The following is a 121896-nucleotide window of genomic DNA, read 5'->3' on the forward strand; positions in this document are numbered from 1 at the left end:
ATTTGCATTATGATAGGCCACAGATTTTACTAGGAAGTTTCTTTTTTTGGTTTTTGGGCCACACCCGTTTGACGCTCAGAGGTTACTCCTGGCTATGTGCTCAGAAATCGCCCCTGGCTTGGGGGGACCATATGGGACGCCGGGGGATCGAACCGCGGTCCTTCCTTGGCTAGCGCTTGCAAGGCAGACACCTTACCTCCAGCGCCACCTACCCGGCCCCACTAGGAAGTTTCTTATCTCCTCATCTTCGACTTGTAACTTCAGAGCATCTTTAATCTTACCTACAAACTCTGCAAATGACTCATAAGGGCCTTGGGTGATTTTTAAAAAGTTTCCTCTACCAATGCTGTTAGAATCAATTTTTTCCCATGCTGACAATGCAATCTCCCTGATTAAATTTAAGATTTCCTTAGGTAAAGCTGCTTGTGTCTGAATATTTGCAAATTGATTTTCTGCCATTAATAATTCATACGATAGAGTAACACCTGCCACTTGCTTTTTCATACCATCCGGACTATATAATTTAGCTTTTACGCCTTCTGAATAGTACATTTCCCATTCAGTTCGCTGTTTAGATGACAGGCATATTTCAGCGATTCTTTTAAAATCATACAAAGTCCAAGATGAGTTATGACTCCAAAGTCTTAATAACTCCACACTGTATGGCGATTTTGGCCCATTTTCTTTACATGATCTTTTAAACCGATCTAATTCTTCCATCTGATAGGGTACATAGTTAGAAACATTTACCCCGTCTATAGGGGATAAGGCCTGATTAGCAAAATTACTCTGAATAGAGCTCTGAGACCGAGCATGTGGTTCATTTTTTGAATCTGCTCTGCTCTGCGATTCAATTTTGTGACTAGAAGGAGGCATACTTCGTGGAGTTAGCACTGGAGGTAGATCATTATCTGAGTCACTACTGTCAAGCAATTCACTAGAATCAGGCTTAACATTCTGAGTTGTTTTTCTTCCAGCAAAAATTTCTATATTGTTGATGGTGGGGCTAGATTCGTCAGCCTGCACCTTGGTCTGAGTTTTCGTCAGATAAATTTCCTTATTATCTATACTGGTTTTAGCCTCACCATTTCTACACTTTCTATTTCCTAAATAGAAATAACAGCAAATAACTATGCTCATAATAATAACGTTAGTCAACACAGAAATTCCACAAACTATGATGGCTAGAGACACTACACTTTTCATTTGAAATATAGACCACAACCATCCAACTGCAGTGATTGTCCTTAGATCAAAACCAATTAGTTTTAAACAAAATGGAATGATCCACTTGTATACTAGAGCACCAATGCGTAAGACTAAGGGTGGTAAAATCCACATGACTAACCACAGAAACCATTTGATGGTCAGCATAGGAAATTTCCAATGAAATATTTCACTTACAGTTCTGAGGGTCCAGGGTTCATGTCCCTGTTCGGGCGCCATTATGTAGCAGGACAGCCCCTGAAGAGGTTGACTGATGGAGGGATGGAGAATGAGGCCCTTTTCTTCCAGCTCGGAGCACGTGTCTGCCACCCTGTCTAGCCCACGGTTCTGAGGTGAAACGGCGGGTAAACAGCTCACAGACAGTCAGGCTCGTGGAAATATTTGCTTTATTCGGATGGACAAAACTGAAGTCCAAAGACTCAGATTCAGTTCCAGCCAGCAAAAAGCCCTCGCCTTCCACAGACCCTTGCTCTTATAGTCCAGAGTCAGGTCCCACCCAATGGTGGGATCAGATACCAACCAATGGTGGAAGCAGAATCAGGTCCTACCCTAGGGTGGGGGCAGAATGCCAGGTCACACCCTAGGGTAGGGCACAATCACCTAATCAGATTAGGGTGAGCAACATAGTAATCCCCCAAAATATTTACATACACAACAGCTGTGTGCAAAGCAAACACCTTACTGCTGTGCCATTGCTCCAGCCCCACCACTTCTTATTTCTTGTTCTGGACATTCATCTATTTGCCAACAGCTGGCATTCCATAGACAGAGCTCAGACTTAGAGTTGGCCTACCTGGGCATATTTTGAGGCTCCAGCTGCAAATTAGTCCCAAGAATTTTCCCAGCAGAGCATGTGCTGAACTGGGGAGGATGTGATCACAAGGAATTCATTAGCATCTCGCATTCTTCTTCTTCTCTCCAGGCCTGGGGCCTGTACCTTCCACCCTATTTTCCCCTTAGAGTGGCCAAAGCTGCTCATCAGTCAAGTCAGTCAAACTAGGTCAGGAAGGAGCAATAGTGCAGTGGATAAGGCACTTGCTTTGCACATAACCTACCTGGGTTTGTTCCCTGGCATCCTAAATGGTCTCCTGAGCACTGCAGGAGGTGATTTTTTTTTTTTTTTTTTGGTTTTTGGGCCACACTGGCGGTGCTCAGGGGTTACTCCTGGCTGTCTGCTTAGAAATAGCTCCTGGCAGGCACGGGGGACCATATGGGACACCGGGATTCGAACCAACCACCTTTGGTCCTGGATCGGCTGCTTGCAAGGCAAACGCCGCTGTGCTATCTCTCTGGGCCCAGGAGGTGATTCTTGAATGCAGAGCCAGGAGTAACCCCTGAGCATCACTGGGTGTGGCCCAAAACAAAGCAAACTGAAATAGTGTCTGAGTGCTTGCCTTTTCTGCAGTATTTTGTGAAGTCCCAGCGTGCAGCCAGCACAAGCACCTTCTTGAATGCAGAGCCAGGAGTAACCCCTGAGCATCACTGGGTGTGGCCCAAAACAAAGCAAACTGAAATAGTTGGCTGAGTGCTTGCCTTTTCTGCAGTCTTTTGTGAGGTCCCCGAGTGCAGCCAGCACAAGCACCAGATGGGAACCTGTCAGCACAACAGGCAGATAATTATCCTCTCAGTGCCCTGAGGCCTGCCCAGGGATGGAAAGTACAGTGTTTCTGCAGCTGTGGCCAACAGTGTAACCTGCAAGCAGGCTTCACCTGGGTCAATGGGAGGTGTGGGAGCCAGGTAGGCTGGGAAGCTCTCTTCTAGGGCACTCAGGAAGCTGCTGCGGTCATTCTGCTCCCTTGAGAGCAGAGCAGCTCATCCTTAGGGCCATTTAAGAGAGCCACCTCCTCTGAGAGGGTGGGAAATGCAAGGAGTTAACTGGAATGGACAGATTCCTGCTCTGAGGAGGGGGAGCCTAATCAATTACCAGGTGACCACCAGCACCATCTAGAAGGCAGTGGATGCCCCCATTTCTGGAGATATTCAGACACATGCTAGCCAGAGGCAAGTGGCTTTACGATCTGAATCTAAAATACACATCTGAGGCTGAAAAAAAATGTACAGTGAGTAGGATGTTTGCTTTCACATGGCTGACTTAGGTTGAAAGACATGCACATGCATAGGCTGGAGAGATAGCCTGGAGGTAAAGCATTTGCCTTGCATGCAGAAGGACGGTGGTTTGAATCCCAGCATCCCACATGGTCCCTGAGCCTGCCAGGAGCGATTCCTGACCGTAGAGCCAGGAGTAACCCCTGAGCACTGCCGGATTGTTGCAAGTCAGTCCCTGAAGAGGTTGACTGATGGAGGGATGGAGGATGAGGCCTTTCTCTTCCAGCTCAGAGCACGCGTCTGCCACCCTGTCTAGCCGATGGTTCTGAGGTGAAACGGCGGGTAAACAGCTCGAAGACAGTCAGGTTTGTGGAAATATTAGCTTTATTCGGTGGACAAGACTGAAGTCCAAAGACTCAGCCTCAGTTCCAGCAAAAAAGCCCCTCGCCTTTCACAGACCCTTGTTTTTATCCCCCAGAATCAGGTACCATCCAATGGTGGGATCAGATACCAACCAATGGTGGAAGCAGAATCAGGTACTACCCTAGGGTGGGGGCAGAATGCCAGGTCACACCCTAGGGTAGGGCACAATCACCAATCAGGTTAGGGTCAGTAACATAATAATCCCCTAAAATATTTACATACACAACACCGGATGTGACTCTGCCCCCCCAAAAAAGAAAGACATGCACATGGTGGCTCCGAGTTTCACCCCCAGCTCCATCGCCCACATGTCCTGCAGAACTACCATGTGTGGTCCAGGTAACCCCAGCACCATTGGGCCTGAGTAGTATCTCATTGCTGGTTTTATGCCCTGGGCCATCTGGCCCACACAGTCAGAAGGAAAGTCACCAGAATTAGCCCCCCACCTCCTCCCAGGTTTCCTGAGTTCTACTTAGGAGAATATCCCTAAAAAAAGAGATTAATTAAAATAAAAAATGTTAGTGTTGGGTCAGAAAGATGGCTCTGGGGCCTTGGAGCACATGCGCTGCACACAGGAACTCAGGTCCAATCCCTAGCTGCCCCCAGCACAGAGCTGGGAGTAGACCTTGGAGCAATGAGTGAGCAAACATACAAAAAAGTCTCATCAAGAAAGTACAAGAGGGGGCCGGGCGGTGGCGCTAAAGGTAAGGTGCCTGCCTTGCCTGCGCTAACCTTGGACGGACCGCAGTTCGATCCCCCGGTGTCCCATATGGTCCCCCAAGCCAGGAGCAACTTCTGAGTGCATAGCCAGGAGTAACCCCTGAGCGTTACTGGGTGTGGCCCAAAAACCAAAAAAAAAAAAAAAAGAAAGTACAAGAGAGGCTGAAGGGATAGCATAGTGGTAGTGCGTTTGCCTTGCACACAACCAACCTGGACGGACCTGGATTCGATTCCCGGCATTCCATATGGTCCCCTGAACCTGCCAGGAACAATTTCTGAGTGCAGAGCCAAGAGTAACCCCTGAGCACCTCCAGGTGTAGCCCCAAAACAAAAAGGAAAACCTGGGTTGGTTGGCCAACTGGGGTTTGAGTCACTGTACCTATATGATCCCCTGATCCCTGTTGGGAGTGATCCCTGAGCATAGATCAGGAGTAATCCCTGAGGATGACTGTGTGTGGTCCCTCTCCAAAAAATGTATATTTATATATTATGGGAGCTGGAGATGGAGTGATAGTACAGCAGGTAGAACTTTTGCTTTGCATGAGGCTGATCCAGATTCTATCCCTAGCACCCCATTTGTTTCCCTGAACCTGCCAGGGATAATCTCTGAGTGCAACCCAGTATGGCCACAAAGCCAAAGTCATAGTAACAAATAAATAAGTTTCTTGAGCCAGGAAGCTAGTTCAAAGAGATGAAGCAATTGCTTGCATCCCTTGGGGATAAGGCCTCAAGTTTTATCCCTGAAGTACCAGCCCCTGAATGTTCACACAGCCAGCAGGAGCAGCCCCAAATCAGTGGGTTTGAGTACCTCAGACTTGTACCACTGAGCTGAAGATGGCCAGGAGTGCCCCCCAACCTCGGGCTCCACACACCATGGGGAAATTCTTATGCAAATAAAATGAAAGTGTCCAAGAGATACAGTAGGTATCTTGAGGCATTTCCCTTGCACACAATCAATCCAAATTTAACCCCCAGCATCCCATATGATTCCCCAGCACCATCAGGGTAATTCCTGAGTGCAGAGCTACACCCTGAACCCAGGTATAGGATGTGAATAAAGAAATTAATTAGTTTAGAGGGGCTGAAGACCCTGATTATTAGGGCATAAAAATCGTCAGCTTTCCCCATGCTTGTAACTTTTCAGTCTGGACATTGGCAAACCATGCCGCCTCCACCCCATCACTGCCAATATTTCAGGGTGGGGAGGTGTCTCAGGAGCCAGGCTTTCTGTCTCTGTGTTGGCAGGTGTGCGACCTGGCACTAGTCACAATCCCCTGGTGCTTGCTGACTTTTCCCTCTACCAAGAACCCCCTTCTTAGTCAAATCCAGAAATCATGGAGAGACCCCCTCAGGGACATTGACTGGTTAATATGAAGGTGGGGAGATCCTCTCTACCTATTCTTTTTTTTTTTTTGGTTTTTGGGCCACACCTGGCGTTGCTCAGGGGTTACTCCTGGCTGTCTGCTTAGAAATAGCTCCTGGCAGGCACGGGGGACCATATGGGACACCGAGATTCGAACCAATCACCTTTGGTCGTGGATCGGCTGCTTGCAAGGCAAACGCCGCTGTGTTATATCTCTGGGCCCATACTCTCTACCTATTCTTTTTGTTTTATTTTATTTTTGTTTTAAGACCACACCTAGCTATGGTCGTGGTTATTCCTGGTTCTGCAATCAGGAATTACTCCCAGCAGTGCTCAGGGAACCATATGGGATGCTGAGGACTGAACCCAGGTTGTCTGCATGAAAGGCAAACACTCTACCTGCTGTACTATTTCTCTGGCTTCCCACACCCACCCACCTCTTCTTGAGCCTCTGCCTCCCCCCCCAACTTGAGGAGGGACAGGGCACCCCATCTATAAGGCAAGCTAATAGGAGCTTTGTTTTACTGGTGCTCAGGGAAGAAGCGTGTGGTACAAGAGAGAATCCTGCTCCTCTGGGGTCTCAGAAATGCTGGTGTCAAATCTGCAGAGTTGCCTGAGAAGAAGAAACTCAGGAGGTGGCAACAGAGACCCCTTTGGTAGTTATTTTGTTAATCAGCATATACAAATAGAAGGACCATGAGAAACCTTGGCAGAGGCCCAGGGTAAGCCTGACTGCTTCTCTGAGCTCTCAAAGTGCTACCTCTGAGGCCTTCCAGGTGAACCTTCCTAAAGAAAGGAAGGGAAAAATGTCTTTGCTAGACTCGTGGTGCTTGATAACACTCTGTACTGGAACATATTCTCAAACCTCCCATTTTGGGGGTGTATTTTTATTGCCTAAAGACTTTTCCCAGAAACATAGCAGCTGGGTTCTGCAGAAAGGGCCTTGGAGATCTGGGTTTCAGAAACACAGCACCCCTGGCCTTTTTGCTCAACATTTCCTCACTCCTGCTCTTTCTCTGTGCTGTGGGCTGTTCATGAGTCATATATTTGGGTGCAGAGAATTGAGAGCTAATTTGGGCTTTTTGGACAAATAACAGAACTCACCAGACCCAGCCCTAAGGCGCCCATAAGTGGGAAATGCTTCCATGTTCCATTGCCCCCCTTCTGGGGGCTGTGGACTAACACCCTTTTTTTCCTTGTGAGAGGGAAGAGGCCATGGGGGAGAAACATGACTCTTACATTGGGTTTTTCATTTATTCAGTGGCTTAAGAATGAGAGTCTCTCTTTCCTCTGTCCTCCTGGTGCCCCACTCCCATCATAATTCATGAGCCTGAAAAGAACCCTAGGCTTGTCTTGCCTTGCATGCCTTTGAAAGAGCACGAGAGATTTTTTGATTTTTTTTCCCCTCAAAATATCTCAGGTGAAAATAAGAACTTTATGTGGGGTGAGAGGCCTGTCTTCTGTTGTAGATTTAGCCTTGTTGCAAAACGCAATATGTCTCCTGGGGCTGGAGCAATAGCACAGTGGGAACTTGCCTTGCACATGACCAACTTGGGTTTGATCCTGGAATCCCATATTGTTGAAGTAACTGGTTCTTAATTTATTCAAGAAAATTCTTTGCATGAGTTTGTCTCATCTGGGTAGGAAGAATCTCTGGATTGGACCCCTATCCCTACCCATGAGGGTGGTCCTACTCTTCCTAAGAAAGATTTCAGCTCAGAGAGACTTCTTTCAGTTTCTATCCCACAACTAGCTTGTATGCTTGCTGGTACCTTTTGTCTGCTTGCAGTTAGTTACCTTGTGGTTGAAGTTCCTGAACCAGTTTTATCACCCTAACCTGTGTGGATTATTTTCTGCGTTGGCATTGCTTCTAGACCTGCGTCCCCCAATCCCCCCAAGATAGGAGCACAGGGCTTCCACTACTCCATATGGTCCCCTGAATGCTGCTAGGAATGATTCCTGAGTGCAGAGCCAGGAGTAGTTATTCCTGAGCACTGCTGGTATGCCCCCTCCCCCCAAATATTCAAAGTCTCTTCTGTTTTTATTTTGTTTTGTTTTTGATTTGGGGGGGGGGCAGACCCGGCAGTGCTCAGGGGTCACTCCTGGCTGTCTGCTCAGGAATAGCTCCTGGCAGGCACGGGGGACCATATGGGACACCGGGATTCGAACCAACCACCTTTGGTCCTGGATCGGCTGCTTGAAAGGCAAATGCCGCTATGCTATCTCTCTGGGCCCTCAAAGTCTCTTCTAAGACTCAGACATCATCAGAGGTATTTATTAGCTTAAGTTGTTTATTGAGGGGCCGGAGAGATAGCATGGAGGTAAGGCATTTGCCTTTCATGCAGGACGGTGGTTCAAATCCCGGCATCCCATATGGTCCCCTGTGCCTGTCAGGGGCGATTTCTGAGCATAGAGCCAGGAGTAATCCCTGAGCATTGCCAGGTGTGACCCAAAAGACAAAAAAAAAAAAAGTTGTTTATTGGGGATAGAGATGAGGGTTGGCCACAAACCCAGCAGGAATTAATACTAATTCTGTTCATAGGGGCTGTTTCTTCCAGTGCTTGAGGGTCCATCTATGGTGCCAGGAATCAAACCAGGGTCAACTACATGCAAGGTGTCTTCTTTATTTTTTCTTTCTTTTTTGGTGGCTGGGGGGAGACACACCCAGCTGTATTCCTAACTCTATTCAGGAATCACTCCTGGTGGGCTTGGGGTACCATTTGGGGTACTAATTAACTAATTGAATCTAGATTGCCCAAATATAAGGCCTACTATACCAGCGATGGCGAACCTATGGCATGCATGCCAGCTGTGGCACATAAAGGCCTTGCAGCTGGCATGTGGGAAGGTCCGCAATTAATAAATTTATAAAATTTATAAAGAGCTTTTAGATACTAAAATCTTGTTATTAAGGTTTAATTGACGTGCTGGCACTTCGAGGAAATTCTTTGGTTTTATGCGGCAGTTTGGGCACTTGGGCTCAAAAAGGATAGCCATCACTGCACTATACCATTTCTCCAGTCCCCCAAGGTAAAATATCTTTTTTTTTTTTTTTTTTTTTTTTTGTCACACCCGGCTGTGCTCAGGGGTTACTCTTGGCTGTCTGCTCAGAAATAACTCCTGGCAGGCATGGGGGACCATATGAGACACCAGGATTCGAACCAACCACCTTAGGTTCTGGATCGGCTGCTTGCAAGGCAAGCACCGCTGTGCTATCTCTCCGGGCCCAAGGTAAAATATCTTTTTTTTTTTGGTTTTTGGGCCACACCCGGTAACGCTCAGGGGTTACTCCTGGCTATGTGCTCAGAAGTTGCTCCTGGCTTGGGGGACCATATGGGACACCGGGGGATCGAACCGCGGTCCGTCCAAGGCTAGTGCAGGCAAGGCAGGCACCTTACCTTTAGCGCCACCGCCCGGGCCCCAAGGTAAAATATCTTTTTTTTTTTTTTTTTGGTTTTTGGGCCACACCCGTTTGATGCTCAGGGGTTACTCCTAGCTATGTGCTCAGAAATCGCCCCTGGCTTGGGGGGACCATATGGGACGCCAGGGGATCGAACCGTGGTCCTTCCTTGGCTAGCGCTTGCAAGGCAGACACCTTACCTCCAGCGCCACCTACCCGGCCCAGGTAAAATATCTTAACCCCTGTACTATCTTCCTGCTTCCAAGCTTAACTTTTTTTTTTTTTTGGTTTTTCAGCCACACCTGGTGACACTCAGGGGTTACTCCTGGCTCTACGTTCAGAAATTGCTCCTGGGGGCTTTTGGCTGGAACTGATGCTGAGGCTTTTTGCTTCAGTCTTGTCCACCGAATAAAGCTAATATTTTCACAAAAAAAAAAAAAAGAAAAGAAAAAGAAAAAGAATTGCTCCTGGCTTGGGGGACCATATGGGACGCCAGGGGATCGAACTGCTCTGGCCCCCAAAGCTTAACATTTTAATAAAAAGGAATTGCAACTGTTAATCTCCTTTAGGGCCTTTGTCGTGTCAGGAATGAAACCTAGGACCTTTCACATACAAGTTCTCTACCTCTGAGCTACATCCATAGCAGAATTCAATGCAGGCTTAAAAGGAAAGAGATGGATTGGGTCAGAGAGACAATACAGCAGGTAAGGAGCTTGCTTGCCTTGTATGTGAACAATACAGATTTGGTTTCTGCACCCCAGAATGTTTTTGGAGCTCCACTTGGACTGATCCCTGTGCATAAAGCCAGGGGTAAGTCCTAAAGGCCAAACAGTCAGGTGTGGCACAATTTGGGCACACAGTCACAGTTTGGGCTACAGAGTGAGATGTGGCCCAAACATCACCCCCTGGAGGGTTTGGCTTTCTGGGGCTTTTTGTACTTTTCCCAATATCTCAAGACATTGTGAGTTTTAGACCCTTCGTTTTGCTTTGGGCTATACCCGGCAATGCTCAGGGGTTACTCCTGGCTTTGCATTCTGGAATTACTCCTGGCAGTGTTCAAAGGATCATGAGATGTTGGGGGTTGAACTTCGGTTTCTGCATACAAGACAAAACCCTACCAATTGTACTATATTGTTCTGGTCCTTGTCTTAAGTCCTCTGGATGCTCCAGCACTCCATGATGATTACAGCCCATTTCCAATAAAAAAACTTTTGAAGAGGAAGATGAAGCCAGAGGAGGTTCTATCCCAGCCTCGGGTGAATGAGGAAATCTTATTGGCTTTTATTCTGAGGTTTCCTTTCTAGCACCCTGAGCTTTATGGAAAACTGTTTTTTGTTTTGTGCTTAGAAATCGCTCCTAGCTTGGGGGAACATATAGGATGCCAGGGGATTGGTCCGTCTTAGATCAGTTGCATGCAAGGCAAATGCCCTACTGCTGCACCAGTCCCAAAATTATTTTAAAACATTAGAAAAAATTATTTCTCAAAGACTTCCTTTTTGCTGTTGCAGCTCAAGTAAGGATTTTTCCCTTCCCTTCCCATCTCTTTCTGTTCATCCCCATGATGGTAAGCCTCTGTTGGAGGCCTCCATTCCCCAACAGAGCCCAATGACCCGACCATGGGTTGTTGGAAAGCTTTTTCCCAGCCTTCCTGGGTCAGGGCCATGGGGTATGGGGTGAGAAGAACCAACAACAAAGTTGTTTCCAAGCTTTTGAGTTGCTCACGTAGATCGTAATAAGCTGCCAGTTTCTTGAGCCAAGACTGTATTTGTTGGGCAATGCTTCTCACCCAACACCAGTTTCCAAGGCGAGATGTGGCTCAACAGTTAAGCGCTTGCCTTGCATGTGTGAGGCCCTGGACTTCATTCCTGGCACCACATGGTCCCCTTAGCACTGCCAGGGTCAACCCCCAGCACCAAGCTGGGATTAGTCCCTGAGTACCACCCAAAATCTAAAATCAGCTTCCAAATTTAACTCTGGTCATGCAGGGGATAAGGGATGGGGCTCTGATTTCTGGTATTCCATGCCCTTCCTCCCCTTGCTCCCAGTGCTGCCAGGCCTGGCAACAGAAAACCAACTCAACCACAGTTTTGATGTTGCCCAGGGTAAACAGCCAACATATTTTTAAAAAATAATCATGAGATACAGTTACAAAGTTGTTTATGATTGAGTTTCAGTTATACAATGTTCAATACCCATTCCTTCACCAGCACATATTTCCCACCACCAATGTCCCTAGTTAGCTTCCTCCCTCCCTCTGCCCCCTGCCTCTCTCTCTCTCTCTCTCTCTCTCTCTCTCTCTCTCTCTCTCTCTCTCTCTCTCTCTCTCTCTCTCTCTCTCACACACACACACACACACACACACACTTTCACTCTGTCCTTTGTGGTTCTTTCTCTGCCCTAACTGCACTCCTTTGCTTTTTGTGGCAAGTTTCCTACCATAGACCAGTCCTCCTGGTCCTCATCTCATAGTCAATAGGAGTTTAAGGGTGGGTGGGTTGTCTTTGCTAGTTACTTGTGGCATGTGCAACCTAGTTCACCCCTACTGGAGCCCCCAGGATGCAAACACTGCTGTGGGTCCAGGACTAAGTCTTACAAGTGCTCTGTAAGCATGTGATATTTTTTCATGTTTTGGAGGGCCACATCTGGGAGTGCTCAGGGATTATTCCTTGCTCTGTGCTCAGGAGTCACGCCTGGAATTACTCGGGGGACTCTTTCAGGCTGTTAGTGATCAAATTAGAATCAGCTACCTGCAAGACAAGTGCCCTATCTACTGTACTATCTCTTTGGCTCAGCATTTAGAATTATCAACCTTTATCTCTCCAGGGATTACTGACTGTCCCGGCATGCCCAGGATTGAAGGATTTCCTGGAACTCAGAACTTTCAGTGTTAGAACAGGGACAGTCTGGCAAACTAAAACAAGCTAGTCACACCCTTAAGATAAGGAACAAGAAAGAAATCCTTTGCAGTCCTGGGAATCAAACCCAGGGTCTCACATATGCAAGGCAAAGTGCACCCCTCTGAGCTCCATCATTGATGTGGGGTGCTCTGATCTGAGTAGCCGTGTGAGCTGGAAAAAACTTGGTGAGGCTGTTTGCCAAGCAGAGGAATATATATATATATATCTTTTTGGGCCACACCTGGTGATGCTCAGGATTACTCCTGGCTATGTGCTCAGAAATCGCTCCTGGCTTGGGGGACCATATGGGACACTGGGGGATCAAACTATGGTTCATCCTAGGTCAGCCGCATGCAAGGCAAATGATTACTGCTGTGCCACCGTTCCAGCCCCAGAGGAGCATATTCTTTTTGTTTTTTGGGTTTGGGGCCACACCCGGCGGTGCTCAGGGGTTACTCCTGGCTGTCTGCTCAGAAATAGCTCCTGGCAGGCACGGGGGACCATATGGGACACCAGGATTTGAACCAACTACCTTTGGTCCTGGATCGGCTGCTTGCAAGGCAAACGCCGCTGTGCTATCTCTCCGGACCCAGAGGAGCATATTCTTACTTAAAATCCATGTGCACCCTCAGCTCCTTGTCTGCAGGAACTCAGAGAAGCTGGATGACTGGGACTGTCTCAGAGACAGGTAGGGTGAAAGAGGGGCTTGACTCAGCCTCTCTCAGCACTTTCCAATCCAGACCAGGCTGCCTCCCCCATTGGCAAACACAGCTTGTTTATTTATAAATTGGCTTGTATGAAACCTGAAATCTGGCATAGCTGACTGGGGCTGTGAGGTTCACTTTTCCCTTTTTGTTTGGGTTCCCTTAAATATGTGTTTCATGAGAAAACAAAACAAAACAAAACACCAAGTAATGAAAATTCAAAAGGCTACTAAAGCAGTTTGAGTAAGACTCATTAACTTAGGCAGATTTATTTCGTATCTTGAGATAGATTTCCTTCCAGGGATATACAGACCCAGGGTGCACTTGGCTCTCTTGTTTCTTCCAGAGTTGGGGCAGAATATGGGGAAAACCCAGGCTGCGTTGATTGCTGGAGGCTGATCCTGGGAAGATGTGATTAGTGTGCACGCTGCAGTATGCTACTCACAACTCTTTGTGTTGTATTTGTACACAGTAGACGAAAGAACCTTTCTTTGGGGGAGGGGTAGGAGCACACCTTGTAGTGCTCAGAGCTTACTCCTGGTTTTGTACTCAGGGATCAATCCTGGAGGTATTTAGGAGGGAACCATACGGTGTCCTGGGGATGAAACTCAGGTCGGATGTGTGCAAGGGAAATACTCTACTTGCTGTACTATTGCTTTAGCTCCAGAACATTTCCTTTTATTGTGAACACCAAGGGCAGGTGTCAAGGATTCACAATGAATTCATGACAATAATGTATCCTGAGTCCCAGAGTTTTATTACTGTGTTGACTTCAGATAGGCTTATGCTGCAGTGTGAATTGGGGAGAGGCCAGATAAAGGGAGAGAAGGAGGGATGGAGGAACAGAGAGTGATATGGAGGTAAGAGAGAGAAGAAAAAGAAAGAGATTGTTGCCTGTTCTGGGTGGTCCAAGAAAGAGAACCTTAGCCTGGCCCCCAACCAGAGGTGTGCTCAGTTCACAGTGTGGCAGGCTGGTAGTTTTTGCCACTGTCTTACTTTTATAGCTCTAGCTACAAAGACATTCCATGGTTTTAGTGCTAAAATACATATGTGTGTATGCATGCATATAACTACTGTTGCTTATAGACATATATGTGTACATGCATGTGGACACATGCATAGACCCTCTATTGTATGTGTGTACATTTACCCTAACACACACATAAGCATAGAAGGAGCCTGGCTCCAACACAGGAATCATAATGATAATTTTCCATGGTCTGGTGGGGAACCTCGGATGGGGACAGAAGGATATTTTCATTCTCAGCCTCACACCTTGAAGTGACCTGCAGATAGGAGTCAGGTGGAAGTAGATGAGTGGCCCTGATGATGGGGAATGGACTGTGGGAGACTGGGGAACTAGGGGTGCTCTTCCTGGTTGCTGATGGCTATACTTGTTCACACTCTAATCCCAGCAGACCAATAATCAAAACTGCTGACTGAAGGAGGAAGAAACTGCTCTAGTCTTATCTTGAGGTCCCCACACACTCCACCTCTGCTCTCCTACTTTTTGTTTCCTGCTCTCGTCAGAGCTGCAGCGTGAAACAGCTGTGCTGAGACTGCAGCACGATGAAGTCAGCTCCAAGCTGACACAGGCTTGTTTGTCTTCACCCTCCCTGCCTATTCCTCAGTGGGGGGACACTGTGGCCTGCCCAAAATTCCCATCTCCAGAGCATGGCCTTGCCTCTGGCTGCTTTCCTGGGAGACTATGCATGCCTGAGATAGGGCCAACACCCCAGGTGGGGGATCCACACGCTCAAGGTGTTTGATGGAGCACAATGCAGCCGTTGTGGACTGGCTGTAAGCCTCATCTCCTTCCAATTGTTCTTGAACCTGCTCTAAATCAAGGAGTGGAGATTTTCTCTTTAGAGATAAGCTCTGAAAGCGAACCCTGTAGGAATCCAACACAAGAACTGGCAAGAGAATTGGGCAAAACCTGTGGGCTTCAGAGATCTAGACACTCTCACTGTTCAGGGGGCCTTTCGATGACACCCCTGTAGTTCTTTCTGCTGTAAATACACAAGGTCACCAAATGTCCTCAGCACTGTTGAACTCAGCTGACCAAGGCCTCTCAACTTTCCTTCTTCACCTACAGAGCTCACTGCCTGGTCACATCCTTTAATCCAGGTGCTTTCCCTGCATGACACCAGAAGGAAGGGGATGAAATTCAGAGGGATGCCCAGGGGAACAGACCCACTGGCTGTCAATACCTCATGAAGGTCAGAGCAGCTTTGCTGGTTTAACAAGAACACAAAATGCCTCTCTCTCTAAGCCCTCTCTCTACTACCTTGTGGAAACAATGTGGCTGTGGTTCCCTCTCGAATAGGACAAACATTCTCACCTTCCTTCCTGGCCTCCAGAAATTGGAATGCTCCTGTCTACTCTGCCGCAGTTTCTTATTTTGTTTTTGTTTTTGGGTCACACTTGTGACGCTCAGGAGTTACTCCTGCTCTGTGCTCAGAAGTCGCTCCTGGCAGGCCCGGGGAACCCTATGGGATGCATGGCTTTGAACCACCGTCCATCCTGGATTGGCTAGCAAGCAAGGCAACCACCCTACTGTTGTGCTATCTGTCTAGCCCTCTGCCACAATTTCTTTTTCTTTTTTTTTTTTTTTGGTTTTTGGCCACACCTGGCAGTGCTCAGGGGTTACTCCTGGCTGTCTGCTCAGAAATAGCTCCTGGCAGGCACGGGGGGGGGGGGGGGGGGGGGGGGGGGGGGAGGACCATGTGGGACACCGGGATTTGAACCAACCACCTTTGGTCCTGGATCGGCTGCTTGCGAGGCAAACGCCACTGTGCTATCTGACACAATTTCTAATTCTGACCCTTCCCATAGATCTTTCTCTTCTGACTTCTGAGGCCTCTGCAGATCCAGCTTATGCTGATTCTGATGATCAGGCTGTCCTCAGCAAGATAAACCCTCGAGTGGCTGGAGAACATGGGTCCAATGTAGGCTGGGCCCTAGTTTTGCAGCCTTCCTTCCCAAACCTTGTGAGGCTGAGGACTTAAATCAAATCCTGCAGCCAGAGAGGTGACTGCAGCAGAGCCCTCACTGAGCCTGGTTCAGACCCTTTCTGCAGAATAGTAACAACCAAATTCTGCAGCTTCTGGAGCAGGCATGGAGTAGAGCTAGACCTAACATTTTGGAGCAGGTGTGCACACCCAGAGGTGCTCAGGGGTTACTCCTGGCTCTGTGCTCAGAAATTGCCCCTGGCAGGTTCGTGGAATCATATGGGATGCAGGGATTAAACCCAGGTCCTTCCAGGGTCAGCCACGTGCAAGGCAAATACCCTACCACTGTGATCTCTCCAGCCCAGAACCTAACATTTATTTGCTGCTGCTATGTCTTACTTTGCAGGCAGGTAATCTACAGAAATGTTCATTTTAAACCATCTTCAAATGCAGCCCCCACTCTGTAGCTCTCTGTGGGATAGATTTTCTTCACAACCTGCAAAGACTGAGAGCTAAACCTCTCCTTATTCACAATTTTCTGCAGAGCCAGAGGAAAAAAGAAGCCACTTTTCAGGTGAAGGTTTTAATGTAGGAAGTTCCTTCCTGCATACTGCTTCCTCTTTCCCCAACACAGTGACTCTGCAGCTCAGCAGGATCCAAATGAAGGGCCCTGCTGAAGAAGCCTTCAAGAAACTCTCTGACCACCCTGATGGTCTTAGGAGGTTCTCCAGATGCAGCTCAGAGGCGGGGACATAGATCTAGAAGTTCTGGTGGGCGCTTAGAGGTTTAGCAGGTAAAACCAGTGAACAAATGGCAACCTGGGAATGATGAACTTTTTGTGTGCCAGAACTGATGTAAACCAGGATAGACTGTAGGGTACAATCTGTACACCAGGACAGACTATATACAGGACAGGCTGTATACCAGGATAGGATATACATTGCAATGGGCTATACAACAGGACAGGATGTACCCTGGTATGAGTTGTACTCCAGGCTGAACTGTACACCAGGATGGGGTGTACACTGACAGTTTGTACAACTGGTCGGGATATACACCAGGATGAGCTGTCAATCAGAATAGGCAGGATATACAGTGGGACAGGTTGTACACCCAGACACTGTGCACTTGGATTGACTGTATACCAGGAAAAGTTGTAGACTGGGATGTTCTGGACACTAGGCAGACCATACACTGGATGAGTTGCACACCAGGATGGGTTATACATTGGGTTGGGCTGTATACCCTCTGGTTTGCCAGGAAAGTTGGACTGTGATTATGTACATGGCCAGTTGATCCACTAGTTTCAGTTCTCAGCAGAAACCACAATGAGGGACAAAGCCAACAGATGCAATTTTGTGGCCCTACCATTTGCACTTTCTCTGGAACATTCTTTAGAGAATGAATGGAGTGGGTCCTTCCTCAGCAGCTGCAGAGAATGCTCCCCGTCACTAGCCATGAGAACACTCTGCGGTCTGTGGAGCTTGGAAAACAGTGGCCCATGCTGGACTTCAAGTTCCACAGGCTAGAGTTTTTGGGTTCCAGATACCACTGGGTGGGGAGGGGAGGTAAAGAAGGGGCCCACTTGGGTAACTACAGATTAGCTTTCAGTGAGAGACCCAAAAGGAGAGACCTGATGCCTCCGAATGGGGTACAGTCAGGCCATTGCTCTTTCCAAACCTGATGTGGCTGCTTTCCTGTGGCTGCTCCCATGCTGGTCAGATGCCCCTTTGGGCAGCTCTGGCCCCACACATTGGGCTCTCCTCTTCCCAGCAGGGTCTATGAGAGGAGGCTGCTATACTTTGACTTAACCTTTGTTTGAGGGGAGGGGAGAGGTCCTGGGTCTTCCTTCATTCCTTTCCTCCGAGAAGAATCCCAGTACTCTCAGCACTGCTCTGCCTCCATGAACCCCTCCTTCTCGTGGCTCATTGGCTCGACCTCCGTGTATGTGGAGAGGTTGGGGTGATTGCGGAACTTCATAGCTGGCCAGTGGTGGGGTCTTCGCTGTAGAGAACAGGGACAGAGTCAGGAGCATGCTTTACTGGAGAACCCCCTTCCCAAGGGATAATGCTGAGAAACCCTTTGACAAGAATGTTACGGGGCTAAAGAAGACTACCTTTTTCGCACCCTCAGGTCTGGCAGGAGTTGTGTGGGCTGAAAGGGTTTGCTCTGGGCCTCAGTACCCAGACTGCAAGACACAAGGTCAGCAGTAGCAAAAAAGGAGCCCCGACACAGAATATGAAGGAGTGGGGAGAGATGGAATGATCTGGAAGGTTCCAGAAAGGTCAAGATCATCCTCCAGACTCTAGTCTAGGCAGGTATGATTCAACAGGGGAGCTAATGAAGGCCCCCAGGGAGAGCAAATCCTCCCACAGGCTTTTGGATTACAATCTAAAGCTCCTAAGCAGTAGTATACAAAGTGGAACCTGGGTCCTCTATGGCTTAGTTCATACACAAGGCCCAGATTTGGGTATAAGCGGCCCAAAGTTATGGAAGCAGCTGTAAAGCAAAGGAAATATGCCATACTATCACCTTTTTCTTTGCTCGTACTCTGCTAATTGCAGGGCAGGAGCAAAAGGAAATGGGCTGGGCCACACAGAGCCAGAAGGGTGAGGCTGAGAGTCCTGGGAGTTAGGGACTACTGGGGAGCAGCTGGGAGAACAGGTGGAAACAGCAGCACATCAGGGGCAAGAAATGGGGAATGAATATACCTACCAGCCAAGAAACTCAGATTCTAAAGCAGAGGGCAGAGCTAGGGGGGGGGGGCGGGGAAGAGGGGCTAGCCCTGCTACTGACCTCGATGAAGAAGAGTGCAGCATTGGAGGTGGGGTGGCTGTTGATGTAGATGCCCACCAAGATGAGGGCTGCCACGAGGAGCACTGCCAGCACGATGCCCACAATGGTGCCCAGGTGCACAGGGGTGCTCTCAGTCTTCGGAGCCAAGTTATTCTGGAGACCTATAAAGAGATCATTTGTGCTGGGTTGGGACAAGGAGGTGAAGCCCACAGTCCCAGGTTCACTCTAAAGAAGAGAGTGACACAGGGAGTTTTATCATGAAAAGGGGAGGCAAGTATGACTGGGGGTGGAGAGCTCCTTAGCCTTGTAGGCACAGTTCAGGGTCTTTCTTCGTTTGTCTGTTTTATTTTGGGGCCATACTTGGCTGTGTTCAGTGGCAGCGTTCAGGGATTACTCCTGGCTCTGTGCTCAGAAATCACTCCTGGGAGGCTTGGGGGACCACATGGGATGATTTGCCTTGCCACATGGCTGACCCAGGATGGACCTGATTTGATCTGTGGCATCCCATATGGTCCCCCAAGCCAGGAGCTATTTCTGAGCACATAGCCAGGAGTAACCCCAAAGTGTCATGGGGTGTGGCCCAGAAACAAAACAAAACAAAACAAAAACAAACAAACAAAAAAGAAAAACCAGTGCTGGTGTGGATGTGAGGAGAAAAAAATTCTCATTCATTATCTAGGACTTTCTGGAAAACAATTTGGAGATTCCTCAAAAAACTGGAAATTGAGCTCCCATATTATTTGTCAATACTACTACTAAATATATACCTCAGAAACACAAAAACACAATTCAAAAATGCCCTCTGCTCTCCTATGTTCTTTGCAGCTCTATTTAAAATACCCATTATCTGGAAACAACCCAGATCCCTGACAACAGATGAGTGGCTAAAGAAACTGTGGTACATCTACACAATGAAATAATATGCAGCTGTTAGGAAAAATGAAGTCATGAAATTTGCCTATATATAGATAGACATGGAGACTAATATGCTGAGTGAAATAAGTTAGAGTGAGAGGGATAGACAGAATAATTGCATTCATTTGCGGGATTTAAGAAAAATAAAAGATAGCATTATAATAATACCCAGAGACAATAGAGATGAGGCCCATTGTGGCCCCATTCCCCCATCCTTCCTGTGCAACTTGATCTTACCTGCAAGACCCCTCCCATTCCTGGGAGGGGTCTTGGGAAGGTTAGATAAGGCCTTTGACGGAGGGGATTAAGGACTTTGCCAGCATGCAGAGGTAACAGGAGGAAACATGGATGGAAAAGGCTAAGACTCAGGGCAAGCTAAGGATAGCATGCGTAAATGGTTAAGATAGACCACACATGTGGTGAATAGGGCATGAATAAAGTTGATACTTCCTGAAGCCTGCTTGTGAGTGAGATTTCTACCCGCCGCTCTCCTGGACCCTGATACCCACTGGCTGAAGGGGGTTTCAGAGCCACGTGGCCTGGGATGGCAGACAAAGGCACCTCCATGTGTCCACCACTATCCAAGCCCATCCTAAGGGCTGTAACTCTACAGCCCATGGTATGATGCTTACCACAAAGTGTGGTGAGCACAGTTAGAGAAATAACTACCTAACAACTACCATTACAATGATAGTGTGAGAGAGAAAAGAATTCCTGTCTTGAATATAGGCACAGGATAGGGGAAGAGGAAAATGGAAGATATTGGTGGTGGGAAGGCTACACTGGTGAAGAAGGGTGTGCATTTTTTACTGAAACCCAACTATGAACATGTTTGTAACTATGGTGCTTAAATAAATTATTCATAAAAAAACCAAAACACAAAAACCTGGAGCTGGTCTTGAACAAAGAGCGGTGTGTGTGTGTGTGTGTGTGTGTGTGTGTGTGTGTGTGTGTGTGTGTGTGTGTGTGTGCCCCAGGCCTGAGAGAGGAGATGTTTTTTGGGGGACCCTAGAATTGGGATTCACCCTCTGAAGCCAAATGCCATGAGTGACTATACCCTCTATCAACCCAGGATGGGAATGAAAGGAGCCGTAACATAAGGGGATCTGCTCCCCTACCTCATAGACTCCTGAATTCTTAGGCCCAGGAGGCCAGAGCCTGTGGCCACAGTCCCCCTCCTGTATTTTGTTTAGGGCGGAGAACACAAGAAGAGCAGAGAGGCTGCAGGAGGACTCAGGGAGGTTCCTGACTGAGAGAAGAGGTATCAGATGTGGATCTGCCCTCGCTAGAGGTCCCTTCCTGCAGAGCAGAGGTTCTGAGGGGCTCTGAGGGGTTGTTTTACACCCAGCTCCGAGCCCCTCTGGGAATTAATGCCAAGAAACCAGTGTTTGCTGCACTGGGTATGTGTGTGTGTGAATGTGGATGTGAGTGTGTGTGTGTGTGTGTGTGTGAGAGAGAGAGAGAGAAAGTAAGAGAGAGAGAGAGAGAGAGAGAGAGAGAGAGAGAGAGAGAGAGAGAGAGAGAGAGAGAGTGACCAAGAGGATAGGCAGCTCCACTCACCATCTCCACCTGCATAGGGATTCAACTTGGTGTCATCTGCAGAAGAGAGAAGCACAAGATGAAAAAGATGAGAAGCACAAGCACAAGAGGGGCTGGAGAGATAGCACAGCAGTAGGACATTTGCCTTGATGTGGCCAACCTAGGACAGGCCTGGGTTCAATCCTTGGCATCCCATATGGTCCCTCGAACCTACCAGGAGTGTTTCCTGAGCACAAAGCCAGGAGTAACCCCTGAGCACCACCATGTATAGTCTAAAATAAAAAACTACCAGGCCTGAGAGATAGCATGGAGGTAGGGCATTTGCCTTGCATGCAGAAGGATGGCGGTTCAAATCCTGGTCTTCCATATGGTCCCTGAGCCTGCCAGGAGAGATTTTTTTTTTTGGTTTTTGTTTGTTTGTTTATTTTTGGGGTCACACCCGGCAATGCTCAGGGGTTACTCCTGGCTCTACACTCAGAAATTGCTCCTGGCAGGCTCGGGGGACCATATGGGATGCCGGGATTCGAACCATTGTGCTTCTGCATGCAAAGCAAATGCCTTACCTCTATGCTATCTCTCTGGCCCAGGAGAGATTTCAGAACATAGAAGAGCCAGGAATAACCCCTGAGTACTGCCGGGTGTGACTCAAAAACCAAAAACCAAATTCAAACCAAAACAAAACAAAAAGAAACTACCTCACTAACATGAGGGCTAATTAGATGAAAATTTGAGCAATTATAGATAGTGGAATAAGTAAATAATAAATAAACAACAGAAGGAGTGGGAATAGGGGAACTAAATTAGACTTAAAAAGGGAACACAGACCTGCTAACTTTCTTTGGCCTTTTGTTTGTCCCCAATCGAATGGAATTTCCTCTTGGTCCCCTCATCTGTCCCCATGAAAGCAGCAGAAAAGCAGCAATTCTTACTCATGCCCATGACCAGAGAACCAAGAAAATCCAGATGGACAATGGATAGTTGGAGATAGGCTTTGAAGGACAGGGAGCAGAGCCCTAAAGACAGACTAGAAAGCACTGGCAACAGAGCAGGGAGGCAGAGTGGTCTTAGAGCAACAGGAGTAGACCAGAGTGGACTTCAAGGGCTAGAATCAGCGAGGGACCAGCTCAGACCAAGGACTCTGTACACAGGAATCAGCTGGAAGCCAGGACAGAATATATGAGAGTCTAAAACCATCTTCTTAACACTGTTAAATAAATAACTACAATGTCACAAACAGTGTTGTGGGCTAAATTTACATACAAAATTCAGGAACTAACTGCTACAACTTTTGTAACTTTAGGTACTTTTTTTTGTTTGTTTGTTTTTGGGTCACACTCGGCAGTGCTCAGGGGTTACTCCTGGCTGTCTGCTCAGAAATAGCTCCTGGCAGGCACGGGGGACCATATGGGACACCGGGATTCGAACCAACCACCTTTGGTCCTGGATCGGCTGCTTGCAAGGCAAACGCCGCTGTGCTATCTCTCCGGGCCCACTTTAGGTACTTTTGTTTGCTTCTTTTTTTTTTTTTTTAACTTTATTGATTGATTGGTTGTTGGGCCACACCCAGCAGTGATTAGGCATCACTCCTGGCTCTGCATTCAAAAATTGCCACTGGCAGGCTGGGGACACTATATGGGATGCTAGGAATTGAACCAGACCCCTTCCGGTTGGCCACATGCAAGGCAAATGCCCTACCACTGTGCTATCTCTCTGGCCCCCTTTTTGTTTGCTTCTATTTGGGGGCCACAGCCAGTGATGTTCAGGGGTTACTCCTGGCTCTGCATTTTGGAATCACTCCTGGTAGGCTCAGGAGACTGCCAAGGACTGAACCCAGTTTGGCTGTGTGCAAAGCAAACGTCCTACATGCTGTGCTATCACTCAGGCTTGGACTGTGGCACAGCATAGAACAGACTGGCCCTAGACAGTTATGGTGCCCTCTGGTGAGAGCCACCCTCCTGTGGTCATTTCTTCATATGCTTTGTGGTGCAGCTCAGAGAAGGCTGCTGCAGTGCACACATGTGGGGCCAGGGGCTATCCTTGGTGATAAAGTGCCTGGCTCTGTGGCAGGGTTTTGCCTCTCAGTGGTCTTGCTGGCTCACAGGTTCATTTCTTTTTTTTTTTTTTTTTTTTTTTGGTTTTTAGGCCACACCCGGCGGTGCTCAGGGGTTACTCCTGGCTGTCTGCTCAGAAATAGCTCCTGGCAGGCACGGGGGACCATATGGGACACCGGGATTCGAACCAACCACCTTTGGTCCTGGATCGGCTGCTTGCAAGGCAAATGCCGCTGTGCTATCTCTCTGGGCCCTCACTGGTTCATTTCTGCAGGTAACATTTGATTGCAAACAAGCAGATCCTAGAAGCAGCCTATCATGTCCATCATCTTCTTCTGGGGTCCTCCCTGCACCTCTGCCTACCAGAAGGTGCCACACCTCCTCCAGATGTCTGCTCCCACTCACCCCCTCTGCCCAACCCAGGCAGGTCCTTCTGTCTGGAGTGCTGGCCCCGCTCTAATCACACATTCTTGAATCATAAGACAGAGAGTTTGGATAGATTACGCCACCTCTCAAGTCCAATGTGCAGGTGGACTGAACCAAACTCTCTCCCTTCCTCCTTTCTTTCCTCCCCTTTTCTCTCCCTCTTTTCCTCCCTCCATCCTTTCTCATCCCTCCCTCCATTTACCCTTCCTCCCTCCACTTTCCCTTCCTCCTTCCCTACCTCCTTTTCTCCTTATTTTTCTCCCTCCTCCCTTTCTCTCTTCCTTCTTCCTTTCTTCCTCACTTCTTTCCTCTCTTCCTCACTTTCTTCTCTTTTTCCTCCCTTTTTCCTTTTCTCCCTCCATCTTCCCTTCTTTCCACTCTCCTTCCCTTCCTCCTTCCTCCTTTTCTTCTTCTTCCCTCCCTCCTTTCTTTCTTTTTCTTTCTTCTCTTTCTTTCTTCTTTCTTTCTTCTTCCTTCCTTCCTTCCTTCCTTCCTTCCTTCCTTCCTTCCTTCCTTCCTTCCTTCCTTTCTTCCTTCCTTCCTTCCTTCCTTCCTTCCTTCCTTCCTTCCTTCCTTCCTTCCTTCCTTCTTTCTTTCTTTCTTTCTTTTTTTTTTTTTTTTTTTTGGTTTTTGGGCCACACCCGGTGACGCTCAGGGGTTACTCCTGGCTATGCGCTCAGAAGTCGCTCCTGGCTTGGGGGACCATATGGGACGCCGGGGGATCGAACCGCGGTCCGTCTCCTAGGCTAGCGCAGGTAAGGCAGGCACCTTACCTCGAGCGCCACCGCCCGGCCCACTTACTTTCTTTCTTTCTTTCTTTCTTTCTTTCTTTCTTTCTTTCTTTCTTTCTTTCTTTCTTTCTTTCTTTCTTTCTTTCTTTCTTTCTTTCTTTCTTTCTTTCTTTCTTTCTTTCTTTCTTTCTTTCTCTTTCTTTCTTTCTTTCTTTCTTTCTTTCTCTCTCTCTCTCTCTCTCTCTCTTTCTTTCTTTCTTTCTTTCTTTCTTTCTTTCTTTCTTTCTTTCTTTCTTTCTTTCTTTCTTTCTTTCTTTCTTTCTTTCTTTCTTTCTTTCTTTCCCACACCCATTTGACGCTCAGGGGTTACTCCTGGCTATGTGCTCAGAAATTGCTCCTGGCTTGGGGGGAACCATATGGGACGCCGGGGGATAGAACCGGGGTCTGTTTTATGCTAGCGCTTGCAAGGCAGACACCTTACCTCTAGCGCCACCTTCCAGGCCCCTCTTTCCTTCTTTCTTTCCTTCTTTCCTTCCTTTCTTCTTTCCTTCCTTCCTTCTTTCCTTCCTTCCTTCTTTCCTTCCTTCCTTCCTTCCTTCCTTCCTTCCTTCCTTCCTTCCTTCCTTCCTTCCTTCTTTCCTTTCCTCCTTCCCTCCCTGCAACCTCCTCTCCCTCCCTCCTTTCCTTTCCTACCCCTCACATCCCAGGATACGGTCTGATGTCTTCCCACCCTGGAACAGAAGCACCTCACAGTTTGCTGCTTAGATAAACCCTGAGACAGTCCAAAGAACTAGAGCCCAGAGGTTGTATGTGGAGGTCCCAGGTTATGGCTCCAGAGCTGCATGGTCCATTGAGCACTGTTAGGAGCAACCCCTGAGCACTGCCAGGCATAATTTATAAGCCAGAACCCACAGAGACCAAAGCAAACCAGAGGAGGGGAGATGAATCAAACTCTGGCATTAGGCTGGACATGAGTTTTCATTTTTTTTTTTTCAGCCACACTCGTTTGATGCTCAGGGGTTACTCCTGGCTAAGCGCTCAGAAATTGCCCCTGGCTTGGGGGGACCATATGGGACTCCAGGGGGTCGAACCATGGTCCTTCCTTGGCTAATGCTTGCAAGGCTGACACCTTACCTCTAGCGCCACCTCACCGGCCCCTGGACATGAGTTTTCTAACTCTCAGCCCTTCTTGCCTCTCCTTACCTTCGGTGATGAGGCTGTCAATGGAGAGAGAGGAGGAGGTGGTGCTGAGGTCTCTGTCCAAGTCTGAGGAGCTGAGAGAGCTATCGGGAGAGGTTGAGTAATGGTCTTCATCCTGGTAGTCCTCACATGTCATGCCCTCAGCCTGCAAAAGACCCAGCTTGGCTGGATGGGACTTTTTTTTTGTTTGTTTGTTTTTCATTTTGGGGCTATACCCAGCTCAAGGATTTATTCCTGGCTCTGTTCTCAGGGATCATTACTGGTGGGTTGGGGTGGGGAGGATCATATGGGGTGCCAGGGATCTAACCCTGGTTAGTCAAGTGCAAGGCAAGCACCCTACCAACTATACTATTACTACAGCCCAGGATGGAGCCTTCTAGCTGATAGGCTGTGAGTAGAGGACCCTCAGATGCAGGACAAAAGAGACACCTGAATGCCTGGGCTTGACCCTAGCATGGTCACTCATCAAAGTGAGACCTCGGTGCACTTAAGCTTTACACACTGCAAAAAGTATTTTTTTACAGAGCAATTTATCTGTTAATTGCTTTTGAGAGTAAATGCAAATGTTTGCAAAGGTCAGAGTCAGGAATGGGCTCAGCAAGAATTTTTTTTCCTCAGGCAAGAAAGAGCCCCAGGAAACGAGTGGATGGCTGTGGGGTTGGGGAGGTGCAGCCATCGAGAGGTCATTAATTCTCTCTGAATACCTGCTTGCCACTTGCATCTAGAACCTAGGTTACAGTGAAATGCCAGTACTTGTAAAGGGTAGTGAAAGAAGAAGCAGGCACAAGGAGTCTTCCTTTTTGTTTTTTGTTTTTTGGGCCACACCCAATAACGCTCAGGGGTTCCTCCTGGCTATGCGCTCAGAAGCCACTCCTGGCTTGGGGGACCCTATGGGATGCCAGGGGATCGAACCACGGTCTGTCCTGGGCTAGCGCCACGGCGCCGGCCCCGAAGTCTTCCTTTCTTAGGAAGAGCTCTTTCAGTGGATGCTGGGTGAAGTGTGAGAGTGAGAGGGTGATGGCCTCTCAGAACCAAAGTACCATGTTCTAGAGAATTCCAGAAGTGAGAAAGAAACTGTATGGGATTCTGTTTTGGGGTGACATTGATTTTGCTTATCTTTTACTTTTCTGTGGCTGGGGACCAAACCCAGGTCTTCACAAAAGTAAAGCTCTACCTCTGAGCCACAAACTTCTCTGGGATTCTCAGCCTCTCCCAGAATGACTTCCCCTTGCAGTTTCCCAGAGGACCCAACTATGACCCAGGCCACCCCCAATATGCCTCCTGCCAGGGCCAAGGGTACCTGGGAACTGCCATTCAAGGTCAAAAGAGGGGCCTATCTTGGGACCCTCCAGGGCCCTCCCAAGCCTCCCACACTGGTTCAACCATCTCCAAGCAGCCTGTGAGGGAAGAGTCAGGTGAGAGGCAGAGGCCTGGGAAAAGCTGCTCACCTCCTGGGCGCAGTTGTAGGCCAGCCACTCCTGACGATATCGATCAAAGCCACTGGAGCACCTGCACGGGTCAAAGGTCAGAGGTGTGATGGGTGCACAGACAAGGGAGCCCAGCCTAGAAGGAGGAACAGCTCCCCTGTGATAGTGAAGAGAGCTAACATTCCTAGGCTTTGTTTGCTTTTAGATTTTACTATATAACAATTATTTATTTATTTATGGAGAAATGTCACACCCAGCAGTGCTCAGAGGTTATTCCTGGCTCTGCACCTATAAATCATTCCTGATGGGTTTGGGGGATCATCTGGGATGTTGGGGATTGAAATCAGGCCAACTATAGGCAAGCACCCTACCCACTGTATTATCATTCCCACAATTTATTATTTTTTCTATAAAAACCATTGAACATAAGCACCTGTATTTCAATCATTAACTTATAAAACCAGCTCTTTCATAGAATACACATAGGACATTGAAACTATGATGAATGTATAAGAAGAGGAGGCCGAAGCGAAGGCATAATAGGTAGGGCATTTGCCTTGCATGCGGCCCACCTGGGCTCGATCCCGGGCATCCCCTGTGGTTCCCTGAGCCTGCCAAGAGGGGTTTCTAAGTGCAGAGCCAGGACTAACCCCAAAGTGCTGCCAACTGTGTCCCCCCCAAAAAAGAAGAATCCATTTTGATTGTGGTATTCCAACCATACAGTCCCTGGTGCTGGGCTGTTGGGGCTCAGGAACAAGTCCCTCCCTCCCCAGAAGTCGGGACAGTGTTCATCACCTCTCCCCTTCCTCTTGACTATCCTGACCCAGACTGCATATGCCTGGATATGTGTGTAGGGGACTAGATGGCTACAGGACCTTGAAAAGCCATAGACTCATGATTGCCCCCAATGCTAAGGACTCAGCCTCACCCACTCAGATGTCTCCTTTTTGGCGGGGCAAGCCAACCCTAGCCATGTTCCAGGGTTACTCCTGGCTCTGTGCTCAGGGGTCATCCTGGCAGTACTCAGGATACCATATGGGATACTGGGTACTGAACCTGGGTCAACATGTACAAGGCAAACTTCCTACCCACTGTGCTCTTACTCTGGTCCTATATCTATATATTGGTTTTAGGGCCACATTGGGCAGTGCTCAGGGGTTACTTCTAGCTCTGCACTCAGGAATCACTCATGGAAGGCTTGGGGGACCATATCGGATGCTGGGAATCAAACTCGGGTCAATCACAGTCAAGGCAAACATTCTACTTGCTCTATTGCTTTGCTCCATCCCTATTTTTATATATAAAGTTTTTAATTGTGAAATTAAAGAATTTATATTTAAAATACTGAATCACTGTGATATACACAGTTACAAAGTAATTCATGGTTCAGTTTCAGTCATATAATGCACAACTCCCTTCAGCGCACATTTCCTGTCTTCAATGTCCCCAGTTTCCCTCTAACCCTTCCCCCTCTTCTCTTCCCTGCCTGCTTCACTTCTGTGACAGACATTTTTCTTCTCTTCCCCTTCCCTCCCCTTCACTTTTTCCTTTTAGACATTGTGGTTTGCAATGTTCTTACTAAAGGGGTATCATGACTATCATTTTATCTCTTCAGCGCCTGCTTCTTTTTTTTGGGGGGGGGGTCACACCGGCAGTACTCAGGTGTTACTCTTGGCTCTACACTCAGAAATAGCTCCTGGCAGGCTCGGGAGACTGTATGGGATTCTGGGATTTGAACCACCGTCCTTCTGCATGCAAGGCAAATGCCCTACTTCCATGCTATCTCTCCGCTCAGCACCCACTTCTTATTCAGAGTTATCATTTCCAACTATCATTTTGATAGTGGTCCCTTCTCTGCCCTAAATGTACTCTTCCACTATTTATGGCAAACTTTCTACCAGGGTCTGGTACTCCTGGCCCTTGTCTATATTGTCTCTAGGTATTAATAACATACTATCTTTTTTCTAATAAATATCCTACAAATGAGTGTGATCATTCTATATCTATCCCTCTCCACCGGATTCATTTCACTCAATATAATATTCTTCATATCTATCCATGTATAAGCAAATTTCTTTTTTTTTTGTTTTTTTTTTTGTTTTTGGGCCACACCCGGCAGTGCTCAGGGGTTACTCCTGGCTGTCTGCTCAGAAATAGCTCCTGGCAGGCATGGGGGACCATATGGGACACCGGGATTCGAACCAACCACCTTTGGTCCTGGATCGGCTGCTTGCAAGACAAACGCTGCTGTGCTATCTCTCCGGGCCCATATAAGCAAATTTCATGACTTCAGTTTTCCTAAGAACTGTGGAGTATTCCATTGTGTAGATATAATATAGTTTCTTTATACACTCATCTATTCTGGGCACTTGGGTATTTTTCCCAACATCCGGTTATTGTGAATAGTGCTGCAAAGAGCATAGGAGTGCAGAAGAAAGTACAAAGAAGCTTAAGAGTGCACAACTGCATTGTGTTTTTTGGGCCCGTTGGGTATATTTCTAAGACTGGTATTGTTGGGTCCTATGGAAACTCAATTTTTATTTTTTTTTTTTGAGCAATGTTCATATTGTTTTCCCAAAAGGTTGGACCAGTCTACATTCCTATCAGCAGTATGAAAGTTCCTTTCTCCCTGATTCTGCGCCACACTGGTTGTTCTTGTTAAGCTGTACCAGTGCCTCATATATCTTAGATGTTTAACTCCTTATCAGATGATATGTCCCTTTCTTGTGGAGGAACTTGAGCCCTGGCAAGAAGAGGTGGGTGTGAGCTGATTCATATACATGCACACACCCCTATCATCACCAAGAAATAGCCTTCCAGATGCTGAGAGTGGAAAAGCTGCCTCCAGCTGGCTAGAAGGCCCCAGGCCCATCCCTCAGAGGGGACAGGGGCAAGGGCTGAGCCAGAGAATGTTCTTAGCCACACATTTCCTATCTCTCTGTGGTGCTGCATCCTGGCATGGCTGTCCAAGGACAATGAATGCTGGTGAGGCCTCCTGGCTGCTCCCCTGACCTGTCACCCACACGCTCCATCTGGGGTTCTCTGTGCCCATATGTGGGGATGAAGGGGATCAAGTAACACAGAAGTGGGCTTGGGGGACTGGGAACAAAAGCTACTTTTTGATAAAACTGTTTCTAAGACCTGAACCTCCTACATAAGTCTAAGCACCTCTGAACCCTGAGTCAGTTGGGAAGAGGGCACAAGATATGGCCATTTATTTCATTTTAATTTTATTTAGGTTTTTGGCCACACCTGGCAGCGCTCAGGGGTTACTCCTGGCTCTGAGCTCAGAAATCACTCCTGGTAGGTGGGGGGACCATATGGGATACCGGAGATGGAACCCATCTCGAGCACGTACAAAGCAAATGCCCTTCCTACTATACTATCTCTCCAGCCCAAAAAGGCCATTTCTTGAGCACCTCCTGAATATGCCCCAGGAGACACCATCATATTGTGACACTCCTTTCCTGAGCCACATCCTGTCTTTAGGACCACCCTGGTGAGTGCAGTTCTCATTCAGGATGCTCTGGGAGGCTGTAGAAGGAGAGCAGATGGGGTGAGGAGGGAGGTATAGAGTTCACAGAGAACCCACAGTGATCAGTTCCACTCCCTAAACCCCACTCTGTGGCTTTTTTCTGCTTTCAATTGGAGCTGAGGCTCCAGGAACGGGCAAAGAGAGGCACAAGCTGGGGTGAGGTCAGGCCCCTGGGCATGTGGGGATGGGAGGGTTCCAGTACTGCATCAGCGTGGCCTGCCCTGACACAGAGGTTCTCCACTCTGAGGCTGGCATAACCATAGCGAAGGCAACGTACACACCCGTCTTCCCCAACCCATCAGCCCTCAATTAGTTGCCAGTAGTGTGCCCTGGAGTTCACGGCGGTCTTCAGTGGGGGTGAGAGTGGGGGTTAATGCAAGGGTTCGGCTCTTATCGGCCCCGTTTTGCAGTTCCCAGGGCTTCACTCTCACTGGATGCTGACTCAGGTGCAAGCAGCCAGGCCCTCAGGATTTTGGGCTTTCTCCAAGCTCCTCTGGAATATCTCTCCATGATGATACAGTAGCTCTCAAAAATCTCCTCTGCCTGACTCCACCCTATGCTCTCTGTAGAAGGATCTGTGCCCTTTGTTGGGGCCCTGAAGCTTTGTGAAACTATGACTCAGCTTGGTTTTAGATTCAGCTAATGGTGGGTTCTCACGCTGGCCTTCCCGAACCACAGAGTCCAGCCTGTTTCACGGGGGGGTTGGTGGGGGAGAGCTTCTGGGATGAAGACAGGGGAAGCTGACAGGATTCCTGACCCCCTGCTCTGGTGCCAGAGTACTGCCTTCTGGACCCCCAAAGAGTTGTGTTCTCTAGAGCTAAGCTTTTTAGAAACTATAGGCCAAGGGGCCAGATCAATAGTACAGTGGTAGGGTGCTTGCCTTGCACATAGCCGAACTGGGTTTGGTCTCTAGCATTACATGTGGTCCCTCAAGCCCTCCAGAAATGATTCTTTTTTTTTTTTTTTTTTTTTTTGGTTTTTGGGCCACACCCGGCGGTGCTCAGGGGTTACTCCTGGCTGTCTGCTTAGAAATAGCTCCTGGCAGGCACGGAGGACCATATGGGACACCGGGATTCGAACCAACCACCTTTGGTCCTGGATCGGCTGCTTGCAAGGCAAACGCCGCTGTGCTATCTCTCCGGGCCCCAGAAATGATTCTTGAGCTCAGAATGAGGAGTAACCCTGAGTATCACTGGTTTGGCTCCCCCTCCAAAGAAAAAAAAAAAAAAAGAAAGAAAATTAATTTTAAAATTATTTAAAACCTGGGGGTTAAAATAAAGTCAATTGTGGGCCATATGTTGGAATAATGTGCATGATAAACCACCATTAACAGTCACAAAATCTCACTCAATTAAAAAATATTATTACGGGTGCCGGAGAGATAGCATAAAGGTAGGGCATTTGCCTTGCATGCAGAGGGACAGTGGTTCGAATCCCAGCATCCCATATGGTCTCCCGAGCATGCCAGGAGCAATTTCTGAGCATAGAGCTATGAGTGACCCTTGAGCACTGCTGGATGTGACCCAAAAACCAAAAAAAAATATTATTAGTTGTGAACCCACATGATATTGGGTCACTGAATGTGGGGGTCATGGGAAAATGTGAAGTTGAAAGTTAGATATAAGGAGATTGCCCCTTTTAGACTGCTGTATTTTTCGTACCACAGACACACTTTTTACCCCCAAACAGTGCATCTTATGGAGTGAATGCCATCTGGAGCTGAAGCCTGAGTGCATGGGAAAAGAGCATCTAAAAACTATGTGTATCTTATGGTCAGGGGCATCTTATAGAGCAAAAAATACAGTAATTTCTAGGTTCCTGCTTGACTCAGGTCTAGGGTTAGTATTAGGACTCGGTGAGGATTATGGATCAGGCTTGTGTATTTTCAATGTTAAAAATAAAAGCTGGGCCCGGAGAGATAGCACAGCGGTATTTGCCTTGCAAACAGCCGATCCAGGACCAAAGGTGGTTGGTTCGAATCCCGGTGTCCCATATGGTCCCCCGTGCCTGCCAGGAGCTATTTCTGAGCAGACAGCCAGGAGTAACCCCTGAGCACTGCCGGGTGTGACCCAAAAACCAAAAAAAAATAAAAATAAAAATAAATAAATAAAAGCTACTTCAGGCGTTTGCCCTGAATGCAGCTGACCCAGGACAGCCTGTGGTTCGATCCCCCAGCATCCTATATGGTCCCCCAAGCCAAGAGCGATTTCTGAGCGCATAGCCAGGAGTAACCCCTGAGTATCAACAGAGGTGGCCCAAAAACAAACAAACAAAAAAATAACAATAAAGGCTACTTCTTGAACAATTGTTAAATTTAGCCTAATTGTTGAATTGATGCCTACACTAGGCAAGGTTGGTATAATGTTAGGGTTATAGTTAGGGTTAGGGTTCAGGTTCGAGTGAGACTAAGGGTACACTTCTGATGATGTTTGAAGTTGAGAGTGAAAATTTAGTATAAGTGACTGTTCAATTTTGACTAGTTGGTTTAGGCCTAGTTCGGGTAGAAATAACCTAGTGTTAGAATTAGCACAAGGGTTAGGGTTAGTATAGATTCGAAGAAGATTTCAGGTTTGGCAGTTTTCAAAATTAAAAATAAATGTTAATATTTGGGATATGGTTTTCTTTTTTGGGGGGGGCATACCCATTTGACGCTCAGGGGTTACTCCTGGCTATGCGCTCAGAAATTGCTCCTGGCTTGGGGTGACCATATGGGACTCCGGGGGATCGAACCTCGGTCTGTCCTATGCTAGCACTTGCAAGGCAGACACCTTACCTCTAGCACCACCTTCCCGACCCGGGAGATGGTTCTCTTTATCCTAAATGTTAAATGTAGGTTCCAGTGAGGGTGAATTTGTATAGGGTTAAGTTTGGGCTTAGTATTAGGGTTCATGTGAGCATTAGGGTATATGTTTGGCTACATATAAAGTTGAGAATGAAGGTTTGGTATAGGCCGATTGTTCAATTTAGCCTAATTGTAGATTTAGGCCTGACACAGATGAGTAAGGTGAGTCAAAGCCCTAGGGGTAGGGTAAGGATTAGCATTAGGGTAAGAGTTAGAATTGGGTGAGGAATATTATTTTTCTTTTATTGGGGGGGGTGTTTGAGTTTTGGGGCCATACCCAGCAGTGCTCAGGACGCTCAGGGGGTTATTCCTGGCTCTACACTCAGAAGTCGATCCTGGCAGGCTCAGGGGACCATATGGGATGCCGGGGATTAAATCTGTGTCTGTACTGGGTCAGCCATGTGCCAGGCAAAGGCCCTGCTGCTGTGCTATTGCTCTAGTCCCCCAAGGTGCTTGCCTTTTATGCAACCAACATAGATAGGTTTAATCCCTAGCACTACATATGGTCCCCTGTGTGAAAAATATCTAAGAAACTCCACTCTAGACTCTCAAAGAACTTGCCTTGTCCATGAGTCAGGCCCTGGTGATTATATTATTCCTACAGTAGGAACTGAGCAGGAACAGAGGAAATTCTGAAAGCACCATGATGTGTAGAGACATGGGGACTGGCAATTTTCAAGACTGGCTTCAAGTCCATGTTCATGGGGCTCTTCATTCTCAGGAGAGCCCAAGGACCCAAAAGGGAAAACAAAACAAAACATAAGTGCCTCCTCTTACCATTTATTTATCTTGGATGGAGAACAGGGCTTTAATTCTGAGTTTAATCTGTGAGGAAATGATTTCAGAACAAGGAGTGGAAGATGAGCTGCATCTTAGGAACTTTATCCCTGAGCTTGAATCTCATCCAAAGTTTTCTTTGTTTACCAGGCCAGGCCAACACAACTTTGAGCCTACCTCCAACTTTCCACAGATGCCTGCAATTTCCACACCCCTAGCTTTCAGGAAACCCTGCTGTAGCCTGAGAAAGATCTGGAAGTGTTGTTTAAGGGCGTTGGGGTACTCTCTATGGCAGTGAGATGACCATCTCAGAGCCAGGAGATGCCTAACTCCCTGCATATGAAGCACAGTCTTCAGAATTATAATTCAAGTTCTGGGGTTTCCATCTCAGAGACTGAGATGCAGAGGCCTCATGATTGGTCCTAGGGATTTACCTTTGAATATGAGCCCAGGTTGATCTGGGATACTCCGTCCCCATTTGAAGGCCTTTCTGAGAAGCCATTCCCTAGGGTGAACTAATGTGTCTGGGTGTGTGGACAGGATCGCCCTCACTGGGGTTCTGGATGTCTTCCAAAAGTCAAGAGTTGATTTTCTCTGGGGCCTTCTCATAATGGGGTTGGGCAGGTTCCTCTTTCTGCCTGAAGCTACAGCAGCCCATGACCACACCTTATACCCTCCAACAGAAATGACCCAGCCCCACAACTTATCAAATTGCCAAGCCAACAAATTTATTCTAGATCTATAGATCCTGGACCACATAGCTGAGGTGTGACAGACACCTCAACATTTCCTAGTATTGTCAGTCCACTTTGATCACAGCTAATCTGATGGGAAGGTTGCCTAAGAAGATCAAACTGTGAACCTATACAGTAACACAGAAGGCTTAATTGGCAACAACTACAATCCAATAAATCCTTACACAATGACTTTATAAACATCACGGAGAGATATAATAACTATAACAAATTAATATTTATTAGTTTGGTAATTTCATTTGCTTTTGTGTGGTAATGAACAACATGAAGTAAATTTATGCCTGTAAGGGGCAGACTAGGGCAGTGTGTAGAAAATTAGAGACAATGTGGAATGTCACACTGGTGGTGGTGGGATTGGTATTGCAACATTTAATGCCTGAAAGAACTGTATTATGGTAAATCAGGGTTTATTTTGTTTGGTTGTTTTTTTTTTTTTTTTGCTTGTTTGTTTTTAGGCCACACCTGGAAATGTTTAGGGGTTACTCCTGGCTCTGAACTCAGGAATTACTTTTGGCAGTGGTTGAGAGGCCACATGGGCTGTTAGGGATCAAACTGGGGCAGACATGAAATGCAGACACCCTACTAGCTATCCTATCACTCTGGCCCTAAATCACAGTTACAATTTATTTTTTTCCCTTTTATTTAAACACTGTAATTACAGAGTTGTTGAGTTTCAGTCTTACAATGTACACCATCCTTCACCTATGAACATTTCCTGCCATCAATTTCCTCAGTTTCCCTCCCACTTTCCTCCCCCACCCTCTTTTTCGGGGGAAGGTCAGATCCAGTGGTGCTCAGGGGTTACTCCTCGCTCTGTGCTTAGAAGTCACTCCTTACAGGCTCCGAGACCATATGGGATGCTAGGATTCAAACCAGGGTTCGTCCTGTATTGGCTTTGTGTAAGGTAAACTGTGCTATTGCTCTGGCCCCTCCCCCACTCTCTTTCCCTTAAACACTGTGGTTTACACTATTGTTAATGAAGGGGTACTGTGCACATCACCTTTTTTGTTTTGTTGGTTTGGGTCTTGGTTTTTGGGCCACACCCAGTGCGCTCAGTGCTTACTTCTGCCTCTACATTCAGAAATCACTCTTGGCAGGCTCGGGGTGACCATATGGGATACCAGGAATTGAACCTGGATCCATCCCGGGTCGGCCACAGGCAAGGCAAGTGTCCTATCCGCTGTGCTATTACTTTGGTCCCTAGTGCATATCATTTTATCTCTATTCAACGCCCAGTTCTTGTTCAGAGTGATCAGTTCCAACTATCATTGTCACAGTAGTCCCTTCTCTGCCTTAATTGCACTGCTCCACTATTTGTAGCAACTTCCTACCATGGACTGATCCTCCTGACCCTCCTTTCTATGATCTCTGTATATCATTACCATACTATCATTAAAAATATATATTTTTAAAGAGTTTGTTCCACAGAGACTCATGTTATAATCCCCTTGATCTGCCTTGATCATAGGCACAGACCGCAGGGAGAAACATCCAGTGTGGTTTTCCTGTCCTAGGGGTCAATGTGGACTGGCCAGGAAACCCCTTTAGATTGACAATGAGGCTCGAGGCAGGTGGTAGCCTGAATCCTTCTATCCCTTCCTTCCCCGGGCCCCACCAGGGCACCCACCTCTGCAGTACGTGGCACCAGCTACAGTTGAAGGTGAGGTCAGAGGACAGGCAGGCATTGCAGCTCCGATGCTGCAAACAGGCTGAAGAGAGAAGGAGAGGGCTCAGCACAGGTTCCCTGTAAGGGGCACCCCTGGATAACCCCAGATACTGACAAAAGAAGAAGCCTCAGTTTCCCCTTGCCAGCTGCTGCAAGCATCTCCATTTTGGTTGTCCCTATTCCACACTTTAAACAGTCCTGAAAATCAGCTCTTAAGACTGAGAAAGTTTGCAGGCACTCAGGCCTTTGGGCTTGTCAGAATCAGAGATAATGGGTAACTCCTGGGCAAAGGGTCAAACTAATAACTTAAAAGGCTTTAACAACCTCAGCTATATAAACAGGATGTTAGTGTTAGCAGCACAAAAGGCCCAAATTAGCCATATGGCTCTGTAAAACAAAAAGGAACCCTCACTTCTTTTTTTGTTTTGTTTTTGTTGGGGGGCCATACCCGGTGGCGCTCAGAAATAGCTCCTGACAGGCTCAGGGTATCATATGGAATGCCAGGGTCCATCCTGGGTCCACACACTATTGATCTGCACACACACCCCCACTTCTTTTTTGACAAAAATCTTGTCATTTAATAGGAAATCAAGGAACCCTCAGAGTACAGCAAAGAGAGGCCCTTGCCTTGCACTCAACAGTCCTGGGTTCAGTCCCTGGTATCTTATAAAGTTTCCCCTGTGAAACCTGCCAGGAGTAAAAATCGAACAAGCAAAAATAAATAAAATAAAATAAAATAAAAGAAGGAGCTAAGTTTCCTTATACAGGCCCGGAGAGATAGCACAGCGGTGCTTGCCTTGCAAGCAGCCGATCCAGAACCTAAGGTGGTTGGTTCAAATCCCGGTGTCCCATATGGTCCCCCGTGCCTGCCAGGAGCTATTTCTGAGCAGACAGACAGGAATAACCCCTGAGCACCACCGGGTGTGACCCAAAAACCAAAACAAAACAAAACAAAAAAAAAACTTATACATGGGGCCTGAGCAGTGGCACAAGTGATAAGCCGTCTGTCTTGCCCGGGCTAGCCTAGAACGGACCTCGGTTCGATCCCCAGGCATCCCATATGGCCCCCCAAGCCAGGAGTGATTTCTGAATGCATAGCCAGGAGTAACCCCTGAGTGTCACCGGGTGTGGCCCAAAAACCAAAAACAAAACAAAACAAAACAAAACAGCAACAAAAAAGAAAACTATACAAAGGCTCCTTACTTTGACTTATTCCAATGCTAAGTTCCTCCTGGGCTGGAAAGTTCTTTCTCTTAGACTTTTATGAACTTTCTATTTTCTAACTCTAAGTCTGAGCATCTTTATTACTCAGTATTTTTATTCTTGAAATTACAGATGAACCTGGCAACCAAGGACAAGCACAGAGAGCTGCCAAATGGCTCCTGCATCATTTGGAGCCTTTAATCCATAGAGGGACCTGCCAGGTCATGGAGCCTATCTTTCCCTTCCTGCTTCCAGCCCTGCTCCTGCTGCACCCCTTCCACTCTGCCTGCTCTGAACTGGTGTTGGGGGAGTCAGCAGTCAGCAGCCCTGGGCCCTGCCTCTGGGACCTTCCATTCACTGGAGGAGTCAGGTATAAACTCTCAAGGTGCCAGGAGATGTCCTTACGGGATGTGGGGAGGGACTGACTAGAGATGGTCTGAGATCCCTTTGTCCACCAGGTCTTTGAAAGCTGTTATTAGGACTGGCCAGTTTGAGATTAAAGAAGAATTCTAGGATTGTTTTGGAGTCACACCTGATGGTGCTCAGGGCTCACTTCACTCTGTGTGCAAAGCGAACACCGTAGGAGCCAGATAGCACATCGGATAGGTTGCTTGCCTTCCATGCAGTCAATTTAGGTTTGATACCTAGCACCCATATAATCCCCCAAGCCCTGCCAAGAGTGATTCCTAAGCACAGAGCCAGGAGTAACCTCTGATCATCGCTTGGTGTGACTCAAAAACAAACAACAAAAAAGGCAAGCACTTTGGGGCCAGAGTGATAGCACAGTGGGTAAAGTGTTCGCCTTGCATACTGTCAATCCCATAAGATTCTCCAAACACCGCTAAGAGTAATTTTGTGTGTGTGTGTGTGTGTGTGGTTTTTGGGTCATACCCGGCAGTGCTCAGGGGTTATTCTTGGCTCCAGGCTCAGAAATTGCTCCTGGCAGGCACGGGGGACCATATGGGAAGCTGGGATTCGAACTGATGACCTCCTACATGAAAGGCAAACGCCTTACCTCCATGCTATCTCTCTGGCCCCCGCTAAGAGTAATTTTGAGCTTGGAGCCAGGGTTAACACCTGAGCACCGCCTGGCATAGCCCCAAAACAAAAACAAACAAACAAAAAAGACAAGATTGTTTTGTTTCCTGGTGTGCCTGGGGGTGTCAGCATGGCCCTAGCCTGGACCAGCAATTCAGTATTTATGGAATCCACAGGTAGACTCTCTTGTTCTCACACAGACCAGGACACTGAGACTCATCACAGAGCAGGGATGCAGCTCTGACTAACTCAGCTCTGACTAACTCAGGTCTGTTTGAATTAGGGCCTGAGCTCTGAGCCCTGCGGTCTTACTGTGAGAGTTCCTGTCCCAGTTCCCACACTCACTCAAGCTACTTTCTTCTGATCACTCTGGAGTGTGGGGGCCTGGGTATTGGCCAGATTTGCCTCTGGAAGAAATCCTGGTTGAATCCTCACTGACCCACAGGTGGGAGAGAACATCTGGGGCAGGATGAGGCAAAAATGGTTCCCCAGGTTCCAATCACAACCGACAGTCTTGCAAACATCGTTCCCCTCCATTCTACAAGCTGCACCCCACATGAGCCGAAACCTGGAAATCACCCCAATCCAAAATGCTGCAGGCCCCATAAAAAGCACCATTAAACCAGCCAGAAAGGAGGTTACTAAATACTCACAAAAGTCCCTAGATGGAGATGAAGCAGTTTATGCACACAGACAGTGCCCAGAAATACATTCCCAGGGGAAATAGTCCAGAAGTTAAGGTATACAGTTGTATGCAGTTGACCCCAGTTAGATCCCAGCACTACTTATGGTCCCCTGAGCACAGAACCAGGAGTGATCCCTGATGCTCCCCAAATAATATAAATTACAGTCTGCTTTTTTTTTTTTTTTTTTTTTGGCCAAAAAGGCCACACCCGGTGATGTTCAGGGGTTACTCCTGGCTAAGCGCTCAGAAATTGCCCCTGGCTTGGGGGGGACCATATAGGACACCGGGGGATTGAACCTCGGTCCTTCCTTGGCTAGCGCTTGCTTGACAGACACTGCCATGGTGTGCCTTCAGCAGCGAAAGTGGGGTGCACGGTGAGGAAATGACTGCCTGTCCCTCTCTGCTTCATGCCTACGGGCTCTGGCGTCTCTCTTCTCTCAGGAAAATATGACTGGCTCCCTACTTGCTTCTGAGGTGTTGAGTCTGGGGGTTCTTGGGTGTCTCTGTTCTTGGTTTCAGGAACCTGTGAGACCAAGAATATGCCTAACACCCCAGACCTCAGTTTCGCTTCCTGTGGGCCCCATTTCCCTCCTCTGAGAGCAGGTGAGGGAGAAATGCGCTGACAGGAGTGCATAGGGCTAGATTTAAATCTGGGCTGTTTCAGGCCTGAAGAGATAGCACAGTGGTGTTTGCCTTGCAAGCAGCTGATCAGGACCAAAGGTGGTTGGTTCAAGTGCTGGTGTCCCATATGGTCCCCTGTGCCTGCCAGGAGCTATTTCTTTCTTTTTTTTGTTTTGTTTTGTTTTGTTTTGTTTTTTTGGGCCACACCGGTGATGCTCAGGGGTTACTCCTGGCTATGCGCTCAGAAGTCGCTCCTGGCTTGGGGGACCATATGGGACACCGAGGGATCGAACCTCGGTCCATCCAAGGCTAGCGCAGGCAAGGCAGGCACCTTACCTCTAGCGCCACCGCCCGGCCCCCAGGAGCTATTTCTGAGCAAATAGCCAGGAGTAACCCCTGAGCATCGCCGGGTGTGGCCCAAAAACAAAAACAAACAAACAAAAAAATCTGGACTGTTTCTAGGAGGGAGAACTGCTTCCCCCACTCTATCAGCATGAAGCAACCCCACTTACTCGGCAATGGGGTGAACTCCACAGCCGACATGCTGGTCACCTTGCTGGGGTCGAGCTCCACGCGGTGGTACTCGAAGATGGTTCTCCGGCGAGACTCTGCAACAGAGAAATCATGTGTGCCACAATGTCAGTGAGAGAAGAAACTGGAATTGTCAAAGGAACTTGAGATGCTCTGAAATTTCCCACCTATCACCAACCCCAAGAATCATAGCTAGAGGTTGTTGGTGTCCTCCTGCTGGGCAAGGTGGCCAGTTATGAGCTGGCTGTATGAGAGAGTTTCCCCAGAACAAGGAGAGTCACTTAGAGATGATCTGCCCAGCAGCATCCTTCTTTCTTTGGGAAACAGCAAGGCCTTTGGGAGAACTGAGTCAGCCATTTCCTGCATTTGGCCTATGAGTGAATAAAACCTCCTTGTTCTCCCACAATAAAATTGTCTGGGAACAGGGTTGGTTTGCAAGTGATAAAACCACAGGTTTAGAACCACCATTTGCCTTGCACACAGCCAATCCAGGTTTGATCCCCAGTACCTTATATGGTCTCTTGAGCCCTGAGAGTCTCTTGAGCCCCCAAGAGTGATCCCTGAGCAGAGTCAGGAGTAACCCCTGAGCATCACTGGATATAGCCCAAAACAAAACAAAACCAAAAAACACAAATGCAGACTGGACTTGTCAAAGGACCTGATTCTTTCAGGGATAAACACAATAAACAGGAGGTGCACAGATCCAGGACCGTATGCCCCAGAATCTATCTAGACATGTTAGGAAGTAGAGAGAAAGGAGAAAGAATGACTTCTGATAAGGCAGAGGTCAGAGATGGACAGAGGTTCTCCAAAAGTCAGTAGTCCAGGAATAGGGTTCTGTGATAGAATACCTTCCTTGCATGCGTGAGGCCATAGACTTGATCCCCAAACAATCCAACATCACCATGTATGATTTCCTCAGCACTGTTGCTGTTGTCTCTGGGGAATGTCACAACAAAGATGGTGACACCAACACAGGGAAAGGGAGAAATGAAAAGAAAGCACTCTAGGGGCCGGGAAGGTGGCGCTAGAGGTAAGGTGTCTACCTTGCAAGCACTACTTAGGACGGACCGCAGTTCGATCCCCCGACATCCCATATGGTCCCCCCAAGCCAGGGGTGATTTCTTTTTTTTTTTTTTTTTTTTTTTGGTTTTTGGGCCACACCCTGTGATGCTCAGGGGTTACTCCTGGCTATGCGCTCAGAGGTTGCTCCTGGCTTCTTGGGGGACCATATGGGACGCCGGGGGATCGAACCGTGGTCCTAGGCTAGCGCAGGCAAGGCAGGCACCTTACCTCCAGTGCCACCGCCCGGCCCCTGGGGGGGGGGTGATTTCTGAGCGCATAGCCAGGAGTAACCCCTGAGCGTCAAACGGGTGTGGCCCAAAACAAAAAAACAAAACAAAAAAAAAAAAAACAGAAAAGAAAGCACTCTGGTCAGGCACACGTTTTGCAGAAATCAGGACCTGAGTTCACTGGGAGGTTTGTTTGTTTATTTGTTTTAGTAGTGTGAGAACTTTGGGTCATTCTTGACTATATATACCCAGGAATCACTCTTGGCAGTGCTCAGGGTACCATATGGAAAGCCAGAAATTCAATGGAGATCAGCAAGGCAAGCACTATAGTCCCTGTACTATCTCTTTAGTATCCTAGGACTGGATTTTGAACCTCACTAAGACATGACCCTCATATACCACTGAGTAGCCCTGGAGAGCCCTTGGTACTTCTGGGGTGGTCCGGTGGTTTCCAGTACCACAGAGCCTGGCATTGAGCCACACCAGGTTGGCCAAGTTTTATTGCTTGAAGTGGATCCCAGTTTCCCCTGAACACTCTTCAGGAGACAAAATATAAAATCAAATAATAGCCCAGCTCAGCTTTACCTGCAGGTGGGGTGGTGAAGGGGGGCTCCGGAAGGGGATGCGGGAAACACAGGCTGTGTAAAAGCTCTTGGCTCACTTCAGAGCCCAGCTTGTACTCGTTTGAGTGCATCGCTTGGGAAATGGTTTTATTTTTCTGCAATGAGTTATTTGCCTTTGGATGCTCTCGCCCACATCTGGGCCTCGCCCGCCTGGGGATGATACCATCCATCTGTGACCCACAGACCCTTCCGGAACCGCCACAGTGCTGGCGCTTTGAGAATCTCTGTCCTCGGCTTCTACTCATCCAAGGGCCAACATCGTTCAGGCCAGACCCGTGAAAAGCCCTGAAGAGAGCTTTCCTGGGCTTGGTTTACTTTCATCCCAGACATTAGCAGGAGAAAGTAGGGCTAATGAGAAATCAGAAAACTTTCTTCCAAACAGGAGTTTCTGTTTTTATTTTGGTTTTGGTTTTGGGCTACACCTGGTGATGTTCTCAGGAATCATTCCTGATGGAGCTCAGGAGACCATATGAGATGCTGGGAATTGGACTCAGGTTGTCTACATGCAGATCAAGAACCTACCCACTGTGCCATTTCTCTGGCCCCTTAAATGGGGAGTTCTGAGCATTTAAGATGGGGGTTCAAGACAAAGTCTTCATTCAAGGTTTGGTTTTATCCTTATTTTTGTATGTTTTATTATTCAGTCAATAATTTTGATACAAACCCTCACAGAAAACCCTCAAAGCAATGAGAGTCTTCACTCCAAGGGCTATCATCCAAGGAGAGGAGGAAAAAGGAAGCCTCTTCAGCACTAAAGCAAAGTAGAAAAATGAGGGACAATCCCAAGATTCAAGAAATTCAATAGAGCAGGAAAATAGGAAGTAAGACATGGCAAGAAGGGGAAAAGGTCTTTCCCTATGAATAAAAAGCTTTAATAAAGACCACTTTAAGGGCCAGAGAGATAGCATAGTGGTAGGGCATTTGCCTTGCATGCAGCCAATTCAGGACGAACAGTGGTTCGAATCCGGCATCCCATATGGTCCCTAGAGCCTTCCAGAAGCTATTTCTGAGCACAGAGCCAGAATAACCCCTGAGCGCCCCGGGTATGACCCCCCAAAAAAGAATACTTTAAAGGGGCTGGTGAGATAGTATAATGGGTAAGGCATTTGCCTTGCACATGACTAACCCAGATTAGATCCCCAGCATCCCATATGGTTCCCTGAAACTGCCAGGAGTGATTCCTGAGAGCCAGGAGTAACCACTAAACACTGCCAGGCATACTCCAAAAAATCTAATTGTACGTGGGCAAGCCTTGCTGCCCCTCCCCACCCCGCCTTTCTGTACTTAATTCCAGACCTCCTGCTTCCCCCACCCACTACACAGCCAGCCCAGAGGTACAGCTCAGGCTTCTGACATTTCTGAACTAATCCAATATGACTTTGGCTTTAAAAGCAAAGGAAAGTTTCTTGGTCGAGGAGAAGGTCCAGTTTATTAGGACTCCAATGGCTGTTCTGGGGTTCAGCGCAGGGCAAACTGCCTCCAGAACCCCAGCAGGAAGCCTTCATGTAAGATTCCACTGAGCCATCTTCGTCAGTTCTGACGTGGACTGTCCTAAAACTGCTTTCACATGGACCATCAACTAGGGAATTTCTTAAATAAACAGAAGAAATTATATTGATTTCTAGGGACCCCTCTAGCTCAGGAAAGTACCTCTAGGCCGCTCTGTAGGTTTTGTTAGTCTTCTACCTCCTGGTGAGGAAGCCTTTTCACTCACAACACAGTCCCTCTGAAAACCTCTGTACCCCAACTGCTCTGAAGGTTGCAGAGTCACTAAGCTCAGGAACAAGGTCAGAAAAACAGATACCGGTTTTGGAGTAGGGTGTCTGCCTTGCACATGGTCAACCTGGGTTCGACCCATTTGGTCTCCTGAACCTCACCAGAAGTGATCCCTGAAAGCAAAGCCAGGGATAACCTCTGAGTACAGCTATCTAAAAAAAAAAAAGAAAAGAAAGAAAAAGGAAAATCTAGCCAGGCTGAAGAGAAAATTCTGGGCTGATGGAGAGAAGTAAAGATTTTGTCAAGGAGTAAAAATGTTGGGGTGGGATCTTATGCAAGGAACTGCATCTCAGAGTTACAGGCTGCACGGGCCAGGCAGACCAGGGTGGCTGGACAGCAGCGTTCAGAGATGCACCCAGAAAGGTAGGTGTCCCCATGGCCCACGCCCTCATAATCTACCCACTCTGAGGGGTTTGACTCCATGCTGAATGCAGCACATAAGGAACCTGAGAGTGGCTCTTGGGGTTTGAAGATGACAAGAATCTCATATGGGGCCCAGAGAGATAGCACAGCAGTGTTTGCCTTGCAAGCAGCCGGTTCAGGACTTAAGGTGGCTGGTTCGAATCCCGGTGTCCCATATGGTCCCCCGTGCCTGCCAGGAGCTATTTCTGAGCAGACAGCCAGAAGTAACCCCTGAGCACCGTCAGGTGTGGGCCCCCCCCCCCAAAAAAAAAAAAAAAAAAGAATCCCATATGTCCTGGCTCCCAGAACAGGCACAGCTGCCCTCCTCTTATTTCAGGTTTTTTGTTTTGTTTTGTTTTGGGCCACATCCTGCGGTGGCACTCAAGGGTTACTCCTGGCTCTGTGCTCAGAAATTGCTCCTGGTTACTGGACCATGGGGGATGCCAGGATTCAAACTGGGGTCTGTCCTGTGTTGGCCACAAGCAAAGCAAATGCCTTACTGCTGTGCTGTCACTCCTCCCTTCCCCTGTTATTTCAGGTGGGCTCTGCTTCTGCTCCCACTCTTCATTGTGCCTCCTCCATCTCCCTATCTTTCAATGAGACCAACGTTCTTTCCAGAACCACAGGGGAACCTCAGAAGCAGCTGCTCCCAAAGGATCTGACTTCCTCTGATTCACCCTCTTTTAACTGACAGATCCAAACCCACTTCCTGAGACTACCATAATTAGGCCTCGAGGGAGGCCAGAGAGAACAGATCAGGCCCTGCATGAAGATTGGTGTTGCCTGGGATGGACATGGGATAGAGCAAGGAGTATAGACACAAGAATTCTCTAGGGGCTAGAATGATAGCACAGTGGGGAAGGCATTTGTTTTCACATAACAGACCTGGGTTCGATCCCTGGCATCCCATATGGGCCCCTAAGCTTTTCAGGAGTGCTTTCTGAGCTCAGAGCCAGAAGTTTGGTACAAACCACCAAGTTTGGTACAAAATAAAAATATAAAAAATAGTGGCCAGAGTGGTAGCACAGTAGTAGGGCATTTGCCTTGCACGGGACTGACCCAGGACAGGCCTGGGTTCAATCCCCAGCATCTCATATGGTCCCCTAAACTAGAAGCAATTTCTGAGCACAGATCCTGGAGTAACCCTTGAACACCGCCAGGTGTGACCCCTCAATATATATAAATATATAAGTAAATATATATATTTAATATATAAATATATAATATATAAAAATATAAATATAACTATATATAAAATTAGAAAAAAAGAATTTTCAGCAAGGCAGTCTGGGGTGTTTGGGAGTAGGGTGGTAGAGGGGTGGGTCAGATTTTGGAAATATCTTGGGATAAAAATATTTTTACCTCAAGAAGCTGGACCTTGAGGTAAGAAGTACACAGAGCTGGGCCAGAGAGATAGGCTCAAAAACCAAAAACCAAAACAAAACAAAAGTACACAAAGCTTTGAGATTTGGGCCCTTCAGTCACTAGTCCAGTCATGAGAGACTGATGACAGCTGGGTCAGAGGTGAGTTGCCAGCAGCTTTTGCCCTTATTTGCAATGCCTTTACCCCTTAATCCTAAACAGATTAATTTCTCGATTAATCCCTCAATGGATTAACAAGAAAACCAGTAATGGCGAAACCAAAGTAGGGAATGGAGCACAAAGAGTTCCTGGTCTCTGTAAATGGCTATATAAATATGCAGCTAACAAATACAGAATAATACGTAAATGGATCATTACCAGGACATCTGGGCAAAGTTTTAATAAGGTGTAATATCCTTTATATTAGAGGTGTTGAAGAGGAAGAAGATGGGAAATGAGAGAATAGCATTTTGGGGGTGAGGGGCTTCTTATATACATTTCTAGACCATAAAGATTTGTTTCTTTTTCTTTATTGGGGGAAGGGTCACACCTGGTGGCACTCAGGGGTTACTCTTGGCTCTGTGTTCAGAAATCGCCCCTGGCAGGCTCAGAGGACAGTATAGGATGCCCTAAATCCAACCGGAGTCTGTCTGGAGTTGGCTGTGTGCAAGGTAATCACACTACCACTGTGCTATCACTCCTGTTTGTAAGGGTTTTTTTGTCCTGTTTTGTTTGGGTTTGGTCTAGTTTGCTTTGCTTTGGTTTTCGGGCCACACCTAGTGACGCTTAGGGTTTACTCCTGGCTATGCACTTAGAAATTGTTCCTGGCTAGAGGGACCATATGGAATGCAAAGGGTTCGAATCGAGATCCATCCTAGGTTAGCACGTGCAAGGCAAACATCCTACTACTTGTGCCACCACTCAGGCCCCGTGAGTTTTTTTTTTTTAATAAAAGCACACAGAGAGACTGGATAGCACAATAGATGTGCTATCACACAGCTGACTGGGTTCAATCCCCTTCATAACATATGGTTCCCCTGAGCCCACCAGGAGTAATTCCTGAGTGCAGAGCCAGGAGTAACTCTAAGAACTGCCAGTTGTGGTCCAAAAACTAAAAAGCAAAACCAAAAAATTCACACTGGCATTAAAGACATGGCACAGGGCCTGGAGAGATAGCACAGCGGCGTTTGCCTTGCAAGCAGCTGATCCAGGACCAAAGGTGGTTGGTTCGAATCCTGGTGTCCCATATGGTCCCCCGTGCCTGCCAGGAGCTATTTCTAAGCAGACAGCCAGGAGTAACCCCTGAGCAATGCCGGGTGTGCCCCCCCCCCCAAAAAAAAAAGACATGGCACAGAGATGAGGACTCTGGCCTTGCATACAGCCCAATCTCATTTCATTTCTGCATTGCGTGTGATTCCTGTTGGAGCACAACCAGCTGTGTGATCACATCCAAGACACTCCATCTCTCTGGGTCCTGAGTGTTTATTCAAAGGGACTGGTGTGCACTGGACCAATAGCTCAGTGGGTGAGGTGCTTTCTCGTATGTGGCCAAACCGGATTTGATCCTCAGCACCCCGTGTAGTTCCCTGAACCTGTCAAGAGTGATTCTTGAGGGGCCGGAGAGATAGCATGGAGGTAAGGCGTTTGCCTTTCATGCAGGAGGTCATCGGTTCGAATCCCGGCGCCCCATATGGTCCCCTGTGCCTGCCAGGAGCAATTTCTGAGCCTGGAGCCAGGAATAACCCCTGAGCACTGCCAGGTGTGACCCAAAAACCAAAAAAAAAAAAAAAAAAAAAAAAAAAGAGTGATTCTTGAGCACAGAGCCAGATGTAAACCCTTAGTACCACCGGGTGTGGCCCACATCATCACTCCCTCCCCTAAAATAAAAGGGACCAATGTATAATTGCCTCACTGACAATGTTGGAAGAAACAGTAAGATCCAGGAAGGCTGCATGTGGGGCAGAGAAGGATTTGGAATCCTTGAGGCACTGTGATGACCCTTGTTCCACACCCTGTGGGGTCCCTGTGGGAAGGGAGGGGGGTGAGTGAAGGATATATGGGCTTGAGTCACTTCCTCCAACAGTAGAACAGGGTAAACATGGTGGGTTGGTACTTTGAAGATCAGGTTCCAGAAGATTTTGGCCTGCAGCTTTTCTTGCTCACCCTCTCTGACTGCCTTACTTGCCTGCTCTGATGGAAGCCAGCTGCCATGCGGGAAGCTAACCAAAGGGGAAGCCCCCATGGCAGGAACTGAGGGGGGGGCCTCCTTGACTCCTTCCAAGAGCCCAGCATGTGGGCATTCGTGGAATCAAACCCCTGAGTCAGGACCAAGATGATCAGGAGCTTCGTAAACACTCAAGGGCAACTCTGAGGGACCTAGAACCAGAGCCCCATCAGGCTGTGTGTTGCTTTTTTATTGGGGAGGGGAGGCATACCTGGCTATGCTCAGTAGTTTTTTTCTGGTTCTGCAATCAGGAACACTGATGGTGCTCAGGTGACCATACGGGATGCCAGGGATTGAGCCCATGTTGGGTGTGTGCAAGGCAAGCGCCCTACCTGCTGTACTATCTGTCATTCCAGCCTCCAAATGCATGTTGCTTTATGATCCATAGAAACTCAGAGAGATAAATGTTTGCTATTAGAAACCAAAACATGGGAGGGGGTGGATTTGTTATGCCGCCATAGCTGACCCCTACAGCAAGGGTGATGCTGAGCAAGAAAAGGTGCAAACCACAATCATGAAACAGGGCATTGTAAGCTCTGGAGGAGCTACTTGCCAATATCTAACACAGTTAGAACCCTGGAGCTGGGGGCTTAAAGGAGAAAGAGTGGGAGTCATATACAGAGCACTCAAGGAAGCAGTTATTTGGGGGATGGGGTCCTCCCCAGTGGTGCTCAGAATTTTCAGGGAATCTTTCTCAGCAATATTCAGTCAACTGGGCCATGCTCAGGTCCTGAATTTCAGTGCTGCTTGGCCTCGGTAGGACCCAGCAGGGCTCCCTGGAAGTTCTGGGAGGCACCCAGGATTATGCTCAGCAGTGCTGGAGGTGGGGGAAGGCATGCAGTGCCAAGGGGTTAAACTTGGGTCCTTGTATGTGCCACACACATGGCCCTGATCTTGAGCTATACCCAGTCCTCTTAAATAAGAAGTTAACAACCAACAAGAGGGAAAGTACTTCAGTATTTTAACAACTACCAGGGCCACAAATTGGTACACAGGGAACTGTGGTTCTGGGTCTTCTCTCCATGGAAGAAGTGGGCCTTAAAGTGCTGTAAAGGGGTTGCACAGAGTAGGGAAGCCATGGCTTAGGGCAAAAGGGGGAAGGAGCCTTCTGCAGCCACACTGAGCCTCTGCTCCAATTGTTCCAAACAGATGCTGGATCTAGAACATGAGCCTCTGGCTGGAAAAATGCTCCTCAGAGTAGCCAGTGACTAGCAAGAGCACTAGAACAGAAGCAATGGAGGGAAGGTTTCAGGAGTGTTGGGGGAGGAAAGGCGGGTGGAGGAGTCATGGGTGTGTTGCAAGCATATATTTAAGGGGGCCCTGGTAATGTACTTTTGGGGATAAAAAATAAGAGATTCCATAGCCCTTAAGTAGCCCAAGGGCATGACGGCCACATTCCTTTAAAATACAAATCCTAAATTCTTTGGAGAGGAAAAAACTGAAGCACCCTCCTGATGCAGAAATCCAAGGCCCCACCCAGAGAAGGGTGAATCTCTCAAGAGAAGCTACAGAAGAATCTAAGATTATGAGACCATCAGCAGTGCCAGGGATAAGGATATGAGATCATCAACAGTGTGAGGCTATCCTGTGACAACGCCCAGATTAACTTCTAGGTATGCAAAATCCCAAGATAAAACTCTTTGGAAGAATTTGTATAAAAGAATTTGTACAAAAGCTCCTCCTCCTGGAAGCCACTTGGGGCTGCTCTTCAATACGGTATTCACCCTTGAACATGGATCTCATTGGCTTGTCTCTGTTTCTTTGCTTATTTCCATTGTAGAGAAGCTTGTGTTCTCCCTTGAACATACACTTATTTCTTTCTCTCCCCTCACATTTTTCTAAATAAGTTTCACTTAAAAACTATCTTGCTTTGGGCTGGAGCAATAGCACAGCAGTAGGGCATTTGCTTTGCACGCGGTTGACCTGGGACAGACCAGTTTGATTCCCAGCATCCCATATGGTCCCCCAAGCCTGCTGAGAGCAATTTCTGAGCACAGAGCCAGGAATGACCCTTGAGCACCATTGAGTATGCCCACCCCCCCAAAAAAAAAACCTCAAAAAACCTGTAAAATATAAAAACAAAAGCAAAAAACTGTCTTGCTTAATCATTTCACCTCCTGAAATTCTTTGTGGAGGGGAAAGAGGACAAACCTGGAAGATTATGCTGAGGCTGGTACTGAACTGATCTAGGCGGTGCATTTGCTTGAGCACTGTTGTCCCAGGAGGGTGGAACAGAGAAGAGGAGGTGCCCTTTTCTGGAGTTTCTCCCTCGCTCCCCACTTTAATGAGCCACTGGCAACAGTTGGGATGGCTGTTAGGACCGGGCGGTACATGAGGGGCCCGGAGCATCTGTGGGTGTCTTGTTGGGATTCAGAACACAGGGTATTGTGGAATGAAAGCAGGGGCCTGGTCTTGACCACATGGCATCAGACTGTGCTCATGGAGGGGAGAAGGCCAGGGTCACTGGCTAGAAAAGCAAAGCAGAAGGATGGGAGGGTGAAATGTAGGCAGAACTCCTCCCTCCTGCCCAAGCCAGGTTTGGGCCATAATAGACCTAGCAACACATGGGCCGGAAGAAAAGGCCGGAAATCAGCCATTTCTGGCCGTGAGGGAGAAAGTCCACATTTGCAGCTCAGCAGTGGGCAGGCTTTCTGCCCTCCAGCCCACTGGAGACACTCCTCCTCTCCACAGAACCTCTGGCCAGAGCCACCCTGATTATGCTGACAGCTGACTTAGTCCTAAGAGGAGCAGCAAAGAGTTGGCCCCCAAAGAGTTGGCCTCCAGAAACATTTGTCAGTTAGATGTCCACGCCTCACCACTCCCAGACACTCTAACTTGCTTCCCTCTGCTTCCCCAGCCCCTCGATACTCTGGAGTGTTTGTGGAGGTGTCTGAGTATAGCTGAGATCATACCTGGCAGCGAAGTACTTGTGGAGTAAGGTCTCTGCCTGAAATGTGCAGTCAGGTATGCAGGGAAAGCACCTCTGAGGAAGGAGGTGAGAAGAGAAAGGAAGGAGGTAGGAGGATGGGAGGATGAAAGGGCTGGAACATTTCTGGAAGAAAGTGGGAGGAGGGCCCGGAGAGATAGCACAGTGGTGTTTGCCTTGCAAGCAGCCGATCCAAGACCAAAGGTTGTTGGTTCGAATCCCAGTGTCCCATATGGTCCCCCATGCCTGCCAGGAGCCTATTTCTGAGCAGACAGCCAGGAGTAACCCCTGAGCACCGCCGGGTGTGGCCCAAAAACAAAAAAAAAAAAGAAAAAGAAAAAAGAAAGTGGGAGGAACGGGGCCAGAAAGATAGCATGGAAGTAAGGCGTTTGCCTTTCATGCAGAAGGTCATCAGTTCGAATCCGGCTTCCCATATGGTCCCCTGTGCCTGCTAGGAGCAATTTCTGAACATGGAGCCAGGAGTTTCCCCTGAGCACTGCCAGGTGTGACCCAAAAACCACAAAAAAAAAAAAAAAAAAGGAGGGAGGAACATGCTTTTCCCAGTTCCTCCTGTGGTAGAGAAGCCACAGAGAAACATGGTTGGTGAGGACAAGGCTGGAACATGTTGACACTGGCTTCCTGACACCCAAGTCCTGGGAGGTTCCTCTGTCACCCAGAGAGGAGCTGGGGGAGGAATGGTTGTGTTCCAGAAAGACTAGAAACCCTCATTTGGGCTGAAGATGTAGCATTGTGGCCAAGTGTTTACCTTGCCTGGGTGAGACCCCAATGGGAAGGGAGTTTCCAGTACCACAAAAAACCCTAACTTGGGGTCAATAAGCGCTGTTTGGAAGGGTCCTGGGATTCCCTTCATACCACCCCAACTATACCCAGAACTCTGCCTCCTTTTCTAAAGACGTTTTGAGAAAAGCAGTCCCTCTGCTTTCTCAGAGAAACACTGGAGGTCCTGGTGCCCCTTTCAGTTCCACCAAGGCACCTGCCACTGTCACACATACTGTCCCAGCCCCTGCCAGAGGTGCAGCTGGTTCCTGAGTACCTACCTGGCACCCCAGGGGAGGGGTTGAGGAGCATGAAGGCATCTGAGAGGCCCGTTTTGACAGGGTGCTGGGATGAACTGATCTCCAGGACAGACATTGGGATCTGCAGCAGGAGAGATGAGGCTCCACTGACCACACACACACACACACACACACACACACACACACACACACACACACACACCCCTCCCCTGGACCTCCAGCTGCATGTGCATGCTCAAAGGCAACTCAATCCCAGATGCCACAACTAAAGTCTCCCCCACACCCTGTCTCCTTGCACAGTTCTAACCTCTGCACTTCTGAGTGAAAGCTGTAGGTCATCCTCACACCTCCCTTTTCTTTACTCTAAATCCTGCTGAGTATCTGCTCACAGTATACAATTCTCTCCTGTCTTCTCATCTCCCACCACCTTATTCCACATCATATCTCTCTCTGTCTCTGTCTCTGTCTCTCTGTCTCTGTCTCTCTCTGTCTCTGTCTCTCTCTGTCTCTGTCTCTGTCTCTCTGTCTTTCTCTGTCTCTCTCTGTCTCTCTGTCTCTCTCTGTCTCTCTCTCTCTCAACCCCTCCTAGTGTCTCTAGGAGAGATGCTCTGAAGCCAGAACAACCTGTTTCTTGGCAGTGCCCGACAGCCCTTCTTACCATGTTGCTCTAGCTCTTTATGACATCTCTCTGGCCCCCAAACAGATCTTTGTCCATGGTAAATGTGGTTGTGCCCCTGCCCTGTCTTGCCTCTTCCTTAATCCCCTCCTTCCATGCTTCCTCTTTTTCTTTCTTTCATTTTTTGAGGGGTGCTCAGGGGTTACTCCTGGCTCTGCGCTCATAAATAGCTCCTGGCAAGCTCAGGAGACCATAAGGGAGGCCAGGGATTGAACCTGGGTCCGTCTCGGGTCATCTGCATGCAAAGCAAATGCCCTACTGCTGTGCTATCAAACAGGCCCCTGTACCTGCTTTCCTTCTAAAACACATTTCACTCTCTGCTTCTGTGACTTGTTCACCTCCTGTAGATTCCAACTCTTCTTTCCTTACTATCTGGACTCAACCTTAGTGCCTCACATTACAACCACAACCTCAACCACAGAGCCACAACCTCAGCCCAGACTCTTTTCTATAGGGAAAAGGGCCATCATCCCTGGCCCTTCTCAGGTCAGCCATGTTCCTGAAGTCAAGGACCTGCATTGTACTTAGGAGTCCTTGTCACAGCACGTTGACACTGGTTCCTGCAGTGAACTCTCTATCTTGCCACCAGACTTAGCAGGGCCAGGTTTAGCAGGGCCAGGCCTGCAGACAGTTCATGATCGCTGGGACCCCAAGTCCACGCTGGGCCTGTAAATTTTCCAGAGAGTCTGCAGCTGAGTTCACACACCTCTTTGTAGCCAAAGACAATACGGCCATCATAATGCAGAGCAGCCTGGAAGGTGAAGCTGCCCCTGTCTTCCCGGCCATGGAGGTACACGTGGTCCCACTGGACAATGAAGACGGTACCTGGAGATAAAAGTGAGGCTGCTATAGGAGGAGAACCAGGAGGCATCAGTGATAGAACAGGGCCTCGGGAGTGCCTGTGTTTGCAAACTTCTCTGGAGCAGAGTTGGGCAGCTCACACACCTCAGCTTGGGGATCCAAGCTGGAGGCATCCAGATGGCTCTGTTTTATTTCCAGCCCTCCCCCGAGAGACAACACTTGACCTCTCCAACCCCATTGAATATTTTTGCCTATTGTGGCCCACTTTGGGAGGGAAAGGGGCAGAGGTGGAAGAATTGTCTGTTCTTCTGGAAGGGCAAGGGATGGAGATATTCAAGGAAAAGTTGCAAACTTTAAGAAACAGAAGGGCCGGTGAGGTGGCACTAGAGGTAAGGTGTCTGCCTTGCAAGCGCTAGCCAAGGAAGGACCATGGTTCCATCCTCTGGCGTCCCATATGGTCCCCCAAGCCAGGGGCGGCTTCTGAGTGCTTAACCAGGAGTAACCCCTGAGCATCAAACAGGTGTGGCCCCCCCCCCCAAAAAAAAGAAACAGAAACAGAAAAAGGGAACCAGAATTGTCCTAGTATGGGGAAGGTACATGCCTTGCATAGGGAACATCCAACCCCTAGTCTCCCCCTCCACATGATTCCCCAAACACCAGCTGTGGCTTTAAAACAAAAAACAAAAAAGAAACATTCCTATCTCTGTGGTTGAAGCCATAGTGTATCATGGCTGTGTGATCTTGGACAAACCCCCTGCCTCCTCTGGGCTTTGGGCTCCTCTAGGGAAGCTGGACCAAGGGAATCCTGATGCTGGGCCCAGACACTGAGCTTCTGGACTCACCGTTGTCCAAGTAGGCGACTGTGGAATTGCCCGAGTAGCCAGGGTTGAAGTTGGCCATCAAAGGGGCCACGTACTGAGTGGCCGTGAGCATCCGGTGGATGATGTCCCCCATGAAGATGAACCCTAGGGACAGGGACAGGCAGGGGACATGCTCATTCTCCTGCTTCCCAGGCAGAGGGAGCTGGATCTCATCCCACAGGCTGGAGGGCACTGGAGCGGGTGTGAAGGCAGCAGATGTTCCCCCAACCTCTCTGGGGACGCAGCTTACTCCTCTGCCTGGCTGGAGGGTCTCTAGCTCCTATGAACAGGAAGCTCCCCCAGGGGCAGACTCCTGATAGCAACCTTATCCCTCTCATTTAGAAGATAAAGAAGCACACACACACACACACACACACACACACACACACACACACACACACACACACACACACGGGGTTGATCTTCCACTGGAGTGGATTCCCAAGAGAGCCCCAAGTGGACACCTTCCAAGTGCAATCCCGAAGTCCTGTCTCCACAGACCCTCGCCCCCAGCTCTAGCTGAGCTTACAGATCCTGGGGGTCCCAGGGCAGCCTTACCACCAGTTGCTATGGTGATCTGTCGCAGAGGGTGACCATAGAAGGGGAAATCAAAGGACAAGACCACTCTCTGCAGGGGAGAGAAGAAGGTCAGCATTGCTGAGCTGAGGTCCCAGGTCTGGGCACCCACCCACATGGTATCTTACTGGTCTGGACAGGGGAAGGGGCAGGCGTGCCCAGAGCCACGACCACACCCCAATTTTGACAACCCCTCCTGGAGTCCCCTGAAGGGTCTTCCAGACCACAGACTTTGGGTGATCACCATACTCCTGCCCAATTGGGTACTAGTGCCCACCCCTGCCCCCCACCAGTTCATGCCCAGGGCACTCACCGAGGCCTGCCAGTGAGAATTCGAGAGGATTCTGTGGATTTTCACGTGGCTCCGATTAGCTGCAGCCATGTCCACCCACAGCTCCCGGCTGCGGGGCTCCCTGGGGCCGTAGAGACGGGACACATAGTAGTTGTGGTTGTCTTCCTGCCACCACCAAGACAGAGGTCACGAGGGAATGAGGTGCTGGGTGGGGGGCAGGAGTCACAGGGCTCCCAGGGTGCTGGGCTGTGACCCAGATGACTGGACTAGGCCTGGGAGCCCCGAGCTCCCTGACCCCAAACAGTTCAATATTTTCTGGGCAAAAAGGCACATTCAGTGTTGCTTAGGGATGACTCCTGGCAGTGCATGAGGGACTATATACAGTGTTAGAAATCATACTATGGTCAATCGCATGCAAAGTAAATACCCTGGTCCCTGACATCTCCAGGGCCCCTCAGTTTCTGACTCTTGGTCAAGTCCCAATGGTTTTGTCAGTCATGTCCACACCTGTGGTGCCCAAGTGTCACCACCCCTTTTCCAGCTAGGCCCATTGCCCTCAAAGTCCACCCAAAACAGAGCATGGAGAGGCCAGAGAGTGCACACAGAACCCTGATCTCAGCAAGCTTCTGGAAATAGCCTGAGAGCTAGAAGAGAAAAAGCAGAAAGAACTGAAAGATTTGATACCCAAGAAATATCTCATTACAGAGAACTAAATGTTTCAAGGAGAAGTAGGTTCTTTTTCAGGGGACCATATGGGCTTCCGGGGATAGAACTGCAGTCTGGCTTTTTGCTGGCTGGAACTGAATCTGAGTCTTTGGACTTCAGTTTTGTCCATCCGAATAAAGCAAATATTTCCACGAAAAAAAAAAAAAAAAAAAAAAAAAAAAAAAAAAAAAAAAAAAAAAGAACTGCAGTCTGTCCTAAGTAGCGCATGCAAGGTAAACATGCCCTACCGCTTGTGCCACTGCTCCAGCCCCGTAGTAGGTTCTTGAACTGGGGGAATGACTAGTCTGATGGAGGAAGTAGAGACACCTCCCACACCCCATGAAACCCCACAGGAGATAAGAGTCCAGATACAGTCACTAGGGCTGAGAAAGGGGAAAGGAGACATGCGGACTTGCTTTAATTATTTTTATTAGTAGGAGATTGTTTTTTGGAGGGCTATGACTGCAGTCCACAGGTATCACTCCTGGTAGGGCTTGGGGGACCATATGGGAATGTAAGGGGTCAAACTTGAGTCAGCTGCATGCAAGACAAGTGCCCTACCCACTGAACTCTCACTCTGGCTTAAGTCATGAAATTTAATCCCCCGAGGATCCCAGCAGGGAGCTGTAAAGAACCTGCCAGAGCACAGAGGGCATATTCTCTGTCCACACTGCAGCAAATCCAGGGCTGGGGCTCAGGTCCTGGCAGATGGTTGGCAGAACAGCAGCCAAGGAGGGGGACGGGGAGCTCTGGATCGCTTGCAGGCCAGTGGGGTTGGAGAGCAGGAGGAAGAGCAGTGGGTGGCCGCAGAGATGAGGAGTCCCGGGCAGTGCAGGCCATTCATCAGGCTGCCCAGTGGCCATGGCCGCATGTTTTCTGTCAACCTGCCAGCTGCCCCACCAGCCTTTGTGCTGGGCTCAGCATGAGCAGACTCTGCTCTTCTGACAAGTGACACGTTTGTGGTGTGGCAGGGGAAGGAGGAATGAAGAAAGAATGGGGTGGAAGAGTGAGCCCCTTGAATTCCACACCTGAGGCTCTGCTCTCCACCCTCCACCCTCCATAAGCCCATCATTTAGTCTCACAGGCACAAGGGCACAACTCTAGGCCATCTGGGGCATCCCTGGTTGAAATATAAACCTCAGACCTTCAGGACCCAGTCCCCCTTCTTTCCAGCTTTGACTCAGTTCCCTGGGAACTGTGTACCTCTCCACACACACATATATCAAACACACATCAAGTGCCCATGCACAGACACATGCTTATATTGGGCACACACATCAATGCCTTCACACAAACATGCGTCAAGTACACACACATGCTCACACACACATTGAGCGTGCATGTGGATACACATGCATCTAATGCACATATACGCACACAAGCCCCAGACCAGGGTTCTATTCATGGACCCCTGAATGTTCTAATCCTGCCCCCTGTGTGCCCACCAATGACCTGGAAACTCTTCCTGATCTATGACCTCACTCAACGTCCCACCCTCCATCATCCACCACCAACTCCTCCATCTTTAATGATCTGCTTCAATATTCCCTTCTACTTTTTTTTTCTCTCTTCTACTTTTATTTTTTTTACTCCTGAGGGCCTTCTCATGCTCTATCAGGAAACTCGGAGGACACCCCGGTGATACTCAGACAACTGAGACAGACAGTTTGATGCTCAGCTCTGGCGGTTCTCAGAAGGGTCTCCAGGGTCATCTGGGAATGCTGGGGATCGAACTCAACCCCTTGCACACACAGGGCATATTCCCATGACCCCTGAGCCATTTCCCCAGCCCTTGGAACATTTGATTTGCCTCCTCCTTCCACCATGAGTCCCTCCCAAAAGAATCTCTGACTCTTAAAATGTCCCCCACCATCCAAGGGAGTGACTTGTGTGGATTCCTGGTGAGAGGCACAAGGTCCATCTTTTAGTTTGTGTATTTTTGGGTCACATCCAATGGCCACACCATTGCAGCAAGTTGTGCCTCTGGGTTACACTTTTTTTTTTTTTGTTTTTGTTTTTGGGTTACACACGGCAGCTCTCAGGAGTTACTTCTGGCTCTACACTCAAAAATCGCTCCTGGGGGCCGGGCAGTGGCACAAGAGGTAAGGTGCCTGCCTTGCCTGTGCTAGCCTTGGATGGACCGCGGTTCGATCCCCTGGTGTCCCATATGGTCCCCCCCAAGCCAGGAGCGACTTCTGAGCACATAGCCAGGAGTAACCCCTGAGTGTCACCGGGTGTGGCCCAAAAACAAAAAAAAAAAAAGAAAAAAGAAAAATTGCTCCTGGAAGGCTCAGAGGACCATATGGGATGCCGGGTTGGAACCACAGCCGTTCTGCATGCAAGGCAAACGCCCTACCTTCATGCTACCTTTCTGGCCCCTGTGGGTTACTCTTAACTCAGTGGACTGTGTGGTTCCAAGAGAACTTAATTCTCACTCATTTAAACAGTGTGCATTCTAGTCCATTGAGCCCTCTCCCCAAACCCCCTCCCAATTATTTAAACAGCTGCTCCCCATAGGGACCAGAGCAATAGTATAGTAGGAAGGGCACTTGCCTTGCACACAGCTTATATCCCATATGGTCCCTGAGCCCACCAGAAGTGACCCTTGACACACAGCCAGGAGTAACTCCTGAGAACTGCTAAGTATGATCCAAAAGACAGAAAAAAATAATAAATTTAAAAATAGTTAAAAAAAAAAACAAAACAAGGACCAGAGAGATAGGCCACAGCAGTAGGGTATTTGCCTTGCACATAGCCAATCCAGGACTGACAATGGTTCAGATCCTGGCATCCCATATGATTCCCCAAGCCTACCAAGAGTGAATTTTGAGCTCAGAGCCAGGAGTAGCCCCTGAGAGCCACCAGGTGTGACCCAAAAAAACAGCTACTCCTCACTCCCCATTGTCCACCCAGACTGAGGCCAGGCAGGCAGCAAGGGGCAAAGTTCTCACTGCATCCACAGTTCCCATGTCCACAATACTGCAGAGGGGGTTTCTGGAGGGAAACTGAGGCAGGAGATCTTCTTTTAGCCCTTTTCGAGGAGAGGAAGAACCAGTGTCTTGTACTTGACTGAAACTGTAGACTGAACCTGCTCCTCCAATCCCTGGGCCATCCCTTTAGATTCTGGGAATGTGGGGTACCAGTGGAACCCAGGCTTATTTACAGAAGTAGGAGGTAAGTTTCTGGGGCAGGTCATCCACCTGCAGGGGATGACTGCTGACCCCAGGAAGCTGAAGGAGGGGTGGTGGTGATGGCTATTCAGAGACCCATTAGGGAGGCCCCCCTGCGGTTGGGGAGGCCTAAGTGCATCCTGGAAAGGACAAGGTGACCTGGAGGCTGGGCCACTGCTGAGTGAGAGCCACCGCCGGGGGTGTATGGGGGGGGAGGGGGATAGCTGTCCTGGCAGTCCTGGGGACACTGACTGTTCACTCTGCACACTGTGGAGATGGCTCTTCTCTGGCAACACTATGGCACACAGACTTCCCTCAGTTTCCCATGATGTCTCTGGCCTTTGCCACTCTGCTGTGAGGTTCAGAGTCATCATTCACATCAGAAAGTCCCTCACCCCATCCAGGGATGTGGTAGGACAGCTTTAAGATCTGGCTTCTACACCCAAAACATGGCCAGGTCCAAGGAGTATGACCAAGACTGACCCCCAACATAGGTCCTTGGAGCATGACCCCAAGGACACTTCTCCCCAACTAGCCCAGGGCCTGGCACTGCAGTTGTGCTGAGTATCAGTGGATACCAGCACGGCACATACCAAAGACCCCCAGCCCCATTGCAGAAGCCACCACAGAAGCCACCCAGGGGGCCGGAGAGATAGCATGGAGGTAGGGTGTTTGCCTTGCATGCAGAAGGATGGTAGTTCAAATCCTGGCATCCCATATGGTCTCCTGAGCCTGCCAGGAGCATAGAGCCTGATGGGTGTAACCAAAAAACAAACAAACAAATAAAAAAAGGTCACCTAGGAAAAAAACTGGCTGAGCTCTCTGTGAACTCAAACTGTGGACACCGTTCCCCATTAGCTTGGTCTTCCTCAAGCTCTTTTCTGAGTGGATCAGACCCCAAGGGAAACACTTTCTGCTTCTGCACAATGATGGCACCTAGCCAGGGAGGGCTACAGTGGCTCTGGAGTCATCAAGGCACATCCTGGAGACTGGCAGGAAAGAAGAGGAGAGGAAGGAAGGTGGTAAGTCGCCACTGGGGCCAATGAAGGGGCTTGTTGCAAAGCCCTGGCTTCTCTCAGAGTTCAACAGGCTCAACAGAGCAGTGAAGAGTCTGTAGTGCAGTGCCCCATTGGCAGAAAACATCTTGCTAAGCAGAGTTGTCAGGAGGGTTTTTCTGAGCCTCTCCAAGAAAGGCTTTGATGGAAGATCTCCTCACAACCCTCCCGGCCATCCACACACCTGCTGTTCCAGTGTCTCCTCATTCAATTATCCCCTGCCCTGGGCCACAGGCACTTCATTTCTGACAGCAGGTGGCATTTACCTTGGCTGAACTCAAGATGTCTCTGGACAGGAACTTGGGCTAAGCTCTCACACAAGCCTTCACCTGCCAGCCAACCAGCAGGTGGAAATGCCAGGCAGGCAATCGTGGCCCCCTGCCAGGGCTGATGGAGAGACAGAACCTTGCTTGTCAGGCAGGTCCAATGGGCAGACTCTACCAACCCAGGGGTTGCTGAGGGATTATTCCGGAGCAGGGACTGGGGCTTGGGGAATGCATTCCTGGTCTCTACCAGGACAGGAGGCCACCCAACACCAACAGGAATGTTCTCAGGGCTGAAGAGATTATACAGGGGGTAAAACACCTGCTTTGTAGAGAGATGACCTGGTTTCAACCCCCGGCAAGACACATGATCCTCTGAGCCCTGCCACGAGTGAGTTCTGAGTGCAGAGTCAGGAGTAAACTCTGAACTCTCGAGTGTGACCCAACTGTCCCCACCAAAAACAACATCAACAACAATAACAACAACAACAACACCACAAACTAAATGTCCTCTAGATCTCTGATCCTCAAGAAGTCCATGCAATGGGCCAGAGCAAATGTACAGTGGTTAAGTGCTTGCCTTGCATGCGGCCTACCTGGGCTATATTACCAGCATCATATATATGGTCCCCCAAGCCCACCAGGAGAGATTCCTGAGCTCAAATTCAGGAATAATCCCTTAGCACTTTTTCAGGCCCAAAATAAACAAGAAAAGAAATTGGTCCCACAGTAACAGCCTCTCCTAGAGCAGATTAGAAATATAGAAACTGGGGGCCAGAGAGATAGCATGGAGGTAAGGCGTTTGCCTTTCATGAAGAAGGTCATTGGTTCGAATCCTGGCATCCCATGTGGTCCCCCGAGCCTGCCAGGAGCGATTTCTGAGCGTGGAGCCAGGAGTAACCCCTGAGCGCTGCCGGGTGTGACCCCCCAAAAAAATCCAGAAATATAGAAACTGGACAAGTGTGATAATACTAGTGGATAGGGCATTTGCCAGCTTTAATGGTGTGACCAACAACTGGAAAAAAAAAAAGAAAAGAAAAGGTGAGCAGCAAGGTCAGGATACACCATTCTCTCCCACCCTGACATTCTTTTTGTTTTATTGAGACCCTTTTTGTTTTTGCTTTCTTGAATTACAAAGTTTAAAAGTCACTGATGGTTGAGTTTCAGTGATACGATGTCCCAACATCCATTCCTTCACCAGGGCACCAATGTGCCCGACTTCCTTCCTCTCACCCCCAGCCTACTTCTATAGCAAATACTTTTCTTCTCTCACTCTCTCTCCGTCTCTTTTTTTCTTCCTCTCCCTCTCTCCCTTTCTCTCGCCCTCTGTCTCTCCTTCTTTCTCCCTCTGACTCTCTTTCTCTCTGTCTCTCCTTCTTTCTCCCTCTGTCTCTCTTTCTCTCTGTCCTTCCTTCTATCTCTCTTTCTCTCTCTCTTTCTTCCTTTCTCTCCCTCCCCTTTTTTCCTTTTAGACACCATGGTTTGCAATACTGTTATTGAAAGACTATCATGAGTATCGCTTTACCTCTTGTCAGCACTCAATTCTGTCCAGAGTGATCATTTCCAACTGTCATTGTCATAGTGGTCCCTTCTCCGCCCTATCTGCACTCCCCCTCTCTTTTGTTGCAAGCTTCCTACCATGGACCAATCCTCCTGACCCTCCTTTCTATTGACAACACATTTTTACTGTCACCAGCCCTTGTGGAAATGGAAAGATTATTTTATCCTGGCACTACGTCAGATTGTGGTCCTTGAGGATGACCATCAGACCACCAGAGGTTTGCAATAGAGGAAACACATATCATACGGCCACAGAGGAGAAACCATGAAGGTCTCCTCTGGGTCCAGACTGGTATGTTTCCCACCAGGATTCACCCATCTCTAATTTCATGTGGTTGGAACCCTGCCGCTCCTTTGAGGACAGCTTCTGTGACTTTTTGTGACACCTAAAGTGGTTTGTAATGTAGAACATGATCTTCTAGTATCATTTGCCATGGCCTTATTTCTGTCTACACAGAATTTTTATTATTTAAATAAATAATAATATTATTATTTAATAATTTTTATTATTGTTGTTGTTGTTTTGGTTTTTTGTTTTGGGGTCACACCCAGTAGCACTCAGGAGTTACTCCTGGCTCTGCACTCAGAAATCGCTCCTTGAAGCTTGGGAGACGATATGGGATGCTGCGAATCAAACCCAGATCCGTCCTGGGTTGGCCACAAATGCCCTGCCACTGTGCTAATCCTCTGGTCCCAAATTCTCACTTTTTAACCCCTTGTCTGTTGTTGGATGTCAAGATGGCTCCTCATTTTCATGCTCTCATAGGGTACTGTGATAAGAATCGGTCTTTGGTGCCTTTTCTACCTCCTGGCCCACAGTCTTATTACCTGTAGCATAAAGCAGAGCTTCTTGAAGCACCTGCGCAGGTGAGTCCCCTGGGAATCTGATTCTGAATCCAAAAGACTAAGGGGCCTGAGAACATGAATTTTTCACAAGCCTCGAGCCTCAATACTGCTGATCCCCCACCATATTTGGGAGAACAGTAGGGATATGAAGAGGAGTGGAGCTTCAAGTCTAGAAAGCCCTTTTTGTTGCTGTGATAGTTTTTGCAGGTAAGATCTGGAGAAGGAAAGGACAAGAAACATCACTTTTTCTCCTAGCCCTGGCTAAGGGTTGAGTCAAGGGTGGGCGGACCAGGGACACACCTTATCCAGGAGACAAGAGAAAGAAAGGAAAACAACCTTCTGAGGTGCTTATGGTAGAGTGCTGAGGAGTTGGAGGGTTTGAATATGAGGGAGATAAAAGGCTGGAGGGATAGAGTGCTGCAGGGATTAGGTGCTAGGGGTAGGATGCAGGGAGACAAGATGCTGGAGGTTTGGATTGGATGCTAGGGGGATAAGGTTCAAGGGAAGTGGATACGGGAGTGTCCACGGGAGTGTGTGGGCACGGGAGTGTGTGGGGGATTGGGTACTGGGGGTGGGTGTTACTCCTCTCCCAACTTCCTATTTATTCCAGAAGGATGGTTAGACCTATCCACACCTGGGCGGGGCTCCTGTTTGGAATAGGAAATAATAGGGCTGGTCAAGGGTTGAAGAAAGGGGACAAAGCAAGGATGGATGGAGGGCAGCTGAGGGAGGCTGCTTATAAAAGCTTAGCATAGAAGCAACGTGGGGAAATGTACATGACAGTTATGTCTGTGTAATAAAGCTGGTTGACTCTTGAAACATCAACTGACTTTGAATCTCTCCTCCATTATCTTGCAGCATCAGACCTACTGGACTACATGAGCCAGGCTGAGCCAAGGGAGGCCTCACCCAACACTAGGACTCTCTATATTTTATATTGATAGAACAATTGGGCACTGCAAGAATTGGGTACTGAAGGTAGGATACAGGGGAGGCATATGATGCCAGAGTCGGGAATCAAACTTAGGACCTCATATAGGCTAGGCACCTACTCTACCACTTTTGTCATCTCCTTAAACTGATTTTTGGTACAAGTTTGAGTTGTTCTCCATCCTACCCTCCAGATAAGGAAACTGAGTTGAGACCAAAAATGAGGACACACACACCCAGAGCAGGGTGGACCTATGGTTTTCGTTTGCCTGCAACCAGGATGCTAAAATCAGGGCCATTCTGAGAAAACCAGGACAACCGGCCACCCCTCCAGGAGCGCATCCTGCAGTCAGCTAACAGTCCTCATGCCTCGACTCTATCATTACGTGGGCGTGAACGTGTTTACTTGCTCAAGAGCAGCCTGTTTGACAATGAAGAAATGGGCTCTGATGGATTAAGCAACTTATTCATCCCAGACAAAAAGAGACAAATGACCCACTTATAAAAATGGGCAAAGGACTTAAAAAAGACAAGTCCCCCAAGAAGACGATACACAAAAGGCCAGGGAGCACATGAAAAGACGCTCAACTTCATCTGTCACTGGGGCAACACAGCAAAACCACAAGGAGCCAAAAGAAGGGAGGAAAAAGGGAAAAATAAGAAATCCTGGCAGGCAAGTAGGGAAACAAGAACCTTCCTACACAGCTGGTGGGGATGTAAAATAGTCCAATTACTCGGAAGAGAGTTTGGCAGGACCTCAAGAAGTTGACCGTGGAACCATCATGTGGTTCAGCAATTTTACTCAAAGGATAGGCCCCGAATAACTGAAAACAGGTACTTAAGCAGACAACTGAAAGACGCATTAAGCAGTAACAACATTCCCCATAAAGAGGAAACAGCCCACTGTCATCAGCAGATGAAGGATAAGCAGAACCACTGTATATCTAACCCTCCGTGTGGGTGAGCCTAGCCAACATCAGCGACAGCTGAATTGGTGGTGACAGAAACCAGGCATAAATAGGGCAGGGGATGTATCTCAGCCACTGAGCACTGGTCTTGGATTTGATTCCAGTAACACACACACATCATTGATCATATGATTTGTATTTACACATGAACTATCCAGAATAGTAAGACCATAGCAACAGAATGTAGCTGACTGATTGTCAGGAGCTGAAAGAAGGGGGAGTGGGGAGCCAATGCTTAAAGGCCTAAGTTTTCCTTCTGTGATGTAAGTGATGAAAAATGTTGTGAAATTAGACAGACTTTATGGCATGAGGTTCTGAATGCACTCGATACACTTCACTTCAAAATGGCAAGTTTAGGGGCCCGAGAGATAGCATGGAGGTAGGGCTTTTGCCTTGTATGCAGAAGGACGGCAGTTCAAATCCCGGCATCCCATATGGTCCCCCGAGCCTGCCAGGAATGATTTCTGAGTGTAGAGTAACCCCTGAGTGCTGTCAGTTGTGACCCAAAAACAAAACAAAACCAGAACAAGAAAGGCATGTTTAGAGACTGGAGCTATTAGTGTAGCAAGCAGGGGCTCTTCCCTGTACACTTTGATCTAAGTTTGATCCCTGACACCCCACATGGTCTCCTGAACATCACCCAGAGTGATCACTAAGTACAAAGTTAGAAGTAAAATTTGCTGGGAGTGAACACAAACAAAAGAATTTTTTTTTTTTTTGGTTTTTGGGCCACACCCGTTTGATGCTCAGGGGTTACTCCTGGCTATGAGCTCAGAAATCGCCCCTGGCTTGGGGAGACCATATGGGACGCCGGGGGATGGCAGACACCTTACCTCTATCGCCACCTTCCCGGCCCCAAACAAAAGAATTTAAAATAAGAATAGGGCCCTAAGCAATAGCACAGTGTTTGCTTTCAACATGGCCAATACCGATGGAGCCCGGTTGGATTCCTGGCATCCTGTATGGTCCCCCAAGACTGCAAGGAGCAATTTCTGAGCACAGAGCCAGGAGTAACCCCTGAGTACCGCCAAAATACTGACCCCAAAATAAAAAAGTAAAATAAAATAAGACTAGAGATAGTGTAGCAAAAGGGGCATTTGAACTCACAGATCTGATTAACAAAGACTTGCCAGAGGAGCCCCAAGGTCCCCTGAGCATCACTTGGGAGACCCTAAAAAATAAGTTAGAGGATAGAGAGACAACTCCAAAGACTGGAGCTGAAGCACATGCTTCTCACATAGAAGGCCAGATCTATCCCCATCACCACAATGGTACTCCAAGCACTCCCAGGACCAACCCCTAAGCACTGCCAGATATGGCCCCAGATACCCCAAAACAATAGCACATAAGTAATGAGCAAATAAAATGGTTGATTTTCTGTTACGCCAATCTCTCCTCAATGAAGAAGAGAGAAGAAAGCAACTGACCAACTATCCAGGGCTCTGGACAGAACAAAGATAAGGAGCTGCGTGGGGGTCACCCCCGGGACACAGGCATCCCCAAAGAGTCCTGACAGGCAGGGCAGCACATCTGCTCTCAAAACCTCAGAGTTTATCATCCCACAAGGTAAATCTGAAGCTGCCAGAACACCCCAAGGTCAGATCCCTTAATGAGAGGGCAAAGGGTGAGCACCAGGTCACACAGCTTGAGAGCCAGGCCTGGGCTGTCACTGAAGGACCGAGGGTGACCAGTTAGGAAGTTCTGCTCAGACCAGAGGGAAGAGGAATTTGGGGAAGCTGCATGGAGACCCAGGAGTGGGAAGTATCTTTCCTATTCTGCATGAACCTAGCCTGTTCAGGTGGGGGATGTCCAACTCTGCCTCTGCTTTTGCTGCCTCAGCTCTGAACCCCAGAAGCATGGAGATTGGTCAGAGGAGAAACCTCCCACCTCCCTGCTCCATTCCCCATTCTGATGTAACACAATAGCTCCAGCCAGCCCTATCTTGCCCCCTACCCCCAAATCACTACAGTCCTCACTGCCTCTGTATTGGGATTGGTGGAAAACTTCTGGAAAGCTTGAGTCCAGGCAAGAATCCTATTTCCGCTGGGACACGAGGGTCAGCTGGATGTGAGAGTGAAACCAGAGGAGATGGTCTAGATGGGGCCTGGCCACCCCTTTCCACCATACAAGCCTGCCTCTATGAGTCCAGGGCCAGAGGGTCTGAGTTGAACTAAGCATTATGGGAAGGTGGCCAGGCAGGGTAATGGTCAGAGACAACTGGAGGGGGCAGAGCTGCTGGGCAAGAAGTGAAGCTCAAAGGCCACTAAGGAACACTGGGGGGAGAAGAGGGGACACCAGGGTAGAGTAGAGGACACAGAGGACATGGCAGTGTCCTGCCTAGTCCCGGGTGCTTTGGTGTGCTCCACCCCAAAGCGAAGGGAATCAGGGCTGATGGCACCACCAGGTTGTGACATCAATGGTGGAAACATTCTCCTAAGTCAGATCCATGAAAACTTTTAATGGAAATAAAACACACTTGCTGAACTGCCTCCTTCCCATTACTCCCAGCTCCAGCCCCATCTGTGGCCACCAAGCTTCTGTCTAGATGCATCCCTCTGCCAGATCCACCAGCTCTCGGGGATAAAAGAATAGTTAGGGGTCTGGGGGGGGGCAGTGGGCTGCAGTGAGAGGTTATCATCAGCATCTGTCCACCACCCCATCTGCTCTGTGCAAAGATGAAGAGCTCAAGGCAGGAGAGGGAGTAGGATACAGATCCTAAAGGATTTCAGTATCAAACATGTTCAGACAGGGTGACCTGTGTGTTTCTGCTTAGATGTGTGAAACCTTCAGATTCAGTAAAGTTGGCAGGCTCAGGGTACCATGGTGCTGGGATACAAGCCTGGGTCTGCTGCATGCAAGGCAGGTGTACTTTCACTCTAGCATACCTCACCTCTCTGAGCTCTCAGAGCCTCATCAGACAGTGCAGCTGAGACAGAAAGACCACTCCCATTTCTCCGGGATTTTCCTCTCTGCTTTCTTCCAGGGCCACCCCAAAGTTTCCTCCCCATTCCTCTGGCACTCACCACCACCCTAGTCCCATTGTCCGGCAGAGTATCAATGGCCAGTGTGCTCCCATCCAGATCCAAGGTCAGCTGGGTCCTGTCCGGCTCTGAGTCTTGCCTGGGGCTCTCGCGGGGTCTCCGGCTCCAGCCCCTATTGGTCTCCTCAGCAGCCCATCCAGGGCCTTGGCCTGCATCCTGCCCTGGGAGAAATAAAGGACAAAGAGCTGAGTCCTAAATCTGGGCACAGTCCAGTGTCCCTACCCCCAAGCCATCATTAACAAACTACTGACCAGGAGGCAGGACACCCACATGCCCATCACCAGGAGTCAAGTTTGCCATTTCCCCACCAAGACCTTGCACCTAGGACCCTCAGTCCTCCTCAGCCTCCATACTACTGATTCTGTTTCACTCTCAGGATTCAGCCGTGACTCAGAGATTAAAGATCATACAAGATCAGAGTGGTTCAAAGGGCTAGAATTCAAGTGAAGAGCCCTGGGTTCCATCCACTGTACCACAGAATCTTCTGAGGATGTCCAGGAATAACCCATGAGCACTGTTTGTAAAATACAACCCCCTCCACCTCACTCCAGTACTACCAAGTGTGCACCTTGCAAAAAATAACAATCTAGGGGCCAGAGAGATAGCATGGAAGAAGGGTGTTTGCCTTGCTTGCAGAAGAATGGTGATTTGAATCCCGGCATCCCATATGGTCCCCCGAGCCTGCCAGGAGCAATTTCTGAGCATAGAGCCAAGAGTAAATCTGAGTGCTGCCAGAGTAATTTCTGAGTGCAAAGTCAGGAGTATCCCTGAGAACTGCCAGGTGTGGCCCAAACTACCCCTACAAATTCTTAAGGGTCACAGGGCCAGAGCAATAGTACAGCAGGTAGGGAGGGCATTTCATGCAGCTAACCTGGGTTCAATGCTCAGCACCACATATGATCCCCCTAAGCACGGTCAAATGTGGCACCCCCCAAAAATTTATTAAGGGCCTAAGAGATAGTACAAGGATGAAAATACTTGCCTAGAATGTGGGTGACATCAGTTCAGTCCCCAATACTAGGCTCCCTGAACATGGAGCACTGCCAGGAGTGATCCTTGAGCACTAAATCAGAAATAGTTCCCAAGTACTATTAAATGAAGTCCAAAAATTAAATTTAAAAAAAAAAAGAAGGGTGGGCCCGGAGAGATAGCATGGAGGTAGGGCATTTGCCTTGCTTGCATGACGGTGGTTCGAATCCTGGCATCCCATATGGTCCCCCAAGACTGCCAGGAGCGATTTCTGGGCATAGAACCAGGAGTAACCCTTGAGGGCTGCCGGGTGTGATCCAAAAACCAAAAAAGAAGAAGAAGAAGAAGAAGAAGAAGAAGAAGAAGAAGAAGAAGAAGAAGAAGAAGAAGAAGAAGAAGAAGAAGAAGAAGAAGAAGAAGCAGAAGCCGCCATATGGTCAGATAAAAGGCAAAGATATATTTGAAAACTAAATTCCTAGGACTGGAGCCATAGAACAGCAGGAAAGAACTTGCCTTGCATGTGGCCAGCCCAGGTTCAATACCTGACACCACATATAGTCCCCAACACCACAAGGAGTGATTCTTGATTGCAGTACCAGGAGTAATCCTTCAACATCACTGAATGTGGTCCAAAGGAAAAAAATAACAAAACCCTAAATTCCCAGGGCTAGGGGGCCGGTGAGTTGGCGCTAGAGGTAAGGTGTCTGCCTTGCAAGCGCTAGCCAAGGAAGGACCATGGTTCGATCCCCCGGCGTCCCATATGGTCCCCCCAAGCCAGGGGTAATTTCTGAGCGCTTAGCCAGGAGTAACCCCTGAGCATCAAACGGGTGTGGCCGAAACACACACACACACACACACACACACACACACACACACACACACAAATTCCCAGTGCTAGACCATAGAGGAAGTTCACTGGGCTAAGTACAAGCTTAAAAGAAAGGAGTCCTGGGTTCATCCCTTCATCAAATGGTTCCCCCAAACCATTGAAAGCCACCCCTGAGAACCTCATTGAGCCTGGCACCACTGGGAGTGACCTTCAAACAAAATTAAAATAAAAATAAAAATTAAAATTCCTGGGGCCGGAGAGATAGCATAGAGGCAAGGCGTTTGCCTTTCATGCAGGAGGTCATCTGTTCAAATCCCAGCGCCCCATATGGTTCCCCGTGCCTGCCAAGAGCAATTTCTGAGCCTGGAGCCAGGAATAACCCCCTGAGCATTGACGGGTGTGACTCAAAAACCACAAAAAATAAATAAATAAAATAAATAAAAATTCCTGAAGTCTGGGTGCTAGTCTAGATATAAACTGTCTATATTGTGTCCTGGGGATTAGGACTTTCAAATAATCCCCAGGAGTTTTGGAACTGTCCTGGTTACATTCCACTGAGTTGAGTAAAAACCATTGTTCCAGAACCTTCCAAATTAGTTCATGTTCCTAGTACTTGTTCCTCTGTTAGAAATGGCATGTAGGGACCGGAGAGATAGCATGGAGGTAAGGCATTTGCCTTGCATGCAGAAGGTCAGTGGTTTGAATTCCGGCATCCCATATGGTCCCCCTGGCCTGCCAGGAGCGATTTCTGAGCATAGAGCCAGGAGTAACCCCTGACTGCTGCTGGAGTGTGACGAAGGAAGGAAGGAAGGAAGGAAGGAAGGAAGGAAGGAAGGAAGGAAGGAAGGAAGGAAGGAAGGAAGGAAGGAAGGAAGGAAGGAAGGAAGGGAGGGAGGGAGGGAGGGAGGGAGGGAGGGAGGGAGGGAGGGAGGGAGGGAGGGAGGGAGGGAGGGAGGGAGGGAGGGGGAGAGGAAAGAAAGAAAGAAAGAAAGAAAGAGAAAGAGAGAGAGAAAGAAAGAAAGAAAGAAAGAAAGAAAGAAAGAAAGAAAGAAAGAAAGAAAGAAAGAAAGAAAGAAAGAAAGAAAGAAAGAAAGAAAGAAAGAAAGAAAGAAAGAAAGAAAGAAAGAAAGAAAGAAAGAAAGAAAGAAAGAAGGGCCGGGAAGGTGGCGCCGGGGCCGGGAAGGTGGCGCTAGAGATAAGGTGTCTGCCTTGTAAGCGCTACCAAGGAACGGACCGCGGTTCGATCCCCCGGCGTCCCATATGGTCCCCCCAAGCCAGGGGCAATTTCTGAGCACATAGCCAGGAGTAACCCCTGAGCGTCAAACGGGTGTGGCCCAAAAACCAAAAAAAAAAAGAAAGAAAGGAAGGAAGGAAGGAAGGAAGGAAGGAAGGAAGGAAGGAAGGAAGGAAGGAAGGAAGGAAGGAAGGAAGGAAGGAAGGAAGGAAGGAAGGAAGAAAGAAAGAAAGAAAGAAAGAAAGAAAGAAAGAAAGAAAGAAAGAAAGAAAGAAAGAAAGAAAGAAAGAAAGAAAGAAAGAAAGAAAGAAAGAAAGAAAGAAAGAAAGAAAGAAAGAAAAAGAGAGAGAGAGAGAAAAGAAAGAAAGAAAGAAAGAAAGAAAGAAAGAAAGAAAGAAAGAAAGAAAGAAAGAAAGAAAGAAAGAAAGAAAGAAAGAAAGAAAGAAAGAAAGAAAGAAAGAAAGAAAGAAAGAAAGAAAGAAAGAAAGAAAGAAAGAAAGAAAGGCCGGGAAGGTGGCGCTAGAGATAAGGTGTCTGCCTTGTAAGCGCTACCAAGGAACGGACCGCGGTTCGATCCCCCGGCGTCCCATATGGTCCCCCCAAGCCAGGGGCGATTTCTGAGCACATAGCCAGGAGTAACCCCTGAGCGTCAAACGGGTGTGGCCCAAAAACCAAAAAAAAATGAAAGTAAGGAAGGAAGGAAGGAAGGAAGGAAGGAAGGAAGGAAGGAAGGAAGGAAGGAAGGAAGGAAGGAAGGAAGGAAGGAAGGAAGGAAGGAAGGAAGGAAGGAAGGAAGGAAGGAAGGAAGGAAGGAAGGAAGGAAGGAAGAAAGAAGGAAGAAAGAAAGAAAGAAAGAAAGAAAGAAAGAAAGAAAGAAGAAAGAAAGAAAGAAAGAAAGAAAGAAAGAAAGAAAGAAAGAAAGAAAGAAAGAAAGAAAGAAAGAAGAAAGAAAGAAGAAAGAAAGAAAGAAAGAAAGAAAGAAAGAAAGAAAGAAGGGCCGGGAAGGTGGCGCCGGGGCCGGGAAGGTGGCGCTAGAGATAAGGTGTCTGCCTTGTAAGCGCTACCAAGGAACGGACCGCGGTTCGATCCCCCGGCGTCCCATATGGTCCCCCCAAGCCAGGGGCGATTTCTGAGCACATAGCCAGGAGTAACCCCTGAGCGTCAAACGGGTGTGGCCCAAAAACCAAAAAAAAAAGAAAGGAAGGAAGGAAGGAAGGAAGGAAGGAAGGAAGGAAGGAAGGAAGGAAGGAAGGAAGGAAGGAAGGAAGGAAGGAAGGAAGGAAGGAAGGAAGGAAGGAAGGAAGGAAGGAAGGAAGGAAGGAAGGAAGGAAGGAAGGAAGGAAGAAAGAAAGAAAGAAAGAAAGAAAGAAAGAAAGAAAGAAAGAAAGAAAGAAAGAAAGAAAGAAAGAAAGAAAGAAAGAAAGAAAGAAAGAAAGAAAGAAAGAAAGAAAGAAAGAAAGAAAGAAAGAAAGACTGGAGCGATAGTACAGTAGGGGGAGCTTTTGTCTTGCATGTGGCCGACTGGGTTTGATCCTTGGCACCCATATGGTCCCCTCAGTCTGCCAGGAATGATTTCTGAGCACAGAGCCAGGAGGAACCCCTGTCCATTATCAAGTGTGGCCCAAAATCCAAAAAAAGAAAGAAAAAAAATAGAAAAGAAATGGCATGGAGACTCTAGAGAAATAGTACAGCAGGGACAGCATTTGGTTTTGCACAGGGCTCACCTAGGTTTGATTCCTGGTACCCTAAGTCCCACCAGGACTGATCCCTAGCATAGAGCTAGGAATAAACCCTGAGCATTGCTGGGATTCCTCCTCCCCTCCCAAAAAAGGGGTACGTGATCTCCTCTCACCTTTCAGAACTCAAATACTGAAAGCTCAAGAGCCGAGTCTTTAGTTCAGAGCTGCTCACTCAGCATGGCTGGTGGCTGGGAATAATTCTTTGTGGTGGGTGACTGTCCTGAGCTTGCAGAAGTTGCTGGGTGGGTGGGGAATGGGGAGGTTGGCCACACACAGTGTTGCTCAGGGGTCATTCCTGTTGGTACTCAGGAAACCATTTGTCATGTTGGTGATCAAACCAGGTCAGCTGTGCAAGGCAAGCACCCTACCCTCTGTACTGTCTCTCTGGCCCCAGGGTTTTAGTTTGCTTGTTTTGTTTTGAGAAATCACACGCAGCTGTGGTCAGAGCTTACTCCTGCCTGGGCTCAGATATCACTCCTAGAGGGTTCAAGAAACCCTATGTAGTGCCAGGGAACACAACTGGCAAACCAGGTCGGTTGTGTGCAAGGCAGTTAAGTGTCTTATCTACAGTACTATCTCTCTAGCCCAGTACTTCTCAATTATTTTCTGTCATGCCCTCCTAGGAAGAAGAAACATTTTTGCGCCCCCTGCGTGACTGTAAATAGTATCTTTATTTAAAAAAATCTTTAACCTGCCAAACAAAAATATATACAATAATTTGAGCTGATTTTTTAATCAGAGGTGATGTCTGGATTCATGGCTACAATGAGCACATTTTGCAACGCAAAGCTTTTCGAATCGGGGTTTGAAGCAGGACACAGCAACACTCAGCTCCAGAGACATACAGCGACATCAACACGGGGCTTAGCTTGTTATGACAGTGTTTGCCAAGGTCAAATGCACCCCCCTTTAGGGAGCCTCTCGCCCCTTTGGGGAGCACGTCCCACTATGTGAGAAGCACTGCTCTAGCCCCACCAGGAATTTTTTTTTTGGCAGTATCTCTTTCCTCCACCCACCAGACACTAGCAGTACCCTTCCTAGGATAGCAAGTAAGTTCCATCTCCAATACATTCTCACAGTCAAGAGCACTTGAACTGAGAATTCCAAGGCTCTGTTTGCATTTAACAGGAAAGATGACTCAGATAATTTAGTAGCAGGACTAAAGTGATAGTATGAAATGTATAGTGCTTGACTTATACATGGTCAACTGGGGTTCAATCTAATGCCACATTAGCTCTACCAAGAGTGATCCTAAAGCACAGAGCCAGAGTAAGCCCTGAGCACCACTAAGCATGGCTCAAAAATCAAACAAACCAAAAGGACAGGGATCCGAGTGACAGTACATCGGGTTAGGCATTTGCCTTGCATACAGCAGACACGAATTTGATCCCTGATGCCCCATATATTCCCTGAGCACATCCAGGAGTGATTCCTGAGTGCAGAGCCAGCTAAACCTGAGCACTGCTCGGTGAGTCCAATAACAAAAACAGAACATGAAGAAGATGTAACTTAGCAGTGTCTAACATGGGTGAGCAGGGGGTTGAAAATGGTCACACATGGGCCATCGGGCAACCATTCTCAGGCACCAGTGCCTTCGAGGTCATTAGTGACACACAGCCAAAGCACTTCTATTTCAGACTGGTGCCCCCCATGCCCATGTGCCACACTGTTACACCCACTGCCTCACTTACTCTGACTGTGTATATGGGACACAGATCATGGAGAGCCATCCCATGCTTGCCCCTACTCAGCACCTAAAAGTAACATAGCTCTGTGGAACAGAGTGATCAGGACCCTTCCCAGCTTCTGCAAACACAGATCCGCGGTGTCTGCAAACAGTAGATGCTCAAAAACTGCTGATGGAGGACACAGTACTGGAGGCAACTTCAAGAGGCAGCAAGAACAGAGGCTGAGAGGCGGCCTGGCTGGGACCAGGTGTCGGGCGGGGCTTGGTTTGTCATTAGACATTTTATCCAATTAAGTCATTCTTGGCTGCTGGCTTCTGCTGGACCCTTGCCACCCCCCTTGCACTTCTGTATCCCTAATCTCAACCAGATGCACTGTAGGTGGGGAGAGGCGTGGTTCCCCAGACCCCTGCCCTGAGATGCCCGCCAGCTGACCACAGATGGCCCTGAGCCCAGTGCCAAGCAGGCAGCCTGCCCAAAGCCCAGCTTGTCCAGCTCTTCCCGGGTGGGGTACCACCACTGCCTCGGAGGCAGAACTGTTTGTGCCCGGCAAAGCATTTTGTTTCCTTTGGGCCTGAGCAGAAGCCAGAACAGGGAAGGGGGGTATGTAGGGCAAAAGGCAGCGGCTATGACCCCCATCTAGGAGGTATGTGGCATGTTCCACAGCTGACGCCTGAGAGGTGGGGGCAAGAAAGGATGAGGGGAGCCCAGCTACAGGTGGAAGGAGACACCTGTCATCCCTAACTGTGTCACCGTGGACTTGTCGGCTTCCCTCTGAAAGTCTGTTTCCTCATCCCTAAAATGAGGGTGGGGTGCAAGCATGCCTTGTAGCAGTGCCCTGAGCATCCAGAGAATGGAAAGAAGGAAGATTTCGGCCATGGAAGGGTTGAGCTCAGCTCAGAGAGTCCAGGAGGGAGAGTCTGGGAAGGCTGTTGGAGAACCCTGGTCCAGTCCTGAATCTGACCCTCAAACCCACGCCACATCTGTCCATCTGTCTCTCTGCCCCCTCCCACCACCCTTTGACGAGGACAGGACAATCCCTCAGCTCAGAGCCAGCACAGCTGGAGAGTCACATGTGAGTGCAAGGGCCCCTCCCTGCATGCGTACCCCTCTCTCTCTCACACTTGCTCTCGCATACTCTCTCTTACACTCATTCACACATTTTCACTCACACATTGAATTTACACATATTTAACACAGGCATTCAGACACACTCCCAAGTTGTTCTCACATACACTCATTCATGCACTCACATTCACCCACAAATTCAGTCACACATTCAAAACCCTTATTCATAGACTTTCACATCCACACATTCACACAGCCACACTTTCACACTTGTTCACAGCCACACACAGTCACACAAATGTAATCAAGCTCAAATACTCAGGGCCAGAGTCTTAATACAGTGGGCAGGGCACTCGCCTTGCATGTAGCCTGCCAGGGTTCAATCCTTAGCACCTCATATGGTCCTCTGAGCACTGCTAAGAGGATTCCTGAGTGCATAGCCAGGAATAATCCCCTGAGCAGAGCCAGATGTGGTCCCCAAAAGAAAACAAATTTAAATAGTCACATTAACATGCTCAAACACATTTACACAGACTCAAATACACTCATATTCTTGCACACATATGCACACACATGCAAAGTCACACACAGTCAAACTCAAATACAATCACATGCTGAAACATATTCATATACTCAAATACACTCATGCTCACTTATATTTACAACTCAAATACTCACCAACTCAAATTCAAATACTTACTCACACGGTCACATCACTCACAGCTGAAATTAGTCCCTGGCAGGTTCCGCACACAGACACTGATCTCTGCTGCCACCACCCTGCTCCACTCTCGTGAGATGATCTCTGCCTAGAGCCTTCTGCCCTCAGTGCCCCCTGTCTCCCCCACCCCTCCCCCGGGTACCCCATCCTCTCAGTCCACCTGCCTGTCTCCCTGCCCTGGGACTAGAGCCCCGTCTCTCTCTTGCTCCTGTTCCCAGAATGAAGGAGGCTTAAGTCCCCCCCCCCCAAACACACACACCACTAAACAAATCCAGCCAGCAAGGAGGAACCCTTCCCAGAGGGTTAGCTATTCCTTTCAGATTTCCTTTAATTTGTGGGTCTTCCCAGTTGTATTCCAGAGACCATTCAGGGCCAGGATAGAACTATGGGCCCTAGATGCCACCTCCCACTCAGACCTCCCTGGGGTGCCCCCACCTCTATCCTCACTGAAGACAACCCGCTTCCCACTTCCCACTTCCCACCTCCCACTGGGAGGTGCAGGGTTCCAAGAGCCCTAACTGCTTCTTCTGGAGCCTCGCTCCTATTTCAGACCAAGCCTATGTCTCCCCTGAACTTGTCACAGCAGGGCTTAGAGATGGGGCTCAAGTTTTCTTTTTTTTTTTTTCTTTTTTTTGGGGGGGGGCCACACCCGGCAGTGCTCAGGGGTTACTCCTGGCTGTCTGCTCAGAAATAGCTCCTGGCAGGCACAGAGGACCATATGGGACACTGGGATTCGAACCTTTGGTCCTGGATCGGCTGCTTGCAAGGCAAACGCCGCTGTGCTATCTCTCCGGGCCCTGGGCTCAAGTTTTCAATCTCCAACCCCAGTGTCAAGGAACACCCTCAGCCACTCCTGGTTCTGATGGTCTTCCCAAGTCCAGCCTGTACCTCTCTGAACCCCTTCTCCAACAAATCTGAAAAGAAAATCTTTAAAAAGGAGTGGGGCAGAGAGATAGTACAGTGGGTAAGGCACTTGTCTTGCATGCAGTTGACTATGGTTTGATCCTCAGAACCCCCACCAGGAATGACACGAGCACAGAGGCAGGAGCAAGTCCTGAGTATTACTGGATGTGACACTCAAAAACTAAAAAGAAAAAGAATTTATCATCTCACCACCAACAGTCATTTAATTCATAGGTGAGAAGATAATCTCAGAGCAAGAAAGTATCTTGCTCAAGGTCACATGAGAAATGAAATGCTGGGGCTAGAAGCTGGCCTCCCTGCAACTGGCAACCTCCTGTCATAGCTTCCCCCATAGATCCCAACCTCATTCTCTGCACCCTTCCCCACCTCTTCTCCAAACTGCCACTGGTAAAGTGGAGCCAGAGAGATAGATAGCACAGTGGGTAGGGTATTGCCTTGCCCGTGGTCAACCTGCTTCTATTCTGGCACCCCATGTGGTCCCCTGAGTACCACTGGGAGCGATTCCTGAGTGCAAAGCCAAGGGTAAGCCCTGAGCGAGCATTGCTGGGTATGCACACACACACACACACACACACACACACACACACACACGTGTCGCCAGGGCTTGATGCCAGTCCAGCCCTTCCCCCCCACACCCCCCACCCAAAGGGCATCTCTGCTGGGAAGTGGGGAGCAGGCCCAGTTCTCTCTGCCGGAGGCTGAGTGCAGCCTCCCTCCTCCCCAAAGCAAAGAAAGGTGCTCGCAGAGTCACACTCGGAGACTGTTTCTGCTTATACAACAGGAGACACTTAGGTATATGACAGAAAGGACTTGCAGACTGGAGAAGGGGCGAGTGGAGAGCTGTGGGTGGGAGAGGGTCCCCTGAAGGACCCTGAAACAGGAGGGCAGGAGATGGGCTATCAAACTGGGGACAGCAAGTTTTCTGCTGCTTGAGCCCCAGGTGAGAGATTGGGGGTCCCCAACTCCGGCTTCATTGCTACCACTCAGCCCCCCAATGCAACCGGATAATTTGAGAGATGGAGGCAGGGAAGAGAGAGATTAAGTAAATGGAGGAAAATCAGAGATGTCCTGCTCCCCATCTTGTAAAAATCCAGGTCCTCCTGTATTGTCAGGGGTCCCCATCTCTTTGGGGGGGTCAGAAAAATAAACTAAGGAACCCCTCTATCTTGGGGTCCCTCCGTATCCTTCAAGGAAGAAAGGACAAGTCACACTCTACAAAGTGGGGTCCCGTCCACCTGCCACAGCCCTCCCGCATCTCTCCCCCTTCTAGGGACCTGCGCGTGGGCCCACCCTGGTTCCCCACTTCACCCCACCCACCCCTCCCAACTCGGGCGGGTCCTACCTGCTCGGGGCTGGGGGCTCCGCGCCCGGACCGCCCCCCTGAGCAGCAGCGCCAGGAGCCAAAGCTCGACCCGCATGGCTGGGCCCCCGCACTGTCTGGCCCCGCGGCAGCCCGGGCAGCGAGCGAGGGCGCGGGGGACGCGCGGGGTCTCGGGGCTGCAGCCGGGGTGGACGCGGGAGACGCGGGCGCGGACAGCGGCCACTCGGACTCCGGAGCAGGGCCGGGGACGGCGAAGGCGACGGGGACCGGAGGGGCGGGGCGGGGGGCGCGGCGCTGGGAGCTCTTGGGGCGCTCCCTCCGATCCGCGCCCGCCCCGAGCGCACCTGACTGGCAACTCAGCAGGCCGGGTGGAGGGCCGGTGGGGGAGTCGCCCCAAGGCACCCCCGGAACCTCGGCTGCCCCGCACCCCCGCTGGGAAAAAGTCTCCGACGGCAGGACCAGATCCAGGGAAAGCACCCCGAGAAAGGACGGGGTTTTGGACTCTCTTCACTCCCTGATCCTCTAGACGCCCCTATTTGCACTCTGTCAGAGTTCAGTGTCTGGTGCTTTGTCCCCCCACAATGCTGCAGAGACCCCCCCAGATTCTCTCCCCAACTGAGCCCCCTCCCCTGAGTTCCACTCAAGACACCTCACCCACCACTTTGTCCCATCACCCCCTCTTCCAGCAGTCATGGGGAGGAAGAGGACCTGGCTTACCCCTACTGTGCAGTAATACCTTGATCTTGTCCCCAAGCCCAAAAAGTAACCTTCTCCAAAGAGGTCACCTTCTTCCTCTCTGGGGACCCCCCACCCCCAACTCAGGGCCCAACCCGATCCATCTTCAGAGACAGATCCAGGAAGCCTTAGGCCCCATCTGTCTCCGCTTGGTACCGGCCTCAAGGGACACAGCATCTTTTTTTTTCCCTCCCCTTCCAGAACAGAATAAAAATATCTCAATCTCAGAGTTTTAATAGACGGCGGAGAATCAGGTCAGGGCTCAGAGGCACCTCTCCTCAGTCCTGACCTACTTACTTCCCTCCAGCCAAGGAACTGGGGGTGATAGATTAAGGGGTGAAGGTCTGGGAGATGGCCTTCAGGACTGGAGCATGGCCAAGGGAGAGAGTATGGACCAGACTGGGGCTAGGGGTGGATTCCAGAAGGGAGATCTCATGGGCCCAAGAGATGGCACTGGATGAGCTGAGTAAGGGGGGCAGATTAGCTGACCCTGAGGTTTTAGGGGGGGGATCCAGGACACATGATCTGAAGATTCTAACCTCTCAGAACCCCAGTTCCTCCTTGCTCAGGACTCAGGACTCTGGAAACGAGTTCCTCCAGTCCTAAACTTCATGATAGGACCAGACCAGCGCTGACTGTAAATTATTTCTGTTATCTAACTTAAACAGATTTTCATTTAAGGTCCAGCAGGCTGGAGCTTCCAGCTGCGGATTCTTGCTGTCCTCTAGTGGTCATGTGGAGCATTGCAACGCGTGTTCCATAATTTCCTTCTTTTTCCCACCTCCGTCTCAGGCCGCTGGAGTTCTTGTATCTTCCCGCAGATCAAGACCCCAGAACAAAATTCCAGCTCCTAGCCCTGTCTCTGTGCATTCCCTTCTTCTGGTATTCTTTTAGTCTGTTTTACAAGGTTTTCTATAGGGCTCCGACTGAAACAAGTTGGAACTATTAGAAGCCAAGGGACGTGTACATTTGAAGTACCAGGAAATCCCTAGAACTTGAGTGCAAATTTTCCTGCAGATCTTATTAAGGCACAGGTTTCTGAGCGCCACTCCCCAAGTTTCCGATTATTTATTGCATTTCTTTAGGGTAGGCTATTATTTAGAATCTACTTGCGTATCTGCATTTCTACCTAGTCCCCAGATGGTGGTGCTAATGGTTCCGGGAGACATAGCTCCAGATTTCCCTTTTCTTGCTTGTCGAGCTGTCTTTCCTAAAAAAGAAGTGGACAGGGAAATGTCAGCATAAAAGTGTAGGAGAGTAAATAGAATTTTTGAAGAGACCGAGATAAGTTTCTTGACTGTAGACAAACAAAAGTAGGCCGCAGGGGGCACCCGGATTTGAACCGGGGACCTCTTGATCTGCAGTCAAATGCTCTACCACTGAGCTATACCCCCTCTGCCGGGCGCTCCTTGCAAATAAGCCTTTGTAGTATCTGTGCGCAGGCGCCATGGCCAATTTAAGCAATAAGGCAATGTGTAGGATTTCCAAGAAAGGGAATAATGATAAATCTCAGGGCCTTATTCATCTGGATGCAGGATTTATTTCCTGACTCTAAAAAAACTAAAAATATAAAATTTTTCTAATGTGTCAGATAAGTGCCATTTTTAAAAATCCTTCCAAATCCCCTCACTTAGGGGAGGATTTTTACGGGAGAATTTGTGGGCCCTGGTTCCTCCATTTCCACCAGCTCTCCGGGTACCCCTCTCCTCCAACCCCAGACCAATCCCTACAAATTTAACCTTTCAAAATGCAGCCTTGGGGGTGGGGAGTCTCGAAGCAGGCTGACCTGGGGTACATCCACCCTACCGGAATTGCAGGCCGCCCTCAAACACACCGTCTTCTCCTGCAAAAGCAAAAGCAACCGGCGGGAACCAAGTTTTAGGGACCCCCCGGCGGAGCACTAAGTAGTCCAAGACTCAAAACAGAACGCGGCCTAGGCCGGCGAGGGGGCACCCGGATTTGAACCGGGGACCTCTTGATCTGCAGTCAAATGCTCTACCACTGAGCTATACCCCCTCGGTGTAGCTCTGGCTCTGCTAGAATGGAATTCTGTGGGAGAGAGCGTCACTTTAAGTTGGTGTTTCCATTTTGGCATTAGGCTCAGTGAGAAAAGGAGCCCCAACAAGCAAGAAGCCCGCATCCAGCTGCAAACCACTGTCATTGCAGGCTGCATCTTCGGGAAAGTCGTGGGATAAGTGGTCCTGGTTCCTCCAGGCCTGTCCAAACTCTCGCGAGATTTCCGCGTCCAGGTTCACCCACCCAGCTCGTTAGAAAGGACGCTTAGAATCAAATCATTTTTTTTTCTGAGCGTAGAGCCAGGAGTAACCCCTGAGCGCTGCCGGGTGTGACCCTCCCCCCCCCAAAAAAATAATTCAAAATTATTGTTTTTTTTTTTATTATGAGAACAAAGATGCAAAGAAAAAGGACAAGGTAAAGTTACAGTGGGAAGACAATCACCCATAAACAGAATTCTCAGAAGAAATCACCTTGCTGACACCTTAATTCAAAATCCTTTTTAAAGCACATTTGTTTATGAATGTTTCTTTAAAAATACCGAATTTCAGAAGAAAGACAAGCTATAAAAATGAAAATGTATCCAATGTTTTTGAAATGTTGTTTCTGCCCAAGAGAATTAAGTAAACCATTTATTCAGGAATCCCCTCCCCACTCAAATACATGATTGAATAAAAGCAAACGCCAAGTTCAAGTTAGATAAAATGTGAATGAAATTTCAAAAAAAAAAAAAATGAAAGTACACTTGGGCTTCTGTAGTTCCTTGTTCCCTTTTCGGTCAAATCAGTGGGGGCTCCTCTGCTTGGACCCCAAGGCCCAGGCAGAGGCCAGAGGAATTTGCATCGCCTGGCCAGCCACCTGGAGGAGGTGGCTGAGCCCCTGCCTGGAGTCAGTGCCCCCCATTCCCTGAAAGCAGGTGCCCTCCATTGATTGTCAAGGCAGATTTCCCTAACCTGAGAGCTTTGCCCATTGAAGCCCATCTGAGGAACCGGTGGCAGGGAGAGATAAGAGTCTGGCAATTTCCCACCTCATCTGTTTCACCTTTATATATATATATCCTAATATAAGATAAAAATGAAACAAAACAAAACCTTTCCAAACAAGCCAGAGAAGGGACCTGGGGGGACCCTGGGAAAAGAAAGGTTCACACTGGCAGGATGCTGGGGGTGAGTGCATACAAGCTAAGGTCAGAGCCAGGGTAAAGTGAGGGTGACCTCCCTCCAGTGTAAAGGGGACCTCTGGTTTGAGATGTCTTGGCCTCCTCCCTTCTCCCCTTTTGATTCTGTCCTACCTCTGCACCTACTTCTTTCATTCTTCTAGAATCTCCTTTGCTCGAAGGGCATGGAACAAAGATGAGAGAAGGGGAAAAAAGGGGTGATAAGGTTGGGTGAGAAAGATGGAGATGGGGGTCCCAGAAGTAAAACAATTCCAGAGACTAATTTTCTACAAAGTTGGGAACCTAAGAAAGGGAACTTAACTTCCCCTTGGTCCGTAGATGTCTCAAGAACTCAGGACCACTGCAGGTAGCTTCTTCCCCCCACCCTTATTTGCTCCAAGTCTAGATGGGGTGCAACCTAGCTACTGAATAGGGGTTACTCAGTTCATAGCTGCCCCTGCTTCTACAAGAGCACCTTAGAAAGACAGTAAAGAACGTCTTGTAGGGCAGAACCATAGCACAGCAGGTGGTCCCCAGAATACCACCAGGAGTGATTCCTGAGTGCAGAGCCAGGAGTAATCCCTGGGAATCAGCGGGTGTGGCACACGCACACACACACACACACACACACACACACACACACACACACACACACTTGAGCTTCCCACTCATTCAAGTAGTCCCTTCCTGCACACCACCCAGGGTCTTGGCTGGCCTCCATGGGGACATTACTGGTGGTTACAGCCACTGGAGGCCAGTACACAGCCTACAGGGAGGGAGAACACAACCAGGCACAAGAAGAGCCCCAGGAGGAAGCCAGCTTGGCAGCCTCCCAACCCTCCAGCTCCACCAGGAGCACACTGAAGGGGTGTCCACAGTGACAGCCAATCAGTGACACTAACCAAATGCCCCAGTGCTTCAGGCTCTTTGCTGGGGCTCTGGGCACACAGCCAGAGTCTCTCACTGCTGCTAGGATAAAGGTTAGAAAAGGCACACATGCACAACAGAATGTAAAAGCTTGTCCCAGGAGCCTAGAGACTCACCAACACACAAACACACACCAACACGCAAGACAAAGTCCTTCGAGATGCCCTCTCTCATGTATCCTCCTCCTCCCCTCCAAATGTGGACAGGGATGTCACTCAAATAATAGAGCATATTCCCTGAAAACATGGGACACTGGTATCCATTCCCAACAGTGCTTAGCCACCCTGCACCCCCGAATATGGCCAAGACAACCATTATACCACCCAAAAAGCAGAAATATTGGGGGTCAGAGGGAAAGTAACAGCAGAAAGGGCCGATCTGGGTTCAATTCCCAGCATACCACATGGTCCCCTCCAGGAGTGATCTCTGAGCATTACGGTTACTCAGGTATCCATGAGCATCACCAAGTATGGTCGAATAAACAAAAAAGCAGAAATTGTGATAGGCACTGTGCTGCAGTTAAGTGTTCCACATGTATGCATTAGGGACCATTGTTATACTCTGCATCTCACAAGTGGGAAAACTGAGGTTTAGATAGGTGAAGTTGACAGGTTGGGATCCACAGTCAGTTTGGCTGGGCCCTCCTGACCTCACAACTCAGCAGTAGGTTTTGGGGCTGTCGATGCTCCAGCATTAATGCATTCAAGAGAATTAATATCAATGCATCTTTAAGGGTTGATAATCCCTATAAAAGCAATTGAACTGGGATACGCCCCCCTGAAACAGACAACTGCCCTAAGTATATAAAGGTAGAGAGCTTGGCAGTTAGAAGGTAGCCCAGATTAATACTGGAGCAGAAGCTGCCAGCAGGTTGGGGTTCAAAGGCCTAGCTCACTCCCCACTGGATTGGGCCTGATATATAGAATCAGCAAGATGCAACTTGCTCTGCCTCTTTCTCTCTCTCCTCTCTCTCCAACCCCAGAGCTACAGGCCTACTCTTCCTCCCAGCACTCTAAGTGGTGATCTCTCTCTCTCTCTCTCTCTCTCTCTCTCTCTCTCTCTCTCTCTCTCTCTCTCTCTCTCTCTCTCTCTCTCTCTCTCCAACCTTCTACCCCACACACGTCACCCCCTTAGGCTAAGTTGCCAGTCACCTCACTCCAGGAACAGGTATGTTCCATGTAAAGAAACAGGTATGTCCCATGTAAAGAGAGGTTCTTACAGAACTGTCCCCTCCATGTTGCTGCTGATGGTGGGGCTCATGTGGAGCACCTTGTTTATCAGGCTAAAGATGCTCTGTGAAACATCTCATTCACCAGGCTGTGGAGAGAGCAGAAGCCACCAAAGGCTCAGTCCCATTCTCTCTCACTCTGCTCTTGAACCTGACTAACTCCCAACCACTCAGGCCGGGCTGACCAACAAACTGGCAAAAGGAAAGAGACAGGCTTGAGTCCCTGCCCAGCATAGACCCCCAAAGAGGGGACACCCATTTGAGAGGTCTCCCCAGGGCCAAGGAAAATAGTTCCAAGGTCTGGAGCAGGTATACGCAAGAGGAATTCCAGGTTTCATCCCAGTGCCCTAGAACCACCTGTTCCTAGAGCTCCACCTAGTGAGGTCCAAAATTAAGTAGTAATAATAGGGGCCGGGCGGTGGCGCTGGAGGTAAGGTGCCTGCCTTGCCTGCGCTAGCCTAGGACGGACCGCGGTTCGATCCCCAGGCGTCCCATATGGTCCCCCAAGAAGCCAGGAGCAACTTCTGAGCTCATAGCCAGGAGTAACCCCTGAGCGTCACAGGGTGTGGCCCAAAAAAAAAAAGTAGTAGTAATAATAATAATAATAATAATAATAATAATTAGAGCTAGAGTGATAGTACAGTGGTAGGGCACTTTCCTTGAAAATGGCTGATCCTGGGGCCGGCGAGGTGGCGCTAGAGGTAAGGTGTCTGCCTTGCAAGCACTAGCCAAGGAAAGATCGTGACCGAGGTTCGATCCCCCAGTATCCCATATGGTCCCCCCAAGCCAGGGGCAATTTCTGAGCGCTTAGCCAGGAGTAACCCCTGAGCATCAAACGGGTGTGGCCCGAAAAACCAAGGAAAAAAAAAAAAAGAAAAGAAAATGGCCAATTCAGGTTCAATTGGTAGCACCAAACTCACCAGAGAAGTTATCCCTGAGCACTGAGCAGTAGTAAGCTCCGAGCACTGCTGATGTGGCTACAAAAAAAAAAAAAAAAAAAAAAAAAGTAGTCTCCCAAAATTTTAATAGGCAGTTGAATTACTTAGGAGTGTTGTTAAAATGCACATTCATGGAAGTAGGGTGCAACAGGTAAACCATTTGCCTTGCATACCACCAACCTGGGTTCAATTTCTAGCAGCCCATATGGTCCCCCAAACTCACTAGGAGAGATTCCTGAGTGCAAAGCACTACCAAGAACTCAGTGCTCAGGGTTTACTCTTATCTCTAACTAATAATTAGTTAGTTGGATCCCCAGTCTCTGCACTCAAGAATTATTGCTGATAGGCTGCTGGTGGGGGGACCATATGGGATGCCAATGATCAAATCTAAGTCGGCCAAACCCCCTACCCATTGTATTATCTCTTCGGCCCAAAAACCTAACACTTTTTTTTGTTTTTTGTTTTTGTTTGTTTGTTTATTTTGTTTTTGGGTCACACCGGGCAACGCTCAGGGGTTACTCCTGGCTCTACGCTCAGAAATAGCTTCTGGCAGGCTTGGGGGACAAATCGCTCCTGGCAGGATCGGGGGAACCATATGGGATGCCGGGATTCGAACCACCGTCTTTCTGCATACAAGACAAACGCCCTACCTCCATGCTATCTCTCTAGCCCCAAACCTAACAATTAAAAAACAAACAAACAAACAAAAAAACAGAAAACAGAATAAGATGCACATTCTAATCCAGGCTCTTCCCAGAGTTTGGCATTTCTAAAAAGCTTGAGGAGATGCCAATGCGGCCTATGGACCCTACTTCGAGTAGCAAAGAAGTAGAAAAACAAGACACATAAACGAAGGCTAGGAAAAGCTTTTGTTTTATTAAAATGATAATTTCTGTCCCAGGGATGCGCAGCTGGATGCAGGAGTCAGGGGAGCCGCTAGGAGGAGCATAGAGCCTGGAGGCAGGAGATCAAGGATGTCACGCAAGCAGGGGCTTGGCGAGAAGTCGGGGTACAAGTCGGGAACAGTTGGGTTCCTGACACCGTAAGGTCCGAATGTTAGGCCGAGGGGGCAATGAATACGGAGTCACCCTTCCTGGAAGGTGATATGGCGTGTGCCAGCCGGCTCCCGCACACACCTCCTGGTCACTACAAGGGAACCTAGGGAGGACTCTGATGATTGGTCCAAATGCCTGTCAATCTGGCGACAAGATCCAGCGGGAGGAGCTTATTGGTAGAAGCAGACCGTGGTCCCGCCCAGAATAAACCAGTGTTCTGGAGGCAAAGAGGGTATGATAGGTAGAGCCATGTCCAAACCCGAAGAACGAGGGTCTCAGGAAGGAGACAAATGCCCAGCCTCACTCCAGCCCCTGTATTCCACCCCAGGCTCCCCCCAGAGCCCCAATTGGACAGGTTTCCTTCCAGCATGCTGCCCGGACATCTGCGCCCCTCTCTCTCTTCACATTTCCAGAAAACTGGCTGTCCCAAAGATGAGGGCACAGGGCCAGAGCGATAGCACAGCAGGTCTTGTCTTGCACGTGGCTGACTAGGATTGGATCCCCGGCCTCCAATATGGTCCCCCAGGAGTAATTCCTGAGTGTCACTAGATGTGGACCTCCCCACAGAGAAAAATAATAAAGATAATGGGATCCTCTGAACCCGTGTCCCCATATCAGAAGAGAGGGAATGAAGAGGCTTAGACCCCAGGTTGCCTCTCACCTGATTATCAAAGATGCCCGTCATCATGGAAACCAGTTGTCCCATGTCATGTCCCAGTCAAGTTGGGAGATTTTGGGGTGAGGCGCACCCAGGGTTCTACATAAGGTCTTAGTTTTGGCTATAAGCTCATTGAGGCTCTCCTAGTCTCCACCTGGGTCCCTCTAGGATGTTTGCCCCTCTCAGGCCTTAAGAGCATTGTGTTAAAAAAATAAAATAAAATAAAAAGAAAGAGCATTGTGCTCCTTATTTTCCAGAACCCTGGGGATGCAAAGAAAATATGGTCAGATTTCACATCTGCCTCAGCAACCAGAGAAACTCCAGAGTTGTGGAATCCAATCTCCCACACCCTCCAAATCAAGGGAATCTGTCTCAGAGGTTTCTACCTGCTGCCAGCTCACCCTTTTCCAGTGCCGTGTCTGAGCACTGTGGCACACCTGTGGAACCTCCACATACTGAGTGAGGGTCTATTGGACCTTCTGTGAACCCCTGAGATAGTCCAAAGGGACTACAGATAAAAATTATGGAAGTGGGGGACCGCTACCTGAAATAAGAGTGTCAAACAGTGAGACAGGAGGGCCCAGGAAGAAAACAAGGTAGAAAGGACACCAAGGTGGGGAACAGCTGAGATTCAGTGCCTAAGACCAGGGCCTTCTTCTACTAGGTGGGAGGAGCAGACAGCCCAGGGCATCCCCTGTGAGCTGATAGGAGATCCAATCTCCAACTCTGTGCTGCTGTTTCACTTGGATGAGTCTGGTGGGCCCCTCAAATGAGTTCCCCTAGGGAAGAGCAGCAATCTTCCTTTTGCGGGTCCCTGGGTGATAAGCAACCTGTGGGAATAAATACGCTGCTGCTCTAGGACTCACTGACAGCCCAATGGCTCGGGTTCAGCTTTATGGTCCCCCGAGGGTGGAAACTGAAGACAGGAATAGAGCAAGAAGCGATTTCCCAGAGATTGTTTGTACATTTACTTCTGTGCTCAAACTGGGAAAATACCGAAGAGAAAGAGGAGAGAGGAGGTGAGCCAAGTTGGGGTCCAGGGTCATCTAGGAGAAACCAGGCATCAGGCAGGAGAAACTGTGTGTGGTCCTCTACACAAAAGGTTTACAAAGTTCTTCAACTAATATGCCTTTTGCCCAAGAAATGTAACACATGTGGGCACCGCCAAAGACTCCTTGCATTTGTCCTGTGGTTGATTTTGAATTCATGTTTGCTCATTGATGTTCAAAAACCTTTTCACTAGGAACTAGGGCAATAGTACAGTGGTAGTATAGATTTGTCCTGTATGCAATCAACCCAGGTTCGATCCCCAGGACAACATAAAGGCTTTTCACTATTGCCAAATGCTTTTTTCATTTTTGTTTTGAATGTTTGGGGGCCACACCTGGCAATGCTCAGGGGTTACTCCTGACTCTGTGCTCAAGGTGGTAGTACTTGAAGGACTATATGGGATGCCAGTGATAGAACCCATGTTGGCCACATGCAAGACAACTGTCCTGCATAGCACCTGCTGTACTATTGCTCCAACCTAATTCCCAAATGTTTCACTCAGTGACCTAATCCCATGTGGTTCATGAAGTTGATCCTTGTTCAATTTACAACATGGCATGTCCTTCAAATAGCACCAGCTGTGGCCCACACCTTACACACATATACACACATTACATATATACACACATTATATATAATATATATGTATACACGTTCTGTAGAATTTAGAACACACAGGAAGCACCCAGCTTTCTGCTCTCCGGAGGTCAGTCAGCTCACAGAGCCCACAAGCCCACGTAGACATTAGTTCTGCCTGTAGTCCAGTGTTTGCACTTTCTTCTTCCCTGACTGGGAAGATCATACCCTCCATCACTCCAGACTTCTCTGTCTCTCTCCAGCCATTTACAAGAACACTCATGTTTCTGGCATCAACTTCTGTCCCCACTGGGGCCTGATGCTGCCTCCTCGCTTCTTCCTTCTGCCCTGTTCCTGGAACAGGACTCAGATCCACGCTCCCAGCCACAGCCCAGGCGGCCTGGCCTCTGCTGCTGACCTCCTTTCCCACCAGCTTGCAAAGGCCAAACTCCTCAGCAGGATTCAAGGACCTTCCCACAGCAATGGCCGGAGCAATAGCACAGCAGGTGGGGCATATGCCTTGCATGCAGCCAGCTCAGGCTCAATCCCTGGCATCCCATATGGTTCCCTGAGCCTGCCAGAAATAATTTCTGAGTGCAGAGCCAGGATTAACCCCTGAGCTCTGCTGGATGTGGCTCCAAAACAAAAACCCACACCTACTGTCTTCTTTGAGCACCACCTCAGAGCACTTTTGCCAGGAAAGGGCACAAATGTGCCAGTATTGCTTCCTCTGTCCATTACTTGCCAATTAAGCCCAATCAACCTCTTAGGCTCCACTCAAGTCTCACCCCTAGGGAGCAGCAGTAGCCCTTGATGTTCCCAGTATGTGAGTGAGCCCTTCCAGGGCCCTGCCTCCCACTATTGTTGTTCATCCAACATTTCCTCTATCAGAGAGCCCAGGGTGTTGTCTGGCGGCCCTTGAGATGTGTACTAGGTGTTCAGAAGTGTTTGCTCAATGTATAAACTCAGAAGTGGAAGGCTGATTCCTTGAAAGGCAAGAGCAGGACATGCTGCCAGGAAGGGATGGCTCCAGGTGATGGGTCACAAGACATGCATTCCTATGTCTTATCCTGTGGGCCTGCCCTCCTCTCTTGGGCTGCTCACCCCTCCAATAGAGGGTTCAAATGTTGGTTGCACAAACTTCACGAATACACACATAGATCACAGACACACTATACTCATATAACACACAGACACACACACCCTGGACAAGAACACTCAGGTAAAGGACCCAGGAGGTCTGGTCACACACACACACACACACACACACACACACACACACACACACACACCCTGGGCAAGAACATTCAGGTAAAGGACACACACACACACACACACACACACACACACACACACACACCTGGGCAAGAACACTCAGGTAAAGGATTCAGGAGCTGTGGTCCCTCAGACTCAGCACTTCAGAGGGACAGAATGTCTATGGAGAAATGACTTGTGAATTCTGTAAGCACTGACAGCCATCAGGAGTCCCCAGTCTGCTAGCCAGTAATGGCAGAAATTGGCCGTCACCTGTCGACTTTTTTTTTTAACCTGATTCTCTCTTTCTACCATGACTGAGCCATAATTTGCTGAGCTGGGCCCCTTCCTTCAAACCAGCCCCTCAGACAGTGCCTGTGTGTGACTCATCCTCTCAGACATCTCCCCGCTGCCACCCCTTTGCCCTCTTTAACTTCTCACTTTCCCTGGTGCTACTTGAGGAGACAGGTCTGAGCTCAGCACTGACTGGGTGGAAGTCTGACATCAGGGAACAGAACACTCAGCTCTCCTGCTAAACACACAGGGTGGGCCCAGATCTCTCTGTACCCCCCTTTGCCCCTGCATGGAGGCAGAAGCATCTTCCCCAGGCCTGTGAGGCCTACAGCGTGCGGCGGGAACAAAGAAGCAGGCTCAGAGACAGCCGTCAGGACAGGACGGCAGTTTATAGATGGCAAAATACTTCTCCTGGGAAGGACAGACAGATAGACAGACGGGCACAAGACACCAGACGGGGTGGGGAGGGGAGAGGTTGGGCAGTGGTGTCATCTGACCAGTAAATGGAAGCTGCACCCACCCCTCCAAGTGGGGGTGGGACGACATTGGCACAGGAGGTGACGAGACAGGCCTGAGGGCCCGTCCCTGGGGCGGGCAGCCGGCAGGGCCCACCCTTGTTGGCACAGTCGGCTCTCTCTGGCCCAGCTGGGGTGCTGGGGAGGGGCAGGGCTGCTGGGCTAGGGGGTGCTAGGCCGAGGGCCATTCCAGGGCACGGGGCTACCGAGGCCTCTCCCGGGGATGCGGATCTAGAGGACAGGATGACAAGAGGAAAGGACAGCACGACAGCAGCAGCAGCAGTAGCAGAGCAGCCAACCCCCCAAAAGGAGTCCTGAGGTCCCAAGGAGCCCCTCAGTGGTCCTCATCTCTTGGGCCTTACCCCAGGCCCTCTCAGGGGCCTCATGAGGAGAGTGAAGGAGCAGTTTTTTGGTTTCAAAATGAGGCGGATCAGCATGTTCCGACAGCTCCACACCCAGGTGACAGGGATGGGGGGAGGCCTCAGGCGCCAAGAGGCCCCCTTCTGATGCCAGCAGGCGGAGAATGTCACAGGCAAAGAACATTCCTGGGGAGGCTGAGGCAAGGCATGTAGGGGCATGGTGGGAAGCGGCATCTCCAAAACCCATTTCTCAGTGTTTTGATGGGGGGGTAGGACAGGGGACCCTACATTTGGCCCGCCCCTGGGGCTCCATGCTTTAGTGGTCACCTGTTGGACAGCACTGCCAAGAAGCTGGGGGGAGGGTGGGCATGAGCAGGGATCCTAGATCTGGAGCTCAGGGAAGAGAGAGCCCACATGGGGAAGATTCTGGAATGTCCTCCTTCAGGAAAAGCCCCCTAGCCTGTGCAAGCACTCCGGGTTGGGAAAAGAACAGGTCACTGCGTTTAGGACCCTAACTTAGCGCCTGGGGTAGAAAGAGTTCAGGAAGTGCACCTTTTCTCTGGGAGAGAGCCCCCTGAGGTGGGGAAAGGGGGGGGGAACGGCAGAAACAGGGGCGTTCCCTATCCATCCACAGCAGGTAGGTAAAAACCTACAGCTGGGGCTTCAGGGACACTCTCAGGAGCTGGAATGCTGCCCCCTCAGCAAAAATATAACCCCAAACATGGAGCCAAGGCAGCTGAGAGGAGACAGAGCCCCCAGGAGGCAGGAAACATGCCATGTGCTGAGCCCCCTCAGCACCTTCTGGGCCCGGTTGGAGTCCTTTCTCCCACACATGGTCCAGAGAGCTCAGCGAATGTAGACCCCCCGGCCCCAGCCCTCCAACTCATTCTTGTTGCGCCCCAGAACCGGACCCCCACCCTCCCCGCAATAACGGGCCTTATCCCGGCCCCGGTTCTGGTTGTCCGTGAGCTCCTCTTCATAGTCCTCCTCCTCCTCCCATGATCCCTGGCGTGCCGGTGGGGGGCTGCCACCTGCAGGGTCTCCGGGCCCTGGCCCCTCTGAGGGGTCTGTCTCCATGTCCACACACGAGTCTCCCGGCTCCGTGTAGGCAGAGTTTCGGTTGCCAGGGATGTCGGCATCAAACGTGTCTTGGCGGGACAGGGCCCGCAAGGTGCCCACTCGGCCTGGTGGGTGGCCGCTGGGGTAATGGCCTGGGGGCTGGCCCAGCTCCCCAGGGCACTCGTGCATGCTGGCGTGCTCCCCACTGGCCCGTTCCAGCGACGGGTCCCCGGAAGCAAGGTAGGGTCCCTGGTTAGCAGACAGGTGGCACACCATGCAGAAAGGCGGGTGAGAGAAACACAACAAAGCAAGGCAGGTTAGTGAGGGTGCCCAGACCTGTGGTCTGGCTGAGAGAGCAGGACACCTGGCTCTCTCTTGAGACAGGGCCCCCCTCCCACCTTCCTATATGTCTGGAGGGGTGGCCTTTCCTCGTAACCATGGCAGAGAGCCCATGGACTGTTACTCATCACGCTGCATCGATACTGCCAGGTAAGTGAGTATTCACAGCTCATTAGCACGGCCACTGGTTAGCAGATGGGGGTTAGTCACTGAGCCACGGTTTCTGGTCCAGTCCAGCTTGCTAACCTGAACTAGCAACACCTCCATGGCAGCCCGCGCCCCTTCCCTGGGCTGAAGGCATTTCCCCAAGTTAGGTGCGATGTCTCAGGCCAAAACAAAGGAGGCTGTGCAGGCTGAAAGACTGTTCTTGCCTTTTGAAGCAATGAGGTGGCCCAGTGTCCCCAACAAATATCACCTAAGCGGCCAGAGTGACAGCACAGCGGGTAGTGTGCTTGCTTTGCATGCAACCAACCCGGGTGATTCCAAGCACCTCACAAGAAAAGACCCCTGAGTGCAGCACCTGGTGTAAGCCCAGAGCACCACTGGGTATGGCCCCAAAATAAAAACCAGAACAGAAAATACCACAAATGTTACTTGAACTGACTCAGAGTTGTGGTCAGCATAGTGGCTGTCAGAGGGCTTGAGTGCCTCTCTGGCCACTTCTGTGTGACCCTGTTACCTGGAACAAAGGGCTCCCCCCATCTATTAGAGGAGTGTGGCAGTGTCCTAACTATCCCCTAGAGATGGGGGCTTGGCTGGAGAGAACACAGAAGTGCTTTTGGAGTCTTTGTGGCAGTGGAAGAGAAGGTAGACCTGACCTTCTCTGAACAGTAGAAGTAACAGAATGTATAACTGCAGATTCAGTGGGCTGGGTTGGAAAAAAAGAGGACAGGGGTTACAGTGCATGCCCCAAGAACTTCTAGGAGTAGGTAGATCCTAACACCACTGGGGTCTGACCCCAGGACCCCCCCCCCAAAAAAAAGCCAGTGGGTTCTACAAAGAGCCAATGTGCAAAGTGAAAGACCCAAATAATTTTGTGTGGGTTTTTTTGGAGCTAATCTGTGCCAGATATGTAATGGTATGAGCTCAGAGACAGTTCCTCAGGAAGAAAAGGGTGTCATGTCAGGGCAGGCACCCACTCACTACAGAGTGGTCCCAGATTATGTTCAACAAGAATCATGGGAGACTCAGCACCAAATCATAGAAGGTGCTATCAACTCAGTTGCCTCAGGAGGAGGGGGCAATCTTGTGGTGCAACAGCCTCTGCTCTGTGGGTTATAGTGGGTCTGAGGGTCCTACTCTATGGGGTACATTGAGTTTGAGGGACCTACTCTGTGGGGTATCCTGGGTCTTTGGGGTACCCTAAGTCTGAGGGTCCTGCTCTGTGAGGTGCACATTAGGTCTGAAGGCCCCTGTTCTGTGGCACCTACACTGGAGTCTAGGTGACTACGTGGCTATGTGACTCTTTTACCTGGTGTTTTCTTCCTAGCCACTTGTAAGGTCCCCCAAGCAGGCCCCCTATCCAGAAAACCTCCAACCCCACCACCTTAAGAAGGCCCCACCAGTGGGTTCCCATCCCATCAAAAACCACAGACACCAAAAACTGCCTCTCACCACATTTTTTACAAAATAAAAGTTCTTTCCTTCCTTCCCTCCCGGTTCCCTGAACTCCAGTTCCACACTCTGGGCGGAGGGGGCGAGGGCAGGCCACCTACATGGCATGCTCCTGCTGCTGGGGCACTGCCCCGTCCTGCTGCGGGGTCTCTAGCCCGCCCCAGAAGCTGAGATTCCTCCTGAGGGAGGTGAGCACCTGTACCTGGAGGTTGGAGACTGGGGCAGGGCTGGCAGCCAGGGCTGCAGAAGCCATGGTGCGGTTCAGCAGCGGATTGGGTGGGGTGCTGCTGGGCGGGTGTGTGGCCTTCCAATAGGCTTCCAAGTACTCGGCCAAGTGCTCGCAGGCATCTTCCAATTGGTTCTCATCCAGGATGATGTCAAACATTTCCTGTGGAGGCGGGGTTAGGGGCGGGACCAGGGTGAACAAGGCATGGCCAAAAGGGAGAAGGTATGGCCTGGGTGCAATGGGTGGAGTCAAGGGGTTAGTGAAGGCCCCAGTTAAAAAATTTTGGGGTACCAGCAAGAGAAAACTCTTAGACGTGAACAAGTGCAACCAAACTGTCCAACTCTACCACCTGAGCAAAAGCATCCAAAGCCCGGAGAGGAGCTACTGGCTCCTGCCCTGTCCCATAAGACCAACCAGCAGAACTCAACACACCCCCAGCTCCCACCTGGATCTACAAACTCACGGGAGGACACTGCGCCAGCTTCTCCGAGGCCGCTATCTGCACGTTGAGGTGTTTGGATTGAGACTTCCCTCGAGACTTGATGAGTCGCTGCAGGACCTGGTTTGAAAGGAAGAAGAGGTGTTATAAAAACTCAGCACCAGGCCCGGAGAGATAGCACAGAGGTGTTTGCTTTTGCAAGCAGCCGATCCAAGACCTAAGGTGGTTGGTTCGAATCCCGGTGTCCCATATGGTCCCCAGTGCCTGCCAGGAGCTATTTCTGAGCAAACAGCCAGGAGTAACCCCTGAGCACCGCAGGGTGTGGCCCAAAAACCAAAAAAAAAAAAAAAAAAGAACAATAACAAAAAAAAAAAAACCAAACTCAGCACCATTCATTGAGCACCCAAGAGGCTCAGTTGGGGGCCAGCATGCGTCAGGGTCAGGACAGGGACCTGCAATGACTGACACTCGTTTCCACACCACTTTCTCAGAACGACCCCACCAGCTGTGTCCATATCCACTGTGCCCAGCTCTCTCTTGTATCTGCTTCGGGTTCTCCAGAAAACTCTCTCCCTGGCTGCCTAAGGAGCAGAGACTCCCGCTCAGCCCCTCCGTTAGTATTCACTGGCTCTGTTCTCCAACTCAGCTCCCTGCACCCTGCATTCACAGCCACTGCTTGGTGCTAACACCAGTTCAACCATTCTTACTGAACAGCTCACTTGGTCTTGACAATAAATTACATTAGTGGTTACTATTGCTTTTCTTTGTTTGTTTTGGTTTTTGGGCCACACCCAGTGGTGCTCAGGGGTTACTCCTGACTCTTCCCTCAGAAATCACTCCTGGCAGGCTCGGGAGGACCATATGGGATGCTGGGGATTGAACCCAGGTTGATCCTGAGCTGGCGCATCCAAGGCAAATGCCCTACCACTATTATCACTCCAGCCCCAGTAGTTACTATTGTTATGCTCATCTTAAATGACCATAATCATAGCAACAATGATAGCTGAAACAGGGACAAAGAGAGAGTTCAAGAGACTGAGAACATGCTTTGCATGCAAAAGTCCCAGGTGCAATCTCTGGAACCACATGGTCTCTGGGGCATAGAGACCTCAGAGCACAAAGCTAAACACTGCCAGGTGTGATCCCAAAACTACCACCACCAACAATAGCTAAAATATAAAGACAGAACCAGAATTAAGTGATCAAAACTAATGCCAGTAATGCCAAGGCCAGGGATGTGACTCAGCCATAGAGCATGTCCGAGGCCTGGGATTGTTCTCTCCCTAGGATCAAAAGAAGGAAAAAGTGGGGCAACCATGGAAATGGTTCAAAGGGCTGCTAGAGCATATGTTTTGTATATGAGAGCCCAATTTCCTTTTTTTTTTTTTTTTTGGGGCCACATCTGCCATATTCAGGCTGAATACTCAGAAATCACTCCTGGTAGGCTCGGAGGACAATATGGGCTCCTGGGGATCAAACTGGATGGAAACACGTGAGAGAATCACTCTACCCACTGTACTATCTCTCTGGCCCCAAGAGTCCTAGTTCTATCTCCAGCACTCAAGATCCCTGAACACTGCTAGAAGCCAGGAATAGCTGAGCACTCTGGAAGTGGTTCAAACACTACCCCTACCACCAATAAAAAAAATAAATAAAACCAGGGCTGAAGAGATAGCACAGCTATAGTGAGTTTGCCTTGCATGCAGCTGACCTGAACTGACCTGGTTTCATTTCCCAGCATCCCATATGGTCCCCCAAGTCTGCCAGAAGTGATTTCTGAACACAGAGCCAGGAGTAACCCCTAAGTGCTGCTGGGTGTGACCCAAAAACAAAAAGTCTCATCAAGAAAAAACAAGAGGGCCCGGAGAGATAGCACAGCAGCATTTGCCTTGCAAGCAGCTGATCCAGGACCAAAGATGGTTGGTTCAAATCCTGGTGTCCCATATGGTCCCCTGTGCCTGCCAGGAGCTATTTCTGAGCAGACAGCCAGGAGTAACCCCTGAGCAATGCCGGGTGTGGCCCAAAAAACAAAAAAAAAAAAAAAAGAAAGAAAGAAAAAACAAGAGAGAGGGGCTGGAGAGATAGCACAGTGGTAGGGCATTTGCCTTGCACAAGGCCTACCCAGGACCTATGGTAGTTTAATTCCTGGCATCCATATGGTCCCTTGAGCCTGCTAGGGGCGATTTCTGAGAACATAGCCAGGAGTAACCCCTGATCATTGCCGGGTGTGACCCAAAAATCAAAAGAAAAAGAAAAGAAAAGAAAAGAAAAATACAAGAAAGGCTGAGGAGCTGCTCCACCCTTATAAGAGAACACAATATGTGCCTCTGGCCAGCTTAAGGCCTTTACTGGGACAAACAGTGACAATAGAATAGGGGCTGGGTTTAGATACTTTGTTTTGAACTTGACAACTGCACTGTGGTTCTGTAAATTAATGTCCCACTTATGAAATACATGTGGAAAGGAAAGGGCTGGAGAATACAAGGACTAAGGTGCTGCCTTGCACATGTCGAGGCCTGGTTTGATCTCCAAAACCACATTATATCTCCTGAGTCCCACTAGGAGTGACCTCGAGCACAGAAGCAAGAATAAACCCTGAGCACTGCTGTTATAGCATCAACCAAAAGTAAAAAAGAAGGGTCGAGTCATAGCATAGCGGTAGGGTGTTTGCCTTGAATGCTGCTGACCCAGGACAGACCTCAGTTTGATCCCCAGCATCCCATATGGTCCCTCCCTAACCTGCCAGGAGCGATTTCTGAGCACAATGACAGGAGTGACCCCTGAGTACCATGGGGTATAGCCAAAAAGTCTAAATATATAAATGAATGTTTAAAAAAAAAAGAGGGACTAGAGAGAGAGTACAGAGGGCAAAAGTGCTTGCTTTGCACATGGCTGACCTGATTCAATCTTTGGCATCCCATAATGTCAAGTCCCCTGATCCCCTTCAAGAGTGATTCCTAAGTACAGAGCCTGGTGTGTGTCCCCATAGAAAAAGAAAAAAGCTAGTGGGATGCAAAAACAAAAAAACAACAGTCTAGTCCCCTGACCAGGCCCAGCCCCACGTCAGTGTCTATTCTAGGCTCAGTAGAAATTTCAGACTAAGAAAGGTTAGTGAGGGGACTGCATGCTCAGCTGAGAGGTCACATCACCACCCCTGCTTGCTACCATGAGTCAGAAAGAACACTGGCTCCTTACATCATTACGTCTATTCTTCTCAGGAGTGTCATGAGGGTTATAATTCCTTGGGGAGGTGTGGGAGTACATTTAGCAAAGCTAAGGGGTCACTCGTGGTAGTGCTCCAGGAATTATTAAGTGCCAGGATTTGAACCTGGGCTTGCTACATCCAAAACATACGCTTCAGGGGCTGGAGGATAGCACAGGAATAGGGTGCTTGCCTTCCACATGGCCAACCCTGGACTGACCCAGTTCAATCCCCGGCATCCCATATGGTCCCCAAGCCTGCCAGGAGCAATTTCTAAGCACAGAGCCAGGGGTAACCCCTGAGTGCCTCTAGGTGTGGCCCAAAAACAAACGAACCAAAAAAATCAACAAGAGATTAGAAAGATCACCCAAAGGGCTGGAACACATGCTTTGCATACAGAAGGCTCTAGTTTAGTATCCCAGCATAGCCAGGAACAGAAGCCTCACTACCGGGTATGACCTCAAAAACAAATATTAAATAGTATCAACAATAAAATGAGAAAAAAATAATGATCACCTGTACTTCCCAGTAGCCCAATTCAAGCTATGCCTCTGTGGCACTCTCAGAAAGAGGACCAATGAGGGGGCAAATGAGGGAGATATGGGATGCATGCTGGGAACAGGGGTGGAGGGAGGACAACATGAGTGGTGGGAATGGCCCTGGTTCATTGTCACTATGTACCTTAAATATTATTGTGAAAGATTCGTAATTCACTTTGGTCACAATAAAAACTATTAAAAAAAAAAAAAGAAAGAGGACCAACGATTCCCTTTTCTATATGAACCACAAAAGCCCAACACCACCACCCCCTGCACTCTCCAACAGAATCAGCTCAGCTCACAACTTAACCTAATCAAATTTCCAACTAAATTTGTTTTAGGTCTATAAATTCTGCACCACATAGCCATGCAACATGTCAATATTTTGTAGCACTGCCCAATAATATCAAAGGAAACCTTATGGAAAAGTTACATAGTAATCTAACAAGCTCAGTGAGCCTAAACAAAATCATAGGGCGCCCAAGCAATGCCAAGAGGGCCTTTGAGGTCTAGAGTGATCATAGAGTGAGTAGGGAGCTTGCCCTGTACATGGCTGACCTGAGTTCAATCACTGACATCCCATATGGTCCTCCAACCCTGCCAGGAGTGATTCCTGAGTGTAAAGACAGGACTAAGCAACCCTTGAGCATGACTGGGTGTGGCCAAGAAGACAAACAGAAAAAAGTGATAAAGGGAAGCAGAATGGAGTTGGTGATGGGGCAAGTCACCTGGATTATCACACTTTAACAGCTAACAATAAGAGGGGCTAGAGTGATAGCACAGTGGTGGTAGGCGTTTGCCTTGCACATGGGATATTGAACCCAGGTCTGTCCTGGCAAATGCCCTACCACTGTGCTACTGCTCCGGCCCCTGTCTTGTGTTAGCTGTTAAAGTGTGATTATCCAGTGTAGGGTACCTATCTGAGACCCACCCATTTCTGGGAGGGGTCTTGGGAACTGGATAATAGGTGTGACCTTACCTGCAAGACCTGGCCCATTCCTGGGAGGGGTCTTGGAAAAGGTAGATAAACCCGGAAGCCAGGGGATTAAGGGTCTTTGCCTTTTGGCCCTGCTGGGCGCTCTGGGGAAGATGGCTGAAAGGGTTTAGACACAGGGTAGCCTGGAATGGCTGAATGCTTAAAAGGTTATGACATAGGCCACACACATGTGGTGGCTAGGGTATAGGATAGGGCATGAATAAAGTTGTTGCTTCCTGACGCCTGCCTGCTTGTGAGTCTGATTCCGCCGTTCGCCTAACTTGGGACCCGCCGGCTTCCTGGGGGTTGCTGAGCCACGTGGCCTGGGATGGCACAAAAAGATCCATCGCCATCCATTGCCATCCAGCTCCATCGTTAATTATTTAATACAACAATCCAGGTGACCTGCCTGGTTGCAAAGGTCTGTCTAGGAGAATTTGGGAGGTGGAGTGAGGAATGTTGGGGACCCTTCAAAGTGGGGTCCCTCTGGGCTGGGCCCCTTGTCAGGACTTCTCTGTACATCTGGAGCCCTTGGGAACCTGGGTCTGTGGGGTGCTCTCCAGGGCAATTCCCTGGAAACGGGGCCTTTGAAACTGCTCATTTCATAAAACAGCTAAAACAAGACAAAGCACAATCTACCAAGCACATTGCTAAGTGCTCAGCACCTGCACAGGCTGCCTCTCTACAAATGGACCTATGGGGCAGAGCTGGACAGAGAGGAACACAGGAATTCAGGGCACATTAAGATGCAGCAGCCAGGGGCCGGAGTGATAGCAAAGTGGTAGAGGGTTTGCCTTGCATGTTGCTGATCCAGGACAAACTTGGTTTCGATCCCCAGCATCCCATATAGTTCTCCGAGCCAGGAGCGATTTCTGAGTGCATAGCCAGGAGTAACCTCTGAGCATCACTGGGTGTGGCCCAAAAACAAAAACAAAAACAAAACAAAAAAGCAGCAGCAGCTGACTTTCCACACAGTAGGGCTCCTGGAGCACTCCTTTCCCCACAAGCACTAGCACTGGCACCCACCTTAGGAGAGGTGATCTTGATGTAAACGATGATGGGGGCCAGAGAGGTCTTGGAGAGCTGGGCTGGGTGGTTGATGGTATCAGCATCCAAAGCCACCAGCTGAAGGGTCCGTGCCAGCTCGAAGATCCGCTCGATCTCACTTTGGACCTCAGCTGGGAAAGGGGAAATGTCAGGGCCTCCTAGAGGAGGCAGGGAGTGGGGACCCTCACCAAACCCCCAGTCTGGGCACAAGGCTCACCCAGGCTGGAACGAGTATTGGAGCGCTCGATGATAACATGCTTGCTGGGGTTGTTGAGTACCGAGCGCTTAGCCAGGGAGATGTCAGCCGTCACACGAGTGATGGAGATCCTGGGGATGGTGAGGAGAGGGTCAGGCCCCTCGTCCAACCCTCAGAGTCCTGGTGTCTGAGGAGAGGACCCCGGTACCTACCTGCCGTCGAACCGATGCTTCAGGAAGTCAAACAGAGCCTTCTGCATCATGTCTGTGACCTGGGCGTGGGGAATAGTCAGGCCTCCAACGCCTGGGGGCAGGGGTGCTGCACTTCACCCTCACCCCCCAGTTCTCTCCAAACTTCTGGGAAAGGAACAGGGGCCGGAAGTTCCCTCCTGGTGAGACCACCACCTCCAATGAGGTGTCCGGTTGCAAAGGTCTGTCTAGGAGAATTTGGGAGGTGGAGTGGGGGAGTGTTGAGGACCCTTCTAGGTGGGGTCCCTCTTAGCCAGGCCCCTTGTGGGGGCTTTTCTGTATATCTGGAGCCCTCTAGGGTGGACCCCTTGGGAGCCTGGGCCTGTGGGTACTCTCCAGGACAGCTCCCTGAAGATGGGGCCCTCAAAACCACTCGTTTCTCTGGCTCCTACCTCGTAGCCCTTGAGCGATGGTCCCACCAGGATGATGGGCCTCATGGAAGGCACCACGTCATAGGGGGGCACGTGCTCTGTCTGGGGGGAAGCAGGGAGGGGAAATACCCGAGTGGAGAAGGCATCAGCCCCTCTCCCCCACCTTCAGGCTTCCCCATGCAGGGCTTCCTCCCCTGGCCCGGGATGGAAGGGGGTGGAGGTGGGGGGATGCGGGGAGCATAGGAAGGGTGAGGAGTGGGGGGCAGATACGGGCGTGGGTGTTAGAAGGTCCCCCTAGCTCATCCAGGCAGGGGTGGGGTGGGAGAGAAGACACAGAAAGCTGTGATACTCACCGACTTCTGCTTCTGTTTGGCTGGGTCCAGAGATTGCCAAGAGGGTGGGACAGGGAGGAGAGGGGAAGGGACCCAGGCAGGGCAGGGGGCAAGGAAGGAGCCAGGACAAGAGGGTGGGGAGAGCGGGCCAACGAGGAGAGATAACAGGCATGCGTGTTAGTGACAGACAGAGCTGGGGGTGGGGGACCCCATGCCATGGGGCACTCAGAGGTGGGTGGCATGGGGCAGGGGACTGGCTGTCTGCCCAGTGGTCTTGGGGACATTCCTTCAGAGCCTACCCCCTGGGGCACGGGACAGAGCAGGAAGGCTGCCAGCTCCTTATTTGGTGCCCGGCTCCTGCCCCAAGGCATGCCAAACTGCCTGTTTTAAGAGTTCCCGTAACTGTCTTGCTCCCCGGTAGACCCACACGGCCCCAAGCAGAGCAAACAAGGGTTACCTCTGCACCCTTCCACTCAGGGTGGGGCAGGCCACTGCCCCAGACCCTGCTTGGTGGGGAGGGCGCAGCCTAGCCAAGGAGAGGGTATAAGAGAAGCAGCCCTTTCTGGGGAGGGGACTGGGGCACTTATTTTGGGGGAGAGGGGAAAGAGGTGTGCCTATTCTCTTGCACCAATTGACCCCTCTCTCCCCCTTACTGGGCAGGAGGCCCAGAGGCCCCTAGATTCAGGCTGGTAGCCACTGAATCTATTCCAGACCTCCCGCACCCCACCCACCCCAGAGCTGGGCCCTGACCCCCTTCCTCCCACCAGCCCCCCAGGAGATTGGGTACCTTCTTGAAGAAGGGGATGCGTTTGCCATGGGGCGGCGGGGTGGTGACACTGCTAACGCTAGTCTTGGCCGAGCCGCTCTGCTCGGCCAGCTCGGCCTCCTCCTCCTCTAAGTCTAGGGGGTCTAGTTCAAACGCTAAGTTAGTCATCTCGTTACCTGGACACCGAGAGGCAGGAGAGAGGGAGGAGGGAGGCGTGGTGGGGAGGAGGGAGATGGACATGGAGACACCAGTACAGAACGCAGGGGTGGACGGGGGAGAGAAGAGAGAAGAAGAGGTGAATGGAACGGGGCTGGGAGAAATGAACGGGGCGGGGTGGGGAGGCAGGCGGAGAGATGGAGCTACTGAAGAAATGGGAGCGGAGAGACACAAGAGGGGGGCCCTGACCCATCTGGAGGGGCTTCCACTGACTGTGTCTGGAGGGCTCAGGATTGGGGTGCCCCTTAGTCCAGGAAGAGGAGCCCACCCCACGCAGGAGTGCCCCCGGCCCTTCCCCTGGGTGGGGGCAGCTCTTACCACTGGCAGGGGGTGTGGGGCGGCGGGTGCCAGTCACGGCATCTCCCAGGTTGGAGCTGGAGTTGTCACCTGACTTGCTGTGTAGGCAGAGAGCAGAGGGAGCTGTGAGCCAAGGAGTGGGCGAGTGCCCAGCGGGGGAAGCTCCTCTCACAGACGGCCCCACCCAACCCCTCTCCAGGCCCCCCACCCAGCTGAGACTGCAGGCAGCTCAGGCGCCCTGGAAGCCAGGTGACCCAGGGCCAGGTGACAGTGGGTGGGGGGATACCACTCTGCAGTCAGACACCTGGAGCTCAGGCGGCTCTGGCGGAGCTTCTGTTCCTGCAACAGGCGCAGGCTGTCCAGCTTGACAGGGCTGGGGATGAAGCCCACCTCGCAGCCCTCCTTCACCAGCCGTCCGATCCACCAGTCATTATTGTACTTCTGCAGGGGACAAAATTAGGGCGGATGGAAGAGAACAAGAAGACTGCAGGGGTCAGCCAACAGTCCCCCACTGTGGGGAGGTTCCCCTGTACTGTACTCCATCCAGCCTGCCCAGGTGGTGGTACCCCGAGATCCTATTCTGTCATTGGCCTCCTGGAGGAACATTAACAGAACACCCTGGGACCAGCAACCACCCAGACCATTCACTTCATCTGCCCTACCCAGCCCAGCCCAGCCCAGCCCAGTCCAGCTCAGCCCAGTCCAGCTCAGCACTCCACCCCCATGCTCAGAGACCTTCCTCCTCCCCTGGAAAAGCACCCATGCTGACCAGACTCATCCCTGGCACAGTGCCACTCTGCCAACAGGCCTCGTCGCAAACGCTACAACAACCCGGAGCTGAGGTGCTTCCTGTTCTCCCATTTGAGCAATGAGCAATGAAGCATCAGAGGCTCAGAGAGATGGTGGAAAGATGGAAGGTGACACGGCAGATGGAGCCCAGCCCCGCTCAGCTCAGAGATCTCTTTCCCACTCGAGTTCCCTGCGCAGATGCCTGGCGCTGCCCCCACCTCTTTGATGTGCAGGAAATCCTTGGGCTCAAAGGTGATGGCCACTCCCTGCACGGGCACCTCGTCCCCGGGTGAAGGGTTGTAGCCGACATTTGTCCTCACAGCGAAGGCCACTGGCTTGGTCTGGAGGGAACCAAGAAAGAGTTAAGGTACAGCTTCCTGGGGGCGCTACAGTGTAAGTTAACAAGACGGAGAGGCAGGGATACAGCTCAGAGCACATGCACTGCACATGTGAAGCTCCTCAGTACAGCAATCTCTGGCCCCCAATACACTGAATCATTTCTATGGGTATTTTTTTTTTGGTATGTATATTTAATTTCACAAGGGCTAGGAGCCAGAAAGTACAGCAGGTACAAAGCTTGCCTTGTACGCAAATGGTTCAATCACCGGCACCCCAAGTGATCCCCCGAGCCCTACTAGGAGTAACCTCTGAGCACAGAGCCCGAAGTAACCACTGGGTTAGGAAGAATATTTTGTAAGCATCAGACCCAGGGATCACTGGGTATATAGCTCTAAAGCCACATCCTCGAACCCGAGCTCAGAACTTCCAATCCAGTTGGGCAAGTACTCTGGGAATAGCTCCTGCGGCCCCTGCACATCTCTTAGCCACCCGCTCCTGCCATTTTAAAAAATTCAGGCCTTTTAGAGAAGAAGGTTGCACTGGAGAATAAGTATTAGGAGTGATAGACCAGAATAATAATAAATGATGGTGATAATGACGATAGCAACCGCTGCTAGCATGCTAGAAGCCACACAATAAGTTTCACTCCATGAAGTTAGAGGTTAGTGTTATCTGGCATTCTTCCAGGACAGCAACCACCAGGAAGGGTGGGCTACTTGCCTAAGATCACAGAGCAAATAGATTTAGCCCAGGAAGTACGGCTCTGAGCAGAGGACACATAACAGTCTCCTCCCCCCACCCCCCCCACCCCCCCCACCCCCCCCCCCCCCCCACCCCCCCACCCCCCCCCCCCCCCCACCCCCCACCCCCCCACCCCCACCCTCCCCCCACCCCCCCCACCCCCCCCCACCCCCCCCGCATGCAAGGCCAGGCCGACTGAGGCCCAGAGACATACTGCAGAAAGTGGCAAGGTTAGACTGGCTAGGGTCCTGTGCTCTGGGCCCACTCTAAGGTGGAAGGAGCTCAGCTCTCGGGTTCTCTCACCTTGGCTTTCTCCAGCTGGGCTAAGGCCTGGCGCTCTGCCTCCTTCCTTAAGGCTTCCCGATCCTCCTCCAGAGATACATCAGAGTCTGACGGGCGGCTGGTATAGGACTCCGCTGAGCCCTGAAAACAGAGAGCCAGCTCAAGACCCAGCTACCTTGCCAGCAATTGGCCCTTGGAAGGTATGGATGGAACCCACTCATGCTCACTGCTTCCAGGCCCAGCCAATTCAGCAGGATGCTTTAGGAGAAAGAGGAATATAGGTGGGAGAAACAGGAACGAGGTCTGCAGGACCTCAGGGAGTGTGTGGCCCCCACCACCCAGAAGGTGACAGCAGTAGGGAGTTCAGGCAGGTCCAAGGACAGCTGCTTGGGGCTGGGAACCTGATAGGGTCGAGCCCAGGGAAGGAGTGCCAGGGGCCAAGGCTGCCATGCCTTCTCCTCCAGCACAATCCTGCCTGCAGTGCCAGTGAAGACTCAGCAGAGGCCCGAGAGTCTGGATAAGCCTGAAGCCATCTGCTGCCTCCTGCTCAGCCTTCTCAGCAAGACAGGGCCACCCCAACTCCGCTATCTCCTGCTCCAGGTAGGAGAAGATAAAATCCTCCGTCCCCTGCCAGAATTAGGGGAGCCCCAAGCCTCAAGCTCTCCTAAGACACAAAGAGAACCCAAGAACTAGGAGCATGTGGAACAGACCCTGAGACTGGGGTCAGGGAACTAGTGTGAAGTCCTAGGTACACACACATATTTAAATACACACACAAAATATTTAAGACATACACATATTTAAACACACAAACACCAAAATATTTAAGACATGGGTCCAGTCTTTCTCCAGGTCAATGGATGCGGGCTAGCCAAGATGACTTTTAGAAGGCTCGACATGGGGCCAGAGCAATAGCACAGCCAGAAAGGCTTTGCACACAGCCACCCTGGGTTCTAAGCCCAGCATTCCATATGGTCCCCCAAGCCCACCAGGAGTAATTCCTGAGTGCAAAGCCAGTAATAACCCTTGAGCATCACCAGGTGTGGCTCAAAAAAAAAAAAAAAAAAGTCTAGAAGTGCCAGAAAGTTGCTTGGTCATGTACAGTCCCTCCCACAGCACAGTGAACTCCTCCCGGGATGCAGGCACCTGTGTAGGACACAGCAAGCCAACTGGGACCAGAAGTGGGAGCAATGAACAGGCTTCTTCTATGTACTGGGATGTGCAATCTCATGGGGTGGGATCTAGTGGTCTAAGGGGGCACCTCCATGAATCAGAGCTATTGCAGTGCACATGAATGACAAGGCAGGGTACTCAAGAAATCTGGAACCCTGAGGGTTTGTGTATTTGAAGGCAAGGCCAGGTGTCCGGATTTCCACAAATCTGAGGCAGTGGAGCTATAGTAGCTACACAGAGACAGGAGATGGTGTGGGGAAAGAGCAACACATTGGAGATGTGGTGGACACTCTTTCCAGTGGGCATCTAAGGGGCCCTGAGGCAGGGGAATCCACAAGCTTGGTACAGATGCCCAGTGGAAAAGAAAGAAGGCAATCTGCAGGCTGGGGAGTCAGCCCAGCAGGTAGGGCATTTGCCTTGCATGATTGAACCCAGGTTCGATCCCTGGCATTCCCATATGGTACCCTGATCCTGGCCAGGAGTGAGCCCTGTGCACAGATCCAGCCCTGAGCACTGCCAGCTGTGGCCCTAAAACAAGATTAAAAAAAAGAGAGAGAGAGAAAAAACTGGGGTTCAACTAGGGAACCCCTTTACTAGCCAATCATAAAAAAGGGGAGAAAAAGGGAGCAAGCTGGGCAGCAGGCGGGGTGACTAAGAGAAGCTGACAGGAGAAGCTGACATAAAGAAGGGAGTGTGCATGCAAATCATCTCATCTGCTACTTGCCACAGAATCACTAGGTGCTGGAGAGACAGATGCCCAGAGATACAAAGAAACAGAGCCGACAGAGAGAAGCTGGGAGGCACAGAGTGACCCCAGCAACACGGTGCACACATGCAAACATGTCAGAAAGGGAGACAGCAGACATACAGGGAGAAAGGGAGCAGGGAGACAGTATGCCGGCCACCCCACTCCAGCATTCCCTCCCCAATCAGCTCACCAATACAAGGGTGCGGCTGGGCACCTCCATCCTGGTGCCCTCCATGCCTGGTCCTGCTAACCTAGGGGTGGCCCAAACTGCCTGTTCCCCCAGGGGCTCAGGTTACAAGCAGAGTTGCTACATGTGCAAACTGCTGGGGTATATTTAGCTCAGAGATGTGGCAAGGGCTGTCTCCCCCCACACCCCGCCACCTACTGGGGGTCAGAGCTGGGGAGCTGAGAGGAAGGAGGACTGGAGGCTGGGGTCTGACCGCCCAGTGGGCACACACAATGGAACCGAGGTATTTTTCTGTCAAGGGCGCATTCACTGAACCCATAATCTTCCTCTAGCCCAGTCTCCAACAGGAGGGATGAGGCAAAGAATGAGGGGAAGACTTCCTGTCTATGCAGGGATCAGGCCTGGCTCACAGGTGCCAAGTGTGCAAGAGACAAAAATCAGAGCAGAAGGCCTGAGCAACAGTACAGCAGGGTATGGTGCTTGCTTTGTATGCAATTAACCCAGGTTTGATTTTTGGCATCCCACATGATTTCCTTGAGCCCACCAGGAATGAGTCCTGAGCACTAGTAAGTGTGGCCCCAAAACAAACAAACAAAATTTTTTTTTTTTTTTGGTTTTTGGGCCACACCCGTTTGACGCTCAGGGGTTACTCCTGGCTATGCGCTCAGAAATCGCCCCTGGCTTGGGGGGACCATATGGGACGCCGGGGGGGGGGGGGTGTTGGGGGGGGATCGAACCTTGGTCCGTCCTATGCTAGCACTTGCAAGGTAGACACCTTACCTCTAGCGCCACCTTCCCAGCCCACAAACAAAATTTTTATTCAAAGGGGACAGTTTATCCGGAATGGACTTTTTTTATGTCTTGCATGTAGCTGAACCAGGATTTAAGATATGAATCCCATATGGTCTGCTGAATACCACCAGGAGCGATTCTTGAGTGCAGAACCAAAAAGAATAATAAAAATAATAAAAATTAAAAAAAAAACAAACAGAGCGGAGTCTACTCCAATCTGTGGGAATCTGCTGAGACCAGATTCCCGGCCAAAGGGGCTGGCCTCCAGGGATCCTCCTCTGGTGACCCGGCCTTCAAAGGCCCTGCCCTCTTGTTCTCTGTCTGCCTGCTTTTACCGAGTCTGACTCCAAGCCCCGCTCACCCTGTTTTAAGAACCAAACCAGATTCGTGGAGATGCTCCGTAGTCATAGCAACCACATGCCTCCAGCTGCCTCGCCCTGAGCCTGAGGGTGTGTGTGTGTGTGTGTGTGTGTGTGTGTGTACACGTGTGTGTGTGTGTGTGTGTGTGTGTGTGTGTGTGTGTGGGTGTGGGTGTGTGTGTGTGTGTGTAGGGGGGTGATTAGGTTCAAAACCTAGATGAAATGACCTCTCATTCCTTGGGCATAGATGACCCCAGGAGACCTTTTGATGTTCCTTTTCAGGGGGATTGTGGAGCTCCAGCTTCTCCTAGTCTTCTGTCGTCCCTCCCATCTCCCTCTACAGAGCTCTCAGTATGTGAAAGACCAGTCAGGCCCACAAGCTTTCCTGCCTTCTTTTCCCTACCCAGTCCTCCAGAAACCCAAGTATCCAGGCTTCCGTTTTGCCTGAGACCTGCCTCTACCCCACGCTGTCACACACTCTGGGGGAGGCCATGGAAGCAGACAGCCGGCAGGGGGAGTGGGTGACAGCCCGAAGCCAGCTAGGAGGCAGGCTGTCCCTGAATGAGATGACGCAGGCAGCAGGGGCTGATGCCGGGGGAGGGGTGGTGGCGGGGTAGGGGCTGACAGGAGATGTTGGAGCGAGGTCACGGGGGTGTCAGGGTGCCCAGGGAACAGCAGGGCAGGTTGAGGAGGTGACTGGACCCTGAGGAAAGTCCCTGGAGGAAGCCTCAGACACAGGTCACCAATCAATGCCAGGCACCACCAACCTGCCAGCTCCCTGCTGTGGGCCTCCTCTTACCTGTCGAACAAAGCTGTTGGAGGTTGTATCTGAGGATGTGCTGCCATCTGACCGTTTGAACCGCCCTTTCCTCTTGCTGTACTTGCCCTGGAGAAGCCAGGAAGGGACAAGAGTGGAGTCAAGAGAGGCCCTTTCCCAGCCCTCCTCCCAGCAGGCCCAGAACTGCCGCCAAGTTGGGGAATAGCATGCCCAGATTTGGACACCCCTCCCTTTTTCCTGAGATGGTACAACCCCAGGGGAGCAAGAGCCCAGACCACAGCCCCAGGGACTGGGGAAGGGAGCTCTGGGGAGCACACCCAGGAACCCCCCCCCCCTTCCCCATCAAGCCAGAGAGGCTGGGAAGGGGGAGGCGCTGGGCTGGGAGGCAGGAGGCTCGTTAGGCAGCAAAGCTAATTAAGACATTGGGCAGGCTGCAGAGGCCTAGGGGGAGGGGAGAGGCTGCCTGCAGTGTTGGGGGGTGGAGAGAGCGCCCCCTCAGATAGAGCAGAGTGTGCTGGCAGCACCCAAGGGGAGAGAACTGCCAGCCCTGAGGTCCCTCTTAGTTCTTCAGGGATGGGGAGTGGCAGTTCTCTGGAGCTGGAGACCCCAAGCTAGATTTCCCAGGTGAGGGGTGGAGTGGGGAAGCATATGTGTAAACATCAGCCCTCTGCTCAGGGCAGGGCAGACTGGCCAGCCAGCACAGATTCCCTGGACATTTTCTCACCCCCCTCCTTGGTGATCACCCTTCTACCTAAGAGGGCAAGTGGGGTCAAGCAGGTCTCTGCCAAAATCTCCAGCCACCACTAGCTAAACTCTGTCCCCTACATCCACCTGATGCCAGGCCCTGGGCCCAGCCCCCACGGATCCTGGCTTGGGCGGCGTGGCCACAGCCTGACCTCGAAAGCCACTTCCACCCAGGAGCTTCTGGGCCTTGCAAAGGGCCCTTCAGGCCTCCCCACCGCAAATACACACACTGGCCCCGGGCCAGCCTGGAGCAGAGAGACTAGAAGGTTCAAGACCTCCAAGACCAGAACCCAGCCTTCATCCTAATAGTTTCTTTGCCAAAGAAACTAGTCAAGTCCAAGCAAGCTGGGGCATCCAGCTTCTTGGGCCTGAGGACAGGGAAGATACATGGATGGGAGAAAGGGCATCTGGGAACCCTTTTTGAGCCCTCCCACACTCTCCCAACCCCTCTCCAACCACCTAGATCCTGGACAGCAAGGATGAGGCTCCACCAGTGAGAACCAGCCTCTCTTTCATGCCACCACTCCAGGCTGAGAAAAGGGAGTGGCACCCAGAGGGACAAGGGACAGCTGAAAGGAAGGCCTAGCCAGCTGCCTCCCGGCCTCCAAGGGGCCTGGGGTGAATGAAGAAGAGAGGTATTTTTAGGTCTGATCTGTCCCCCTCCACCTGCCTCATCAACCACACTCCTATCCTGGTGCGACCGCAAGAAAAGGGTTAATGCCAGGCCAGCTTTGGGGGTGGTGGTGGTGGTGGTGTGGAACTGGAGAAGGAACAATTCCAGATTAATCCCCTCCTGGGCCCCCTCAGCCCTCGTGGATCGCTCCAAAAACACTCCCCCCTTCTTGCTAGCTAGAATTCGCCTTCCTGCGAGCAACGTGGGGCTAGGGAGAAAGAGCTGGCGAGGGTAGGAAGGCAGACCCCTCCCCAGGTAACCCAGCTTCCCCTCTCCAGGACAGGGGAGCTGGCATCCCTCCAACTTTCCAAACTTTGGAGGCGTGCAGGTGGAGGTGGGGGGGCATAAGAAGGGGTGAGGGGAAGGGAGCTGGTCCTATTGGGGGGCAGGAGGAGGTCGAGGCGACGGCGTCTGCGGCTGGCACCGCCCTCTGACCACCGCCTCGCCCATCTCCTTCTGGGGGGCCACCCCGCCCGCGCCCCGAGCGTGCTCGGCGTCGCCCTCTGGGCTCCAGCCCGCTTCCCGAGCCTCCTTCCCCCGGGGGCGGTGCCCACCGCCAGCACCCCCACTCTCCCGGCAGAGGCACCCCACTGCAGCGCGAGCCCCGAGCAGGGGGACCCTGAGGAGGAGGAGGAGGAGGAGGGGGAGACGCAGCGACCAGGGCTGACAGGCGAGGCCGACAGAGAGCCCCCTCCCGGCTCCGCAGCACCGCAGTCCAACTCCCGGCCCAGCGCGCTGGCATCCATCACTCGGGCGGCGGCGACGGGGGGCGCGGGCACCCCCTCTCCTTCCCCTGCGCGCCCGGGCCTACAGCCCGTGCCTTCCGGGAAGCCCCGGCAGGAGCAGCGCAGGCGGGCGAGGGCCCCCGATGGCTCCCAGGCCGCCCCCCGCCTCGCCTCGCCTCACCTGCGGGCTGGGGTCGAAGACCTCCATGGGGATCTCCTGCGAGGGTGGGTACGGGCCCCGGGACATGCCGCTCTTCTGGACCATGGAGAGGAACCTCCCCTGCGGCCGCCCGCCCGGCCAGCCCAGCCGGGCGTCCTCAGCTGGGCGTGAGAGAGGCCGCCGGAGAGAGCAGCGCGGCGCCACCGGCAGCGGATCCAGACACCACCCGGGGGCCCGGCCTGCCTTCGGGGGCCCGATCGCAGCCTCCGCTGCCTCCTCGCTCGCCTTCGCGGCTCTGCCGGCGCCGCCTCCACCGCCCCGGAGGACTCGGCGGCTCCCGCCCCGCCTTCCGCCCGCAGGACACGCCCCGGACACGCCGAAGCTGTCAATAAACCACGCCCCTCGGCTCACCGGCCCTGCCTCCTAACTCCCGCTGGCCACGCCTCCTATATTTTCCTGGCCACGCCCCCTGAGGTCCCTCCGCACGCCGGCCCCGCCTTCATCTCCCTTGCCACGCCCCCAGGCCCCTCGGCTCGCTGGCCCCGCCCCCGCAGCCTTCCTCTGCAGGCCACGCCCCCTGCAGCCCCTCCGCACACCGACCCCGTCTTCCATCTCTCTCTGGCCACGCCCCCTCAGCCCCTTGGCTCGCCAGCCCCGCCTTTCACTCCCCAGCTGGCCCCGCCTCCGCAGCCTTTCTCCTCCGGCCACGCCCCCTGCAGCCCCTCCGCACACCGGCCCCGCCTTCCATCTCCCTGGCCACGCCCCCTGCAGCCCCTTCTGCGGGCCAAGCCCCAGACAATGGCCGGCCCGCGGGAGGCCTGCTTTGCCCTTCGGGCCTAAACCTAGGACGTCCCCCTCTGGGATCCTGTAGAAATTCGTCCTGGGGGCTGGAGTTACCACTGGGGGCCAAGTAGTGGAGGCGGCGAACTGCCGGTTAGCAACTGGCTGGCAACACCTCCCTCTACTATCTCCAAGCTCTTTTCACATTCCACTCCTGCTTGGGTCAGTCAATAGAACTTCCAGAACTTCCCGAGATCCTGAGATCCACCTTTTTACTCCTTTCTGCCTTGAGTGGGCCCACCACGCTGGAAGCAAATGGAAAGGTCTCATCCGTCCCCTTCTGCGCCGCCTACGGTGAACAGTATGTCCAAAAGGAGTTCCAAGAATGACAAGAACTCTCAGAGATGTCTGCCACTAACCTCACCCACACCTTTGGAAATGGAACTGGGTCCTTGAAAAGAGAGGAAAAAGGAGTAGGGCAATGCAAAACGGGAGAGTCTAGCAAAAACAAACAAACAAACAAACAAACTGAATTTTAACCTTTAACCCAGAATTTTTCCCTCTTCATTCTTCATTCAGGGGACAAATATCCAAGGCCTGGACCTCATCTGCCGTTATCTATAGAGGGAAGAGTAGTAATTTCTGGTAAAAGGTCTTAGTGCCAATTTGATTCCAATTCTTTTTTATTTCTGATTGCATGACCCCAAATAAATCAATTTCCTCTTTCTGTAGGATGGGGCTACAGATACTATGGTGTCTGTCACTTGATGATGGGCAATAAAATTAAAAGATGAATTGCTGAGGCTAGATGGGTGGCACAGCGGTAGGGCATTTGCCTTGCATGCAGCTGACCCAGGACGGACCTGGTTCGATTCCCGGCATCCCATACGGTCCCCCAAGTCAGGAGCGACTTCTGAGCGCATAGCCAGGAGTAAACCCTGAGTGTCACCAGGTGTGGCTTTTCTTTAGGGGGATGGGGTGAGAGTTGGGCTATATATCACAGTGCTCAGATCTAACTTCTGGCTCTGTAAAGGTTCATGGACCACTTCTGGTGTTTCTGGTGGTGCTCAGGGGGAATATATGGTTCCTGGGATTGACTGAGAAGGCAACTGCCTGGTCTCCTGTACAATCACTCTGGCCAAGATTGCTGAAGTTTCCCAAGAAACCATAAAGTATCTTGGGAAACTGCAAGGGTCAATCCTGACTAAAGGACCTCTTCCTTCCCTAACTACCCTTTCCACTGCTCCACAGAGTGAAGAACACTGGGGACTTGTTTCAGTGACTAAAATAATGCCAAACATGTTTGCCATTCCTAGGTAGTTTCTCTGATCACATCACTTTGGGAATGAGGATGGAGCCCAGCAACTGTGTTCTTTGGCACAAGAGTCAGACACAGATAGGATGGAGAGATGGCTCAATGGTTGAAGCATGTGCTTTTTATATGCTGGAGGACCAGGTTTGAGTCCCAGAACCACACAGTATACTCTAGGCATCCTAACAAGCAACCTAAATAGAATCAGGGGTAGCCCCTCCAGCACTGCCAGAAGTGGCCCATCTTCACCTCTCAAAAAGATACTTGCAGAGATGAAATACTTTTCGTTCTTATAAAGACCTGGACTTTCAAGTTCTGCTCAGTTGTAAAATGAGGATGACATTAACTACAGTAGGGTGGGCCACATACCTGTAAGCCACTTATTTCGGAGTGGGCAAAGCTGAGAACCAAACTCAGAATCTCACATACAAGTATATGTGTTGTATATGAGCCCTCTCGCCTTTCTTCTTTTTGATCTTAGGTCTATTTAGAAGTGTAAAAAGTTCGACCAGCTGAAGCCACGCAAGGAGTTGAAGCCAGAACACAATCATACTTTTCTTCAACACCAGAATCTTATTTTTGGTTTTGTGTTGTGTATTCCTGAGTAAAAAGAAATAAAAACCTATGTAGGCCTGACACTAAACTGTTGTTGAGGCACTGCAATACTTCCCAAGTGACTGCTATAATCAAAGTTCTGTATCAGCTGTAAACCACTGTGAACGTGACTTGTTCGCATCATCAAAGATTTAGCAAGCTTAAATCTATCCTTGGAAGACTATAGCGATAACAACAGGTTAGGGCCTTTGCACAGACCCGGATTCGATCTATGAAGTGTGGTACCAGGAGTAATTCCCGAGCATTGCAAGGTATGACTCAACAACAACAGAAGAAGAAAAAAAACTTCTAAGTTGCAAATATTAGCTCAGGCGATTTTAACAAGTGGATGACAGAAATAGTAACATTGCATACAGAGGAACGTGAGGCATTTCGAGATTAGGGGAGCAAAGTCTCATGATCTAATTTGCATTCCAGGGATCTACCAAAGCGCCAGGAAGAATGAAGAATCAGCTCCTTTTGCCGCCTTATGGGCTTTCATTACTCGCTGGCTTCTGACGACGTTCCCAGCTCACATCCATCCATCTCTTGGGCGGCCACTCTAGCAAAAGCTTTCATCCCGCCTGCGCCACGGAGCGTGACTTCCGGCTTCCTGGTCACGTGACCGGATAACCGTCTAGCGCACCGTCCAGCGCATGCGCACTAGCGGATCGGACCGTACCACTTTGCCGAACCGGAGGGGTGTACCTTCTTCGTTTTAACGCTTAAAACCCAATTCCTGGTTTTAGAATTCTATTATTCTATTATTTTACAGACGTGACGTTAAGATGATAGTGTTTGGAAAAGACTGAACCGCGAAGGGAGCTGGAGAAAGCGGGGCGGGGTGATGGGCTCTCCCCTTTACAGATAATGGGACGAGCCCAGACGGGCCGAGTTCTTTCCTTTCGCCGCTGCGGCCGCAGCCATGAGGTAGGCTCCGCGGGTCTCGGGCTTTGCTTGATCGGGGCTGCGGATGGGACAGCGGGGTTCGGCATCGCGGCTCGGGTGGGAGAGAGATGAAGCAGGGGAGACTCTGAAGCTGCAGCTCCCGGTGCTTGGTGGCGATGGGGAGCGGGCCTAGGAGAGGACGGGCCCGCGCGGCCCGGTTGCAGCGGCGGCCGCCATCCACGCGGGCCCGGCCGGGTCGGGCGGAGGATCCACAGCCCCTGGGTCCCGGCACATCTTGCCTTTAAATCATATTAAGGTGGTTTGGGGCCCATAGTACTGCGAGGTGGGGCGCTGGTCTTGCATATGGCCGGCCCGGATTCGATCCCTATATGGTCCCCCCCGAAGGCCCCGAACGTGGCCCTAAACAAAAAAAAAAAAAAAAAAACGAAGTGGCTGAGGCTATGATAAGATGGGAGGAAATGAATATGAGTTTGGACACGCACTTGAATTTTTGTGCGAAAGCCACCCCGTCCCAGGGATGCATCCCGAGGGGGCTTGGTGTGTACAAATATTCCCCTAGGTCCCCATTGGAGGGCTGGGAAGGGACGGGTGGGCCGTTGCATGCACTCAGACTGCTTTCTCTGTCCATACAGTATGCTCAGGCTTCAGAAGAGGCTGGCCTCCAGCGTCCTGCGCTGTGGGAAAAAAAAGGTTTGGTTGGATCCCAATGAAACCAATGAAATCGCCAATGCAAACTCGCGTAAGTTCTTGATCCATAGTCCTAGGAAGGAACCCTTTCCCTCGTCCACATGACAACATCGGATACTCTCGCGGGGCTAGGGGGAGATCCTAGAAATCGGGAGAGCCACAGATTATGGTGTGGCCGGGAGTTCTGCCATCAGCTGGGGTGATAGGTAATGAAGGAATCCCCACCACTATGTTCTATCAGTGATACTTTTTGCTGAGTTTGTTATGCCTTTTCAAGGGCTTTGAGAAAACCCCCGTCCATTGTAGCTGCTATTGTGGTTATTAATGTCTTACTATAATTCACCATGGGTTTGAATGGTATATTCAGTTTTGTGCTAAATTTGGTTTCGGGTGTCTATGAGGGCTATAAACCTAAGAATCCTCAGCTGATAGGAAGAACTGCAGTACCTTCATTAGTTCCATATGCTACTAGAGGGTAAGGGAAACAATTCAGGACTTCAGAAAGGGTCAAGGAGATAATATAGGGGTACTTTGCCTTGTGATCCTTGGTGTCCTACATATGTTCCTCTGAACATAATCAGGTGTGACCTCTTCCCCACTAGATTTTTTTTCTTAATTAGGCCTTCCAGTATTTTCATCTGCGGGGCATATGACAGACACATTCAGCTTACTCCTGGCTAAATTTAGGGATAAACCTGCTGGGTCGAGAGTATTAGTGTGCCTGGCATCCGCTGGAGTTATGGCTGGTGGGAGGGGACAGAGATACTGTGCAGCTTTTTGATCAGGTGTTATGTGTGTTCTCAGGTCAACAGATCCGGAAGTTGATCAAAGATGGGCTGATAATCCGGAAGCCTGTGACGGTCCATTCCCGGGCTCGATGCCGGAAAAATACTTTGGCACGCCGCAAGGGTCGGCATATGGGCATAGGTAAGCGCAAAGGTACTGCCAATGCCAGAATGCCGGAGAAGGTGACCTGGATGAGGAGGATGAGGATTCTGCGCCGGCTGCTCAGGAGATACCGGGAATCTAAGAAGATTGACCGCCACATGTAAGCACCCTTGGACCTCTGGCAACTTTGAGAACTGCTTTGGTTTGGGGGCTACATTCCAGCTGTGCTGGGGGTTTGTCTGTGCTGTGAATAGGCCTCCTACATGCACAGCATGTGCTCAGCAGTTGAATTCTCTTTGTAATTGGCCTTGGGGGTTGCCTTGTATCTTGGACCTTTTAAGGTTTTGTCTTACCCTGCCCCTTCTCCCCCTATCTGGGGCTGTGTAACTAAATATGGGTTTTGCAACAAACTTGGCAACCATGGAGGAATTCTGAACACAATGGCTTAAAGTTCAAAAAAAAAAAATCAAGCACAGAATAAAGTCAAGATGTTTCTGACAGCTTTGAGTAAAAAGGGGTCTTGAGTAAAGGCCAAGCAAACAGGTCTCAGAGCAACTTTGATTCTTGTGCTCTGCAGGTATCACAGTTTATACCTAAAAGTGAAGGGAAACGTGTTCAAAAACAAGAGAATTCTCATGGAGCATATCCACAAGCTGAAGGCAGACAAGGCCCGCAAGAAGCTCCTGGCGTAAGTTTCTTTATAGTTTTCCTGTCATGGGGTGAATTCTTGACCTAAGGTTCTTCTGAGGTCCTAGACAAACAGGACTCTCCTGGTCTCTCGGGGGAGGGGGGGGACTGAGGTCCCTTGGAGCAAGAGCTCCTGGTAGCCCCAGCAACTCATCCTTTCTCAGACCGACCTCTATCTTTATTCTTTTATCAGTGACCAGGCTGAGGCCCGCAGGTCTAAGACCAAGGAAGCCCGCAAGCGCCGTGAGGAACGTCTCCAGGCAAAGAAGGAGGAAATCATCAAGACTCTGTCCAAGGAGGAGGAGACCAAGAAATGAACAGCTCAAGGAACAAGACAGCTTTTCTTGTCTGTACATAGTGGCTCCATTGCTGTTGATCATTGAATTAAACAAGACTTTGCCTTTGCGCTTCTCCCACTTTATGCTTATTGGTGAGGGTGTTGGAGAATACAGGCTCTCTGTGGGGTTGGTCATGTTGCTTTGAAAAGCAATAGAAGGGACTGGAGCTATAGAGCAGTGATAGGGCCTTTGCCTTGCACACAGCTGACCCAGAACGGATGCAGGTTGGATCCCCAGCATCCCATATGGTATCCCAAGCCTGCCAGGGGTGAATTTTTTTTATTAGGATTTCTGAATGTAAAGCCAGGAGTAACAACTGAGTGCCGCCAGGTGTGGCCCAAAAAAGGCAACAGAAAATGGTACACTCCCATTTTCCAATGCACAAGAACCAGGGTTGAAGTCTACCTCTTAAAATCCAGGGTGGTGCTTGGATGGAGGGTTCAATTGCCACTAGTTCTAAGTCTCTGAACTTAGACCAAAGTTGCACAACCAAAATGATTGAGGTATAACAAGCTATCAGTTGAGCAGTTATATATTTGGGCCATATCTAGGATGCTCGGGAATTACTCCTGACTGGATCAGGGAACCATAGGGTAAGTATACCAGGGACCCCAGTCAACCTGAAGTCACATTACTTACCTGCTGTACTAATCACTCCAATCCTCAAGAGTTATATAAGGTACAAAAACTTCATAGGTTTTAGATAAATACACTTTCTTTGGAAAAGCCTGTTGGTCTTGGGGCAGTTTCACAAGGAATCCCTCCCTGTTCCTTTTCACAATAGATGTAGGGATTGGGGAGCCAGAACTACACATGGAGCTGCTTTGGAATTACTTAGTGGGGCTAGGAACCCAATGGCAATTACAAGGGAAACATCCTATCCGCTCTGCTAGCTCTGGTCCTGGTAATTGCTGGGGATTTTTCCTTGTTACTTGGCCATAACTGGTAGTACTCTTGAGCTTATTCCTGGTGGGACTCGGGACTATTAAATCCAGGGCTCCTGCCCAGGAAAGTTTTATTTTACCTTTTTTGGGGGAGGGGTTGCACACTTACTATTTCCAGGGGTTAAATCTGGCTTGGTCACATGCAAAGCAAGCACTCCCCCTGTTCATAGTATTACTGCTCTAGCCCTGCCTTTTTAGGGGTAAAACTGGGTAACTGCCAGTAAGTTTCTTGACATAGCCTATGAGCCATGTGCTATTCATTGACAGTTACTGATTCTGTAGTTAACATTGTAAAAGGCTATTGCCTTCAACTCAGATGACGAAATAGGTGAGTCAAGTCTGAATGTCACTGCTGGAACTAATGGCAGAGAATACGAAATAAAACGGGTTTGGAAAGTAAAATTAGGAGATAGTGCTGCAAGTATGATGCTTGCCTTGTTTGCACAGCCCAGTTTTTCATCCCTGACACCATATATATTCCCAACATTGGAATGTTCCCTGAGTGCAGGTAGGATGATGCATGCCTTGCACACAGTCAATCCAGGTTTGATCCACTGTACCTGGGGTCCCCGGCCCTTACTAGGAGTCTCGAGTGCAGAGCTAGGGGTACACCTCAAGCACTGCCAGGTGGCCCAAGAAACAGATCCTTTAGTCACTAAAGTTTAGAGTAATGCCAGGTGTAAGCCTTGAGCATAACTGGGTGCAGCCCTCAGACCGAAAAAAAAAATTCTGGAAGACATCTCAGACTTGTAGCTTCAGGAAACTGAGCTGGACAGGGAGGAGGAAAAGGGAGTCAGAGTGATAGCACAGCGGTAAGGCATTTGCCTTGCACGTGGCCAACACAGGATGGACCCTGGTTTGAATCCCAGCATCCCACATGGTCCCCTGAGCCTGCCAGGAGCGACTTTTGAGCCCCGATGGGTGTGACCACCCACCCCCCCAAAAAAAAAGTTCAGGCTAGACTGAGTGGTGGCTGAAGCACAAATGAAGGTGGAAGGGATCAGCTAGTGAAATAGTGGAGAGGGAAAGGAGTAGAATTAGGCTTTTCCCAAGGGCCAGAAAGAGCACTGGAATATATAAAAATGACCACTGGGGAGTTGTCCTGGCATTCCCAGAACACCGAGTGTGGCCCCAAAGCTTTGCTTTTCCATCCTCCACAAAACAACGAAAAGGCCCCACCTGTTTACCTCCAGTGTTCTAAGCCTCTGCTCCTCAGTAATCCTTCAGGGTTCTTACTAGCAAACGAGCAGAGCAGTGCTATGGTGAAAGAGGCAGAACAAGCCTTATAGTTTGGGAAAGAGAGCAGCCAGGTGTTGGAGAGAGCAGTTAGGCCCAGACTCAGCTGTGTCCAGAAATCCTGTGACTACCTTAGCCTTTCTTGGAAAGTAAAGATTTGAGTGTGGGGAAAGCCTTGGCCAACTGAGCTTGAAGCAGAAGACTTCCTTCGGAAGCCTGAACCAGAAAAGGAAGGCTATCACCACCTTCTTCAGGCCAGACAGGGAGCACAGGGAAAGGAGAACTTCTTGGGTCACGTTCCCCCTGTGCCATCCTCACAAAAACCTTGCTTCCTGCCTAGGCCAGGAGATGGCGCTATTTTCTCACAACTGCAAGTATAAAGTCACAAAAGGTGGTTGGGGTTGGGGGGGTGTGGATGAATAGGAAAGAGTTACAGGGTTGTAGAGTTTCTCTCTTGGGATGCTTTGGGTTTAGTCACTTATTTCTCAAATCTCCCCCCAGGCCTAGAGATCACCGTTTTCTTTTTCTTTTCTTTTTGGTTTTTGGGCCACACCCGGTGGTGCTCAAGGGTTACTCCTGGCTGTCTGCTCAGAAATAGCTCCTGGGGGCCGGAGAGATAGCATGGAGGTAAGGCGTTTGCCTCTCATGCAAAAGGTCATCGGTTCGAATCCCGGCGTCCCATATGGTCCCCCGTGCTCGCCAGGAGCGACTTCTGAGCATGGAGCCAGGAGTAACTCCTGAGCACTGCCGGGTGAGACCCAAAAACCAAAAAAAAAAAAAAAAGAAATAGCTCCTGGCTGGCACGGGGGACCATATGGGACACCGGGATTCGAACCAACCACCTTTGGTCCTGGATCGGCTGCTTGCAAGGCAAACACTGCTGTGCTATCTCTCCGGGCCCGAGATCACTGTTTTCTACCTCTTTTCCAGTGATGTTACAGATGGAAGAGGGTCTTCCTTAGTGGGCAGATACCCTGAAGTAACCACCCCCAGATTCTGGAGCCTTGTGAGACTGAAGAAAAAAATGTGTCCAGGGGCTGGGGAGATAGTACAGTGGTGTAGGGAGCTTGCCTTAGAGCAACCCACCGAGGTTTGATCCAGGGCACCCCTTGTGGTTCCCCAAACCCCAAACCCTACCCTCGCCTCCGGTATCCTCTACTCATAGGGGTCTCAAACTCAATTTACCTGGGATAAATTGAGGAAGCAAAGTCGAGGTGATCCTTGAGTGCAAAGTCAGTAGTAAGCCTTGAACATTGGGGGGTATGACCCAAACAACTAAAACAAAGCAAAACAAAAAAAGATTCCTCTAGGGCAGGGCCACAAAATGTTGTACGAAGGGCCGTTAGCGGCGGGCCTCGAGTTTGAGACCCCTACCTACTGCCTCCAAAAACATTCCACTCTCTCCTTTTTTTTTTTTTTTTTTTTTTTTTTTTTAATTTTAGTTTTTATGACATACCCAGCTGTGCTCAGGGTTTTCTCCTGACTCTGTGCTCAGGAATCACTCCTAGAAAAGTTTGGGGAACCAGATGGTGTGCTGGGTATGAAGCATGAGTCAGCTGTGTGTGAGACAGGTGCCTTAATTCTTTTTTGTTGTTTGTTTCTTTAGGATTTTTTTGTTTTGTTTTGCTTGTTTTTTTTGGTTTTTGGTTTTTGGGTCACATCCGGCAGCGCTCAGGGGTTACTCCTGGCTCCATGCTCAGATATCGCTCCTGGCAGGTACGGGCCACCATATGGGATGCTGGGATTTGAACCAATGTCCTTCTGCATGAAAGCAAATGCCTTACCTCCATGCTATCTCTCCAACCCGCTTGTTCTCTTCTGTTTTACTTATTTAGTTTTAGTTTGGGGGCCATACCCGGTGGTGCTCAGGGGTTACTCCTGACTCTGATCTCAAAACTCACTCCTGGCAGGCTCGGGGAACCATATGGAATGCCAGGGATCAAACCTGGGTTGGCCATATGCAAGGCAAATGCCCTACCTGACATGCTATCACTCCAGCCCCTGTTTTGTTTGTTTGTTTTGTTTGTTTTTTATTCACACCCCATGGTACTCAGGACTTACT

The 121896-nt window shown here is 49.9% G+C and overlaps 3 protein-coding genes and 2 non-coding genes across 6 annotated transcripts; 1 reads left to right on the forward strand and 4 right to left on the reverse strand.

Moving 5' to 3' along the window:
• Positions 1-17205: 17205 nt before the first annotated feature.
• PLXDC1 (plexin domain containing 1) lies at positions 17206-78446 on the reverse strand. Its single transcript, XM_049779597.1, has 14 exons — positions 78366-78446; positions 67837-68015; positions 55338-55481; positions 55007-55076; positions 54431-54553; positions 53494-53612; positions 52133-52232; positions 40451-40546; positions 36353-36434; positions 26838-26898; positions 25393-25534; positions 21003-21038; positions 18528-18688; positions 17206-17735 (listed from the first exon to the last, which is right to left on the reverse strand). Exons 1-14 carry the CDS (start codon positions 78439-78441, stop codon positions 17616-17618), a joined length of 1509 nt encoding a protein of 502 aa, XP_049635554.1. The 5' UTR covers positions 78442-78446; the 3' UTR covers positions 17206-17615.
• Positions 78447-80401: 1955 nt separating this feature from the next.
• On the reverse strand, positions 80402-80473 carry TRNAC-GCA (transfer RNA cysteine (anticodon GCA)). Its single transcript has one exon. It is a non-coding gene; the product is annotated as a tRNA-Cys (tRNA).
• Positions 80474-81023: 550 nt separating this feature from the next.
• Positions 81024-81095, reverse strand: TRNAC-GCA (transfer RNA cysteine (anticodon GCA)). Its single transcript has one exon. It is a non-coding gene; the product is annotated as a tRNA-Cys (tRNA).
• Positions 81096-90585: 9490 nt separating this feature from the next.
• Positions 90586-111785, reverse strand: CACNB1 (calcium voltage-gated channel auxiliary subunit beta 1). 2 transcript variants are annotated; one of them, XM_049779288.1, is made up of 14 exons: positions 111481-111785; positions 109179-109265; positions 105142-105261; positions 103977-104099; positions 103274-103410; positions 102991-103067; positions 101712-101731; positions 101380-101460; positions 100952-101010; positions 100761-100870; positions 100523-100674; positions 94804-94899; positions 94317-94502; positions 90586-92410 (listed from the first exon to the last, which is right to left on the reverse strand). In XM_049779288.1, exons 1-14 carry the CDS (start codon positions 111562-111564, stop codon positions 91949-91951), a joined length of 1794 nt encoding a protein of 597 aa, XP_049635245.1. In that variant the 5' UTR covers positions 111565-111785; the 3' UTR covers positions 90586-91948. The 2 variants fall into 2 exon arrangements, with proteins under 2 accessions (XP_049635245.1, XP_049635254.1); XM_049779297.1 differs by lacking the exons at positions 90586-92410; positions 101712-101731 and adding an exon at positions 102478-102632 and having other exon boundaries at positions 94105-94502.
• A 3260-nt stretch (positions 111786-115045) lies between these two features.
• Positions 115046-117721, forward strand: RPL19 (ribosomal protein L19). The gene is made up of 5 exons (XM_049781388.1): positions 115046-115075; positions 115687-115793; positions 116546-116789; positions 117207-117317; positions 117510-117721. Exons 1-5 carry the CDS (start codon positions 115071-115073, stop codon positions 117631-117633), a joined length of 591 nt encoding a protein of 196 aa, XP_049637345.1. The 5' UTR covers positions 115046-115070; the 3' UTR covers positions 117634-117721.
• Positions 117722-121896: the final 4175 nt, after the last annotated feature.

Source organism: Suncus etruscus, chromosome 1, assembly GCF_024139225.1.
Source record: "Suncus etruscus isolate mSunEtr1 chromosome 1, mSunEtr1.pri.cur, whole genome shotgun sequence".
Taxonomy (NCBI): Eukaryota; Metazoa; Chordata; class Mammalia; order Eulipotyphla; family Soricidae; genus Suncus; species Suncus etruscus.

Bases quoted from the DNA above. Each gene is read 5' to 3' on its own strand.
- CACNB1 (XM_049779288.1), bottom strand. From the start codon at position 111,564: ATGGTCCAGAAGAGCGGCATGTCCCGGGGCCCGTACCCACCCTCGCAG. The intron at 101,461-101,711 runs GTGAGTATCACA...GCTTCCCCCCAG, and splicing joins CCAAACAGAAGCAGAAGTCG to ACAGAGCACGTGCCCCCCTA. The intron at 94,503-94,803 runs GTGAGTTTGTAG...CCGCCTCCACAG, and splicing joins AGCTGGCGCAGTGTCCTCCC to GAAATGTTTGACATCATCCT.
- RPL19 (XM_049781388.1), top strand. The intron at 115,794-116,545 runs GTAAGTTCTTGA...GTGTGTTCTCAG, and splicing joins AATCGCCAATGCAAACTCGC to GTCAACAGATCCGGAAGTTG. The intron at 116,790-117,206 runs GTAAGCACCCTT...TGTGCTCTGCAG, and splicing joins AAGAAGATTGACCGCCACAT to GTATCACAGTTTATACCTAA.
- PLXDC1 (XM_049779597.1), bottom strand. From the start codon at position 78,441: ATGCGGGTCGAGCTTTGGCTCCTGGCGCTGCTGCTCAGGGGGGCGGTC. The intron at 68,016-78,365 runs GTAGGACCCGCC...TATTTCTCCCAG, and splicing joins GAGCCCCCAGCCCCGAGCAG to GGCAGGATGCAGGCCAAGGC. The intron at 18,689-21,002 runs GTGAGTGGAGCT...ATCTCTTTATAG, and splicing joins TCCCTATGCAGGTGGAGATG to GTCTCCAGAATAACTTGGCT.